Source organism: Zosterops lateralis (assembly GCF_965231275.1).
Source record: "Zosterops lateralis genome assembly, chromosome: 7".
NCBI classification, from domain to species: domain Eukaryota; kingdom Metazoa; phylum Chordata; class Aves; order Passeriformes; family Zosteropidae; genus Zosterops; species Zosterops lateralis.
The window spans coordinates 22,799,764-22,932,142 of record NC_139767.1 but is presented as its reverse complement, the minus strand read 5'-3'; the positions used below and the strand labels follow the sequence as shown (position 1 = coordinate 22,932,142).

The 132,379-nt window shown below is 56.1% G+C and overlaps 13 protein-coding genes across 19 annotated transcripts in view; 4 read left to right on the top strand and 9 right to left on the bottom strand.

Moving 5' to 3' along the window:
• The window catches only part of IHH (Indian hedgehog signaling molecule), a gene marked incomplete at its 5' end in the record, with an annotated part of 9,918 nt that extends 4,684 nt beyond the window's left edge, over window positions 1-5,234 (bottom strand). The window contains one exon of the mRNA XM_083865836.1: window positions 4,932-5,234. Coding sequence (XP_083721962.1) covers window positions 4,932-5,234 — 303 coding nt within the window. The remainder of the gene's footprint in view (window positions 1-4,931) is intronic.
• Window positions 5,235-9,996: 4,762 nt separating this feature from the next.
• Window positions 9,997-52,656, bottom strand: NHEJ1 (non-homologous end joining factor 1). 4 transcript variants are annotated; one of them, XM_083865810.1, is made up of 8 exons: window positions 52,564-52,656; window positions 51,800-51,985; window positions 50,740-50,949; window positions 48,211-48,349; window positions 46,773-46,831; window positions 11,272-11,389; window positions 10,923-11,026; window positions 10,436-10,638 (listed from the first exon to the last, which is right to left on the bottom strand). In XM_083865810.1, the coding sequence occupies exons 2-8, from the start codon at window positions 51,983-51,985 to the stop codon at window positions 10,558-10,560; spliced, it is 897 nt and encodes a 298-aa protein (XP_083721936.1). In that variant the 5' UTR covers window positions 52,564-52,656; the 3' UTR covers window positions 10,436-10,557. The 4 variants fall into 4 exon arrangements, with proteins under 4 accessions (XP_083721935.1, XP_083721934.1, XP_083721936.1 ...); XM_083865809.1 differs by lacking the exons at window positions 10,923-11,026; window positions 52,564-52,656 and adding an exon at window positions 52,092-52,455 and having other exon boundaries at window positions 9,997-10,638; XM_083865808.1 differs by lacking the exon at window positions 10,923-11,026 and having other exon boundaries at window positions 10,005-10,638.
• Window positions 52,657-54,241: 1,585 nt separating this feature from the next.
• On the bottom strand, window positions 54,242-58,972 carry SLC23A3 (solute carrier family 23 member 3). Its single transcript, XM_083864935.1, has 12 exons — window positions 58,734-58,972; window positions 58,304-58,464; window positions 57,699-57,793; window positions 57,304-57,377; window positions 56,821-57,002; window positions 56,544-56,667; window positions 56,081-56,228; window positions 55,747-56,000; window positions 55,462-55,567; window positions 55,220-55,387; window positions 54,922-55,017; window positions 54,242-54,740 (listed from the first exon to the last, which is right to left on the bottom strand). The coding sequence occupies exons 1-12, from the start codon at window positions 58,839-58,841 to the stop codon at window positions 54,424-54,426; spliced, it is 1,833 nt and encodes a 610-aa protein (XP_083721061.1). The 5' UTR covers window positions 58,842-58,972; the 3' UTR covers window positions 54,242-54,423.
• Window positions 58,973-59,761: 789 nt separating this feature from the next.
• CNPPD1 (cyclin Pas1/PHO80 domain containing 1) lies at window positions 59,762-66,185 on the bottom strand. Its single transcript, XM_083864936.1, has 8 exons — window positions 65,978-66,185; window positions 65,689-65,791; window positions 63,182-63,263; window positions 62,527-62,647; window positions 62,308-62,436; window positions 62,069-62,130; window positions 61,708-61,825; window positions 59,762-61,230 (listed from the first exon to the last, which is right to left on the bottom strand). The coding sequence occupies exons 1-8, from the start codon at window positions 66,044-66,046 to the stop codon at window positions 60,583-60,585; spliced, it is 1,332 nt and encodes a 443-aa protein (XP_083721062.1). The 5' UTR covers window positions 66,047-66,185; the 3' UTR covers window positions 59,762-60,582.
• A 121-nt stretch (window positions 66,186-66,306) lies between these two features.
• On the top strand, window positions 66,307-80,506 carry RETREG2 (reticulophagy regulator family member 2). Its single transcript, XM_083864937.1, has 9 exons — window positions 66,307-66,613; window positions 68,840-68,946; window positions 73,676-73,706; window positions 74,447-74,582; window positions 75,917-76,001; window positions 76,765-76,902; window positions 77,227-77,321; window positions 78,218-78,353; window positions 79,062-80,506. Exons 1-9 carry the CDS (start codon window positions 66,399-66,401, stop codon window positions 79,784-79,786), a joined length of 1,668 nt encoding a protein of 555 aa, XP_083721063.1. The 5' UTR covers window positions 66,307-66,398; the 3' UTR covers window positions 79,787-80,506.
• A 433-nt stretch (window positions 80,507-80,939) lies between these two features.
• On the top strand, window positions 80,940-85,854 carry ZFAND2B (zinc finger AN1-type containing 2B). Its single transcript, XM_083864938.1, has 9 exons — window positions 80,940-81,075; window positions 81,812-81,906; window positions 82,322-82,453; window positions 83,106-83,257; window positions 83,707-83,814; window positions 83,984-84,053; window positions 84,590-84,666; window positions 85,288-85,366; window positions 85,630-85,854. The coding sequence occupies exons 1-9, from the start codon at window positions 81,021-81,023 to the stop codon at window positions 85,666-85,668; spliced, it is 807 nt and encodes a 268-aa protein (XP_083721064.1). The 5' UTR covers window positions 80,940-81,020; the 3' UTR covers window positions 85,669-85,854.
• A 143-nt stretch (window positions 85,855-85,997) lies between these two features.
• Window positions 85,998-94,037, bottom strand: ABCB6 (ATP binding cassette subfamily B member 6 (LAN blood group)). 2 transcript variants are annotated; one of them, XM_083864934.1, is made up of 20 exons: window positions 93,985-94,037; window positions 92,614-93,145; window positions 91,952-92,089; window positions 91,482-91,671; window positions 91,181-91,273; window positions 90,737-90,929; window positions 90,530-90,651; window positions 90,338-90,447; window positions 90,201-90,266; window positions 89,942-90,067; window positions 89,740-89,816; window positions 89,572-89,635; window positions 89,390-89,475; window positions 89,230-89,287; window positions 88,948-89,052; window positions 88,385-88,559; window positions 87,986-88,098; window positions 87,782-87,876; window positions 87,540-87,608; window positions 85,998-87,450 (listed from the first exon to the last, which is right to left on the bottom strand). In XM_083864934.1, exons 2-20 carry the CDS (start codon window positions 93,127-93,129, stop codon window positions 87,330-87,332), a joined length of 2,517 nt encoding a protein of 838 aa, XP_083721060.1. In that variant the 5' UTR covers window positions 93,130-93,145; window positions 93,985-94,037; the 3' UTR covers window positions 85,998-87,329. The 2 variants fall into 2 exon arrangements, with proteins under 2 accessions (XP_083721060.1, XP_083721059.1); XM_083864933.1 differs by lacking the exon at window positions 93,985-94,037 and adding an exon at window positions 93,771-93,922.
• Window positions 94,038-96,352: 2,315 nt separating this feature from the next.
• ATG9A (autophagy related 9A) lies at window positions 96,353-104,490 on the bottom strand. The gene is made up of 14 exons (XM_083864836.1): window positions 104,351-104,490; window positions 104,076-104,118; window positions 102,681-102,746; window positions 102,222-102,383; window positions 101,977-102,118; window positions 100,344-101,092; window positions 99,864-100,017; window positions 99,464-99,643; window positions 98,434-98,679; window positions 97,924-98,144; window positions 97,398-97,515; window positions 97,003-97,225; window positions 96,718-96,860; window positions 96,353-96,618 (listed from the first exon to the last, which is right to left on the bottom strand). The coding sequence occupies exons 1-14, from the start codon at window positions 104,451-104,453 to the stop codon at window positions 96,613-96,615; spliced, it is 2,556 nt and encodes an 851-aa protein (XP_083720962.1). The 5' UTR covers window positions 104,454-104,490; the 3' UTR covers window positions 96,353-96,612.
• Window positions 104,491-104,638: 148 nt separating this feature from the next.
• Window positions 104,639-110,932, top strand: ANKZF1 (ankyrin repeat and zinc finger peptidyl tRNA hydrolase 1). Of its 2 annotated transcripts, none has more exons than XM_083864838.1 (16): window positions 104,639-104,661; window positions 105,036-105,161; window positions 105,455-105,564; window positions 105,927-106,029; window positions 106,423-106,607; window positions 106,884-106,999; window positions 107,115-107,268; window positions 107,495-107,717; window positions 107,894-107,995; window positions 108,154-108,333; window positions 108,429-108,536; window positions 108,940-109,204; window positions 109,648-109,759; window positions 109,876-110,043; window positions 110,146-110,216; window positions 110,776-110,932. In XM_083864838.1, exons 2-16 carry the CDS (start codon window positions 105,041-105,043, stop codon window positions 110,894-110,896), a joined length of 2,139 nt encoding a protein of 712 aa, XP_083720964.1. In that variant the 5' UTR covers window positions 104,639-104,661; window positions 105,036-105,040; the 3' UTR covers window positions 110,897-110,932. The 2 variants fall into 2 exon arrangements, with proteins under 2 accessions (XP_083720964.1, XP_083720963.1); XM_083864837.1 differs by lacking the exon at window positions 104,639-104,661 and adding an exon at window positions 104,690-104,735.
• A 622-nt stretch (window positions 110,933-111,554) lies between these two features.
• GLB1L (galactosidase beta 1 like) lies at window positions 111,555-116,873 on the bottom strand. Of its 2 annotated transcripts, none has more exons than XM_083865519.1 (16): window positions 116,740-116,873; window positions 116,173-116,315; window positions 115,697-115,847; window positions 115,385-115,448; window positions 115,027-115,121; window positions 114,470-114,650; window positions 114,326-114,384; window positions 114,077-114,198; window positions 113,860-113,900; window positions 113,439-113,557; window positions 113,249-113,323; window positions 113,079-113,168; window positions 112,833-112,946; window positions 112,418-112,549; window positions 111,867-112,082; window positions 111,555-111,789 (listed from the first exon to the last, which is right to left on the bottom strand). In XM_083865519.1, exons 1-16 carry the CDS (start codon window positions 116,845-116,847, stop codon window positions 111,571-111,573), a joined length of 1,929 nt encoding a protein of 642 aa, XP_083721645.1. In that variant the 5' UTR covers window positions 116,848-116,873; the 3' UTR covers window positions 111,555-111,570. The 2 variants fall into 2 exon arrangements, with proteins under 2 accessions (XP_083721645.1, XP_083721646.1); XM_083865520.1 differs by having other exon boundaries at window positions 116,143-116,315; window positions 116,740-116,866.
• Window positions 116,874-117,435: 562 nt separating this feature from the next.
• Window positions 117,436-120,000, top strand: STK16 (serine/threonine kinase 16). Its single transcript, XM_083865487.1, has 7 exons — window positions 117,436-117,546; window positions 118,327-118,546; window positions 118,619-118,752; window positions 118,827-118,947; window positions 119,022-119,117; window positions 119,188-119,309; window positions 119,398-120,000. Exons 1-7 carry the CDS (start codon window positions 117,461-117,463, stop codon window positions 119,534-119,536), a joined length of 918 nt encoding a protein of 305 aa, XP_083721613.1. The 5' UTR covers window positions 117,436-117,460; the 3' UTR covers window positions 119,537-120,000.
• Window positions 120,001-120,575: 575 nt separating this feature from the next.
• Window positions 120,576-124,964, bottom strand: LOC310911288 (tubulin alpha-5 chain). The gene is made up of 4 exons (XM_083864654.1): window positions 124,906-124,964; window positions 123,067-123,289; window positions 122,375-122,523; window positions 120,576-122,163 (listed from the first exon to the last, which is right to left on the bottom strand). Exons 1-4 carry the CDS (start codon window positions 124,906-124,908, stop codon window positions 121,192-121,194), a joined length of 1,347 nt encoding a protein of 448 aa, XP_083720780.1. The 5' UTR covers window positions 124,909-124,964; the 3' UTR covers window positions 120,576-121,191.
• A 1,804-nt stretch (window positions 124,965-126,768) lies between these two features.
• LOC310911289 (tubulin alpha-4A chain-like) lies at window positions 126,769-130,585 on the bottom strand. The gene is made up of 4 exons (XM_083864655.1): window positions 130,567-130,585; window positions 128,285-128,507; window positions 128,001-128,149; window positions 126,769-127,818 (listed from the first exon to the last, which is right to left on the bottom strand). Exons 1-4 carry the CDS (start codon window positions 130,567-130,569, stop codon window positions 126,847-126,849), a joined length of 1,347 nt encoding a protein of 448 aa, XP_083720781.1. The 5' UTR covers window positions 130,570-130,585; the 3' UTR covers window positions 126,769-126,846.
• Between the last annotated feature and the right edge of the window lie 1,794 nt (window positions 130,586-132,379).

The window sequence follows — 132,379 nt, the reverse complement described above, 5'->3', positions numbered from 1 at the left end:
GAGCTGGAACAGAAAGAATGTGGAGTGAAGCCTTCCCCTCTGTGCAGCACAAGGGCTGAAAATCCTGGGTTGAGGAACAGCAGCAGATCTTAAAAGCCCCAGATCTCGTGGCCACGGAGCTCACACATGCAAGTAGGCACCTGTGGCAGTCCTCTCCAGCACGCAGAGGGATGTCAGCCCCAAATGCCTGTTTTACACTGTCCTCCCAGCCTTATCTTGCCTGCCCCACATCCCCCAGCTACAGCTGAAGGTCAAGGAAAGACCAAAACTCTGCGTGCTTGACCTGCAAAAGTACAGCCCCAGCTTCTGGTCCCTTGCCCTGCTGCTAAAGGGATGGAGGAGAGATAGAAAAGGTGTAGGAAAAGGAATGTGGGAGCTCCTACACAAACCAGGTGAATGGACTAGAGCTATGCAGCCCAGAAAGGAGATTCTGTGAGATCCTGAAGAACCATAGAATTGAGTGAGTTGCAAGGGACCCATAGGATCAAACTCTTGGCCCTGCACAGCACACCCTAAGAATCACACCAAATGAAACTGTGTATAAATCTTAAGGCAACTTTAAAAAGACAAACAGAGACTGGAATGTTTTTACATTGGCTCCGAAGGCTGAGGTTCACAGCTACAGGTACAGATGGTTCTGAGGCATCCAGCTGGATCAGGAGTCCCATTGTCACCACCCAGTGCTTGCTGGGTGGGAGAGCTCTGCCTCCACAGAAGTAAGAGACTCCAGTGGTCTTCTCACTGCCATTCCCCAGGAAACAAGGAGCCCCATAAAATCAAGGCAGAGGACAGAGCATTCATGGTCATGTGCAAAGCCAGTCCTGGGAAGCATTAAATGAAATGACTGGACAGCAACTTAAAAACCAGCCACTGCTGGGGACATTTTTGCATGATGCCCAGCTCAGTACTGGAGCTCCCCACCATAGTATGCCATGGGTCTTGAGACAGTTACAGCAAGCCACGGCTTTAAAACCTGATGATGGCTACATCCCCAGCCTCAGAAATGCAACACTGCCTCCACAGGAACCAAAAATGTAGCTCCTCACCCTATCCCCAAGCACCTGCTCCTATCCTAGGAAGGTGGATGCTGCTGCTCTCACTTGGCAGGGTCCAGGCCCTGGGAAGGGCAGTGCCAGGCAGGCCTTTGCCCCACATGAGGTCTGCCGTCATCCCACAGCTCTCTGGGCGTGGGGAGATAAGCCAAGAAGGTGCTGGACAAACAGCCTGCTAGGTGAGGGGAGGAGGAATAGGGAGGAGAGTGACTTTTGTCCCCGTCCAGCACCACCGTGGTGCCACTTGGCACATGTGACAAGCTGTTCCCAAGGTCCCCAGCCCCACCGGGGACCCTACAGTAAGGGAGTTCAGCACTGGAAGCAATGAGGGAATCCCCTGCATTCCCCAGCCATCACTTCAGGCATTCCCTTGCCATTACCATGCCAGCACCCTGCTCTGGGCACCCCTCCGACCCTCAATGCCAGCTTTTCTGTCCTCCAGGGGCATCCTGCACGCACAAAAACAACGAGACTGTGCAAGCCTCTTCCCCCAAGCAGGCACAGCGTCAGGCAGAGGCCTGGAGCACCGTCCCCGGCTCTGCCGGTGCCATCGGTGGCCAGCAGGTGTCAGAGCGCGGGAGGGGACCGGCAGGGACCGGCAGGGAGCAGGTACCGATGGACAAGGACCAGGCAGGCACAGGCAGGTCGGGGAGGAAGCAGGTACTAACGGGTGGGGAACTGGTGAGCAGGGCAGCAGCGGACAAGGAACAACCATGGATCGGCAGGGAAGAAGAGTAGGAAACGGACAGGAATGAGCAAAAATAAATAAGGAGCACGCAATGATAAGCAAGGCTGAGCAGGTGGGAATGCGCAGGGAGCAGGCACAGGAGGCAGAGAAAAGACAACAAAAGACAGGGATGGACAAGGATGGGTAAGGAGCAGGCAGGAATGGTCAGAAACCACATATGAGCTGCAGGAAATAGGCAGGGATGGGCATTGCCTGCCCAGGGGCTCTGCTGCCTGCACGAACAGGTAGGCAGGGACCAGAAAACTCATAAACATGGACTGTCCATGGGCTCTGTGTTCAACGATGATTGCAGGGAGCGCACAGCTTGTCCCTGTGGTGATGCAGGTGACCAGACACCCCCAGCTCACATGCAGAATGGGGCCCTATATGACCACACTAAGCTGGTGGCTCTGCTGTCCCATGCACCCCATGGTGAAGATCATGGGGATGTTGGGCTGGGCTGAGCAAAGAAGTTCTATCCACCTTCCGCCCAACTTTTGCATCTCCCTTTTTATGTCCATACCAGGACAGAACTGTGTCTTGTGGGGCAAGCCAAATCACTTTAGGGAAGGCAGCAGGGTGAAGTTCTAAGATGGGGTGCAGTCGGCAGGGACCCCAGAGTCATCTTAGGGGAAGTAAGAAAGACACTCAGGTATGACCACAGTCTCAGCAGAGGGGTTGTGAATGGACTGTGCTTGGCCACAACTACTCCCATGTCCAGAGCTTGGCCAGGAGAAGAGGGGTCTTTACTAGCATCTCCTCCTGAAGTGAGGCTTCCCCCAAAGGCAGCCAAAAGTCCTACCCCGAGGTCTTCATGAGAGATTCCTCACCACTGCCTGGATGGTTTCGGTGTCAGTTGGACAAGCAGTGGCTGCAAGGGATGATGGTTGGGGTAGGGAGAGGCTGGGTTTGGGACTCCATGGGGGCAGGGGACCCATGGCATTCCTGGGCCAGGCTGCTGGGGAGAGGTGAGGCGGGTTCTGCCTCCAGCCTTATCTCAGCACCTCCGAGTGGGACCAGTGAGAGCAAACACACTGGAATTCTTGAGGAAGATGAAACGATAAAGGAAAGGCGGGCAGAGAGCAGCACTACCCACTCCTCTAAGCAGGCGACATCTTCCGGCTGCCTGGGACACCCAGACCCTTGGACTTGGGGAAAGAAAACAGGTTTGAAGTGAGTCAACAGCAGTAAAAGCCAGTGCTCTGGGGGAAGGGACAAGGAGTTGGGTCAATGGCCTTTCCCAACCCATAGCAACACAGACATGGTGCCAGCACTAGAGTTCCCATATCTGGGGGGATCTCCCACAGCCAGGGGCCACAGGACAATCCCAGAGGGCTGTGGAATAGCAGCAAGAAATCATGCCACCTCCATAGCAAGAGGAACAATTCCTTGCAGAGCTGCCCAAGGTGCAGTGGTACCCATTTGTGCATGGATGTGTGGTGGTCAGGGACCCTGCTGGGGTAAGAGCCCTCATTTGTGCAGTCCAAGAAGACCAGGATGTTTCTAGGTACTCTGTCCACAAGGCAGTGGTACAGCATGAAATGTTAGGCTGGCATGCGGGACATGGAGATCTCCCTCCCCCAGGTGTGCTGAGGGGCACTGGTTGGGTTGCAGAAGGTGGTGGGAGCACTCTCAGGAGAAAACACAGCAAGAAGCACTCTCCTGCCTCCAATGATGTCATCCACTTCCCCGATGCATGGACCAGAGGAGCTCACTGCTTCCTCAAATATCCCTGAAGCTGTTCCCCAGGGGAGGCAGGTTACAGCCCAGCCCCAGGGCTTCAGTCACCAGCAACCACAACTTCTTTAACTCCCCAAGCTTGCTGCCTTGCAGGGGATCCTGGTCCCTCTGCTACAGTCCCCAGCCTGAAAACCAACCTGGACTAGGGTTCCTGCCCTAAGGGACCTGCTCTGCAGGCACACAGGGTTGCAGAGCTGTCAAGCCAGCACCCAAGAAACTTCTCCTCCCGATGTTATGAGCACCTTGGTCAGAAATTCTGGCCAGGGCCTTACTCAGTGTCTACCATCAGAGACACTCATGTTTACCCACCTGCCCACCCCTGACCGGGGGGTGCAGTGGTCAGAAGGGCAGTCCCAGCTCCCCTCTGCTTCCCCCAGGAGCTCGTTCAGGCTGTAACCCTGCTGAGGCTGGTGGCCAGGTTTCTTAGCAAGGCCGTGCGGCTCCTTATCTGCATTCCTGAAACCCTCAGGCATTCTCCTGGCAATATTAAAACACAGAGTAACCTTCGTCCAGCATCACCCCCCCTCCTCTGCTGTCGTCTGTGTCGTCCACCCCCCCATCCCTCCTGCCAGCCCAGGACACTTGTAAGCTGACTGCAACACGGCATTTGCAGTAACAGGTTGTCCCCAGCCCTGAGCACAGCAAGCAGTTCCCACTGAGCACCCTTCACCATCCCACACGAGACATGCGGGAAGAGGGGGGACAAGGTCAGCAAGAGCACTCCTGGAGCCTGCTCTCCTCCCCGCCAGCACACTGGGCTCTGGTCTGTCCCTCGGATCCAACAGGCAGGCTGCCTGCTCTGCCAGTGGGGAGGCAGAGTAGGGGGGCAAGGGCAGGATGGCTGCGTGGGGCAGGGTGCTGCCTGGCCAGGGAACAGCGCAGCACAGCTCTGCTGGATCGAGGCAATGTGGGAGGATGCTGCTGGATCGGGGGTAGTGTGGCATAGCTCAGGGGCACCAGGGCCGGCTGCTGCCAGCTGGGAGTGCAGGGTTATGCCAGCCTGGGAGCCAGCGGGATGAGAGTTGAGGGCAGCAACGCAGGGCGTTCCTCTGGGTGCAGCCTGACACGGATGCCACAGGCTCCGAGGAGCAGCGGGGCAGGGTGCTGCTATCTCGGGGACAAGGTGCTGCCGGTTCCGGGAGCAGGGTGCTGCCGTCCCGAGGCGCGGCGTGCCGTCCGACGCGCACAGCGCAGCCCAAGGGGCAGAGCTTTGCAGCGCCCGGCGAAGGGAGATGCACTCGCTGCGCGCCGGCAGCCCGGAGCCGGCACCGGGATGCCCGGGGCAGGACGGGGAAGCCGCAGCGCGGGGCCCACACGGTCCCCGGAGAGCGGGCAGCGGGGCGCTCCGGGGCAGCCCCGGTGCCCGCAGATGCCCGGCGCGGGGGTAGAACCGGGCGGCAGCGGTGCCGTACCTGGGTCATGAGCCGGTCGGCGCCAGTGTTCTCCTCGTCCTTGAAGATGATGTCGGGGTTGTAGTTGGGCGTCAGCTCCTTGAAGCGCTCCGAGTTACGCGCGATCTTGCCCTCGTAGCGGCCGCTAGCCCCCAGCGTCTTCTCGGGGACGTTGGGGCTGAACTGCTTGTAGGCGAGCGGGATGAGCTTGCGGGGCGGGCGGCGGCGGCTGCCCACCACCCTGCCCGGCCCGCAGCCGCGCACGGCCGGCGCCAGCAGCAGCGCGCACCCGCTCAGCAGCAGCAGCAGCCGCGCCGGCTTCATGGCGCGCCCGGCGGCCCCGGGGCGGCCCGGGGCACCGGTGGCTCCGGGGTCCCCGCTAGGCTCGGCCGCCGCTCCCGCCGCCCGGCCCGGGGCTCCCCATGCGGCGCGCAGCCGGCGGGCAGGTGCCGGTGCCGGCGGCGGCGGCGGGGCGCGGCGGCTGCCCGGCGCGGGTGCGCTCCGGCTGCCCGGTGCGGCGAGCTGGCGTCGGCCCGCTCTGAGCTGCCGTGGCCCGGCGGCGGCAATAAATAGCGAAGGGCCGTTTGTTTTGGCAGGCGAGCGGCCGCTTGCGGGGCGCGGGGCGCGGGGTTCGGCGCTGCCGGAGCCCTCCGCGGTTTGCGACTCGGCGGTCAGCGCGGCGAGGCTGGAGCCGGAGCCGGAGCCGCCGCTGCCTCCGCTCCCCGGGCAGGAGTGAGAGGGGAAATTGAAGAGATCCGGGACCGGGAACCGCCAGGACCGCACCCTGCCCGTGTCCCAGCCTCCCAGCGCCCTCCCTCTCTCGCCTCCTCCCCGTGGAACCTGCCCCGGGCCGCCCGCAGCCTCCTCCCCCCTACCGAGCCCCGCAGACCACCCCTCCGGGGGTGCCCGCCGCCACCTGCCCCCCGGGGCAGCCCCGCCGCCGCCCCGAGGCGCGCCCGGCCCGCCCGCACCCTTCGCCCCCCTTGGCGGGGCGTCCCGCGGGGCTCCCTCGGGAGGAGCGGGCGCGGGGTGGCACCCCCGGGGCTCCGGCCCCCGCCGCGCCGCCTGCTCGCCAGGGGCCCGGGCCTGCGGGCGGGGATCAAACAGAGCAGGGAGGCAGCTGGTTGAAATTTAACCACAATATTCTCGCTCCCCATTGTTTCCAGGGAGGCCCGATATTTCCACAACAGGATTATGGCATCTGATTAACTCGCTGAGACAACAATGAGGGGCTGGGATGGGCTTCCCCTTCTAGCTGCCAAAAGGGGAAAGTAAATATAACACCCTGATTTCAGGAGCGAGGGTTTGAAGGGCCCCCCCCCGGTTCTCCCCCAGCTGTGTGCCGGGGAGGGGTCCCACACAGGTCCACTTGCACACCCTCTGGTTCTCTAGGATCTTCCCAGGTGAGGCAGTGCCTTGGGATGCCCACACACACACAAACTCTCTCAGGAATGATGTTCCCTCACCAACTCTTCCGTGAGTGTGGGGCACAGGTCACTCATAGGGGATACACAGTAGTCAGGTTGGAATAGCACAGCCAGACATCCAGTTCTGGCTGTAGGGCTGCTCTCAGCAGGACTCTGCTGCTCTCAGCAGGACCAAGCAACCTGGGCAAGAGAGATGCAGGCTGGGGAGCCAGCATCACCCACAGACTTGGGATGCTGCTATCTAATGCCCCCAGCAGACCATTTCCTTTGCAGAAGCTGCAAGCAAAGTGCAGCTGGTCAGAGGTGTCTTCATCAGGTTTTCATACTCAGTAGCCATAGTTCATCAGTTTTTTGTACTGGTTTTTACACTGCATACCCAAAACCAGTGCCCAGAGCCTCTGTGAAGACCTGCCACTGAGCAGGATGGTAAGATGCAGCTGTCCCATTGCTCCTGCACGTGATGGAGCTAAGGTGCCTGGCCAGCAGCCCCAGGCCACCCCACTTCTACACTTCTTTGGCTGATCCTTCCAATAGAACATCCTGATCAGCATCAGCAGAGAAAGCAGAGAGGAGGTACCACAGCACCATTCTCCACCCCTGCCCTTCGCTTCTCAGGGATGCAGAAGGGACACAACTCTCTGTGCATCACTAGCACAGGAAAATTAGACCCTCTGTACCCTGGACTAGATTCACAGGATTCTCCAGGGTGGTTTGTACTCCCAACAAAAGGAGCCTAGCTTCCCACTTTGCACATTACAAGACTGTGAAGCAGGACGATCTGGGATAGCACTGCATCTGGAGGCTGCAGCACTTCCCCAGGGAGAGGTTCCCTAAGAATGAGATTGTCACAGACTCAGACCTCCAAATAACTTCTAAAGCCTGCCAGCATGCAGTGTGCATGTCACAAGCTGCTGTCCCCCTCCCAGGAGCTCCAGGCTCACAGCCCTTGCCCTGCCCTTGCTAGTAACAATATTCATGTCCCATGGAGACCTAGGTTGGAAGGCAGGGCATTGGGTTTGGTGGTGACAGCAACTCCTGCCCATGCAGGAGCCGTGGCATTGTGCAGTGACAGTGGCCTGTTGCTGGGTGCAGAGTCCATCACCTCTCCGTGCACCATTCCCAACGTCAGCCAGTTCTCCTGCCAGGCAAAGCCTGCAGGCACATAGTGCCGAGTGGGACAGGGACACCAGGCACAATAGGGTAGCCAAACTGGGTGTATGGGGAGGCAGCTGGAGACAGGGTTGGCATAACCAGTGTTTGAGGGGGAAAAATCCCCCCGGGGAGGGGGATTCCTGCTTGGCCAACTGTTGGGAAGGGACCCTTGCTGTTACAGTGGAGGTGGGAGAGACGCAACGTCTGTGCCTGTATCACATGGCATTTCCCTCAACACTCGGTCACTCTCGGGCACCTCTGGGACTTCTAGCCTGGACGCCAGGACGCACTGTTCCTGCCTGCATTCCGATAGGGCACCAGTGCCTCTTTCCTCTGCCCTTCGGCTCTCCCCACCAGCGCATCCCACTGTCCCTGCCCCGAGCGGCAATGCAGAATGCCGCACACCCCTCGCTGGGCTCCCAGGGCTGCCCGGAGCTGGGCGCTGCGCAGGGTGAACGGGCAGTCTAGGTGGTGCTATTTCTCTATTTTTGCACTGGACGGCTTTGGGATTTTCCTTTCCCTATTCGCTGCCTTGGTCGTCTTCTTCTCTCTCTCTCTCTCTCTCTTTTTTTTTCTTTTCCTTTTCTAAAAATACTTGACAGCGATTGAAAGGTCCCTTTAATCGAGGCCACAGAGCCCTTATTAAGGGCACGGGTCGGGGTGCTGGGCCGTGCCCAGCATAACGGCTTCATTAAACCCTGCGAAAACTAATATTTATGGAATCAAATTTATGGAGGCCGAGGCCGAACTTGTGGCCTTTAATGTGTGTCGGGAGCTCAAATCCAGCTGGCTCCAGGGAGGAGGGGGTGGGGACAGTGAAGGAGACCCCAGCAGGACAGGATGAGACAATATGTAGTGACATTCCCCGGACCTGGCGACAGCCTGGGCCAGGGAGGAACCGGTGGCCCCATGCTGGAGTCCTGAGGGCCAGGGTCCCTGCGGTTCCTTGGGGGACATTGGCAAAGCTCTTTTTCCTACAGTCTTCACTCTCCTGCTTTTATTTACCCCTGAGCCATGCTTCTGCATCCCCACCTCCCATTGCCTTGGGAGAGGGGTGAATGGAACAGGATCTGTCCCTGCAGCAGGTCTTTAGGGCTGCTGGACACTCCACAGAGACTTAGCAGCAGAACGGGGCTGATGAACAGCATCCCTGGGACTGGCTCCCCTGGACTGAGTACCCCAGGGAGAAGCAGAGACACAGTAATTCACAGGAATGACCCAGGGATGCAGGTGCTGGTTTGCACCACCCACTCCTCCTCTATAGAGTCCACCAGCCACTGGCACAGCCAGGTTGGGATTGTTTCAGCCCGGCCTCTCCCAGTGATGTCTCCTCAGACCCAAAGGGGATAGACAAGCTGGATGCTCTCATTGGGGTGATAAGCACTCCTCCTGAACATGCTGGCAGGCACAGGGCAACAGCACAAACCCCAAGCCAGCATAGAGCTGAGACCAGGATTGCAATAGAGCAGCTCCTATGCCTGAGATAGAGTCCATATGGATGGAGCAGAGGTTGCACCAGGGACAACCTGGTAACAGAAGATACAGGAAACTGTTAAGCTGCTAAGCTCTTGCTGGCCCAGTCCTACCCCTCAGCTAGTAGCAGGACTCTCCCTGGAGGCAAGTGCCTAGCAGGCAGACTCAAAGCTGCCAAGATAAGATGTTTGCAGACGGGAAAATGCAGTAAGCTACAGCAGTCAGCACAAGCTCCTTATCCCATAGGTTTCCCTTCTCACCACCCACCCTGCCCTGCATGCTGCTCCCTCAGAAAGGAAATATAAAAAGCAACTGGTTGCACTCGCCCTGGGACTGGTCGGCTGTGGCCCAGCAAAGGGCCTTTCATTCCCCTTCCTCAGACACAGGGACTGCTCCGGATGTTTTTGTTTCCCCCTTGCTGCCCAGGAGAACAGGCAGCATGACTGCAGCTGGCCCAGCCCCAGGGACCAGGGCAGCTGGGGGCATGGGTCCCTGTCCCAGGAGAGCAGCACTACTGGCTGCAGCCTGCCTGCTTCCTGGCTCTCTGCCTGCTGTTTTAGGACCTGGCTAGAGCACAGGAATGGGGTCCCAGCCCTGATGGAAGCATGTGGACCCAGGGGCTGGAAAAGGAGAGCAGGAGTGGATGGATGGATGGATGGATGGATGGATGGATGGATGGATGGATGGATGGAGTGAGTGTGAAGGGATGGAAGTGGTGTTTTGTGTCCAGGGAGCATCTGTAACCTACTCCCAGGCCTGGCAGCATTCAGTGTTGGTTGTCTCCTGCTCCTTGGAGGCCAAAGCATGGATCAACCCTGTATCACCTGCCCAATAACTATGGTGGAGGTGCCTGCAAAAGTAGGGTGGCCCACAGCCCATCCAGGGCCTTTGCCAGCCTGCTTCTGCAGGCACCAGCACATGGTGTGTACGCTGATATGGGACAAGAACATGGGCTGCAGCCCCCTCAGCATGCTGTGCCCCCACGATCTGGGCATCCTCTTGTGCCATCCTTGGGCATACCCCAAAACACATACTCCACTCAAGGTGAGGCACAGCATGGCTGGGAGCTGTGTGCTGTGCCACAGCAATGAGCTGCTGTGACCTCACTGTCCAGGTCACTGCAAGCCCCTGGGACATCAGGATTGGCCTGAGGACAACCCAGCAACAACAGAGGTTAGCAATGTCCCTTCCTAGACACTACAGGCCTGGTGGAACAGAGCATGAGAGGGAATCTCACCCAGATACAGCCCTTTATTGAATACCCACTCAAGAGCAGCCAAACCCCACAGCTCTGCCAGAGCCACAGCTGTCCCACACCCACTGGCAGGATCTCTCCCACGTCTCTCTGGTCCAGCACTGGCTCTGCCATGAGAGGAAGCCTGGACAAACTCTGGAACAGGGAAGAGTTAGAAAAGCTGTTTCCTGAAACACTGTTGAAGAAAGGAGCTCCATCTCCCCAACTAAAGACATCTTGGGAGGGGAGGTCAGGGCCCACCAGGAGATGCAGAGAAGAGGCAGACGATCCATGGGTGCTCTGCACTCTCTCTCTTGGATGCTGGGGGAAGCAGAGACCTCAGCAGGTTGGCAGCAATCTCTCAGCTGAAGAGCCCTTTTGCCTTCTTTGGCTTGGCCTTGGCTGCAGGCAGCCGGGGCTTCTGAGATGGGGAGGAGGCTGGCTGGAAACAAAGAGGAGGCAGTGTCAGTTCCACCTTGAGGAGTCATGTAGGATGTGTGCAAGTGTGCAAGCAGTGACATTCCTGTCATCTGTGTTGTGGGAGTGCAAAATATATACACATGTGCAATCACACACTCGGCAGTCAGGAGGCATGGTGTAGAATGGGCTAGGAACCAAGCTGAGACTCCTAGCCCATCCTGGATGGGCACAGTGCTTAGATGAGAGGAGGGAAAGGAGATGTGGGCCCCATCCTGGCAAAGAGAGGTTTTCTAGAGCTTCACTCACTGAGGTTCTCTCACTGGAAGATGTTGTTTCATCCTCCTGGGATGGAGCAGGTGGATGGGGATGCTCTGTGGTTTCTGTAGTGGATGCTGTCTTCACGTCATCCTCTGATATCACAAAAAGATGCAATTTGGGATTGAAATAAGGGACTATGGAACATTGCCCAAACCCACTCTAGGAATTATGCTTGGATTGGGAGCCCAGCCCATGGGGGGAAAGTGAAGGGGGTGGCTGTTGCATGGGGTGAGCTGCACCCGGGGCCACACTTCCCTTAACCCAGGAAATGGGGCTGAGCAGTCGAGAGGAGAGCTGCATCACATGCTCCCCATGCCAGAGACAAGGAGCTCCTCACCAGAGCAACGCCGTTTCCGAGCCTGCTTGGCCTCCTGCTGTGTCACTGCAGTGTAGAGCTGCTGCAGAGCAGAGGCAAACGCCTGCCCTTCTCCTGCACTGCAGATCCGGGGCAAGGTCTATGGGAAAAAGTAGAGGCACCATCACCCTGCCAGGAAATCACTTGCCAGGTCACCCTGCCACGGGGCTGCTGTGGGGCAGAGAAGGGGCTGTGCCCCCCTCTGCCTGTCAGGATACATCTGTTTTAGAGCAGGACTGCAGCAGAGTTTGTGGGAACAGGCAGCTCTGGCACTGGGTGGGATGTGGCTGCTCCCAGCTGTGCACACACACACACTCACTCACACACACAGACACACACACACATGTGCACACTCCTGTACACCTGCTCTGGACAGTGGGTTGCCTTCCCATTGAGAGGCAGACTGCAGAGGCTTTGGGGTCATTCATGAAATCCCAGAGATAAGATCGCTCTGGAAGGGCTGTGGCTTCCATGCCTGGAGCAGCATGGGCTTGCCAATATGGACAGTGAGCTTTGGGCAGGGACATGACCTAATAAGAAGTGGGAACAGGTAGCCCCTGCCTGCCGCCACAGCCTCCAGCACAAGACATCTCTGGTGGCCCCACAGAAAGTGAAAATGATGTGACAGTGAGATGAGGGATGCCCAGGTTTGCTCCCAGTCTGCCAAAAGAGCTCCTGCCTCACTGCACACCCTTTTATCCCTCCAGACTTGACACAGGAAGCCCCCCTCCTCCTGCCTGCACCCCTTGCCAGTGGGATGCCACCTTTCCTGCTGGGCCATGCTGATGCCCATGAGAGATCTTGGCAGGCTGTGGAAGTGCCACACTCCACTGGGAAAATAACACAGCTCACAGTGCTCAAACAAACATGCACAAGGATTGGGAAGTACGTACGTGCCCTGGAAGGGGTGCTGGCAGGGGGGTGTGGGGCACAGAGTGGACCTGCAAGTGCAGGTGAGTGTAAGCATGATGACGTGCATAGGGGCTGTGTGTGCAGCAATGTGCAAATGAACATGGCTGTGGGTGCATGCATGGCTGATTATGTGGCTCTGTGTGTTTGTGTGTGTGTGTGTGTGTGTGTGTGTGTGTGTGTGTCAAAGGTCTGAACACACTAATCTCTGCCCTGCTCCACACCCAGACAGCAGGAGAACAAAGTGTAACAGATAAGGTAGGATCCTCTCTGGGCCAGGAAAGTGGGGAGGGGATGGGGACACTCAGACCCACTCAAGGCCAGAGTCCAAAGCCTGACCCCAGCTTCCCAGTGGCAGAATAGGTAGGCTGAGCCCTTCTCACTGCACTGATACCAGGATGGGTTGGCTGGTGCCCAGACAAACACTTTCCATGCAGGTCTCATCTATTCTGCTGGAGTCACAGGCATGAAAGGTCCTTTGGGTGTAGGAAATGCATGGCACTGACATCTGCTTTTTGACCAGCTGCTATACAGGTCATCCCCTCTGTCCCTGCCCACTGCCACTGGACGGGATGATGCTCTGCTGCCATCATCCCACCAGCATCCCACCAGCATGCCTGGGATTGCTTGGTACTGGGCAAGCACACCTCCCAGTGCCTCATTGTCCAGCCTCAGAGCTGTTAGCTGTTCTGGCTCATCACAAGGTCCTTGAGAGGAGGAGGGATGCTGAACACCTCAGGCACCCCAAGGATGCTCTGTGTGTCTCACCCCACAGAGCCAGGGTTGCACCCAAGGTTGCAAAAGCAGCATCCAATCTGGGAAGGTGACTGCACTTCAAAGGTAAAAGAGGGCCTGGTCACGGGTGGCTGACACAGCCCAGATCAAAGGCACAAGCTGGAGTCATAATTCAGAGAAAAGCAAACAGCAGTTCCCAGGAAAGTCAGGAATGGCAATGAAGTGAGCAAAGTGTACTAGATAGCACTGCGTGGGTCAGTGCCCCAGGAGGGTAGTGGAGTCTCCTGCAGAGCCAGCCAGCTCTGGGTGCCACTACTATGGTGCACACCCCCTCTCCCTGCCACCAACAGATCTCTGGGGAATGCCAGGGCAGTGGGGCAGGCTGTGCATCCGGGTGTAGGTGCTGCCCAATCCCCTCCACTCCAACCCACCTAGGATTGTGCCTGGGATGTGCCTCGAGCCCCAGGGCTGCTCAGGCTGCTCCAATTCACAACATTCAAGAAGGATCTGGGCAGGGCAGCTGCTCACTTAGTGCTCAGCCCCAGCTGCCCAGAGCCAGCACAGTGTCCCCATGGTGTCCCTGGCAGGCACCCAGTGTCCCCAAGAGTAGCGCACACACCCCCACTGAGGTGGCACCTTGGGGAGGCACTGGGAGAAGAGTGCCCAGTGCCACCGGGGGGGGATTGGGCATCCGGGGTGGCACAGGGGTCTGCAGGTGCAGGGCACCTGCTGCCTACGCCTGCGGAAAGGCTCAGCTCCAGCAAGCCCAGGATGGAATTCAGGAGTCAGCGGCCACTTCCTGCCGCTGCCCCTCCCGGCGGCTGGAGCCCGCGGGCTCAGGGCCACGGGGTGGCCGGAGCTGGCCCGCGGCGGGATTGGGAGGCTGCGCTTCACAGCCCCGGAGGGAAATGGGTTATAACCAGAGCTGGAAGCATTTCCCTGCAGAGCTATGACTCAGCAGGGAGCAGAGCGTGCTGTGCCAGTCACTCGCCACCTGATGGCCCCGAAGGCTGAGAGGGACAACGAAGTGTCCCCTAAAGAGCTGGACGGGGGACAAGCCCTAGCAACAGTTGATTTTCCCCTTCCTCCTTGCCCCACTGCTCCATTCCAAGCTGAACCCTGCTGCAGACAACTTGTCCCCACTGCAAGATCAGCCCTGGCCTCTGGTGATTTGTTTTTCCCTGATTACCCATCTCCAGGATAAACATGATGTCTGAGGTCCAGGGAGTTACTCAAGCAGAGATCTGGCAGCTGGGGGAGTGCTGGCTGGGTTGCCCCACACAACTCGCCGGGCACCAGGGAGTTGATGCCTCAGGAGCTGGCATGGCTTGTCTGGCCTGTTATGACTACCTGGCCACAAGGCCAAGTGGGATGCCCCAGTATCAGGAGGGACTCAAGGCTGCGGTAGCGGCACGGGAGACTCCACAGCACACCCTGAACTGTGACTGGGGCAGGGGGAGATGCCCAGCAAAGGGGGGCAGGTGCCCAACCTCACACTGAGAGTAAGTGCTCACTGACATCCCCACGGTGTGGAGGGGCAGCTCAGAGGGAGCTGGGCTGCAGCCTCACTCAGTGACCCCCAACCCAGAGGGCTCTGCTACAGGGCTGGACCCCAGTGCAGAGATGCAGAAGGGTCAGTGGTGGGCATGGTACAGAATCTATCTCCAAGGCACTCTGCATTTACACACCCCCTGCCCAGACTCCCTTCTCAAGGGGGCAAAAGGGACAGCAATTTGGATGTCCTCTTGACAGTATGAGCAGAAGGGGCACATCACCCAGCACAGCACCATGCCACCAGCACAGAAGCATCACCTTTCCCTGGCCCAGGACGGGTTTGTAGGTAGGCTGGATCCTGCTGGGGCCCCGCACCACTGCCAAGCACCAGAGTCTAAATCGGTCATGCTCAAAGCTGGGGACTGACCCTTTCATTATCACACCAGACGTTCGAAGCGGTTACCAACATTCTTCACTACAAATCCCACATTCCTATTTTTTAATATATTTTTAACTGGAAAACAGAGCGAATGGGGCCTGTTTGGAAATTACAGCCTGGCTGCTGTGGCTTGTATGTCAGATCTGCCCACATTCCCGTGGCCAGCCTCAGCACATGCTCCACAGGGGCACACTTAATAATTCCTGCCGGGGATGGAGCCAAGGGGTGTGTGCCAAGGGGGAGGATGGCTTCCCCAGGCTGCCCCTGCCAGCAGGCTCCGTGGAAGCGGCGTGGTGGAGTGACAGACCAGGAATGGCAGAGTGGTTCTCTGGCTCTGGGCACAGCCACTGCCACACTAGCATGGATGAAGTCTGGTGCTGCTGTGGCAGTTGATGGTAGGCAGAGGAAGGGCTCCATGGCTGGTGCATTCCTGTGCCTCATGGCCAGGCTGCCCTTGGCACTCTACCCTGCCACAAGCTTTATGCATGCTCCTGGGATTGAGGCTGGAATGGCTTGCTGGATCTTTGCTGGGCGTCTCTACCCATCAATGCCAATGTCAGTCAGGCTAGGGAGAGACCCACTATGGGATCCAGATGGATGCTCACCCATCCTCTGCCAGCAGCAGAGGATCTGTCTGCAAGAGAATAGATGGACAGGGTTGAACTGTCCCCTTCCAGCTGGTATCAAGGGCAGGGAAAGGGGGTGCTTATTCCCTGGGATGAAGCAGGCCACATCAGCCCAGTCTCCTGCCCCAGCTCCCTTGTGGGACAATGACCCTCTCCCTGGGGACAGAGCCACCTCCAGGCACCACAAGGTGCCCTACAGTGACCACTGATGCCCTTTCCCAGCTCCTCCAGCCCTTAGATCTACTTGCACCACCCCCCCACCCCTGCCCAGGCCTGCAGCAGTCCCTGGGACACTGCACACCCCAGAAGCAGGTGGCTAAAGGACCAGCTCTGAGCTCACATTGTCGTTGTCTCCATCCCCCCTGTCATGCACTCCCAGGGGACACGCAGCAGCAGCAGCAGCAGCAGCAGCTAGGAGAGCTGGCAGTGCTGCCAGCCCGCCCTTGGAGCAGGCACGGGCAGGATGGCCAGGGCTTCACAGGCAGGCAGCCAGGCTGAGCACACCTGGCAGGAAGTGGCGGTGCCGGCAGGGGAAGGCAGCCGGAGAGCTGCTGAGAGGTGAAAGGGTCACCCCGGGGAAGAGCGGGTGGTGAGGCTGGGACAGGAGCATCCCAGCCCGGCCCAGCCCAGCCCAGCCCGGCATGGCACAGCACTCCTCCCAGCACCGTTCTGGCCCTGCTGCCGGCAATGTTTTCCTTTCCCCCTGACTTCAGGGGCCTTTCCAGCGAGCAAATGTCAGGCACATAAAGAGCGGCACTGTGAGCGGAAGATGGAGCGAGAATGCCTGCCCGCGTCCCTCCGTAAGTGCTGTCTCACACTTCATCAAGGCAGCCTTTGCAAGCGAGGCACTCGCTTAACAACCAGCAGTCTATGCTGGCCGGCGACCGCAGCAGCCCCGCCGCTCAATACCCTTTTCTTTTCTCCTTGTGCTGTTTTTGTGGCTTGGGTTACAGCCTTTCTCGTAGACACTGAGCGGAGGGGCGTGGTGGCAGCGGGGGCTCTGCATTGTGCCGCCGCCACGCCGGGGTGGATGCTGGCTTCCCCCATGCAGGGATGCTGGGGGGGTTCTATATCTGCCCTGCCCACTCACTACTGCATCCAACGCGCAGGGATAAATCCCAGGGAAAAGAGAGTCAGCGGCAGAGCAGAGGTAGGGCAGGAGTTTGCAGCATCTCCTCCCCAGTCATGTGAGGACCAACCCACCAGGAGCAGCCTGGGGCTTGACAGAGACCCTGTGGAAGGTGAGTGGTTCCAGCCCCAGTGGGCAGTCCCTACCCCATCCCATTTGGAAAGAGGCTCTCCTGCCAGGCTGCCAAGCAAACCCATGGCCATCCAAGCCCTCCCCCTGCCCAAGTGCCAACAAACTCCCTGAAAAAGAGCATTGCCTAGCATTGCCTCCCCACTTGGGCAATGCTGGGAGATATTGGACCTTGCTGCTCAGGGTGTGGTGGCAGCTGCTGGTGGCACTTCCAGCTCCAGCTTGACTATGGGCATTTGTCCCCCTGTCCTGCAGCCCATGAGGTAACAGCAGGAGAGTCTCTGAGGAAGCTGGCACTGGGTGCCAGTTTGGCAAGGAAGATGGACAAGGAGAAATGCCCTGAAGTGTAGCAGGCCCCAGCATGCCAGGACTAGTGAGGACTTGCTTCCAGGAAAGCAGAGTCACAGACTGATATCTATGGCCTTCACCTCCACCACCTGACCCATCATTGACACAGGCTGCCTTCTCCAGGGTCAAGAACAGAAGACATGGAGACCTGGTGGACAGTATGCCTCCTCTTCCAAAGTGATGGCTCAGGGACCCTGCTTATCTGAGAGGAAGCTGGGTGGCTCACACTGCTTTGTTATTTTAGGCTAACTTGGTGAATATGGATACATCACCCAGGCTTATTATTGTAGGGTTCCTCTGCAAAGTGTGCCAGCTCATGCGGGTTTATTATTGTCTGCTCAGGAAAGCTGGACACATTGCACTGGTCTGTTATTGTAGGGTTGCTCAGGAAGGCCAGCCAGCTCATCCCAGCTTGTTATTATTGCACAGAGCTCATGGGGGGCTGGCCAGGAAACTTCCTGCAAAGTGGGGTGATGGAAAGGGAGCCACACCTGGTGAATCACAAGGATGCTGTGTGGCGATAAGGAACAGCAAAGGGTGGGATCCAGCACCTCGGCTCCACCCAGCAAGGACAGGCCACTCATTCATGGGCACAAGCACTCATGGGTCCCCTGGGACCTTTGGGGCACTGAGGCTGGCAGAGGCAGCAGGAGTGTGGGTCAGGGCTGAGAACTGGCAAAGCAGCCTTCATACTCCTTGAGAAACAAAATCTGGGGATGACAGGAGGACAACCATGGAACTATTACATCCAGTACATATCTAAACCTGGCACACAAGGGCTTAGCTGAGCTAACAGAGCCCAGAGAGGAAGCTGGTGCCGAGCCAGGTGGGATTAGGGGCTTTTGGGGGGAATCTGGGTGTGTTTAGGACCAAGGTTGAGCAGCTCCACCCTTGTGGCTTTGTAGTTCCTCCCAAGCACGGGTGCAGCTGTAGGGGCAGCCCCTGGGGATGCTGCCCCATTGTCACCCGAAACTGCAGCAGGAAGCATTTCTTTGTGGGGCAGGGGGGCAGGAGGGCTTACTGCTGAGCTGCCTCAGGCAGGTCCCCAGGCACATGGCCCCAGTAGGGTTGGGTCCAACATGCCCCAGCAGCCCTGGCACTGATGCTGGCACAGCCACTGAGTCACCATCACCTCCCCCTGCTCTGTGACAGACCGTGTTTCCCAAGCATGGCAGCCGGCTGGTGTCACCCCAGTCTGTACCCAGTTGGTACCAGGTGCCCAGGTGTCCCACGGGCAGTGCCCAGCTGTGCCAGGTGCCCAGGTGTCCACCCAGGCAGTGCCCAGCTGTTCCAGGTACCCAGGTGTCCCACGGGCAGTGCCCAGCTGTGCTCAGTGCAGATGTTGGTCCCCAGCCAGGCACCAGGATTGAGTGTCAAGAGAGCTCTCCATGCACAGCAGCAGCGGCAGGAGGCCAGCCTGCCCTGTGAGCACACAGCCCTTTCATTCATGGCAAAAAATAGCCCCCCGGGGTGTGGTCCAGGCTGGAAAAGCCCCCTCCATCCCTGGCCAGCCCATGTTTATTCAATAAGGGGGGGACACACTGCCCTCTCCCTGCCCCCCAGCCCTGTGCAACATCTCCCTGCCAGAGTGGCTGTCTTGGACGTGATTCGCCGGGTCCCCCCTGGCCAAAACACACAGGCTGAGGCCGGGGGGGAGAGAGGGGGGAAGGCAAAACCCTAAAAAGCACTGGGTTTGTCTCCAGGAGGAGCAGCCCGTGGTGATGTCATGAGAGTTTGCAAGCGGCCACATGAAAGGGACTTGCTGCCCAGGAAATCCACAGGTCAATGATCCTTCAGACAAGCCAGCAATTCTTTAGTGGGCCAGGAAGGAAACCTCGAGGAGCCCAAGCCAAGCCTGCCCTTGCCCTGGGGACATAGTTTGCCCCCAGCCTCATGGCCCCCCAGGATCCCCAACCCTGCTCCACAATCCCTCCATATCCCCTTTCCTGCAGCTGTAATTCACAGCAGCCCAACCCCTCTGCCAAATGGTACCAACTTCTGCCCTGCACTCCCTGGGCACCAAGCCTCTCCCCATAGACTACCAACATCCTAACCCCTGCTCTGCAGTCTTCAGAGTCTGGACCTCTGCCCCACAGACCCCAGATCCTTTCCCTCTGCTGGTCTGGGGGGCAGCACCCCTATTTCCATGGTAATCCATCAGGCTAGGAGTGGCAGGTGATTTAGGGTCAGGCAGTGCTGTGACCTGACAATGAGGATGCAGCAGGGCAGAGGGTTCTCTTTCATGAAGGATTACACTGGGGACAGCTGGGAACACACAGATCAGCCCCCTCAGCCCCCTCTCTAAGAGTCAGCCAGGTTCTCAGTCTGCTCTGGCAGACATTGTAGACATGGGCCCTGAAACTAAATCCACTGCGCAGGGCTCCCCTCCCCATTTTCCATAGGTGTGGGATGCAGTGGCTGGACTGATGAGGAAGATTTTCCTTCCTCCTCCTCATGCAGGGGACATCTCTGGGCTCACAACCAAGCCCAGGCTCTCTGAGGCCAGCTGAGTAGTGACTGGAACCCACTGCTCTCAGCAGAGAGAGAGTCTTTGCGAAAGAGCCAGTTTCGAGAAGACCACAGCGTGGGAGTTCTAGGATGGGGGGCATTTCATCCTGCTGGTACCCAAACTGGTCCATGACTACACTGGACTCCGGGAGGGGACAGGAGCAGTGGAGAGGAGATGGGAGCCCCCACATTCAATGCAAAGCCCTCAGGGCTGTTCCCTCTTCCATCTGGGCCCAGGTTGGGATGTTTGCTCTTGCTGTCCCTGTGTCAGCAAAGAGAGGGGACTCAGTCTCTATGACTGTCAATCAGGCACTTTTCACCAGAGCTAAAAATGCACTCGCAGAAGGAAAACAAAATAAAAACACAAAGCAAAACAGAGAGGTGAAAAATTCCTTGATATTTCTCTCCTGCAAATCCCCAGAGCCAGCAGAGAGGCGAGAGCCCCCGGAGTTTGTCAAGCAAACACTTTCACACCCTTGGCCACGGTCGGCACGCTGCCGCTGGAATGCCAAATATATATTTAAGCCCCGCTCATCAAAGGAGTCTGTTCGGAGTCGGTTTCGGGCAACGTGCATGTGGGTTTGGCCTAGAGAGAAAGCCAGGGATGCGGAGAACTTTTCTTGGGGATGGGAGACAGCTCGCGTGCGCGCACACGCGTGAGATAAATGACAACCTTCAAGGTCGTGTGGCTGTAAGTTCGTGGGCTGGGCACGAGATACCTGCCCGCTGGGGCACTCACCCTTATCAGCGCCTGTCGCACTGTGGGGTGGAGATGTTTAGGCTGGAGGGAGGCCAGCAGCCATTCTGCATTCCAGCACTATAAACTTTGTCAAAGCTAAGCGAGCTCAGCCAACAAAGCCAGGGTCCAGCAAGACAAGCAGGAAGCAGCACTTTGGGAGAGGGCAAGATTGCAGGGACATGGAGGTCTGCTCAGGGCTGTGCACCTCACTATGAGGTGATAAGAAGCCTCGGCTTGGGCTCAGCACTATGCAACAGTGAGCTCCTCTAAGTCCAAGGCTGGAGTTTGCCAGAGTGCCACAGATCCTGCTCTGCCTCCCCTAGCACTACCTGCACTAGGCTGCCAGCCATCCCACAGAGCATCACTGCTTATCTGCTGCCAAACCACCCCCAGCCCTGTTCTTGGAGGCATCAAGGGCGGGGGGCTGCTGCTCCACAGCTCCTCCTCTCAGACATGGCTTTGCTGGAACAAGCTGGACACAGCAAGGAGCACTTTGGGAACACACAGCAAATGGGACACTCTTTTTGCATGGACCACTCCTGTTCCTCTCTCCTTTAAAAGTATTCCCTTGGTTTGCTCCAGACACCTGTGCGTGGGTTCCAGGTACCTACACACATCTCATGGTCATCCTCAGCACCAGAGAGATGGGGAAATCTCTGCCTTTCACCTCCTCTTTTGTGTGGGGCTTGCAAAACCCCACTGCTGGCTGTAGGGGCTGAAGGCAGTTCTGGGGAATGCCACACATGGATTGGTGGCAGGGCAGGAGCTCCATCTCCAGAGATGAGAGGCTGACCTTTCCCCTCTCTGTCATTGCTCCAGCCAAGAGCAAAGATGTTTTAGCCCAAATCTTGTACCTAATCCCAGCTGACAGAGCTGCAGGTTGGGGTCTGGCCAAGGGCTGGAGTTGGACAGGGCAGGAGAGATCATTGCCTCAAGCAAACAGAACATGCCAGTGCTGTGAAATCAGGCATTACGCGCCTGTCTTCCGCGGCAGGACTAGCCCATCAGCCTGCCAGGGAGATGCTCTGGTTATGGCAGGGCCAATCCCAACACTGGCAGGGCCTGACCCTGCACAGCCACGTCTCTCAAGCTGAGTTCATCTCCAGGTGAGGGGAGGGATTACTGCACCACCATGGTTGGATTTCAGGCACCTGCTGCAAATAAAACACTCTGTCAGGGCACCGTCGCCCTTTCATCCCTTGGAGAGAGGGACAGGGTCCCTGTGGTGCTACCTGGGGGGGCACAGAGGGCTGGGGGAGCTGGGAGCTGGGGCCCCAACCCTGCCCCATGCTGTGCCACTCCACCTGGGCAAGCAGATTTTCCCTTGTTGCTGCTGCCTCTTCCATTTCTGTCCTGCCAGGTTAAGCCACTGCAGCCCAAGTTGCTCCTCACTTTCAAGGGTGGGGATCCCAGCCCGTTCTGGTTCTGGGAGAGATGCTCGGAACTTCACCACTCCCCCTTGGGCAACGAGGAGCAAAGACCTCCTTAGCTCTGGCAACTGCTTCTTTTTCCAGCCCCCAGCCCACTCATCACATCACTCTCTCCATTCCTGCTTGCCTTGCTCAGAAGGGTTCACCCATCCCTTGCCATCTCCAGACAGCAAAACCGTGCCCTTTGGCTAAATACAGTGTTTTTTAAAAGCCTCACCATTTTCATCCCTACTTTTCTAGGTGTTTTCTTCCATGCATCACTGTCTGTCAGCAGCAGCACTGGAAAACAAGATACCAAGGATGTCTGATTCCAGCTGCCCTGTGCTTATGTAAAATCTCATCTGTTTGCAGTCCCTCTCTCCTCGAACACCATCAACCTCCAGTCTAAAAACTGGTCTATCTTCAATTTTATTCATAATAACATGCTCAAATATATTGTCTCCTATATGGTGCCAGGCTACAAAATCCTCTTCAACTTAAACCCCTGCCATCACCATGGCCAGGTCTTTCTGCAGGCTCAGGAAAATAACAAGGGACCCTGCACTGCCATCAGTTGCCATCATCTCAAATGGTCAAGGAGCTTTCTTTGCCCCTCAACAACCCCAGCTCCTCTAGCAGCCCCACAGTGGGAGAACAGGGTTCCCTCAAATGCCCTGCCTCCAGGAACTGAGGCTGGGAGTTTGAAGAGAACCTCTTCCAACACCTGGAAGCTCAAAAGGCAGCTCTTCAAGTCAACATCAGAGCCAAGGTGAGCACTGGGCTGCTCCTCACTCTGCCCATGCTGGCTCTTGCAGCTGGTGCCCACAGCCCACTGCCTCCTACCAGGCTACACATCTGCAGCCTCCACCCATGCAGGAGAGCAGGAATCAATTACAGGGCTGGCACGTGGCACCAGCTCCAGCGGCCGCAGAGCACGTGGCACAGCACTGGAGGCAGCCGGCTGGGTGCAGATACGCCACTGGCTCATGGGGAAGAGGCAGGGGAACCACTTGAAAGCCATGCTATGAAAGAGCTGGTAAACCAGGGCCACTCCTCTGCTCCTCTGGCTTCATGTGCTATTTATAGTGCTCTGGGTGCCCACCCTGGGGAAGCTCAACCCCTGGGGTGCATACTTTTGCCAAGTCAGGCATCTTGTTTGCCATTCAGCTCCCCAGACCCCCAGCAAAGTTCTGGACCCTCCTGGTAGCTAAGATGCTTCAGGGTAGGCTCTGATCCAGCCCATCACAGCATAGACACATCAGCACAACCAGCCTGTACAGCACGAACATATGGACAAGCCCTGCCCCACCAGTCTGGCGACAAGGAGAGGCCCAGCCAAGCCATGGTCACTCCTTGGAACCCCATAGTTAGTAACCCCAGGTGGCTGCAGCTGTGGGGGTAAGATGTCCCTGCCCTCCCCAGGGCTGGCTGGAAAGACTGTGGGGAGGCTCCCATCAAGCTTACAGGTTGGTTTCCTTGTTGAATGCAAAGGGTTAGGTCTCACCCTGTGTCTCAGCACCCAACAACTCCTGAGCATTACAAGGGTTTCTTGAGTCTCTGCATGCAGAGGAGAGCTGAGTTTGCAGCAGGGAAATGTGATTCTGCTAACCCACACTTCACAGGGGCTGCCGAAGGGCTTCAGGGAAGGTGGCATGTGAGGAGGAGGAGAAAGAGCAGGAGCCCTCAGCATCTTCCATAGTGCTGGCCCTGCATCCTCTCCTCCTGTCATGCAGTACAGGCAGGCATTACTCCGTGCACAATCCCATCTGTACCTAATCCTGACTCTTTCTAACCCAGGCTCTGTGTCTGACCCCAGCTCTACTGGCACCTGTGGGGGCAAACGTGGCTGTAGCCCAATGCTTGCCCCTGGGAGCTGAGGTTTGTGGGTGCCCGGTGTGTCCCAAGGGCTGCAGGATGAGAATGCTGCCCACACAGCCCAGAGCAGCGGTGACCCCTGGGGCCGAGGGGTAGGACTGCGCTGATCAGGAGCAGGTGGCAGCTGACGGTGCTCCCCCAGCCAGTGGAGGAGGAGGAGCTAAATTTATTCCACGAATATGTGGGCAGCAGGAGGGGACCAGGGGGCTCCTCCAGCCTGTCTGCCCCATGCGTGGCCAACCCTGTCCCGACACCAGTGACGACAGCACGGTCCTTTTGGACTGTCTCTTTGGCACCCACATGTCCTGATGACTGGCCCTGAGCGGACCCAAGTCCTTCCTCCTCTGACCACAGAGGGGAAAGTTTCCAAATTAAAAACCTAAATCTGGCAACAAGGTGCCCATGGCAGGAACCTTTTAAACTGGCCATTAAAGTTTATAAGTTAGACGGGCACCAGGAGCAAGCGGCGGAGCTGCAGAAAAACAGCCGCCCCTCCTTGAGCAGCCTAACCACGGCTGTCCCCAAAGCCACAGGGCTGACGTCACGGCATGACTTCAACTCCATCACCCACTGCCTGCCGGCCCCAGTCCCGTGTTTACCCCTGCCCATCCCTGCTGCTGTCCCTCGGAGCCTGCTTTTCCCTTTGAGGTCAGTCAGCAGCGCCGGGGCCTGGCGAGGAAGAGGAAAAGAGTAGAGAGAAGGAAACCAAACCTCAGCGCCCACAAGGCGGGCTGCAAAACACGGAGCCTCAGCAGCCGCACTGCGGGGATGGTGGGCTCTGTCCTCTGTCTCTCCCCCAGCTGCACCCCCCCTTCCTGCCTCTAGGCTGCTGAAAAAACTCCTGCGAGCCAGAGCTGTTCCCACTGTTATTCTCCCATTTTCCCACAGACAACACATTCTGTACTGTGGGCAAGATGGGCTGGGGGGAGGTATTGGACCCAACTTGTTGACCTATCCTGCCCCAGGATGCCAGGATGTACTGCAGGCACCTGACAGATCCCGGCCTCTATTCCAAGGGAGGAGATGCTATGGAGTGAATAAGTGGCACAGCCTGTCCCCAAGCCCAGATAGGGTACCTGTCCCTGGGTAAAGCACAGCCTGGGATTTCAGCTAGAGGAGCTTTGGAAGTAGCAGAAACAGAAGCCTTGGGTGCTGGGGCACAGACCAGGCCAGAACCTCTCCCCTCTTCCCTGCCAGCACAGGGGCACTGCAGCTCTAGACCTCTCGAAGAGGACCACCAGCCTCAGTGAGGTGTTGCAGGTGCATGTGGGATGTGGGTTTGCCTTACCTGGTGGGGTGGGAGGGTGGACAGGGGGTATAAAACCCCATGGGCAGTGATACCAGAAGAGCCCTGGAATCAGCCTGAACAATGTGCTCAGCTGGGAGATCCATGTTGCCAGAACATGGATGAGAGCCACAAAAGCCACACGGGTTCAGACGGGGCAAGGCTGGGGGCTGTGCAGCTGCAGGGCTGCCTGTAGCAAGCCCAGGGCACCGGTCAGAACAGGCTGGGAAAGCCACTGTCCCCGCTGGCTGCTGTTTGGAGCCTCACGGGGCACATGTTGCCCGCTGTCACCTCCCGGAGAGGTTTGTGGGTTGCATTTATAGACTCGGCCACAGACCCTGGGCCTTATCTTCTGGACCACATCGTGCTGCCCCTGTATCCAGAGCATCTCCGGGAGAGGGAAGTGTCACGGACCCCCTCTGCGCCCCAGTGAGTCAGTGCACACACCCGAGCCACTCACACTCCTCCCCACAGGCATCGATCAGTGGGGGAGCACACATACATACACACACACACACACACAAACAGGGCAGCTTCTGCAAACAACTGCTTGTTAAGTTAAAATTAAACTCTGCACAAATATTGACCTTTGGAGGGGACACAAACTCTGCCAATATATTTACCAGCTTTATAAATGGGCCTGACCACAGTGCCCTGTACACTGAGGTGGAGGAGGTGAGGGCTGCAGAAGTGCCCAAACAAGGCGCATCTCCCCCTTCCCTAAATGGGGCTCTCCCCAAACAATGCCACTGTGCTCCCAGCTGCCCCCCACTGTCCCCAGTCCCCACTCCAGCCTTTAGGAGGATGGATGGTGGGCATGAGGATCCACTTTTTCCCTCCAACTTGTGGTTGCTTGGGGGAGCAGCCAGCAGCTCACAGAGGACACAGGGGGAGTTTTGTCACCTCTGGCCTTGTGAAATTGGTCAGCAGAACAGTCCTGATGCTGTGCCTTATCTTCCAACCCTTCCAGACTTCTGCACTGACCAAAGCTTTACTGTGTAGCAGGGGCACCCACTGCCAGGCCCAACTGCCCAGCACTTGGGCAGGTGGCTCTGCCCACAAGTCTGTGCCCCTTCTGTGGAGTGCTCAGCACCCTGGGGGTTCCCATCTCTCAAGGGAGATACAGAGCTCAGGGCTTGGTTCTTCATCTGGAAATGCTTCAGGAGCAGAAACACCAGTAGCCTGCATCTGGAGAGAAGGCACAGCATTGCTCTGCAGTGGGATATCACCTCTCTCAAACTCACCAGTGCTCTCCAAAGGAACCAGCATGCACAGCTGAACATCTAGGGTTTGCAGTGGGAATGGGAAATACTTAGGACAAGACGTTTCCACAAGGAGGATAGCTAAACCAGCTTGGCTGTCATGGGAGAAGATGCAAGCTCTTCTCACAGCCTACACCTAAGGCAAAACACAGGAGGCAAGCTGATATAAATGGTGGCTTTTGCAGGCAGAGGGTACAAATGAGATGGCATGGGAGGCAAGAGCATTGTCAAGGACATTAGTGCAATTAGTTGCTCTTGAATAGTTGGGCAATGAAGGAGGACTTGGGGAACAGCCCCAGCTACTATGTTAATGCAAGGGGAACACACTGGCCTGGAACTCAGCAAGGAGAAGACAACCTTGCACATCCTAAGGAGACCAGGATGGGACCATTGTGCCTGAGGCTGTTAGTTACTCTGAATCCTTGGGCAAAGAGGATGACATAGACGTAAGCACATGGTCTGGCTAGCGTGCACCAGCAGGCAATGGACTTCAGCATGTAAGGATGGTGGAGGGTGGATTCAGGAGATGACCCAAGGAGCTGAGCATCTATACATAGCCAGGAGAAGGGTGCCAAGAGAGTGTGCATGCAGCAGGCACAACTCCTGCACCCAGAGCAGTGCACGCACTGGCTGTGCAGCGGGAGGGAGGCTTGTGCCCATGCTGGCTGCCTGGTCCCCGGCCCCAGGGATGCAAGGAGGAGAGCACGACACATACAGCAGGGGATGCCCAAGTTCCAGCTCTTGGAAATACTGAATAGAGTCTTATTCAGGCTGATGTAAAACACTGTTAAAACACACAAAAATCCTTTGAGTAATGGGCGAGCGGGAAAGAGGCATCTATAATTAACAGTAACTGTTCGAGACGGTCGCTGCCCAGAGACGTGTACTGTGCAAAACCACTTGAAAAGGCCTCGTCTGAAAGGCGAAGCCTGGGGTTTTTCAAGAAGCCCGTCATGTAACGATCCTGGCCCTTCCAAAATAATTCTGCCATATTAAAAAAACCCAAAACCTCAGCTTAATCACCCTGCAGCACTGGGACTGGAGAGCTCTGAGAGGAGGGGAAGGGAAGCACAACCGGCTTCCAATTAGAGCCTCATTAGAAAGGAAAGCTGGGGAGTTATTAGAGAGCTGGCCAGGAGTGAGCGGAGCCAGATGCCTGGAGACCCATTGCAGGAGGGGTGTCCTCATCACCCCTGCCCCTTCCCCTCTTCCTCCTCAGTGGGTGCTCTGAGACTCCAAGAGTGACATGGTCCCAACTGTGGGCACTTGACCTGAGCAGAAGAAGAGGTTGCTGTAGTTGCATACCTAAAAGCTGCCAAGGAAGCCCTGGTCCTACACACAGTAGAGTTTGGGGATGTTCATGGAGCTGAGCAGGGAACACTAGGGATGGAAGAGAGGGGAAGTGGGGATAGAAGGATACTATGGCTGGAGAGGTAAAGTGAAACAGGGTCTATGGGCTTCACTGTCTCCTCCCACCCTCAGAGGCACAGAGCCAGGCCAGAGACTGCCCCAGCCTGGATGTCCCTATGATACCAGATGAGGCTTCCATTTCTGCCAAAACTGGGGAGGAAGGTGACTGTCCTGCTGTGAGCACATACCTTCTCCTGCCCTGCAAGCACACCCTGCCACCTTCCCTTCCACTTTGGGTCCCTGTCCCCTCCCGTGTAGACCAGTCCTAGTGCCCAGTGTGCTGCAGCCCCACGATGATGAGTGCAGTGGCTACAGACACACATCGAAGTGCTGAAGTTCACAGGTCAGAGTGAATGCCAGAGCATCATCACCCACAGCACAGGTTCATCCACAGCATCCACCCCAACTTGTTCGCTTCATCACCTTGGCTTTAATTGTACCAACCAACTCCCTGCCTGGGCCAGAGCAGTGGGCATCTCCTTGCCTGCATGCAGCCTGGCTCAAGGGCTGTGCAGGCAGGAGGCACAGAGCCCAGAGCAGCCTTCCCTTCCCATCCCACAGCCTGGGACCCATCCAACACAAAGTTAATTTCTAACCATGGGTAACCACCAGTGTCCCAGCTGGGATGATTTATCCCCTATCTGCCTGGGTTGGATTTATGAGCCACACATCCCCTAGGCTGTGATAAAGGCCATGTCTGTGCTCCTCCATCCCTGCCTTCCCGTAGCCACTCAGTGCAGACTCGCTGCCCACCCCTCCCATTTACAAGCCTTTCCTCAGCGTGGAAACCTGACAGCCCACAGAAGAACAGTAAACAGCACAGAAAATAGAACATGCTGGAGGCCAAGGAAAGACACGCTGGCCGGGGAAGCCACAAATGGTTCCTGCTTTCAGGATCTGTTCAAGAAAAGAGAATGGGATGTACCCTGAACTCCCACCAGCCCTCAAAAGGGGAGAGGGGAGCTGCTATTAATAGCTGATCCAGGGCACTGCTCACATGCAGGGCTGGATTGGATGATTCCACGGGTGTGTTTGGGATGGCTGAGCATCAAGGAGCAGTCCTTGAGGCAGTGCTGGGTGGGAGTGGGCATTTGCCCTGCAAATGGGAATTCACACACAGGGTGGAAAATTCCTCATCCCATGAGTCCAGCATGAAGCCAAGAGAACAGGAGACATGAAGCAAGGCCAGATGCTGCTATGTTTGCCCCTGTTAAGTAGCAATAGGTTGTGAAGGTGCTACGAGTTGCTAAGTGCATGCAACTCTGCATGCACTTGTCCAAATCCATCTTCCCCTGCAGACAGTGCTCAACAGCCCAGCACCTAGAGACAAGGCCATGGTGCTGGCTGCACCATGGGTTTGCACTTCAGGCTGCTCTAGGGTTTGGCCATGGTGAAGATGAAGACACATGTTACCCAACTTCTTTTTAAACAAGATCTGAGGCTTCTTCCCTTGTCCTGTGAACATAATCAGCCCCTGTGCAGTGCTGGGCATTACTGCAGTGCTGGCAGCCTCTGTAGCAGGCCAAAATATGCACAGAGAGCTGCATGCACCTGGATCTGTTTTCTGCCCCTCCACCAGCCAGAGGCCACTGTGTCAGAGGTTGGATATTCTGCATGCAGTGCAGCAGCTGCAGTTCAGAGCCTTGTGCATCAGTGTCCCTGCCCTGACAGCTGGGATGGCATCACTCTCTGCACCACAACCAGGGCATTCTAGTCCCCATAGCCAGCCAGAGGTGCAGCCCAACAGGCAGGCAAACAGGCTGGATGCTGGCAACCCAGCCATACAGCTTGTGGTCCTGAATTCAAAGCAGTCCCTTGCCAGCAACATTGATCTGGAAAGGGAGCAAAGGGCAGAAATGACAGCCCTGGGGTTTGCAGCACGAGGCTGCAAGAAGCAGGATGGATGAGGCTGCAGGCAGCATCCTGGCTCTCAAGGCTGGCACAACCAGCCCCAAGCCGTCCCCCAGCCCTCTGCAGCGCTGATAGCGGCAGCCCCAGCAAGGGAGAGAAGAGAGCCTTGTTCTGGGGCCAAGACTAAGGCGATTCAGTGCTCTGCTCCCCTGAGGTTTCTCGGGTGAAACCTGGCTCTGTAATGGCTGTGTCTGTAAAACGTATGGAAATGCCCATAAAACCTGTATCAAATGCCATATGGATATATGGATATATGGAGAGAACTATGAAATTAGGAGCATGCAGGGAATTGGGGCAGGACGGCTCCCTCTGAGCCGTAAAAACATGTAAGTAAAAGGCAGGGGAGGCAGCAGCACTGGGAGCTGCACAGACAGGCTGGCACGGTAAGGAGCCAGGGGAAGGGCACCCCGGCTCACACTGTGCAGCTTTCCTGAGACCTGAGCCCACAGGAAATCTCCACAAGGGAGGGACCTCTCTGTGGAGTTGCATGGGACAGACCACTGTGCAGGTCTTGGGAAACCTTGCCAGAGCTTCCCAGAAGCCCAAACCCTCACTATGGGCAGAGGCAGGAGACCTGGCTGTGGGGACACCCTGGCAGTACCCCTGAACTTAGGGGCAGCTTGAAGATGAGCTATCAAAGTGACAAGTGAAAGGCTGGAGAGGGGAAATGGACAAAGGTCTCTGCTGTGGATGACAACAGCCCACAGTGGTATTGATGTCTAAGAGAATAACTGCTGATCCCAGCTGGAATGAAAGAGCCAGCACTGGTTAAGCACTGGCTGAGCATGAGTGATGGAGCAGTACCATCACTTTAAGAGCTGAGGTTTATAGTAAAATTTCTGATCTCTCTATCAACAGATTTTGCAGCAAAATCATAAACAAATAGGAAGAGGCCCTTTCTGAGGAATAAGCAATAAATAACAAGAGGAAGTGTGCTGTGGTCACTGATGCTGTTTGTTTCCCACACTGTGCCTGGCAGCACCCAGTTGGCTCCAGTCCTTCTTGCCTTGCCCCAGCAAGGGCTGAGGAGCTCTGACCCCATCTCTCTGCTGCTCCCACCAAAACCTTTCACTTCTTGTAGCCTTCCTAAAGGAAAAAGCAGGCCAAGAAGCCCCGAATTTGGAGCCCAACCCCACTCATCTGTCCTGATTAATTTGACATGAGAAAAGTAAACATGGAGGGACCCCTGCAGAAAGGAGACCAGGGCAAGAACAGCTGCAGGCACACCCCTGCTCCTAACCCACATGGAGGTGATGCTGTAGTGATGAGGGAAAGCTCCTTGGCTGCATGACAGCCTGTTCAGCTCCTGCTGCACCACTGACCAGGGAGACAGCACAATGTGGGTACCAGCCCTGCTGCCTTGAAGCATCCCTGTCACAGAGGCTGCAGCCAGGTCGATGCAGCGATGCAATGCCAGGGCTGCAGAGATGCAGTGCTGTGCATACAGGATGCAGTGCCTGGGACACAGAGATGCCATACGTGGGATGCAGGATGCAGTGCCGGATCCGCAGCCCCGCCGCCGCCGCAGCCCATCAGGCGGTGACCGGAACCAGGGCGCCATCTGCCGCGTCCCTGTCACTCACCGCCGCCACATCTCCGCGGCTCCGACATCCAGGGCATCCAGTTTGCAGCAGTGTGGAAGTGATGAGGATGCAAATGCCTCCGGGCTGTTCCTCTTTTGGGCTCCAAGCCCCTAGTGCTGGGGGCGCAGATTGGGTTGTCCCATAAAATAAATCTGGGAAGTGGGGCAGGTGGGGCGCATGCAGGGGAACTTCAGCAGCAAAGCAGACAGAGGGGGGTGAGAGATGGAGGGGATGGGAGACACTTGAAATTCTCCTGGCACCCTATACCACCAGATGCAGACCCTGTCCAAGGGCTTCCAGAGGCACTGGGCAGCTTTTGCAGGACAAGTTTAGAGGCTACCCCACCAAGGCAGGGGTACCAAGGCAGGAACACCGCTGCAGCAGCTGGAGAAATTACAGGTTGAGGGGGAGAGCAGGAACACTGGAGGTCCCTGTTCCAAGCTACCTGTGGGTCTGCTTATCTTCAAGCTCAACTAGGCAGTCACAAAATAGGGCAGCACCCAGGGAGAGCTGGTCTTCAAATTTCCACAGCTCATCCTGCACCAGCAACCATGGTCCTTGCTCAGCTCTGGCTCTGCACATTGCCACTTTCTGGGGCACTACGCTGCCATGCAAGTGAAAAACATGCAGGGACCGCACTGTCGAGGAATGCTACATGACTATGGATGAGGCCGAGTGGGCTCATGAATATTAATGTCCATTGTGTCTTTCAAGAACATCAACACAGTACAAAGACCTAATATTGCTCCTGGCCATGAAAAGGCAGAGATATCTTCATGTCTGCCAGGTTACAGAGTGAGGATGGGATGCCCAACCTCTGCCCATGTCCTCAGTCTCTGTGCTCCAGCTCATCAGCTGGCCAGAGGAGTGGGAGGGGAGCCCTGCTTTCTTTGCAATCCGGAGTTCTCAAAACACAGGAAGCAAGAGCCAGGCAGACAGGGAGCTGACTGCTCTGTGACTGTGGCTTCTGCACCACGACAGGCACTTGTAGTCACAGTGTCCCAGGAGCCAGCCAAGGGATGCTGCCTGGGTAGTTGGGCAGTGTATGGGGCTGGCACAACCCGTGGCTGAGGAAAATTGTTCTATGTGTCTGCTTTGGAAAGCATTATTGAAGAAGGTTACAGGGCCAGAGGATGGATTCCCCAGGGACCTGGGGAAGGTCTGAGTACCCTTCCAGCCTTGCCATCACTAGGCTCCAGGGGAGGAGAGGACAGGCATGGCCTCAGAGAAGCAGAGGGGACAGCAGGCGGATGTGACCACACTTGGGACACACACTTAGCCCCTGTCCTCGGGCATGATGGGACTTGCAGAGTTACACTGCGGCTTCCCAAGGATCCCAGGTTAGAGAGCTACCAAGCTGGAACTTGAGGAGCATACTGATGGCCAGGGGAATGTAGGGATGCTCCCCCATGCCTGTCCTTCCTCCCTCTTCCCCAATATCCATCAGTATCTCCCTCCAGCAGCCACAGCTCCCAGGACCACAGAATATGTATCAGCCAAGCATGCTGCCAGCTGGGACACCACCGGGGTTTTAGGGATGTAAGCCTTTTATCTTGGCAGAGCTTGGGATGGAGGATTCTGTAGGCCACCTGCATCCCCTTGGTTTGCCTGGCAGGTCCCTGGGCACAGCAATCACTGGGCACAGCTCCTGTGCTCGGCCAGTGCAGCACAAGGTCACATCCAGGCCTGTGAACCCAGGCAGGCACAGGGGGGACCTTCTAGCCACACAATTACTATATTATGTAGCACTAATAAAAAAAAAAAAAAAAAAAAAAAAAAGACGGGGGGAGAAAGGGCTTGAAGTTTTCTTAATGCCACATAGTAAAGTATTTATAGAAAGCCAGGCGTGAATGGGCTGCTTACAGGCCACACTCCTCCTCGGCGTCAGGATCTCCAGGAATTATTCTGTGCAGTCACATTGTTGTATTCACCCAGAGATTGAGTTTAATTACAGACACACGGGTGAACAGGCTGTCAGTGTTCCAGCCTCGCTGGGGAAAGGGCAACTGAGCTCCCTTTAATGAATGTATTTTAAAAAGACCCAAGGTTGAAATAGAGAGGGAAGGAGGGGTTCTTATGGAGGCAGCACTGGGGGCAACAGGGATGGAGGAGAAGGGGCCATGGGGAGATGTGGGGTACTAGAGGAGCCACTGGTGCTCTCTGCATTGGGGGAATGGGGAGAGTTTGGGAACAGTTGGACATTGGGGTGTATGGGGCACATGGAGCTGGAGGCACATGGCCCAGATGTGGCCAGAGTAGCTCACAGGATGCAGGGCCCCAAGCAACCACTGCACACAGGATGGCAGATCCCGTCAGAGACGCAGAGGAACTTCCCAAAGAAAATGGGGGGAATGGGGAAGACTCCCAACTTATTACAGAGCAGTGTATAAAGAGAACAAATAAATATAGAGCTACTTTATTACAAGGCTGGCCAACTCTGGTGGCTGACTGATTATAGGGCAGGCTGCTCCAGAGCTACGCAAACCCAGACCTCAATAAAGGCCAGATTGGAGCTGCGTTTCGCTCATTGACAACTCCGGCGTGCTTCTGCCATACTGCTCAGCCCCAGCACGCTGGCAAAGGGCTGCCCCCACACCCCAGCACGAGGCAAAGGGCTAAATAAAAGCTTAAACAAGTAGTGAGTAAGTGATGAGCTGGGCAGGCGACATCAGCAGCCTTGCAGACAGGCACTAAAAATACCATTTATTTTCCTAAGGAGGCAGCAACTTCCAAAACTGTAGATTTGAACAAAAACATAAAAGCAAAGAATAAAATGCCATAAGAATTATAGATCCATGGCGGGGGTGGGGGAAAGACCCAAGAACAAGGAAAGAAAAACACAGTGATGAGTAAGATACACACATGACGTATGTAAACATACCAAGACGGAAATGCATAAGCCTCCTTCACACAGAGGCACACGCAGGCACATGCAGAGGCACACGTGTGGGGATAGCTCCCAGCTCCTGATGGGGACTGAGCCAGCCCACCCTCTCCTCTCCTCTCCTCTCCTCTCCTCTCCTCTCCTCTCCTCTCCTCTCCTCTCCTCTCCTCTCCTCTCCTCTCCTCTCCTCTCCTCTCCTCTCCTCTCCTCTCCTCTCCTCTCCTCTCCTCTCCTCTCCTCTCCTCTCCTCTCCTCTCCTCTCCTCTCCTCTCCTCTCCTCTCCTCTCCTCTCCTCTCCTCTCCTCTCCTCTCCTCTCCTCTCCTCTCCTCTCCTTCCCCAGGGCCAAAGGCATTAACCTCTGCACACATACACAGACATCTTTCCAGAGCTTAGGCTGAAAGGGCACTTTGTCTCTTGCTCCATGGTGCTCTCTGGGCTCCCAAGCCACCACCAGTGAGGTGGTGGCTGCTGTCCCTGGGGACTCCTGCGACCACCTCGGTGCTGAATCCCTGGCGCCTGGCGCAAGCCACGGACCCCGCAGTGGGGTGGAGGGTCAGGGCACAGACCCAGCCAGGCCAGGAGCTTCCTGGCCAGCAGCCGAGGCAGCCCCGTGCCCGGGCAGCTGGCCAGCGCACCAGACCCCAGTGTGCCCGCAGGAGATGAGGGAGGGATGGAGACCGGCACGTCTGTGGGGCTGCAGGTCAGGAGCCTTTAAAGGAGTTGATTTAGTATTGTCCTACCTGCCCTGAAACGGGTACTTGAGCAAGGGATGGAGGTTGCTTCAGGTCATCGTTGTGCTGAACAGAGCCATTATAGCACAGGGCAGGAGAAAGGGGCTGCTTTGGGATGAGCCAGCTCCCCTGGGCACAGTTGGGTGAGACTGCTGTGGTTCTGCACGTGCCCCATACACAGCCCTGCCAAGGAGAGGCTCCCACAAACATGTCCCCATAGTGACAGATGAACACCACTGTGACCACCAGTCCCATCAAAGTCCCTAGGCCACACTGGCATCACTGCATCCTCCTCAAGGCAAGAGCCTGGGAGAAGGGGCAAAGCTGAAAGGGAAAGCAGACAGTCCTGGTGATGGACAGCCTTCCTTGGCAGTTTGCAAGAGTCCTTTCCCTGAAGGCATCACTGTATGCCCCAAGGGACCCCTGCCACCCCCAGCCCTGCACACTGCCCATCCTGCTCCACAGCAAAGCCTGGCCATGGAGCTCACAGGGTATTAGCATGGGACAAAGAAAAATACAGCAGAGTCCCAAATATCCTTCCACGCAGCACCTGGGCTATGCCAAGGCATTTACCGTCTCTGCATTTCCTCTGCCCTCACCATCCATCATCACCTGCAGGGGCAGATCTCCTCCCAGGCATATGGCACACGGTGAGGCTGGGGCCAGCCAGGGCCATCATGGCAGCCCCCACCACTGTCCCCCCCAGCCCGGGGAGCGGAAAACGGATCTCTGCAAAGGGCAGCTCATGCGGAAGCTGTTCGCATCCCGTAGTGCAGGCTCAACGGGTGAGGAGCAGGGCAGCTCCCAGGTCGTCAGGTTATCGGATGATAACAAGCTAGCACAGCCCGAGCACGCGACTTCCAGCAATGCAAGGCTGTTTCCTTTGTTTTGGGAAAACAAGAGGGGAACAAGACCTTTTCTGGCACGTTCTTGCCCGGCCTGAACTGTCCCCCAGTTGCACCGGCTCGGCTTGGAGCCGTACCCTCTGCCCGCTCCTGGCAGGAGGTGACTGGGGCCACTCCTCGCCCTTTTTGCCTTTCCCACTCTGCGAGGAGCAGAGCTGGAGCCAGTGCCCTGCCAAGCAGGGCCCGATGGCTTCTCTTTACATCTCTCCCAGCCTGGTGGGGATCCTGGCTGTCTGGCTATGACATGGGCCCATAGTCCCACCAGAGATACCCTGGTCCTGCCTGCACAAGTCAATCTCCAAAGCAGCCTGAGAGGGTGAGGCTAAGTATCAGGGGAGTCAAGACACCCGTCCTTTAGGCTGCAGGAGCCCTACCACACTGGGGTAAGCTCAACACCTCCCCCATCCCCAAATGCAGGGCTGAGCCCTATATTGGGGCAGGAGAGCAGCACAGGGTTTGAGCAGTCATCCCCACCTTCCCCTATGTCCCATGGTACCCCCTTCTCTCCAGAGAGCTGCGGGTTTGACAGGGGTGTGGGAGACCCCCCCGCCCCTTCCCCAGCAGAGGAGGAGGAGGAAACATAATAAGAAAAATAAAATTTATAAGCGAGGTAGTAATTACAGTGTGGCTACAAAAGGCTGCCTCCTCAGGGCCATCATTATGTGGCTAAATTTAACGCCCTGTGCGGCTGCTCCGGGGCGGGGTGGGGAGGGGGGGAAGCCGCGTCCTGGGGCTCTGAGCATCCACACAGACGCCGGCTCCTGCTACCTTCCCTCCGTGCCGGCCAGGGCAGCACAGCTGAACGGCAGCCAAGAAAGCCATAAAGCGGGTCAGAATTTTTTTAATAGTCTATTTACCAAGATGCTGTTTTTACTGCCGAGGTTTCTCTCGTTTTATCTCTGGCTTTCCCCCGCCTCCCCACTCTCTCTTCCCCTGACTCCTGAACAGACTGGGCTGTATTTTCTGTTTTAGGTTCCTCTCTCTCACTTGGTCTAAATACTATTTTCAGAACTCTAATTTTATATGGTATGTCCCTTTTTTTTTTTTTCTTTCTCTTTTTTTTTCCTTTTTTTTTTCTTTTCTTTTTTTTTTTTTTTTTTTTTTTTTGTAAATATTTGCCATGACTAAGCCAGGACACATCCCGTTTAAAAGGTTCCCATCCCACAAAACATCAGCCCTTTAATGACATGAATCTCATTAGCTCTCCCCATGAAAAGAGGTATAGAAAAGGAGCATCACTCAGCCCCTCTGAGTTCCTGTATCTGCACGGACATATATTTAGCTGTGTGTACTGTACAGTCACAGGAGGGGACAGGCTGGGCACACGCACACCACCTCATTCAGCCAGAGGGACCCAAAGTGGGAGCCCCTGGGACCAGTGGGTTTTGGGATATCCGTCTGTCTGAGATAGGGTTGGGAAGGGCTCTAGGCCCAGTGGAGCCAGAGCTGGACTGCAAGAGCGGACAGCCGGGCACAGAGGCGCCTCTGAGTCCCTCCAAGTTGGAATTTAGGATCCTCTGAAGGACCTTTTCCAGTGCTGGGGAGCATGTTGTGTAAGTAATTCCCACCCTTGCAAAGAGAAGTCCTGCCAGAGGGGCCCAGCCACTGCCCTCTCCAGGCCCTGAGTCCCACTGGTTGAGTTTGGCACGGGACAGCAGTGGCTACATACTTGGAGATTGATTCAGAAGAACCAGCACAAGGTCCCAGGAAAGGCACTGGGTCCAAATGCCCAGAGAGTTTCCTTACTGACGTGAGAGTCTGTCTGACCTAGTGGTCTCTGCATCAAGCACAGTATCCCCGAGGAGCAAGCAGTCCCCAAGGGCTCAGGCTATTTCAGCCTTCCTCTGAGCTGTGAAGGAGGCTCTGTCTCTCTCTGTCCATAATAGCATCTTCTGCTGGGGAACCGGTCCATCCAGAGTCCCCAGGTGGTCATTTCTACTTCAGTATGGTCTTCACTTTCCCATTATAGCTATCCCTTTCTGTAGTCTTTCCTTCCTCAGCATGGTCATCCCTTCTTTGGCATTGTCATCCTTTCCTCTGCACAGTCATCTGTCCCTCAGGATGGCCAAACTTTCCCCTTGGTTCACCAGGTGTCTCATACCAGAGGGAATCCCAGGAGATGCCCCAGGTTTGCCCAGATCTCACCCTGTGAGATCTCATTCACAAAGCCTGAAGGACACAGCAGGAGAAATCTACAGAAAAGAATTTACTCTCTCTTTCCCAGATTGTCTTGGCATTTTCCTTCTTATTTCCAGTCCATGCAGGATACAGTGCTATTTCTCAGCCTCACCACACCCTACCATTTTGGCATCAGGTGAGCATATTAGCATGACCTCCTCATTGTCCTCTAGACCTCTTCCCAGCAAACCAGCTGTGAAAAATCTGCAAAGGTACTGCTAAGTCCACTGCATGGGGTATGGCTGTGCTTGTAGCTGTACTCCTCCACATTTTGGGGAGAAAGAGAAACAACCCCAAGAAGGGCTGCAGATAGGCAGTACTCTGCAGAGACCAGAGCTGCTGCAGGCATTGCACTGACTGAGCAACACAGGCTTCCAACCCATAAATAAACCTGGGGAGATTTCACTTCACTTTAAATTGCTTTAAAGGTTTGATTTCAGCCGATGAATAGACCCAGCCTTAAATGGCATCACCAGCTCAGGCAGCAGATGCCCGTAGTGCAAAGGTAACACACCCACCCATGCTGTTTCCATACTCCCGGGTGTAGGACCCTCTCCCTCCTGGCAATGTGGCCACATTTCCAAGTGTTTCCACAACCCTGAGAGTAAGACATGACTAGGAGAGACTCACACGTCCCCAAGTGCATGGCTCCCAGAGGTAGGGCTTTCTGCAGCTGTGCCAGAGCCCATGTGCGGGCAGGGCTCCATGTGCTCAGGCTGCACTGAGCCAGGTTCCCTGCTGGCCCCCAGCAGCCAACATTAATTCATTAACAGTCCCATTAACACCCAGCTGTGGTTTCCCCCCAAACTCAGGCAGGGACCCGCTCCCCTGTGAAAGCTGCTGACAGACGAAGTTTCCACCTTCAGCCCTTCTGGAGTTCTGTATAAAAATAAGCAGGGCTTTTTTTTTCAAAAGGAAAATTATATTTCCCCTATCCGCACACCCGCGCACACGTGCAGGACTCACAGCAGGAATTTGCTCCAATTTCCCCCACCCACAAACATATCGCCTTTGGCCAGAGACCAAATGTGGGCATTTTCAGCTGAAGATATCAAGTTTTTCAGCATCCAGAAGACAAGAAGCCACCATGACCCTGAGGTGGACTAAAAAAAGGGTGCCTGTTTCCTGACCAAAAGGTGCTGGGAGACCCAGTGGTGCTCTCACCAGAGCCTCATCCAGGATCCACAGCAAGGCAGCTGCCAGCACCTCCTGAAGAACTGCCCTCTTGGCATGGCCAAGCATCCTGTTTGGGATCTGGTACCAAATTTCTATTTTCCCCTTTTCATTGTCATTCCCAGACAGCCTTGAACACCAGATGCTGCAGCATCCCAAGGAGATGCCCAGCCCAGCACCTGCTTGGGACCTGTTATCCAGCATTTATTTCTTCCTTTCCCATATGATCTCTCCTCAAGAGCTGTGAGCACTAGTTGATGTTCAGGAGACAGCCCCTGATGCTCCAGAAGCCCTGGGCCACCCTGTGCCACAGAGGGGTTGATATCCTTGCCTTACATCCTCCAGCTCCACATCAGGCTCTGCAGCCTATGTTAGCAGCACAGGAGCTGGTTCTCTGGGGCTCTCACTGAGAAGCTGGAGGCCAGGACGCAAAGATCTCAATCGAATGTAGGCGCCACGGCATCAGAGCACTGTTTGGGGCTTGAAAGGTGTGCTACTTTGGGCATCTCACCAACAGGGTGCCTTCAGGTCCCTGGAGAGGACAAAGTGAGTGCCAGCTATCTTCTAAGATGCCTGGTCACTAGCAGAGCACCCTGCATCCCTTTGATCTAGAGGTGTTTGCCTCGCTGAGAACTCTCTAACTACTCCTTCCTTTAAATAGCAAAGCTCACAAATGCTCTGTATGGCTCCATGTCTATACGTTGTCTATGTATTTGTGTACACACATGCACACAACACACAGAGATTTATTCGTGTTTTCAGAGTGGTTCAGGATACATTCCAGGACAAAATTCCAGCCGGTGCTGGAGCCAAGAACATCAGTGGCCCCGGCATCGGCTGCCCTCTCTGCCTGCGCACACACTAAATACGGAAAGGGAGAGGTATAAATAGAGAGAGAAATACATGAATGGCCCTGTTTCCTTACACAGATACATAGAGTGCAAAGGTCCAAGCAGAGTGGGAGCCGGCAGACTCAGGAATCCAATGGCTGTATCCCCTAGGTGGATATGGGGAACCCATTCCCAGGTGCTGCTGTCTGCCCAGATGTCTCAGCTGTTCGGTATCACCTCTGCATGGGCTGGCAAAACTGGAAGAGGCTACAGAGGCTTTGGCCCATGGGATAGAGAGGGATCGGCTTTCAGAAACACCAATAAAAGCTGCCAGTGGATGCCACTGGAGAAGGGATGCAGCTGTGGGTATGGAGAAAGCTAGTGAAGGGCTCAGGACAAGCAGGGACGTGGTGAAAAAAACTGACAGTCCATTTCAAGCACAGAAGGGGTGCTGGGAGCTGTGGAGGGCAGCACCAGGGGTGCAGGCAGCACTGCTCCACTGCCCTTGGAGACAGTGGGGATGGCAACACCCTAGTCCAAAACCCCATCAGCTGGGGACAGAGATGTAGCCACATCCCTTGCTGGCACAGCAGTGCCTTTAGTGCTTCATCAAAGTCTACCCTGATTTCCTCCCCTAAAGGTCCTTTGCTTCTAGGAGGTGCTGCCACATCCTGAGCTGCGACAGGTGGCTGCAAGGCACAGTGTTGAGGGGCGGACCATGCTCCACACCTTCTCTCCTGCCAACCATCCTTGCATGCCTCCTTTTCCCTCCTCTAACCCAAACACAGACACAGAGCCCAGCCTGGTGGGGCTGGGACCCCAGCACTCCCAGACCTCTGCACCCCCTGCTGCCCTTGGCGCGTTCCCCAGGGCTGGGCACTGCCTGAAGCCACAGGGCCGATAATGGCCAAGATGTGACAGCAGAGATGGGGGTGGTGGCAGGGGGATTGCTGCTCTGGTTTCAGGAGGGGGAAGGGGCTCTCCCCTTTCAATGCTCCCATTTGAGCTGAGGCCTGGCACTGGCTCAAACCACTGCCTGCTGACACAAGATCAATCATCCCCCAAGCTGAGCTGTTCCTCAGCAGCAATGCACAGCCAGTGCCCATGCACAAACTGGGGCCTCTCCCGCAGGAACAGGGTCTGGCCCTTCTGCCACAAGGTCTGTGATGCCTCTCTTCCTGCCTGCAGTGCATGGCATGGTACAGCATGGCACAACCTGGCACATCACAGCAGAGCTCAGCACAGCCTTGCATGGTATGGCACAGCATGGCATGGCATGCAGAGGATGAGGAACACACCAACTGCAAAGGAGGGTTCCCTGCATATGCCAGACCACATATGCCAGACAAGGGCTGTGCAGCACCCCAGGGAGGGTGGCTGTGATGGTGCTCTGTGATGGTGCTCGTCCATTCCTCCATCCCCAAACAAACCACTGTGTGATGCTGGGCTGAAGTGGGCTGGCACCAAGCAAACAGCTGCCTGTACCTGGTCCAGGTGCCACCCACTCTCTACAATGGCACAGTCACAAGGGGTTGGGCTGTGAAATCCCCAGAAGGAGCATCCCCTCGGGGCTCCTGGGACAGCATCCACATCCCTGGCAGAAGCAAGGGCTTGAGCAATCACAGCCAGCCCCTGGTCCAGCAGCCAGGGACTCACTGCTTGCCCGTGGTCTGGGCACTTTTGGGCAGACTGCTGCTCTGGGCTGCCCATGCCAAGTCTGGTTTTAGCAGCATGTAGCTCCACTGACTCACTGCTTGTGCAAGTGGGCTGTGGCTGCCAGTGGCAGCCCCGAAAGTGCATGCTGGCTGGGTGCCCCTCACCTGATGGGGCCGCAGCAAATAAATAAATAACACCACAGCACCGACCACCATGTGCCTCTATGGGAAATACTGCAGGGAGCTGGTGCCCAAGCAGTGGCCAGCACCCACACTGTGATGACCACCAGTGCATTTCCCCAAGTGCACCACTGTGGGTACTAAGTGCTAGCCTGTGTCCCATGTCCTCTTCAGCCAGCAGATGTGGCACTCTGCCCCTTGTTCCCATCAGTGCTGGCATGCACGCTCCTAGCCTTGTTCTCACACTCCTGCTCTGGTACACATGCTCACATTGAGTACAAGCAGCCCTCACTCCATTCCTGCTTGCAGCAAAATGCAGCTCCTGGAGTTCATGTGTGTGCAGGGCAGTGTGTGTCTCACTCTGCTCGGCATAGCTGTGGCCCACTGCATTTCCAGTGTGGGACTTAGACCCCAGGGCAGTGATGGGATGATGTGACCAAAGCTTGCTCAGGATTGAAGCAAGGACCGCCCCAATCCAGAACAAGACACCACCACCCATGGGGCTCACAGCAAAATTCTTGGCAGCACACAAGACCTTGCTCTGGTCATCCAAGCTGCCCCACAAGCCAGTCCCATGGTGCCACCTCTGCCCTGAGCCAACCTGCTCGCAGCTGTGCCAATTTTGCACTGCTCAGTCCTGTTGGCAACTGTGATCCCCAGCTCATTTCCTAGCCCCACACCAAAGGGCCCCAGCCCAGCTGAGCACCCACAGTATAATCTCCACAAGCTGTGCACCCTGTGTGCAAGCAGTCCATGTTGCACACACGCCAGCCCTGCTCTGGTCCAGTTGCAGCTGCAAAGCCGCAGCTACCTTGTGCTAATTAAAAATATCCCTCGTTTGAAGGAGCTAAAGGGCTGCTTCCTCTCCACTGCACTAAGCTGGCGTGGGTTTGAGGGATGCCGTCCCCACCCTGCAAAATATGCAGGCCGCCGCTGCCTTCGCCCTCGGTCAGACTGTGGCCACTCCGCTACCCAGGGCTTATTTTTAGTTCCTGTTAAAAAGGAGAGGCAGGGTCCTGGAGGCAGGCAGTGAGCAGCCAGGTACCCGGCTGGACCCCGTGGTGGCAATGGCCTGTGGCTCCAGAGCGCGCCCTGGCCATCCTCCACCTGCCCCGCTGGCCTGTGTCCCCACACGGGAGGGGGACGGGTGCCTGGCCCTGGTCCCAGCCCCGGTGGGAAACAATAAGAGGGATGCTGACCCCCGGGCGCCCTGACGTCAGCCAGCACCGCTGCCGGCACCACCGCCAGCCCTGGCCCCGGGGCTCCCACTCGCCCTCGGCCGGGGCCGCACTGGAAACTGCCTATTTGTTTATCTTCCTCTCCAGCGTTGCTTGTTTTGATGGTACATCCTCCTCCTCCTCGCCGGGCCCCGGGGTCGAGCCGTGAACCCGCCGCGTCCTGTTTGCCGAGGTCCCGCGCTCCGCTTGCGGAGGTGCGGAGCAGCCACCCCCGCCAGCCACAGCAGATAAAAATACACAGGGCAGAGCATCCTGAGGCGTGGGGGCTATATTTGCACTGATGGTATCCGTGAGCTTGTCCTCGATGTACCTGTCCCTGCCCTCCTCAGAGCAGGGGGCACGGCGCTGCAGGCTCCTGCTCACCCTTCTCCCTCCACGTCGGACGGCACGCTGCATGAGCTGTGTCATGAAAGGCTGACCAGAGCCAAGCTGGGGCAGGCTCTCAAAACCCATGCGCGGGCACCCCACCCTGCCCTGTGGGGTCATTTCTGTAACCCAGAGGGACACCTGGGGGGCAAAATATCCTCAACCTGCTGGGTCATACACCGCTGGGAATTGTGCTGGGGAAGCCTCGAAGCACGGAGCCCTCTCCAGCTGCCTGCTCCTTCCCTCATGGTGTGAACCCCTGGGCTTGCCAATAAAAGCCACCAGCTTTGCCTCGGCTTGTGCACAGCTACTTCTCTCCTTCCAGCTCTGCACAAGCCCAGGCAGCTGCTCAGCAGTGAACCCTTGCCAAAAACTGTGTGTGAAAGCATCATTTCCTAAACGTATAAATATTACCAGGGCTTTGCTGGAAAACTCCCCATGGTTAGTTAAAATGCCCTGGACAGCGAAGTGCACACAAGCCCAGCTAAAGGGCATGTTAAGCTGAGAGGCTCTCCAGCTTTGCCCTGGGGGACTGACAGGTCCTTTCCTCTCCATGTGGGATACAGCAAATATCTGGGAAGTGAGCAAAGCTGTGGAGCACTTGCCCACATCTAGCCCTGTACCACATCATCACAATCCCTTTCCAGCCAAGAGGTGCTTACTACAACCAAACATCTACAACCTGTAGTCCCATTTCAGAGATGAAGATACTGGAAGGACCAATAGATCTCTCTTCTTGACCTCCTGTCCACTGCTGTTCAACCATGCACATCCCAAGATCAAACTCAGCACCTTGGTTTTCTTCCAGGCAGGCTCCTAGCCCACTTTTGGAGACATTAAGAGATGGAGGACCAACCACTGTCCTTGGGAGCGTGCCCCAGTCACTGGTAGGAGCAAACCCAAGTGCTTCCTTTCTAACTTGAAATTCCCTGGCTCTGTTTCCCAGTGCCTGGCTTGTGCTCCACTGCACTCTGCAAGATTAAAGAGAGCCCTTCACTAACCAGCATTTTCTCCTTGTAAAGACCCACACAGACTGTAATCAAGGCGCCTCTCAATTTTCTCCCTGATAAGCTAGACAGAGCTCTTCCCTTCCAAGTCCCTCAATGCTGGGCTCTCTCCTCAGCCCTCAATTCATTCCTGTGACTCTGCTGATTGTCCAGCATCTTTTTGAAAATCTAGACATGGGAGTTGCTTGCAGCATTCCCAGCTCCCCGCAGCTTGTCCTGAGGGACCCCAGCTCCTTGTGCTGCTCCTTTAGGGAGCTGACAGAGTATTAAATTGCCTGGAGGCTGTGAAATAACTGCACAGAGACAATGAGGTCATCCAGACCACCTTTCTGCCACAAGATGAGTGGAGAGACTGGGATGAAGAGCCAGTTTTGGTGGTGAAGAGCTGAAAAGCCATGTTTGATGTTTCTCACTACAAGAAACACAAGACCTAGGAGACATCAGGAGGAACAACAGGGTACCACATTCAAACCAAAGGCAGCAGCTGTTCGCATCTCACAGCTCATTGCTGCAGGATGGCATCATCAGTGGGTTTATAAAGAATGGCATGAATGCAGAGAGGACACATACCCTCCCAGGAGACCAAATATACAACTACACCTTCCACCAGCCTTTCCTCTGGAGCCAGTGTTCAGACCTGGCTACCACAGGATGCAGAGGGGCAGCATCTCCCAGAGCCTTCCATTCCCTATCTGGCTCCAAAGACACTGCTCCTGGATCTCCTGGATTGCTCTTGGGACAAACAGCACCAACCGCCATCCCATATTTTCAACCTCGGCCAGATGTACTCCACACCAGCTGCTTTTGCCAGGCTCTGTGCAAGGCTGCCTCACTCCTCTCCTGCCCACTCTGCACCACTCTTCTCTCATGCCCCACATCCTACCAGCTCTTGGAGGACTCTGAATTTCAAGCCTGATGTTCATCTTTAGCAGATGTTGTTCAGATGATTCTTCTACAAAGACACTTCATCATCCCCCTATCCTGGCACATCTGCCTGCACCCCTCCAGCAACAGCACCGAAACATTTACCGACAGCTTCTGCCATGTCTGGTCCAGTATAAATCATTTTACCACCTCTGTCTACTAATAAGCTTATCCTGCTGCTGAGAGCTTGGGGTTTTCTCCTACTACACTAAATAAAAGCCTTTCCTTCTGTTCATCGCCATGATTTTTCCCTGATGTCTTTAGCTTCTGTTACCCATTTTCTACACTTCATAATTTCTAATTTATATTGATTGCTATCTACTCCCGCTCTCCCATTTGTTATAAACTGCGCTTTTATTTCTAATTGCTGCCTTCACTTTGCCGCTGAACCAGAACGGGCTCTGGGCCAGCGCTGCCCTCTTTCTTGATTGTGGAATTGTGGCTTTTTGTGGCTTCTGAAATTCTTCTAAAAGAGCTCACCATTTTCATTCACATTTTTCTATCTAAATGTTTCCTCTGAGCTGATTTCACTCATAATTTTCCCCCTGCTTTGGGAAATTAGCTCTTTCAAGGCATGAAGGATATAAATTACTGCTTAGGAATGTCCTTTCTGTGCCCAGGGTGAATGTAATCTGGTCATGATCATTGGTCCCTAGGCAACCTTCAGGTTGCAGTCCAGCAGTGAATTCATCCCTATCCTTCATAATCCAGGGGAAACGAAAGTTGCCTGCACTGGATGAAATGCCGCACATATAAAAGAGGGATCATCTCTAATTTTTAGAAACTCTGCAGATCATCTGTTGTTGGCTGCACAAGATCATCAGCTCATCTCATAAAGCAACATCCTCCCAAAGCCCGTGTGACACCACTGGCACCCTGGCTGACTCCCTGGTCCCCAGCAGGTACCACTTCCCCCCACCCCTGTGCCTTCACAGTGAACACAGGGACACCCAGAAGTGCCCTGAGTCCTTTTGCGTCAATGGCCATCAGGCATTTCTGACCCTGACACATCAGTTTGAACCATTTTTAGTGCTTCTGTGATGACTTCCAGTAATGCAAAAGGATCAATGACTTTCTCCTTCCAGTCCCAGTTTGTCCAAAGCACATGTTTGATTATAGAGCTGAGTCTGCCAAGGGGACAGTGATAGGCAGAGCAAGGACAACATGCTGAAAAGCTCTTGTCCCCACAGTGCGTCACTGCAAAGTCACCTCTAAAAGCAACAGGTGAACTAAAAGGAGATGGCTTCTCCTCATTAATCTGATCTCTGCCTGCCATCAGCAGCAATGTTTAGGTCCAGAGCAATTGTTGAAGGTGGCTGAATATGCCCCAGTGATGGCACACTCCTGTGGTGCAGCCAGCCTGGCTCACACTTCTGGCAGGTCCAGGTAGTTCCCATCTGGTCATGTCTGGCACATTCCCAGCTCTGCTAGCCCTAGAGATGAAGTGCAAGGACACAAAAAGGACCATGGGAGAGCTAGAGGACATGACCCCTGTTCAGGCAAGTCTAGCTATCCCCGTCAGTGCTCCCATCCAGCCAGGCAGACCTCACACTGCAGCTGCTGATTACAGCTCCCAACCACCCCTTTGGCAAAGGAGAAAGGACTTGCACCACTACTTACCTCAGCCATGAAGTTCTCCTGAAATGTCTCCTCCCGGAAGGGCTTTGTCCGCAGGCGGTCTGCAAGGTAGAGAGGGATCAGCCTGGGCAGGTTTGGCCAGACTTCCTACCCCAGCTTCCCCCTTCCCTGACCATGGGGTGAGGATGCTGCAGAGTAAAAGCTCCAGCATGCTCTTCCCAGAATCAGCAGGGAACACCAGCAGGCCTCTTGGGCTAGGGACACACCACCTGGCTAGCAGAAGGTGCAAGGACCACAGGGAAGCTGGAAAAACACGGTTGAGCCTGCTGATGCACATAGCAGCCAGGCAGAGCCAACAGTCCATCCACACTTGCCCCAGCACTTCCACATTGAGGAGCAGGGAATGGTGGCAGGACATGCTCAATACCGTTTGCAGATCTTACAGCTGGAACAAGCTGTCTGAGTCTGTGGGACACGGCACTGCTTGCTCAGCTGCTCATCTGAAGGTGTGAGCCAGCCTGTGTCCTCCTCTTGCAGGACAGGGACAAACTCCAGTTTTATTCTGCTCTGCACCTTGTCCAAAACACTAGTTTTTCCACGTTGTTGCTAAGATGGTCTGGAGAAGCGGCTGGCTGGATTTGCTCAGCCACTAGGGTGCAATGCTTCCTCCCAGCTTTCTGCCCTGCAACAAGTGAGGGACAAGAGAGGCCAGCTGCTCCCCAGCATGAGTCCCTGGACTCTAGTGCACTTAGAGGGCAGATCCAGGCTCCTGTGGTGGGGGACCAGTCATGGGACATGGTCTGAGCCACAGCATCTTCCTGGATGTGATACACAAGCCCAGGCTGACCCCCACAAGTCCCTGCATGCTAAGGGCACAAGATTCCTGCAGAAGTGCAGGTATCACCTGTGGCAGCAGGACAAAGCATGGCAGTAGCAAGAGATGACCCAAAAAACAGTGCCCAGCCAACCTCCATAGGTGGGGAACAAACGACCCTCCAAAGTGGCTCCTCTAGCAGGTCCTGACACATGTCCTACCCAAGGGGGCTACTGTGTGCCCATCACCCCCATGGGAAAGTGGGTTGGGTGCTGGAGCACAGCTGCACTTCCCACATTTGGAGAGCTGGGAGCCCCTGGTTGCTCTCCAAGCATTCAGTGAGCTACTGCACTTGGAAAGAGAGCCTGACAACACTGCAGGGCCAGCCCTTGCTGGCATCCCTGCTGGCTCCTGGGGAAGAGCCAGGTGCTCTCAGAGTAGTGGAGAGCCCCTTGGCGACTCCTCAACTTCTACAGCCATCAGTCAAGGGCTGTTCCTCCCCCAGCTCTCCCCAGAGGCTGCTCCCAGCCTACTGGCTACTGTTGTACTGCTGGCTCAGCTAAACATGAAACACAAGCCTGGCTGGGTAATAGCCAGAGGGAGCAAAGCACGCCAGCGCAGTGCTAAGGAGGAAACTCACTCCCTGCCCCAGGCATCCCTGCTCACCTCTGCTGAGAGTGGCCCCGCTCTCCCTGTAATCTTCAATCTCAGCATCCTTCTGGAGCAGCAGGGAAATCAGCTCCTGCACCTGGCACTGCAGCGCCAGGTTCATCTGAATCAGGGGCCGCACAAGGTGACGGAACACCTACAATGGAGGAGGGACACTCTAGGAAAGGTCTGGGTCTAGGGAGACATACAGAGCTGTCAAAGCAGAATGGTCAAAACAGGGCAGCCAGCAAGAGCTGCAGCCCACGTTACACAGGGCTCCACATCTCACCCACAACCAGTGGTCAAAAGAAGTGAGCTGGGAGAAGGCAGGCCAGACGCTGCGGGACACATCCCTCCATCCCAGCCCCATCCTTTCACAGCTGGGAGCTGTAGTAGGGGAGAGCTTAGGTGGGAGAGACTGAAGGAAACAGAGTTGCAGGGATAGGCAATGCTCCACACACCACCTGGGGTGCAACAGGAAACAGAGAGCCCCCCATGTGCCACCCCGACCCTGCCCATGGCTGTGCACACCTCCTGGCATGTTCCTATGCAGGAAACACGCACAGCTGGGTGAAAAACCAGAAAGACCCAAGGTGTCAAACTGTGGCCTAATGAACAGGAGAGACACTCCCAGGGAGGTAAAGATCAAAAGCAAAAGAGATTGAAGATGCAGGACTTGTGCATGCTCTCCATTGCAGCCCACCAGTATACCCTCTAAGTTTACATCCACACAAACCCCACACAGAGTCCTGGGCACATCCACTGTCTCAGAGCCCAGTTGGCCCACCCTGGCCCAGCAAGCACATGAAGCAGCCTCTCTCCTATCACATCCTTCAGTCTCTCCCCCAGCCTATCATGCCCCTTGTTTCTGGGGCCAGGCTGAGCACATGGATGAGAGGACAGCAAATCCAGCATTATTCCTAAAGCATCCTCACTCCTATGGCAAGTCCACAGTGGGCTCTGTGCTTTGCTCACCCCCAGATATGAGCCCAGAGGCGATGGCCATCACCACTGGAGCACTTGAAGTGCACCACCTGCAGCAGAGGTGGGATGGGCCAAGCCAGGTGGGCTCTATGCCTTCCTCAAGCCCCTGGCTGGGGCAGAGTTGGTCCCCACTGCTGTATCCACACCAGCCACACTCAGGACCCCAGCTGCTTCCCACCTCCGTGGTGTCTTGCTGACATCCAGTGTGTGTCCAAGATAAAGTAAAGGAACAGCCAGGAACGGGGCATTCATCGCACCTCTCCAGCTCAGCCTCTGTGCGTCTTGTCCGAGGAGGGACACCAAGTTCCAGGACCTCGATTACTTGCTCCCCACTTCAACCTTTACGGTGAGCACAGCCCCCGCAGCGGCTGGGGAGCCCGGCTCTCCCCCGCCATGCCCGAGCACAGCCGTTCTGGGCAGAGGAAAGGCGCCCCGCAGCGGGAGCGGGGCTCGGGGGCTCCGGGGCCGCCTCCCGCCGGCAGCGGGGCCGCAGGGCCAGCCCCGGGCCGGGCTCCGCCGGGCGGTTCGCGGGCGCCGGGCGCCCCCTGGTGCGCAGAGGGGCGCAGGGCCCCGGGGGAAGCCCCGCCGCAGCGCTGCCCCACCCGCGGCCCAGGGGCTGCCGCTGGAAAGGCAACGTGCCGGGCAGCCCCGGGAAAGAGCAAACCCCTAAAAGCCGGGAGACTCTGCTGTAATTCCGCCCGTCATGACAGACCACCTGCGGGTCATCTGGGGATACCCGCCACCCTGTGCCTCGCGTCACGGCTTGCTCCTAAAGAGAATAGCATCACTCTGCTCTACAGGGTGCTGGCAGGGCATCACCCCACACTGACATAGAATTATAGAAAGATCTGGTTTGGAAGGGACTTTCAATATAACTCACTAGATCAGGTTGCTCAAAGCCTCATCCAACCTGGTCTTGAACACTTTCAGGAATGGAACACCCACAACTTCTCTGGGGAACCTGTTCCAGTGCCTCATCACCCTCATAATGAAGATTTTTTTCTAGCAGCTAATCTAAAGGTCTCCTCTTTTAGTTAAAAAACATTTCTCCTTGTGTTATCACTATCTGCCAATGTAAAAAGCTGTTATCTCTCTTTTTAATAAGCCCTCTTTGAGTACCTGAAGGCTGCAATGAGGTCTCTTCAGGAGCCTTCTCTTCTCCATGCCAAACAATCCCATCTCTCACAACCTGCATTTGTAGGAGATAAGCTCCAACCCTCTTATCATCTTTGTGGCTCTCCTCTGGACCCCCTCGAACACATCAATGTTTATCTTGCCAAGCACCCTATGTTTGGATGCAGAACTCCAGATGGGTTCTCACGAGGACATTTCACTCATGCCCCAGCAGCAGCATGTGTTGGGCCATCCCTGTGTCACTGCATAGCACAAACCAAAGCCTCAGTGGGAAGAAATGGGGACAGTAAGCCTTGGGAGAGGCAGAGGGCAGAGTCAGGCAATCTACAGTCACCAGCGTGGCTCAAGACTCAAAAGCCTCTAAGCATAAAGAGATAATCCTTAATTTTGGCCACTCCTCTCCCTGAACTCTATGCATCGATCGCTCACCATCTCCAAGGGAGCAGGACAGCAGTGGAAGTCCCAGTAGAAGGGCAGTCCTGATAGCTCGCTTTTCACGTGCAGCCTGAGGCCACTGGGAGACTGGTGGCAGGAGAAGGCGGTGGTGGCACCTGGCTGCCCTGCCAGCAAGGGGCACATCAGGTTGCACAAGTGGTTCAGGAAGGAGGACACGTGAACCGTCAGCCGCTTGTTCAGCTCCTGGAAAAAGGCAAGGTTAGGGGGCACAGCACAGCACTGGGGAAAAAACAGCAGAAATCCCAGCACCAAAGGAGTCAAACTACTGCATGTTCTACAGCCCACCCTGGGCCTTGGCTTCCAGCTCTTTGACATGATATTCCTCACTGACTGTCCCAAACCAGCCACGCTGGGAAGACTCCCCTATTCTGCCAGTTCAGGATGGATGGGCAGGGTGCAACGGTCTGCACTAGCACATCTGTTCTGCATACCACCACAAGTACCATAGCCTGGCTGAGAGCCAACAGCAGGACAACCTGCCAGAGCTGGGGGATAGCTGCAGCCATATGCCTATTCCTCCCGCTACCAGCCACTCAGCATTATGTGACACATGGACGTGCCACTCCAATAGCATATGAGGGCCTGGGCACATGGCCTGAGGAGATGAGGCACAGTTCCATGTATTTTTGGGGGCCAAGCTGACATAAGAGACTGTACTAGCTATGAATGTGAACAGAATCTCTCTGTCATGAGTAGAAGGCAGCCTTGTTTCAAGCTCCTCTTCAGTACATTGACCCTGGGGAAACCAGCTGCCCATCCAGCCCACAAGTGAAGAGACTGTGCCAGCCTCTGTATGCAGACCCACCTGGCTGCCCCAGGCATACTAAATTGTGTGGCCCACTCTCCCAGGAGAAGGGTGTTTGGCCAGGTGGGGTGACAGGGCTTGGGCAGAGCCCCACAGGGACTTCCCAGGCTGAGCATTTGCACCCCAGCCCAGGCAGACCCAACAGCCATTGTGTCAACAAGCAATTTATGCTGGTATGTCAGCTGCTGGGAGGAGAAAAGGAGGCCTCTGACCTTTCCAGACACTCACCTTGGACCTTTGTCCCACAGCCTCGGCGTCCACACTCTCGTACCAGACACTGCTGAGGTCAGAGATCAGCAGAATGTAGCCAGTGTCCCTGAAGCACACTTTGGCAAGGAAAGTGGACTCGCCAAAACGAATAGAAGCCCAGGGCTGAGTCAGGAGGCTGCTTTCCAGCTCCTCAGAGCCCTCCATCTGCAAGAGAGCAACCAGGTCTGTGCCTCAATCCCCATCACCCAGGAAGACCTGGCCTGGGGTGGCCTCACACGTCAGTGCTGACCCGTTTATGATGCAGCCCCACCTGACAGCATGGAAGTGAGGACACTCAGCCAGCTCCGGTCACACCTGCAGGCAGCAGAGCTGGAGCGTGTTTTGGGAGCTTTCCGCAGGGCAGGTCCTGCCGCAGCTCGCACTGAGCACCCCGGATGCACCAGCAGGCTCACGGCAGGGGAACTGCCGCCTCCCCGCCTCCCCGCTGCTTGCCGGCGCTAACACGGCAAGCCCTCTACGCCCAAATTAACATTTAGGCTGCCCCGCCGGCACAGGGCGGGTGGCAGGGTGCTGCCCCTTCCTCCTCCTGCTGGGACATCCCATCCCCGCTCCCCAGGCGAGCCCGCCTGCAGTGTCCCTGCCCGCAGTGACACCGGCCGTGCCGGCAGCTGCCGCCGCTTCCCGCTCCTCCCCAGCACGGGCTCCACGCCTCCCAAAACACTCGGGGACCAGCGACCAGGGGGTGCCCGCGGGCCTGGCGCTCTGCGGAGCCGCAGCGTTACCGGAGGGCAGGAGGAGCAGACGGCCGGAGGATTGGGAGGCACGGGCTTGGAGCGGCGAGCCGCGCCGGGCCGGAGCGAGGGCGGACTACAGCTCCCGGCATGCCGCTCTCTTCCGCGGAGGGCGGGGCCGGGGCACGCCGGGATGTGGGGTCCCTGTGCGCTCCGGGAGCTGCCGGCCCTGCCGCAGAGCCCCTGGCAACCCGCTGCTGTTCTTTTGCCGGCTCATGAGGACAGCGAACCGAGGTGGCGTGTATCTCTAGAGCGTCCGCGGTTTCCGCAAGGGGTGCCACGGCGAAGGCGCTGATGGGGACCGAAATGCCTTAGGATTCTATTGCACTTGTACGAAATGTCCTGGCACAAGTGCCCAGCGGGGTACAGGGCCCAGTACAGGCAGAGAGGCGGAGGCAGTGGGGAGCTCCTCCTGTTCCTTGGCCCAGGTTTATTCCTCAGCGCCAGGGTGCGGCAGGCACGGCCAGGGCACGCTGCTCTCCCAGGCTGTGCGGAGACTCGGCTGCTGCACCACAGTGAGGCCTGCAGAGCTGGGGCTGCGGGGCCCTCTGTCCCTGTGCCTGGGCACTGGGCTCGCGAGGTGGCACAGAGCAGCATTGTGCTGGCTGGGCACACCACACCCCCCCAGTTCCCTACACACCGAGGTCCACCCTTACCCTGGGCACTGATTACCAAACCTCATCATTCATTCTCTGACTGTGATCCCCCACCAGCACGCCCTGCATCGGGGCCATCCAGGCTCAGCCCACAAACCGCTCCCAATGCACTGCCCCCGACTCTGCCATTTACACTCTTTGCACACACCCCTCCACTCACCCCTCTCCTCAGCAGGCAGGCTGCAGCCATCCCCCAGGGCAGTGCCAGGAGAGCGTGGTCATTGCACAGGGCTCACATCCTGACAGGGAGCAGGGGAGTAGGCAAGGACTTTACAGTGCTGGACAGACTGGACATGCAATATCAGGTTTGGGGTACAGGACCCAGTTGGACTTTGGGCACAGCTGAAATTTAGGATCAGGTGGAGGTGCTGGTTGGATGAGGATGAGCCGTGCATTACACTGCTGTGTGCAGCTGTCGGGGTCACAAAGAGCTGTGGAAAGAGCTCACGCCTAGGGACCTGCACATACAGTGCCACCTCCTCCCTCCCACCCTGTATCCATCTTTGGGTGTTTCACCTTGGGACCAGGTGGAGGGAGATGTTCTTCTCCACAGAAATCTACTATTGGCTAGTGTAGTCACAAGAGCAATGCTTAGGGGGTATTTATAGGGTGAGCAGTACTGGGACTATCTGACTGTAGGTGAAAGGGTGTTCATTGTTTGGGAAACTGAGCTGAGTTGCACCTGGAGTGCCAGACCATTGGGATATACCTGGTGCCATGGGCGTCAAGGGGCCATAGGCACAACTGGGACACAGCAGGAAGGAGATGGATAGCTAGTTGTTCCTGAGCACAGTGCCAGCAGGGGAGTATAGCCAAAGTGACAGTCCTTTTGGGCTGGCCAAAGCAGTGAACCCTCCCCTAGTCTCCACAGGGTGATGATGGATTTTAGAAGTACCGACATCCTCAGCTGCAGTGGCACCAGGTGCCCCTGCCCTCCCATCACAGTCCTCAGGGCAACTGGGGATCCCCTAGGTAAATCCCATCTGGAAAGAAAACACCTGGAAAAGGCAAAGTTGGTTGAAGGTTTTTATATCTCAGTCTCGAGCAGGGAAATTAGTTTTGTGTAAGAGGGTGGAAGCTCAGGTTCAGTCCTCGAGGACTTCAGAAATGAGGAGCAAAGTGGCTCATGAGCTGCCTTGAGGGCAGAGCCTGTTTTCACATGAGCCCCCAGATGACAGGATCAGGCCACAGTGTGCTATGCAGGCATGTCTGTCTGGTTTGGCCTTATTGCTGGCTGCAGCTCCCCAGAGCTGAGTTTGGGGAGCAGATGTGTCCCTTCCCCCAGGGCAGCAGTCCCCTCCTCAGTGGCACAGCTGCCCTCCTCCTCTTCCTCACTCCTCGGGCAGAGGAAGCAGCACAGAAAGGCTTTGCAGGAAGATGGCAGCAGCCTCCTTAGCCCAGTGGGAGGCCTATATGCTTGGCTGGCTTCCCCACTCTCTCCATGGAAGTGATAGTCAGCAGCTCTGGCTTTCCATGGCTGCTCAGAAAGCAGTCCTCGTTCCTCCAGTGTTCCTGCAAGCAGAGAGGTATACAGTCAAATGGGAGCCCCTTCCTCCTAGGTGCATCTTCCTAGCCCACACCAGCCCCAGCACCCTCAGTAGGACTGCCTAGAGGCAGAGTTGGTGGTTTTCCCCATGGACATATCCAGTCCTCAGAGCAGGGTATATGCAGAGCACCTAGAGCAGACTCTCACCTGAGACCGTGTGGTCCAGAAAAAATGACAAGAAGCCAGTTAAGAAGACAGGGGCCATAAGCACGGAGAGGAAGAGGAGGTCCAGTGGCACCCAGCCTGCAGGGACAGTGCCAGAATCAGCCAGGGGGTCCCAGCCCAGCCAGGGGAAAGGGGTACGAGCAGCTATGGCAGAATCAGTGATTGAAGAGGTAGCTGCCTGCTACCATGAGCTGACCCAGCCTTGCAGAACACTGGAGATGTGCAGTCACCATGCCATGGGACTCAAGGCTTTGCCTTGGCTGGGGAATGTCCCTCATACCTGTGGCCAGGGGAGCCAGAGCCGTGCTGAACCACCGCGGTACCAACAGTGCCATGAACATGGCAAAGCCAACAATGAAGATGTTCCTCCCTGAGTCAATGTCTGTGTACTGGAAGTAGGAGATCCCCGTGCCCACGGCCACGGCGTAGGTTACACAAAGCACCCCTCCTGCGAGGGGCAGGAGTCAGGCAGTGCCAGGCAGGCTGCAGGTGCCACAGCAAGGGGCAGGGCAGAGTACCCACCGTGAACAGCCAGCGGGATGTGGGTGAGCAGCCCTGCCAGCCTCGGGGACATGCCCAGCACCATGCACAGCAGGGCGCTTACTTGCACTGAGAGGCGAGAGCCAGCCTGGCAGGAAGAAGAGTGCGAAAGTGAGGAGGGGTAGCATCACTCACTGCTCTGTCTCCTGCCCCGTTCTGATACGCACACCTGCCTTTCCCAGTGCTGGTTACAGCCTGGCAATTTCAAGACCCTGCTCGACTGCCTCCCCATCCCTTGCCAATCCATTTCCCCCTACTTTGGCATACCTGTGTGAGGCCAGTAGCACAGGTGTTTGCAATGCTGGAGGCTGTGCCCCCTGGGGTGCCCAGCAGTCCCGCCAGGAGGCTGCCCAACCCTTCTGTGCAAAGCCCCCGGTTACAGGCATGAGGGGGTAGCTGGGGGACTCGCAGCAGCCTCCTACACAGCACATAGCAGCCCACAGAGTTCATGCTGCAGCTGATGGCCATGGCGATGCCCACTGCCAGCGCTCGGGGGGTGAGCAGCGGCCACCTCCACTCTCCTGCAGTGGAGGGAAAAGGGACAGGTGATAGAAGTCCTGTCCAAACGTGGATGGCTGCACTCAGCCCTGCTGCCCTCTACCTGCATAAGGGATGTGGATCCAAGGGGCATTGAAGGTGCTGTTGGCCCAGGACAACTGTGCCATGGTCACATCTAGCAATTCCCATGGAATGTGGAAGTAGCTGAGGATGGCACAGACAATGCAGACACCAGCAAATGGGAGCAGTACCTGCAAGGCAAAAGGGGACCCTCAGCAGGGGACCCTCCTCCGTTGCCTGCCCTGGCCAGCACCGCATCTTTGTCCTGTCACCTCTCCCAAGGAGTCATGCCACATCTCCCTTTACCCCTGCAGGAAGCATCCCAAGCTGTTCTGCTCCAACACACCGGGTCTCCAGTGCTTCCCCAGAGGCATCCATATTCTGGGAGCTGCACCAGAGCTTTTTGTCCCTGCGTGTGCTCCAGGTCTTATCCAACCCCACACCAAAGAGCCAGGCTTGGAGGGAGAAGCCTGGTGACAGTGAAGACAGCAGACAAACCACAGTACCGAGAATGTGCGCAGGGTGGGAGCTGAATAATCTGTGGAGCCCTCCCAGGCGTGGGGCCAGGCACAGAAGGGCAGGCGGCAGGACTGCAGGTGTTGGGAGAAGGTGACAGCAAGGAGCACGAGCCTAGGAGAGTGAGCACAGGTCACCACACAGCATCACAGTCAGTGATGGGGCCCCAAATGTGCACCATGCACTGCGGGGGTGCCCTATCCCTGTCCTGCTGGTGAAAGAAAGCCCCAGGAGCCACCCACCAGTACAGTCCCTGGGCTCACATACAGCAGCGCTACACCCCAGTTAGTGGAGCAGAAGAAAGCAGCTTCCTTGTATGCAGACAGCCCGATGATGGAGAGGCTGGGAGCCAGGACCATGGGCCCGCAGTGCCGCACTGCCCACCCGCACACGCCAGACACTCCCAGCACCAACTGAATCAGCCCAGAGATCAGCACTGCTCCAGAGACCTGAAAGAGGAAAGGATAGGATGGGCCTGTGGGGCTGGATACATGGAAAGCAGTCCAGCACCTTCCCTTGGCCACATTCCCATTGCCCCAGCAGCTGGGAACAAGCTCTTGTTTCACGTGCTCTGCTCACCATAAGCACAGAGAAACATATACATGGACATGCAACATGATCCCCATTGCCTTTGTGTCTCTCTTCATGGCAAATCCCAGGAAAAGAGACTGTGGGTACAGGGATATGGGTGACAAGAGGAAAGCTGATGGAGCAGGATAGAGACTCCCATTCCAGCACAGGAGCACTCACCTCTTGCAGTGAGTCAGCCCAGCTCCCTGTATCTCTGCAATGAGGTACAAGGCATGTACTGGCCATGGCTGTGCCTGGAAGGGAATTTTGGAAGGGTCTGATATATGTAGATCCTGGGCTCCTGGAGCTGTGTCCAAGAGGATGCAGTAGGGAGGCTGCTGACTGCAGAACAAGTGTGCCAGCATCCCCATTCCCATAAGCCCCGGCCCTGAGGAAATGATCAAATATATTGCAAGTGCACTTAGAAGTGAGTGCTGTGCACCATCACCAGAAGGGCCAGCAGGCAGGACCCCTTGCTACTCCTCACCCCTACTCCACTCACTAGGCACCTCATCATTCCCATTCCCCTGGCACCAGCATGGCCCAAGGGACACAGGTTCCAGGGCTGTGCTTACCATTCCTGTCTGTGCTGGCACTGGGGGACAGGTGGGAGCTCAGCACCATGGCAGGGACCAAGTACTCAAAGGATGGGATTTGAACCAGTGGCAACCTGAGGAAGGGGACAACGGCACATTAGGGAGAAAGGACAGTGAAGAGAAAAGGGCTGCTCCAAAAGCCCAGGCTGCCAGAGGAACAGGGGTGGGAAGAGAAACAGTTAAAAATGGGGCAGGAGGTTGCCCCATATTGTACATGTGTCCTAGTAAGTCCCTAGTGACAGCACATGGAATGAATGCAGAGGTCAGAGGCTTTGCTGAGTCCCATACCTAGCCTGTGTGGGCAGCACAGGCATCAGATGGTCTGAAGGAGCTGTGTATGATGTTGGAGCAATGCAGTGAGGAGCTAGAGGGAAAGCACAGCAGTTTTCGTAGACGTGTGTGTGAGAGGGAGGGGCCATCTGTAACAACTATGCAGAGATGCAGTGCAAAAAGGTTTTCCTTGTGCCCCTTCCCACTTAGAGCAAAGCTCATCTTCCTACATCCTAGGAGGAGATGAACATGCCCTGCCATAGCATCACCCTCCTCCTGGTGACAGCTGCTCCCCCTTCACGCCCCTTGCTCACCGGCTCCCCAGGGTGGTCTGCAGCGCTGTGGAGATGCCGCAGGCAAAGAGGCTTTGTGCCAGCAGCTTGCTGGTGGTCTGGGCATGAGGCGGCTCCTGGGGCAGGGTGGGCAGCAGGAGGAGGTGGAAGATGCAGAGCAAGGAGCTCTGCACAGCCAGGTGCTGTGCAGGGAAGAGATGGAGCAGTCACAACTCCTTGCAACATCCAGAGCTGCAGTTCTCCATGCCCAGTCCCCCTGAGAGGGTGGATGATGACTGACAGCACCTGGGCAGTACTCCACTACTGCCCACTTCCCTCCCAGCACACAATGACCAGAGCCCTACACACCCTTTGCCTGGCAGGATGCAGCCCCTGCCCTGCAATCTGAGATGATCCCAGCCCTCTCTTCATCATCCCATCTCTCTGGCTGCTCACCATGGTCCCCCCTTACCTGAAGAGCTAAGCACCAGCTCACTATCCAGGAGCATATCTTCTGGGAGGAGCAGGATGTGAGCATGGGGCTCCCAGCTCCAGGTGCTCTGCCACGGCCCCCATTCATGCTGCTGCCTTCCCCACACTGCTCCCGGTTTTCAGTGCAGAGGGTGAGCAGGCTCTCACCCCCAAGAGCTCCTTACAAATCCTCACATGGCTGAACTTCCACCTTCTGCAGGAGCTGCCCCAGGGTTAGCCATTAACTTGAGTTGGTGAGTAACCTGCCCCTGTGGTCAGGAATGCAAGTGTCACCCTGGTTTGTCACCACAAGGGCCAGGTGACAGGCAGCCAGCCACAAGCAGGCCATCAGACACCATTACTGTGCCAACTACCCACAGTCTGGGTCCCATCACTGCCTCTGTGGGCATGCACTGGGTAAACCACAGCCCTGACACCTCTTCTCCCATGTGCTCAAGACTATACCCACCAACAGCATCCTCCAACTTCAGTATGCCCTGCTCATGCTGGTTCCTCCCCAGCATAGCATCTGCTGCCCTCCTGGTCCAGCCTGGTCTCTAATGGAGTCTATCATATCCCTCATTCTCCTAAGAGAGTACTGAATCCTGCCACTGGACAAGGATGCCAGGGACAAAACCTGCCTACTTGGCTGGAAAGGATCCCAAAGGCACACAAAGGATGCTTGTGTTTTTGTCACGGGGCAGAGGTGGTTGTGACCTGATTGAGCCCTTGCTGCTCAACGCTCACTCATTAATAGGTAAGACTTTGGAGAGCAAAGAGCAGTGGAGAACATGCATTCCCCACATTCCCAAAGATGGGGATCCTCCTCTCTTCTGCTGTCCTTGCCTGCACCAGACCTGATATCCCTCCTGTCAGGAGAGACTGCAGGACCTTGCAGGTCTCCTGTGCTCACTGGCAGCACCTAGGATGTGTCTTGGACAGCAGCTCTAGGAGCAGGAACACCTGCATGGATGCAGCTCTGCTCTGGGGCAGGCTGCCAGTATGGAGCAGCTCAGCAGGACAAAGCAGGCACACAGCAAGAACTACTTTTATTGGAAGAGATTTGCATCTACAAAAGAGTGAAAAACAGGTGTAAAATCCACAGTAAAAAGAAGGGGCATGATGAGCTGGGCTGGTCAGCAAGACAAAGTGCCTTCTTCCCACTCTGAGGAGCAGTCAGGCACTGTTTTCTCACAGACACAGACAGCTGGGGTTTGGGATGGGGTCACAGAGCACCTCAGATTCAAAACACCCAACACAATCAGGATAAGGAAGTTCAGCCCTAACCACACCTCATCCCCACCAAGCCCAGTGGAGCACAGCCACATCAGGGGACCTGCTTGGTGTCACTCTTGCAAGTTGCAAGAAGTGGCCTAACAGCCCCCAAATGTAAGTACTGCTATGACCACCTAGCTCACTCCTATCTCCTTCAACCTGTCCCCTACCCCAGGCACCCCACCTTCTCATTGGGGTCATTGCCTTAGCCCCTCGACCCTGCACACACAGTCCCAGCCTCCAACATCCCATATACCAGCTCTGCCCAACACCACTCACTACAGGAAGAGGTACAATACCCCCTTTGCACAAGCACCCCAGCCCAAAGGCAACCCATATTTACCCTCCAGGTATTAAGTTCCCACCCCAGCAAGCCAGCTCTATCCCAACCTGTCCCAGCAGCCCCTAAGTTAAGAACATCCCCGCCCTAGGTGGGGGGACACAAGTGCTGGTTTGAAAGTAATGCAGGGGCCTTCAGCCCCATGCAGTTCCAGGGATCAGGGGTCCCAGAAGTGCAAGGAAGTGAGTTGTGCCACACTAAAAGGGAAAGGGATAGGGGCTGCTGTCCTATACTCCTAGCTGGGAAAAATGAAGCTCTTGATTCTACTGAGATCCATAGCAGTATGCAAGAAGCACTGCTTCAGCCCCAGGGGGTCCAGCCAGTCCTCACGATTGGGGTCTGCATCCCATGTGGGGCCCGCAGTGGCTGAGCAGGCGTGGCAGTGGAGCACTGAAGGAGCCGGGAGCACGGCAAGTCCGAAGGGGCCAGGCTGGCTGGGGGCTGCACTGGGGGCGGTACGGTTGGATCTCTCACAGGCAGTGGGCACTTTCCGGAAAGGACCTTGTGGGAGGCTCCTGTGTTGGGCTAGATCAGGTGCCTTTGGGTAGGACAGAGCTGTCATCACACTGCCCCACAGGTAGAGTGCAGTCGCTGTGACACCTCCACGACGCGGCTCCTTGGTCCGTGGCTCCTTGGTTGTCTCATTCTCCTCCAGGCAACAGGTGCAGCTGGCTGAGGAGACACTGGGCAGCTCGGGCTGGGGTTGGCCAGGGGCTGGGGCTGGCTGGACATCCAGCTGGCATCTCCCCTCTTCAGGGAACAGCGCAGGCCGGGGGGCTGTAGCGCTGACACTCCTCATGCACACAGACCGGTGCACTACAGTGATGGAGGCGAAGATGGCTGCGAAGCCCGTCAGGTACACCACGCCCAGGAGGCAGGCCAGCTAAGGAGAAGCCAAATGTTAGCCCAGACACCCCCAGCAGCAGCACCTCCCACCAGCCATGATGCAGCATGGCCACGATCAGCCCAGCAGCTGCGACAGGAAAACGCATCACCAGCTCCAGGGCTGGATGCTGAGAACAGGCAGCCACACTGCTAATGGGGGGCAGCACAGAGCCTGCCCAAAGCTGGGCTAAATATCACAAACCAAAATGTCCCAGCTAAAAGCCAACAGTTTTTCTTCAAAACCCTAGCTGGTACCCAGCTGCCACCATGTCCCTGCACCATGACTTGTGGGGCTGTGGTCCAGCACAGGACACACTACCCAGCACCAGGCTGCAGTGCCTCAGGCAGTGCAGCTGCAAATCAGCATCTTCTGACAGCTTCCTTTTTCAACAGGGAATAAACCAAGGTCCTGCTCTAAATCTATGGCCTGCTGGGTCCCATGTTCTCACAATTAACTGTTCTCCTATGCCCTTACCTTCACCACTTGCTGGTAGAACTGGCCCAGCACATGCTGCCACATGGACTGCTCCATGAGGACACACAGATCTGTGTAGGTGAACCAACCACGCCACATGCCCTGTTTTTCAGCCACACTGCAAGAAAAAAAAAAAAAAGAGAATGGGGGACATGATACAGACCTTCCCCATAAAAGGAGCTTCAGCCCAGGCAGGATTGGAGAAGACCCTGCTTAAGCTCTGTAGAAGGGAGCTGCAGGGCCTAGCTAAGGCTCACAGGTGTCCTAACCTCTTACTTCACTGCAGAAGGGCTATCTCCAAGCAGAGGCATAGCCAGGCTGCAACACAGACAAAGGGATCACCCCCACCCTAGACACCTACCGTCCTTCCAGCCAACTCAGCACTTCAAACAGCTCCCGAGGATCTGTGTAGAGACTCCAGTCCTGCCGAGACAGCAGTTAAAAGTCAGTGCAGTCAGGACAGGTCACCTAGCACCCAGCCACATCTTTCTCTGTCCCTTCATGGGAGCATGTGGGGGAAAACCAGAAATCCAGACTCCCCTCAATGTGTCTTTTCCCCTGCTCTGTGAAACAGTTGGCAGCAGTGACAGTTTGACTTACAATGGCCCTCAGGAAGTTCATTTCCAGTGTGTTCATAGTCTGGACGTCCACCTTTCCTGCTGCTCCCCACTCGTCGTTGAACACCTCCTCCTCCTCACCCTCATCATACAGGTACTTACTTGCAACCATCTAAAAATAGCACAAAGGACAGGATCTCAGCCTCCACTGCACTCCTAAAGACTTCCCTCCAGCCCAGCTACCCCTCTGCCAACCACTCACCATGGAGATCAGGAAGAGGTCTGAGGATGAGATCTGCTGGAGGTATTCAGGGTTCCGGTGCCGGAGTCTCTCAATGTAAACCAGTGCCAACATCATGGAGCAGGGCGAGATGCAAGCTTCCCTGCAGGACAGGACAAGAACCAATGCTACAAATGCCCCAGGCACAACTTAGCTGCTCCCTCCCCATACAGACAGTAGGAAGGTTTAGCAAATTACTAGATAGGTCACAGCCTTGCCAGCTCCGTGCCAGTTGTCCTGAGCTGCAACAACAGAAAGTGCAGGGTGGAGAGCAGAAAGTCCTGGTTTCTGTTCCCAGGCATAGTCAACTCCAAACTGGGCAAGGCATGCTGCCAGGACTCAGCTGCCAAGAGGAGACTCCAAGTTCAAACCTGGTTACCCAGGGAGCCGCAGATCCAGCCAGTACAGACTCCCAGTAACAAGAGCACATATGCACCCCAAAGAGCAGGATAAACTTAAAAGTCAGCTGCATCAGGAAGTCACTATGCCTGCTGTCTGTGCCTCCAGCTTCTCCTTAACACTAATCAGGCTTAGGCACAAAGCCAGTGGCTGGCCCAGGGGACAGAAGTGAGTCACAGGTAAGACCAGAGCTCCAAGTTCTGACACAGGACATGAAGGGACAGGTTTTACTTCTTACCGAGATACGTGAGACACATATTTCTTCTGGAGTCTGCGGATAGGACTGGGAGCCACTTTCTGCAGCAACTCCACAGCAATATCTAGGACAGAAAAGCACCAAAAGAGTTAGTTCCAAGTGGCCCAGTCCATGCCCACCCTTCCCCTTCTCCCTACAAGCCCATGAGGTCTTGGTGTTTGCTCAGCCCTTCAAGTTTAATTTAAACTATGAGGCCTTATCAGAGGTCAAGGACAAGAGAGGAACAAACAAAAATGCAGGGCAGGCAGATCACAGCAGGAAGAGGATGTGAGTGACCAAGGCCCTGCGGCAGTGCCAGATCAGCAAGTCTGTGTCACGGGGAACCACCAGCAGCCAGCTGCAGAGAAACACCCTGGCCTCACTCTGCAGGACCTCAGACAGCCCTTCTGGAGGCCGCCTTGCTTCTTGGACCTGATGTCACACCAGATTTTCATGGTCCTTTGCTCCCCTCCAGCCAGCAGCATCTTCCCCCTCCAGATCTCATCAGCACAGATCCAGCTTCCCCTACACCACAGCCCCAGCACTCCTGAGATGTAGTACAAGATACCCATGTGAGCAGGAGCCTGAAGGCACCAACAGGTATCAAAACAATGATACAGTGTAACTGCAGCTCAGCCAGATTTCCTTGCACTCAAGGACATGCCTCAGCATTCAACCACTGAAAAGGCCAGACACTGACATACACTGGATATGGCTCCAGCAGCTCTGATCTCACTTCCCTACACAATAGGACCAGCTGGGAGCATCCCAAGCACACTACAGTATGATGCTAGGCACAAAGTGCTTTAGTCAGGAAACTTCAACTCCCTTTTGTTTCTGAGCCCTTGGCTGACAGAGTTGAGAGCAGAGTTCATCCCAGCAGCCTTGCATTGCCAGCTACCAGGAGAAGCATCATCGAATCCCTCCTTTCTGCATCTCTCCAGCAACTAGGAGAATGGCTGCACTAACACAAGTGATTTGCCTAAAGAGCAGCCACCAAGATCAGAAAACATTGCTCTGAGGAACTTCCCTACACCATTAAGGCCACACCACTACTATGATGTACAGCCAGGCAGACACAGCTCCAGCCACCCAGTGGCTGCTCCCAGCCTCTCCCTCTGCTGCTGCTCTCTCTGCCCTTCCTGGCCACCACTGTACCACTACAGAGGCAGCACCAACATCCCAAGTGATCCCTATAGGTTCTGTCCTGATATGAAACCAAATTCTTCAGCCCACAAATCCAATTCACAACAGTGCTCTGCCATAGAAGGAATGGAGAGCAGCTGATCAGTTTCCTCATCTCACAGCAAGCACACTTAGTGTGGTTATTGTACTTCTGTTTCCAAAGGAACAAATGCACATTTCAACTTCTCTCTTCAGGCAGCCCCATCTGCCTTCTGCAACCAACTCCCAACACCACAGACCTTTTCCTGCCATGCTGCTCTCCCAACAAGCCTCTATCTTGCTTGAGAACAGTGCCATAAACAAGCCAGGTAGCAATAACACAGCTGTACCAAGACAGATGTCATAGTCCTGGCCCCCATTTTTTGAAAGCAGCTGGTGAAGGAAGGCTGTAAAAGCAGATCAGCCCATGGACACATTCTCCATGCACCACTCTTGCCCCCAGCGGCTGAAGCCATGGCATTTCCTGAGTGCAAGGCAATCCTTAGTGTTAACAGCCCCCAAGAGTTTTCCTGCATGACTGTAGCCTTTGAACTTTCATCCACAGAACAGTCCAGTTTTCCACCCCGGTGTAATGTCAGCCTCGAACCTCCCTCACACCACTTGTGTTGGAACTCGTGACTCCCAGCAGCGCCCAGGCAGCTGGCTGCTCTCCCTGGCACCTGTCTGCCCTGGCACCACACGCTCAGCATCCTCCTCCTCACCAAGGCACATCACACACAGCCTCCTGGCAACTTCTGTCCGTTTCCCTAGCAAGCACCTAATGGAAATGCTGAGACAACCACACAGTGAAGGCTCTCTAGCAAACCACTGCTTGCCCTTTTCCACTCCTCTCCACTATCATCTGAACCAGCTCCTCAGCCTTAACCCAGCTATGTCCTTCTGCTCCCCAAAACACTGCTGAATCGACAGGAAGAAAATGCAGTCCAGATAAACACAGCAAGATCTTGTCACCTTGGTGCTCACAACTTGAAGTTGAACAAAGCCTTGAATGTTTTGTAGAGCGCAAGCAATTACCTAAGACAGCTCTCATCAGGAAAAGTTCACAACCTGCTCTGCCAAGGAACCCACAAGCAATCTAAAGGACTTTATACAGCAGTGAGATGTCAAAACTGCAGCAACGGGCCAGACGGGGCAACAAAACAGGGAACAGAAACCATGAGGCCCTGGCATTCTGCCCTGGTGTATTGCACTGAGCAGGAAAGGCTGGGCAGGGGTGGGATTTGGCGCTGGGAAGGAAGCAGGTGACCTATCTCGGTCTCAGCCCCTTGGGCTACTTCCAAGCCCCTTGACTCAGCGTTCCCATCTGGGGACAATCAGCAACCTACCTGCCACGGGGCTGGAGAGATTATCCAGGCTGCAGTCTTTGTCCCAGCCATAATAGAGTCGCTTCCGCACTCTCTCGCTCAGCTGCTGGTGCCTGGGCAGGAACTGAAGGCAGACAGGAGAACGTGAGGAAGGCCCAGAGCACTCCTCATACCGTGCTTTGCACCCCAGCCCAGCCCAGGGCTACAGCGGGCCGGGGCGTGCGGCCACACGGGGCTCCCCAGGAGCGGGGATAGGGCCTGCTGTCACCCTGAGGGCCTACTAAGGGCGGGCTGGGCCGCGGATACTCACCGTGAACTCCTGGAACCCACTGAGGGAGAAGGTGCCCTCCTCGTCCAGCAGCAGCTCGTCCAGCTCCATCCTGCCCGCTCGTAGGGCGGGGGCTGACAGCTCCCCTTCGGCAATACTGGGCCGGTCCGCTCCGAGGCCGAGGCCCGGCGCAGTGTCGGGAGCGGAGCCCTCACAGCCGCTCCCAGCCCGGCCGCCGCCGCCCGCTCTTCCGCCCTTCCTGTTCCGGCGCGGGGGCGCGGCCGGTGCCCGCCCCTCCCGCCGCCGGGCGCACGCGCGGCCGGTGTCACCCGGTCCTGTCCCCCCCCGCCTCATCCGTCCCCGGGCGCACGCGCGCGGCGGCAGCGGCCGCCGGTCCCTCAGGCGGTGCCGCCCGCCCGGGCCGGTGACAGCGGCGCCTCCGCCCTCTCCCCCGCCCGCAGCCATGGCGAGCGGCCGCGCCGAGGAGGCGGCGGCGGCGGCGGCGGCCGAGGAGGAGGAGGAGGAGGCGGCGGCGGCGGCAGCGGCGCGTCTGGCGGCGGCGCTGCGGCAGCGGCTGCGGGGCTGGGAGGCGGCGCTGGCGACGGCGCAGCGGCTGCTGGTGTGGGAGAGGCCGCTGTACAGCCTGGTCACCGCGGCCGCGCTCGGCGGGGCCCTCTGGTGAGCTGGGGCGGGAAGGGGGGCCGGGGCCCGTCGGTGCTGCCCGTCCGGCCCGTGCCCGTGCCCGCAGCCTGCGGCGGCTTTGGGGCCCGGCGGTGTTCCCGGCGGGGTGTGCTCCCGCACCGCCGGGGGATATGCACGGCCCGGAGTAGCCGCGCTGTTTTCCTCTGACAGGCATAAACAGGCCCCTCCCTGAGGGGAGAAAGTGCCAGGGGGATTTGCCTTGTCCCGCGATAATAAAATGCAGATGGGCCCAACTGGAGCCTCGCCCAGGCACGTTTCTGCTTAATTTTTGCATCCGTGTTTTTATCAGTTCGCTTCACTCGGTAACTGCGGTCAGAGAGCTCCACGGCCTCCTGCATCGGTAGCTGCCCTGGGGCATTTTATTTAAACCCTTCTGCTCCGTAATCTTTCCCGGGAGGTGCTGATTTTTCACTCGGTTTTGGTGCGAGAGCATTCCCCCTTTCCTGTTTTCCCTTTTCTGCCTCTTCGGCAGGGCAGCAGCATGAGGAGATGGGAGTGTGAATGGCAGAGCCCAGCTGTGGATGGGAATGAAAAACATTCTGTTTGTTTGTATAAACAGTGAGTCAGTTTTACTGGTGAAAAGGCTCTCAGCCAGTGCCCTTCCCAGCAGAGAAGGTCAGAAGTGGCCAGGGAAAGAGTTAAATGTTGGCTGCAGGTGAAATAGGAAGGGGCAGATTCTGGAGTTAGCAGAGGGAGAAGTAAGTTACCAGACGGCCTTTGAAGTCTCTCTGATGAGGCAGCTTACGTTCTGTTCCCTCAGACGTACAATTATCAGAAGTGTACGTGATAGCCAGATACATAAACTTTTGAACTACTCTACCAGCTGAAAAGTGTCAGAGCCGAGCTATGAAGTGAGAAGGAAGGGGAGAGGTGCAGGTGGTAGGGGAGATGGCAGGGGTAGTAGACAATGACAGCCCAGGGACTGTGCATGAAAAGGTCTAGAAGAACAAAGAGTGCCTAGAATATGGGACAGCAGAGAGAGATTTAAATACTGCAGAGGAGGAAAAATCGTTTAGGGTCCCATGGAGGATTCAGCCAGCATCTTTTAACTGCAATACATAAATGAGATGGAATAGGAGATTGTTCCAGAGATGGTGTGTTAAGCTACAGCATTGCTGTTCAATGAGAAGGAGTACAAACACTGTTGTTTAGATCGTTAAAGGTCCTGTAAGCCCATGGAAAGTGCAGCTTTTGTTTTCTGCTGCCCAATGAGGCACATTACATTTCCAGTTCTCCACCTGTGACTTGGTGGGAACCCTCCTTGCTCTGCACTATGAGATTCTCTCTGACTCCAGTCGTGGTTCGGTGCATTTGTCATTAGTTACTGGCAAACACTCACTGAAGAGGAGCAGGGTAAAAAAGCAAAACCACTCCTCCTTTCTGGAAAGGAATGTTCATTGAAGAGGTGAAGGTGAATGCATTTTCCTGGTACTTCTTTCGAGTGACTTAAAAGCAGCTCCTCTGAACTAGAGAAAAGGATGAATACAGACAGTCACTGCTGGCACAGGTGGCACCTTGGCACCTTTGCTGTTGAATCTCTGTGGAGTGGGGAGATAAACTCTTGGAGTGGCATTGCACAGCTGTGTGTGAGTAGTGTTGTGTGAGCTGGCAAGTGGCTTGAGCCAGTGTGTGGATGTGGGACGTGAAAGGTTTTATGATAAAGTCAAGTGAGCAACTAAACCGTTTAAGTGCTAGCTATGCTCGGGTAAAACAGGGAGAGGTTTATGATAAGAGAATGGGCTTCTAGAATGGCAAGATGCATTACCTGCATGTAATGCTGGACCTTGCCATGACAAATGGGATGTAGGTTTTCAGCAAACGGGCTGAGTTGCAAACAGTTTTCCGCTACAGCAGTTTGTCTTTATGTTATCTAGAGCCTCCACCCTGAGGCTTTGGAGGGACTTGTACAAGTGAACATTAGCTTTGTTTTGCCACCTAGGGAGGAGCTCAGAAGCAGAAGAGGAGAGAGCTGGAAGATGGCTGGGAGTCAGCTGTCTGGTGGTGGGCAAAGGCACCATTTGAGAAAGTGCTGTGGTGTGGGTGGGTGTCTGCAGAGTACAATGCTCACTAAACCAGCTGGTTTATGGCACAGCAGTGGCCCATAGCAGTTGGGTATTTCTGCTTTCACCTATATCTATTTGCTTATCAGGAGCAGTAATTTGTTACCTTTTCCCTGCCTAACAATTTCTGTTTCATTTCTAGGTTGTTTTCCTCCACCTCCCTGCGACCCCTCTTTCTCCTCAGCATGTCCCTTCTTGGCATCCTCTTGTTGGAGAAGTGGAAACCCAGGTTCCTGTTTGATTTCTCAGGTATGTGAGGGTTAGCACTATAGATAGTGACATGGTTCTAGCGTTCCCAGCTGCTGGGCTATGGCTTTGGCCCTTCCTGGCCTCTCAGCAGTCGTGGAAGCCCCACTCCTACTTTAACTGCAGGCCCAGGTACTGGTGCTGCCTCTTGCCTGTGTGTGTCAGAGGATTAGGATGCATCCTAATACTTTGGGCATGGGGGAGAATTGCTCCCAGCGCTGAGAAATTCTGGGAGTGGCTAATTGTAAGAGCAACTAAGGAGCCCAGCTAGCTTGCCAGGGAAGCTAGTGACAGGGATGGTGTGTTCCTGCTGGGTCCTTTCTCTTCTGAAAATGTGGCAAAAAGATCATTTCAAATCTGAGCACTTAGAGGCAGCTGAGCTGAGGGAAGGAAAGGAGGGGATGGAAGTGTATTGGGTTTAGTTAAGATCAGTGTGGGCTTACACCCTGTAAGCAGCAGAGCAAATGAGAGCCACTTCTTGTGGCAGGTAGCAGAGTGGATGATGAGGTCTGACAGCAGCAACAGTTACTGTATTGTACCTGTACTGGACAGCATCTGATCTTCAGCTAATCAGTGAATCTGATCACCTGTCTTATCTTTCCCATTTATTGAAGGGTCTATGCCAACATTAGTCACAAAAGCAGCAAGAGGAGGAATAGCCTCATAAAGATGATAGACATGAATTGGCTGCTGTCTGCTTTGAGTGCCTCCTTCTTTGGAGTTTATTAAATGACAGAACCCAGACCTGCCTAGTGCATCTACTGCTACTGTTCAAAGGTGGCTCAGGGCCCTCCATCCCTGCCTCTCTACTCTAGTGAGAGTTTCTGAATGAAAGCCTCTCTATATGTGTGTTTGTAAGGTGCCCTTTATTTGACCTAAGAAGGTACTGACTTAAAGGGTCCTTTCACAGAAATCCTGATAAGATTAGGTATATTACAGCTGTAGTCTTGAAACTGTTTGCTTTGTGTGGTTCAGGTAACCAGGCAGTTAAACTGGACTGGCCAATTTAATTTCCTGCTTATTCACATTGGTTTTTTAAGGGAATAGTTTAAAGCCAACCCAAACCACCTCGCTTGAAACGTGTCCAGAAATGCAAAAGCCTGGTGTCCAGTACAGAATGGTGTCATTGAGGCAGGTGGGAGTGGAATCATTCCAGCAAGTACTTGGCCTGCAAAAGTTGTGTTGTCACATAACACAATTCATACTGAAATCATTCTCCAAAATTTATATGAGGCAGAGCCATGAAGAATAAAAAAGAAAAGCAAACGAAACAGCAACACCAGGGATTAGGCTCATCCTAAGCCATCAGATCTGCTAGAAGTCAGTGCACCTCCCACTGCACCTCTCCTCAGTGTTCTTCACATATTTCATGGCTTCCTGCTTTTCTGCTGCAGAGAACAGGGACATCTTTCTGGTGTGCCTGTTTAGGTCACAGCCCTGATTTTGACATGATCCACTGGACCGTGTTTCCTTTGCTTCTGCCAGGAAGGAGTGGCACTCTGCATTCCTGAGGGGCCTCCCGTTGAATTGGTACTCCTGAACACTTAGGGGTTCTTGTTTGGCTTCCACTTCCTGCTGAAGCAGAGCTGCACCTTTGTGGTTTACCTCCCTAGTGCTTCCTGTTAGCCTTTTCTGGAGTTCTAGGAGACGGGTCACTTACTACACCTTCAAGAGTCAGCATGTACATACACAAAACTCAGCTTATGACAGTTGTGTATGTGTCAGATGACTGCTTATAAGATGACTTCTGAAGGAATGCTAAAACCTCAGCATGTATTTTGCAGTTACTCACACACTGTGATCAGGGTCATGCTAACACCATCAAGATGTGCAACTTTTTAGGCCCTTTCAGAAGGGACTGCATATTTTCAGCTCATATGCAGGGTACTTTCTCAATATCTACATGGAGTTCTACATAAATATTATTTAAGGACTTAGGAGCATCTCCAGTTTCACCTGAAATGGGTATCAAGTAGGGCTGTTTTGGTAGCACCACTGTTTGGCAGCTGTGTTTTGGTCAGTGCAGGAGAGTGCAGTGTGGGAGATCTCTAGGAAAAGTGTTGCAATTGAATGCTGGTACTCCTTAAAAACGGCCCCTCTTTTCCAGCTAAAGTTTACACATAGATGTAGAATGTCTCTTGGAGAAACGTTGAAAACCTGTAAGAGCCAAGGAATCCATCAGCAATAATTTGTCAGTACCAACATAACCTAAACTACTGCATAGCTGTCTGATCTCTCAGAAGAGTCTGGTGTATGTCAAGTGATTTGTATTAATCCACAGTCCAGTGTGAAATGCTGACAGAAAGATTTCAGCCAGTTATTGATAATCTGAGGCCAGCTCTGGGTGTCCTGCTTGCCAACTTATTTATACTGGTGCTTGACAATATTTCAGCACAGGTTGGAGATAAAACTTAACTAAGGGACCATTTCCTGTTGGAAATGCTCTAGGTTTTCTGGGATTGAGCTGTTCTTACAACTGGTCTAAGACTCCAGTGCTTTGAGATGGCCAGCAGGCAGACTGCTCTTACTGCAGGAAGCAACATACTGTTGATCTTAAAGACAGCTTGTGTTTTGCCAGATAGCTGAAATCACGTGAAGGCCCTGCAGCCTGCTGAAATGTTCTGCTCCCCAGAGTGTCTCTGAAACCTTCAGGATCAACTGAGGAGAATTGTTTCACTCCCTCTGCTGGTGTATTTTGGATGGCTTGGATGAGTGCAGCTGGTCAGAGAGGAGTGGGGTTCCTGTGCCATCCCACTTACTGCCTTATTTGTCTGGCAGAGGTGGTGAACATCCCAGCTCCTCATGTGATACACTGTACGGCTGGTGTAGCCAGCCCTCACAGACTGGCCAGTGCCAGATGTAATGTGTTTGGTGATTTAGTGCAGGTAATAGATGAGGCTTAGAGATAGAGCTGGATTTCTGTGTGCTTTGATTAAGCAGCTTTAGATTCCTGAGCACAATAACAAAACACAGCAATGGCGGTTGCGGGAGGGAAGCAGCTGCCCTGTGGGGGTGGAGCTGCGTCCATAATATTCACACTGCAGCCCAAGCTCCCTCTGTGAGCTGCCCCAGCCGCCATGCCAAATGCTCATGGGCAGAGGAGCGAATGGGCAGCTCAGCCTGAGAGCAGTTGACTCTCTTGTCAGGCCTGATTACTGGAAATCTGGGTCACGCTCTCAAAGAATCACCTCCTCCCTGGGTGGTTGGCCTCCTGCTCCACTGCACGAGCCGGCTGGTGCAGTGCCTGCAGCGGGAGGAGGAGTCTGGCAGACTTGGCCCAACATCCTGTGTCTTGGGAGAAGAGTGGCAGGGCTGCTACAAGCACTTGGTCTCTTCTGTGGCTTGAGCTGGGTGGAGTCTGAAGTCTTCACTGGGTGATTGCAGTGATGGTTGTTCACATCTTTGGTGCATTTCCCTGAGGGAGTCACTGCCACTCTTGGGCTTTGTGCCTGGCTGGTGACTCCAGGAAGGATTCAAACCCCTTTTTGCACACGTTGCGTTTCTTTAGCCCATTTCTATAAGCCTAGTCTCTGAAGTTAAACTCTCCTCCTTTATTTTAGTTCTGTTGACATGATGACATACAGTGTGGGGGACAGGGTTAGGGTTATAACCTCAGGCACCAAGTTTGCTGCTGGTGAGACAGCATCAAAGATGTATCAGTCCCTGCCAGTTCTAGGACAGTGGGCAGACTAGTACGGGAGGGTAGACCTCAATGAGCTATCACAGCATGAACAGGGCATTGTTAAACACCGGAGACTTACAAAGACTGTGTTGATAGAAGAGCTTTGGTTGAGCCCTGTACATCCTGAGACACCAATCAGCTTGCCAGGATATCCAAATCTGAGCAACCAGGCTCATAAATTTCAGTTGTCTTAGAAATCATTTTTCGCAGTGTATCTAAAAGCAGAGCATAATTATACATGACCTCTGCCATTGAAGCAAGACTCCTCTCTTCAGTACTGCACAAACTAAATCCCTGTTTGATCATCACTGGGTTCAGTGCAGAGAGGAATGGGAGAGCCTTTCCCTTTCAGAGTGATGGACCTTAGGAGTATAGTTATATCTGTGCCTGGCACAAAAGGCTGTCAGGGGACATAAAAGAGGCCTAAAATTAGAAAATTATGCACGAGACTGCTATTTGTTACTTAATTCCATGGGAGAGGATGGAGACAGCAGGGACATCTCTGGTATTTGTACATAGCATCCTGCCAAGGACTGGGCTGGTTAGTGGGAATCAGTGGGAAATGCATCTCAGACCTCCTGGTGCCATGTTTAGCTCAGAGATGGAAGCTGAAGCTTTGCCCAGCTCCAAAACTGTGCTGGCAGCCCCCTTTGAATGACAAGTGCTGGCACCCACTATGGGAATGGCACTGTCCAGACATGTGGGACACCAGCAAAAGCTGCATGATCCTTGGAGTGGAAAGCCCCATGTTAGCACCAGGATACACCTCAGATATGAGTGCCCTGCTGTGTTTGTGTTGGGTTGCAAGGTGTGCTGGGGTGCCCAGAGACCAGTGCTCTGCTGCTCCAAGTCTCCCGGCATGCTTCACTAAAGCCTTTGCAGCTCAGGCTCCAAGCCAGTGATTTCTGCTTGTGTGAGAGCACAAAGAAGGTCCCCAGGGTGCATCCTTAGCTAAGGATGATGCATCTCCAGCTCTGCTCTGTTCAACTGGTAAAAATGTCAGGTTGTATTTTTTACTTGGCTGATTAATCTGCTGTGTTCTCTCTACAGCACAGGCATCAGAGGAGCCAGGAGGAGAGAGGTAAGCTAACAGATGTGTTCTTAGGGAGTGGGGAGAGTGGGGAAGCCTTAATTTAGTATGGTGATCTCACCCATCCTTTTTTTCTGTTGTCAATGAACTGCATGGCTCCTGCTGTGAAACATTGCTAGTGACTTCTGCAGTGCTAGCTGCTTATCAGCTCAGGAGCCACAGTTTGAGACTCTGGGGAAAGCTAGTGTTCTTTCAGTAGTAATAAAGCTCAAGTACCTCTGATGTTAGGAGCTCTCAGGTTTCTTCCCTGGATCTGTCCTGAACTATTTTAAGAATCCCCCAGAGAGAAGGATATCACTGAGACTTGACTTCCACAGGCTGAACGTGCTCTCTCTGGTGGTGTGGCTTGCATCCTTGGCCATGGTTGTAGGTCTGAGCACCACATTCTGTCTACCTTGAACTTGGTGCCAGAGGAGGCCACATAACTAGTTGCACCTCCAGTGCTTCTGTCTGCGTGGCTTTGAGTAAACTGCTTTGCATCTTGGGCTTGTGGCATGGGGATTCTGTGGCATGGTATCTGCTGCTGCTTTGCTCAGATGTCTCTTGACTTTCTTCCTGATTGAAGGGAAAAAACTGTCTCCAAATCAAACATCTTCTGTAGTTCAGTTGAAAATGAAGTCAGTATTGTCAAGCCTTCGGTAGGCAGCTCTGCTTCCTGGTGCAGCTGTTCCTCTCCCCCAGGAAAACAGACCATGTTCAAAGATTGTCTTCTTGCTCTTGTCTGTCTCTAGTGAGGGGGTGACTTCAGGGGCACAACCTCACCTGCTCAGTGTCCCTGAGCTGTGCCACTGTCTGGCAGAGAGCTGGGTCACCTTCAGGCTGTACCTGCAGGAACTGCTACAGTACAAGAGGCAAAATCCTGCCAAGGTAAGCTGGAGATACCTGCTCTTCTGTGCAGGAGCTTTTATTTCCATTACGAGTGCCTTAAGAGATGGAAGAATGTAAATTCAATATTTTTACAATTGCTATCCCTGTCCAGTATTTGCTGTTCATTACTTGCAGATTCTATGCCATGGGAAGTTTAAATAATGAGTAATTGACTTCCAGTGTTTGTAAACTGGAGCTGAACTTGCACCCCTCCTGTGAATGACTTGCTGTACTTGATTTTATTTCTTAGTGTGCAGAGGAAGCTCTTAGATGGGACTGGGGAGAAAAAAAGGGAAGTCTGCAGTCTCTGGCCCTTTCATGAGTTCCATTCTTAAGCTGGTCCTATTTCACTAGCCAGGATTGTTGCTAGCAAAGTCCAAAGGCAGTGCTGTTTCTGAGTGCATGGAAGCTTGTCATTAAACATGCTCTAATGGGTGTGATGTATGTTGTTTGGAAAGGATTTGTAGACAGGAACTGCCTTTGCATCATGAAAAGTAGGACAGACCAACCTCTAGGATTGTGTCAGTGTGCCGAAAGGAGTGGGTTTCTAGCACTGCTTATTACTCCTTTTCTGTCCCAGCCGTAGGGAGGCTGGGATAGAAGACCAGGTCTGAAGATGCCCATAAAGAATGAATTCATTGGGAGCTAAGCCCATAGAGGAACCTTAGCTTTTGCAGACCCTCTGCATTTTGAATTAAACTCTTAATTGCAGGATATAGTCCATATCTGAACTCATGCCCTGGTTTACAGATTGTCTATTCTCACTTCCCCCCACCCCTCCCTGCCCCCAGGAGAATATAAGACAAGCCATCAGGGCTGCACCATTATACTTCACTTTTTCCAAAGGGGAAAGATCCTAGTCTGATGGGTGCATGGGCTCTGCTAATGCTTCTGCCAGCTGGTTTATGGCACAGCAGTGGCACAGCATCTGGTGACTCTGTAACAGGTTCCTGTCTCTGTCAGGCCAGTACAGTTTCCTCCTGAGGTGCTGAGCTCTACAGAGAGACATACTAGTGGCAATTTGCAATATCCCATCATGTCCTCAAGGAATGTAATTTACTTCATAAAGAACTGTCTGATAAAGTTTTGATTTGTTTTATTGGGCCATTGGGTTACCTTGGTCATCCTGTGCTTGAACCTCTAATGCTTACAGCTTAACCCAACTGAGCTGTCCGAGTTGTGACTGTCAGCACCTGAATGTCCTTGGTGCAGAGCTGGCTGACTGACTTGGTTAGGACCATCCGTCGTGTTGCACTAAATGGGTTTCTGGCATGGGTTGCACAGATGTATCTCTGCCTCTTGTCACTTCTGTTTGTTCCTCTCTCTTCCTTCAGTTCTGCATGAGTGTCTGTTCAGGCTGCCTGATTCTGGCTGTAGTTGGACACTATGTTCCAGGCATAATGATCTCCTACATCATTTGTGAGTATAAGCAGCGCTTGTCTGACTTAAGCTGAGACATGACCTAACTGTGCTGTTGATAGGCTGGAAAAAGCAGATTTGTAGTTTTCTCAAGGGGATCTGTACTAGGTGATGAATCAATTTACAGCACGTGCATGCAGTACAACTGCAAAGGCAGGAGAGGGAGCCGTGACTAAAACATTGGTGCCCGCTGTTCCCCACTGCTGAGGCTGTGCTGGCCGAGGCTCCAGGGAAGCAGGTAGTTACAGTCTCTCAGTTCCTAATGTGGGTAAATCCATGTCGAGAGTGTTGTTAACAAAGCTGCATGTTGGGTAAATAGACCTTTCTCACTGCATCATGAGTCCCTAATAACTCTTTTCTGGTACTCTGCTGCGAGCACATCTACGTGAGCTCTATGCAGCTACCTGTATAAAAGTTTTGGTAATACTTAGTTTTAATTCTCATTTAAGCTCACTTCAGGGCTTCTGTTGCATGTTGGGTGTGGGGTGTAGTGGCTGAAGAGAAGGGCTTATGCTTCATCTTAACATAAATCTATATTTTATCTAAGATCTGGCCAGAAAACCTGATTGATCAAGCAGCTTTGCAATGAGTAAGAAGAGTCATGGATGAGGATTTTTAGGCAGTCAGATGGGAAAGCACATGCCATTGACATGTATTTCCCTTGAAATGTGTTCCCATTGACATGTGTTTCTCAGTGGCACCTCAGGAAGAGTAGAGTTTTGCTTGATCTGTCCCTCACAGTCTCTGCATTCCATGTCCACAGTGCTCAGCATTCTGCTCTGGCCTCTGGTGGTCTACCATGAGCTGATCCAGAGGATGTACACACGTTTGGAGCCTGTCCTGATGAAACTGGACTACAGTATGAAGGCAGAAACGCTGCACCACAAGCATGAGAAGAAGAGTAAGGAACCACCTTCTCTCTAGCTTTTTTTGGTGCTGTATTCCTAGGGTGGAGCCGTAGCAAAAGGACAATAGGAGACAATGTCTGCCAGCACTGTGTGGTGACAGGCTGCAGAGGAATAGGGGAAGAGAGGTGGAAGCTTAAGGGTTATGTGGAGAGCAACTGTGTGCTCCCAGGTGGTCCTGAGAACAGCACATAAGAGCAATAGATTTTGCTTGTCTCCAGGAACCCTGTGCGCTTTCATAGGGGAAGTAGGGGAAAGTGATATATAAAGGCAGAAAATTCCTTCAGTGTCATGTAAAGCCTTTCTTCTCTTTCTCACAGAGCGACAAGGGAAGAGCGAGCCTGCAGCAGGTGATGAGCCAACAGCAGAGACAGAGAGTGAGAGCGAAGCAGAGCTGTCAGGCTTCTCCCCAGTGGTAAGAGCACAAAGAGCCTATAGCAGGAGCCAGTCCCTCCTCTCTGGTCTATAGCAGCTTGAGAGCCAAGGGGTGGTCTGAGTACAGCAACAGTGATAACACCTAGCAGAGCAATAAATCACTTCTTTGCAAAATTCTAAGGGGAGAAGGGCATGTGTTTGATGAAGGCCATTGTGGTCAATCTGGGTTTTGAGAATTTGGTGCTACAGAGCTGGTGACGCTGTAAGAGGACAGAGCCAGCCATGCCCCAGCCTCCTGCTGACCTCAGAATTACTTTGATGGTTATGCTTCATGCTCATAGAATGTGAGTGTCTCATGAAGAAATTAACTCCCCTGCTGTAATGTGCAAGGACTCCTCAAAACCGGAAGAGGGAGTTAAGCAGCTCTTGTGTGTCTTACCCAGTTCTCTGTTTTCAGACAGATTGTGTGTGACCTTTCTATATTCACACTCCAGAAATAAACCAAGCAGTAGCTCTGGACATGTAGCTGAGCTGAGGTGGGAAACTTGTTTCCGAAGGAATGTGGATATTTCTTGAACCACTGCTACTTGTAGAAGGCTTCCTTGCACTCTGTGTGAATGCAAAAGGGAAGGAGTGTTCTCCTTAGTGATTCCAGGAGAGGAAGAAGGATCAAAACCTTCTGAGACTCCTACAGTCTCATCCCATCTTGTTCTGTCTCTTTTGTGTTCTTCGCTGAGAGCATGCAAACCTTTGGGTGGTGATTTATTGCAGGAAAGCCAGTAAGTTGAGACTGCCTTTCCCTCCAGTGCAGGGAGCACTTTGCCATTATGCTGTCCCTCCTGCAAGGACTTCTGCCTGGAAGGTCTGGAGATGCCCATAGGCCGCATGGGTACTTAGACACACAGGAATTTGTCTCTCTGCCTTCATCCCATGCAGGTGGATGTGAAGAAAACTGCCCTGGCACTGTCAATCACAGATTCTGAGCTCTCTGATGAGGAGGCTTCTATCCTGGAGAGTGGGGGCTTTTCTGTTTCAAGGGCTACCACCCCACAGCTGACGGATGTTTCTGAAGGTACATGATGGGACACCTTTGGGACACCTTGCTGGCCCTTTATCCTCAGTGTTTTGGCCCAGAACAATGGGTCTTACAAATGGGAGGACAGGGAGAGAACCCAGCTATTTGCATGGGAAGAGCATTGAAAGGAGGAAGGAAAAGTAATGCAGCATGCCCTGACTTCATGGCTGATCATAAGCTGGTCTGAAGTGGACGTCAGCCTCTAATTACTGCCCCACAAAGCAATGGCATCTTGTGACTCTAGCAAGTGAGCAAGGCCACCCACAAAGTTCCACAGAAATAACTGAATAGGATAGTCAAACACCCATATATGATGCTGGGTGAAACAGGTCAGACTTACTAGCTCAGGGAAGGAAGTTAGTGGTGAGGAACATGGAAGTAACCACTCAGTGGCCACTTGGGTGTCTGGGAAGGAGCAGGCATGTGATGTAAGCACAATGGGAGTTTTAACAGGGGGCTCTAAATGCAGAGAGCATGAGCTGGAGCAGGAAGTCCTGTCTGAGCACAGAGCATATAGAACAGGATCACAAAAGAAACATTCCATGTGAATGATGCCACTGGCAGAAGGGAATAACTGCAGACCTCTTCCTGTGTGCTCCAGGGATGAGGGAGGTACCTGCAAGTCAGCCGTGGTGTGTCAGCTGGGGGAGGGTGGGTGAGAGGTCAAGGTGAGGGAATCTGTATCTTAATGCTGGTGCCTTTCAGACCTGGATCAGCAGAGCCTGCACAGTGAGCCGGAGGAGTCATTTTCCAAGGACCTGGCAGAGTTTCCATCCGTGGAAGAATATCATTCCAGAGACCTGGGACCACAGAGTGATGAAGATGCGTTTGATGTGCCTCTGAGTCCTGAGCTTGCCCACGCTGCCTGTGAGCTGCACTCAGCAGACAAAGAGGCCACGGACTCTGACCTCTCCATCCTTCGCCTCGCGTCTCCTCTCCATTTTGTAAATACGCACTTCAATGGGAGCGGGCAAGCGGCAGGAGGCAACGCAGAGCCAAAGACTGTCCCTGCCCCAGGCCTGGGCATCTGCATTAACACGCTGAGCGAGGAGATCGTCACCACTGCTATCACCACAGCAGTGCAGAACACCCTCTCTGCCCTCCTGCGATCCTCAGAGGCCAGTGAGGGACCCCCTCTCTCCGAGTTCCTCCCCACAGAGCCTGAAGAGAAACTGAGCTTCCAAGCACACCTGTCAGAGAGTGAAGTGGTGGAGACAGAGACAGAAGCTCCACCGGAGGATGAGGAGGAAGCAGATGACTTTGAGCTACTGGATCAGGGGGAGCTGGAGCAAATGGATGTAGAGCTGGGGTTTGGAGAGGAGCAGGAGGCACAAGAGGCTGCTCCATCTCCCTCCTCTCCCATGCTTGCTGAGCTGCCAAAGCAAGGAGATGAGGAGGAGGCAGTGATAACAGCAGCATCTATGTCTTAGGTCTGACCTGTGCTCCCCCTTTTCCTCCATCATCACTGGAAAGAAGGAAAAACTCACACAGTGAACGTGCAGTGGGTTTTTAGATGTTTGTGTTGACTGAGATGGAAAAGCATCAGTGTTAATGTGCTGTGTATGAATCCTTTCCATCCTTCTAGAGCCTGGCCTTCACTGGCTGCGCAGGAGGCCCTGTAGCTGGGGAGGAGCCGGTTTCTAGAAGTCTTATGCCACAATTGAAACACCAACCCCAGCAAATGCTTCCTAGTAATGGTGCAGTATTTTGGTCTGTCTTCTGTTTGTCTTTTGTTTTGCACGCTGAGTACTGAGCTAGCTGTAGCTGCTGCTAATACCCACATCCCCAGTAGGACATATGCAATCTTATTTTATTGGGTTTTTAAATGGCTAAAAGTGTAAATAATTTTAATTTTCATTGGTTTTGTCTGGGGGGAGGGATGGGGTGCACAATCAAATGTGGCTCTCAGGGGCAAGCAAAGGGAAAGGGGTCTTTGGCGCAGAGGGTAGCAGTAAGGGGACAAGGGCAGGTGGGTGTCGTGCAAAGAGACCTCTTCTGCAGACTGTTACTGTCTTTTGTGTCACTGCTGGAACAGGGTGTTGGGCAATACCTGCTTTTTTTTTCCCTGTCTCATTTGAGTTCTGTTACTGGGTGGCTGTGGAGTTGATTTTTTTGCAATCAATGAAATTCACTCCTGGCCGTGTTCAGTACTCCAGTTTCTTGCTGCCATGGCATCTCTTGCCTTCCACACCACTGCCCTTCTAGCACCGCATCTGTGCTCTGCTGGGCATCATAGCATGACACCTGGAGACTCCGAGGTGACTGGAATAGAGCCAGGAGCTCTGTTACACGGGAGGATCCGTGGTTTGTGTCCCTTGGGGCAGGAGAGGAAGGACGGAGGGAAAAGTTCAAGCTGTCCCATGGGGGCAGAGACATTTCTTGCTGGCCTGGCAGGAGATGATGGTTCTGACGCCGGTCCTCGTGGACTCCGCCTTGCCTTGAGCCTTCCCCCAGCGCCGGGGCAGATCCTCGAGCTGGTCTTCCCACGAGTCCCAGCGGTGCTCCCGAAGGAAGGACGTGCGGAGCGGGGCGGGGGCCGCCCGGAGCCGCGGGGCGGGCCGAGCCGAGATCCGCCGGGGCGGGGCCGTGCCTGGTCCCGCCCTGTGACGCCCCGCCGGAAGCGGGCGCGGCGGGGCCGCCGGTGCCGGTGGCGGCGGTGCCGCCATGGAGTTCCCGGACCTGGGCGCGCACTGCTCCTGGTCCGCCTGCCAGCGCCTGGGTGAGCGCCGGGGGAACCTGGGGGGGTGGGCACGGCTTGTACGCCGGCGATACGGCAGCGGGCTTGGGCTTGGACAGCGCGGACCGGGCAGCCCGGCCTGCGGGGAGGCGGCGGGGCGGCGCCGGGCGCCCGCTCGGTAGTGGGGCTTGAAGGGCGGGCCGTGTCGCCCGTGCTACCCTTGGCGGAGGAGTCCTTGGTCCTTCCCGCAGCCCGTGGACACCCCGCTAGGGCGGGGCTGGCTGTCGGTGTCGGTAGACCGGGTCTCCGCCGGTGGCTCTAGCCGGGTGGGCAGCGGCTCTTGCCCGGGGATAGCGGGGCAGGGCTCGGGCAGGCACCCCCGCTGCCGGGCCTCGGGGCTGCAGGCTGGGGAGGCCGCTCGTGGCGGGCGCTGGGGCCCCTCCATACCCCGGTTATCCCGGTGGGCAAAGCCCGTGGCGGCTGTGGCAGCATCGCTTCCCATCGGTTTGACCCCGGCAGCTCACGGGGAGCTCGGTGTGGTTCAGGATGCTTCTCCTGATCTCGAACACGGCACGTTCTGAGAAGGAGCCCTGGGTATTTCTGAAGACGTGGCTATGGACCTGTAGCCCTTTTGTTTTCGTGCTGGGGATGAGAGGTGCGGCCCTGGCTTTGCCGCGGGTCACTGTCGTGCCTTCGGGAGGAGTCGGGGAGGCCCTCGGGCTGCGGGTGGGCAATACTGATCTCCATGCTCTTTGCCCATGCCATATCCTGCTCCTAGACTTCCTTCCCCTGAAGTGTGATGCCTGCGAGCAGATCTTCTGCACCGACCACATTGCTTATGCCCAGCACAGCTGCACCTCTGCCTACAAGAAGGTAAGTGCGGACAGCAGATCTCATCCACCCTCCTGTATGGAGCTGCTGAGTTTTTCTAGCCACTGGTCATAATATTCTGTGGTGACTTTGGTCACTTGAGCAGTCCCCCTTGGCATGCATACTGAGTCTGAAGATGTGTGCAGATCCTGAAAGCCGGGATCTGCATCTCAGTGCCACAAACATCCAGCCCTCCCTCTCGCACTGGGTAAAGTGGTTTGGACATCTCCCAGCCATACCATCTTCCCTTCCCAGGTGCCTCTGCACCTGCTGTGCAAGCTGGTTGGAGGGTCATGAGCAGGATCTCAAACTGCAGTTGAAGCCATGGTAGGCAGGCCCTGAAAGGAAGAGAGATGAGTGTGCAGCACTCAAGGTTGCCCAGCTACCTGCTCCCAGCTCCCTTTTGTTGTCTCTGCAGGATGTGCAGGTCCCAGTATGTCCCCTCTGCAACACCCCAGTCCCTGTGAGGCGAGAGGAGATGCCTGATATTGTGGTGGGTGAGCACATTGACCGTGACTGCAAGTCTGACCCTGCACAACGCAAGCGCAAGGTACGTACAGTGTGACTCTGCCAGGTCTCTGCCAGACACTGAGAATGGGATGAAAACAACGCAGATTCAGCCCTGCCCGGTGCTATCTCTGGCACAGCCTGATGGCAGGGAGGGTTGGTGAGCGGGAAGAGTGCACATCTCCAGGGCTTTGTCAAGGCAGTCTGGGAACACGGTGGTAATGGAATGGGGCTGGGCAGCCACCTGGGATATAAGAGTGGGAAACTGCATGCTGCTATTAGGAAAATGCAATCAGCAATTAGCTACCCCATCTTACCAGGAGATTGAATTGCTGCAGGGAGTTGGCCCTGCAGGAATCCAGCCCAGCAGCAGCTGGAATGCCCTGGGCTATCCCCACTGCACTGGCATGGAGGGCAGGAGTCCCTGAGCAAGGCACTCTTTCTCCTGCTGTGTATTCTGTGGTTATGGAGACTGTTGTCTATGGAGACTGAAGCACCGGGGAATTACTAATGAACTACCTAAAGAAATTATTCAGAGACACTTAAAGAAAGTATTCAGAGACAAACTTCAGAGCCTTGCAAAAGATACACTGGTGAGGAAGGCTGGTCTGTGCCCAAGGCCTGGCTCAGAGAGAAGGGACAGCCCCAGCCCCTCAGGATGTGCTCCTTTTCACCACTGCCATGTCATCTTTCAGATCTTCACCAACAAGTGTTTGAAGCCTGGCTGCAAGCAGAAGGAGATGATGAAGGTGATCTGTGACCAGTGCCACAAGAACTACTGCCTCAAGCACCGGCACCCTCTGGACCATGACTGCAGTGGGGCAGGGCACCCCCTTTCCAAAGCAGGGTGAGGACTTGAGAACAGACAGGCTGGGAGGGATGGGGCTGTGTTTGCCAGATGGGTGACAGGGAAGAAGCCCAGCTCCTCCTGACCTATTGTTTGGGACTGCTGCATTCTCACACCCTGTGTGCTGGGGTGTCCTCCTGCAGCACCAAGCACACCAGGATGCATAGTCTCTCCTGCAGCAAAAGCTGTCAGTACTGCCTGCTGAATGGTTTGCTCTTGCTTCTTTCCCCAACCCCTTATTCTGTAGCCAATGTTTTCTGCCTGTCCTGGTACAGGGTTTCAGGGAAAGAAACAGCACTTGAAACTCTTGGGAGTAACAGCCACAACATGGGAGAAAGAGTAGCCAGGGAGGCGTCTTGCTTATCCAGCTTGATGTCACAAGGTGTTCAATGCCTTGAAATTGCTCATGGTGGTAAAACAGTTTCTCACGGGTCTCCTATGTGTCCTAGGCATGCTGCAGTTACCAGAGCCCAGGCATCCTCCTCCAAAATAGTCGCTGCATCAAGCAGTGGAGCTGCCCGCCCAGCAGACAGCTCCTCTTCTCCGGCCTGTGCCAGGTAAGGTGATGGCCTGACTTGTAATTCGGAGATGGGCATGACCAGGCTCATCTTGGCTCTCTGTGGAACGCCAGAGCAACAGCTCCCTTCTTCTTGTGCATCAGCAGGGCTGATGGTTGTACCAGGGCTCTCTGCCTTGATAATAACACAGCTTTTCTTCTGCTTGCAGGGGAGGCAGAGCAGCTGCGCCGCAGACTCGCAGCACCTCCCCTCCAGCTGTCATGCTGCAGAACGGGCTGGTGAGTGGCTTGGCCTGGGCATTTGGGGTGGTTTCTATGCCCTCTAGGAAGTGAGTCTGCAACAACTGCTTTCTAGCCCATGCTCTGTAGGTGATTGTGCTCCTAGCTGGGCCTTCCCCAGCAGACTGTGATCCCGAATGCTCTGTGGCAAATTAGAGCTTGCTCTGGTGCCTGCAGATGCCAGCTCTCAGCTGTGCTTGGTGCTTAGCTTCCCCAAAGGGACAAAGTGCACCAGTTGTTTTCCTTGGGTGTTGTCTTTCTGTAGTACAGGCAAAGTCTGGAGGAGACTGGAAGTTGCTTTCTACTGGTATTCTTGGTATACTCCTGCATTAGCAAGCAGGGATGTGTCCCCTTTGGCAGGGGGAGAGCACTGCCAGTCTGTCCAGAGCCCCAGTTTTTCACCTTGGCTGTGTCTGGCCTCCTGGAGAGATATTTGCCCACCCTTGGGCAGGCAAGACTGTACCTGCCACATGTGCTTCAGGGCTGCCTCCTGCCCCCCACCCTGGCCAAACTGGTGACAATGTGCTTTGTTTCAGACCGAGGAAGAGGCACTGCAGCGAGCTCTGGAGATGTCCTTGGCAGAGTCAGCACGCAGCTCAGCACAGCCACCCAGGTACAGCCCCAAAACACGTGGTGTGGTGTGGTGTGGTGTGGTGTGCACTCACCCCGTGTGTGAAAGATGCCTGGAGAAGCATCATGTGGCTCTGGGATAACATTCCTCTCAGCACGTGTTTCCATATGATGCCTCCCTGTGGCTGACTGGAGAAAAAAAAGAAGAGTCCAGAGCTAACAGGGAACTCTGTTCAGCAAGCAAGCCCTCAATCATAGGAGTGCTGGTAGGGGACAGTGACTGACACACAGAGTAGGGCAAACCATTGTCTGACCACTCGTCAGCTAATGTATTTGGCTGGAGCATGATAGGTGGAGTAGGGGTGTTCATGGAGGACACCCAGGAGCTCACATTCCCAGGCACAGTGCCCAGTGCTGCTAAAAGCACTCTCTTACAGACTGGACCTAACATGGCTTTCCTTGGCCCAGATTTCTGCTGCCAGCCCCAGCTGGATCCTCTGCTCCCTCCCCAACCCCATGCCTGTTGAAAGTTATCCTCAGTTGCTTCACTGCCCTAAGATACGCTGGGAGTTTGCATGAGGTGCTGAAACCCAGAAGGGCTCTGAGCACTCAGCCCATGAGCCTGAGGGAGGGTGAGGCACACAATGCACCACTGTCCCAGCAGCACCCAGGAGGAGGAGGATCTGGCACTGGCCCAGGCACTGTCAGCGAGTGAAGCTGAGTACCAGCAGTTGCAGCGGCAGGTGAGTGAGGCTGGGTATGGGCTCTGCTCTGTCATGGGGTTGATCCTGGTTTAGCTGTGGGAAGGAGGGGGCTTCCCTGAGTTCTGCTTACTCTGGGCTCTGTCTAGCCTGGGTTTTCTCACCAGGAGGGCAGCCCAGCCTGGGGCAGCAGCAGCATCACTGCTGAGCACACAGCTCTGGGAACTTGAGCACTGGATGTGCCCTCTTGGAGAGAGGAAAAAGCCTGCTTGCCCTTGCTCACTGTGTGCCTCTTTCTGTTCCAGGCGCACAGTTCAAAGCCATCAAACTGCAGCATGTCGTAGGCAGGTGAGGCAGGGTGTGCCAGTGGACGTAGGATCCTGCTTGCAACCCGAGGAGCGGCTCTAGCCTCCCACGTGGATGCCATGGGGTTCTGGCCTGGACACTTGGTACCAAGAGCCCCTTGCCAAGGACAGCTCATCTCCCTGGGAGCTGTAAGCCACCAAATATACACTGACACTTCAGCCCTAGTACCTATATAAAATTAATGCAGCAAATTGCTGATGCTCCTGGGGAGGTGAAGACTGTACAGGACAGGGCTGGGTACACACTGACCAAAGGAAGCAGCAGCCCAGGGTCTGCACTTAACCACAGTTGCCACAGCCATGTCCCATCACTGCTGGGACTGTGGGGGAAGGGCAGAACTGTGTGGGGACATCTCTGCATGCTCAGACATACATCGGGGATGTGGCTGCCTTCTGTAGTGGGGGGCTAGATTCCATGCTCTGGGGAGGGCTGTGCCAGCCCCTCAGCAAAGAGCAAATGTGGCTGGGATGTCTCTTGCTTGGGCATGGCATGGCTGAATGTGCAGCCTCCCAGCAGTGTGAAGGCAGCCCCGTCTCTGCTCCCCACACCCTCGGTGCCTCCCTACCATTTGCATGCACAAGAGTATGTTGGGCCTTACCCTGCTCGGCTGGGGCACAAGACTTCTCTGAGACTGAATGGAGCTGCATTTCCTTTTTGGTTTAATATAATAAGTAACTTTGGTAATGACTTGAATGCCAGCATCACACACATGGGATAGTTACAGCTGCCTTCCTGCTGCTGGCTGCTCTCTGCTGCCCTAAACTTAAACAGGGCCCTGTTTAAATGCTGCTGGGGTAGGAATGCCTTCCTTCTTCCAGTTGTGTTGCTGGGAATCCCCTTCTGGATAGCAATAGCACACAGCCTCTACTTACAAACAAAGCCCTGAGCCTAGAGCCTGGTTGGGTGGAGGGGGTTTGTCCTGCAGGGGGTCTGCAGCCATGCAGAGCTGTGCTGCTTTCCCACCTGCTGCTGTAACCATTCCTGGTTGAAGGGCTGTGCCTGGTTCTGCACAGGACCAGGCTGTCTTGCTCTGAGCAGCTGAGGGAGGGAGGGTTCAGGTTGGGTCCGGGTAATATTAAGACTTTTTAAAGTGCTGCTTGGGAGAAAATAAAAAGCATAGCACAAGGTACAGAGGTACCTGAGGGAGCAGTCACTTGGTGTCCAGCCCAGAGTGGCACATCTCTGGATGGTGGTTGAAGTGGGGGGCACATAGGGGTGATGGGACACCAGTTGCCCTGCTCTTCCATTGCTGTTGGGTTGCAGCCCCCTGCCAAGCTCAGCCCTTTGTGTGGGGATGGGACAGGTGCTGACAGCCTGCTCACCCCCTTGCCCACTTAATCCCAAGGAGCTCAGCCTCATGGCAGAGCTGCCAGTTGACCAAAGGGCACAGGCGCTAACCCTGCCTGCCCCCACCAAGAGGCGCATACCCTGCCCAGAGCACACAGGCATGGACCTGGGAAGGACCTGGTTTAAGAAATTACACAACAGCAAAACAAACATGTACAAATGTAGTGGAGTGTCCAACCAAACCCCTGCACTTGTAGGGCATGCAGAGCCCCTGCCTGCAGCCAGCAAAAGACTCCCAGGCAATATGGGGCCTGGACTCAAGTCAGTGTCACAGCAGAATTCCTGGTCATGTTTATGACGCTTTCTTGCTACCCTGGGGTTTCTCAGTGCGATGCTCCTTGCTCTCATCCCCAGTCTGCTGCTGCAGCCACATGCCAGCGTATATGCCACCCTTCTGCAGCAGCTCCTCGTGCCTGTGAGGAGAGCAAAGGAATGAAGGGTCCTGAGCTGGCCCCAGAGCCAGGGAGGGGATCCCCTTCCCCAGCCCCCGCCTTGTGCTCACCTCCCTCGCTCCACGATGTGCCCATCCTTTAGCACCAGGATCTGGTCTGCACTTACCACAGTGGAGAGCCTGCAGAGAAGAGCAGGTGTTACCCTTTGGGGGGATAGGGTTCCTGAGGGTTTGCAGTGCCAGGAGATGCAATCGCAGGGGCTCTCACCTCCTGAGCAAGAGGCAGGTCTGTGTGCCCCTCTTGAGGGGTCTGGCCAGCACCTCCCAGATCAGCCCTTTCTCCTTGTCCCTACCTGTGTGCAACAACAATGGTGGTGCGGTGGGCGCAGACCTTGGCCAGAGAAGCCTGGATATTCCTCTCAGTCTCTGTGTCAAGTGCAGATGTGGCCTGCAAGGGGAGACATAACATGGGGAAGGGAAACAGGTAGTGTGGGCAGCTATTAGGCACGGGGCTGCTGCAGAGCTAGGGAAGGCTGGGCTGGGGCCACTGCTGTTACCTCATCCAGCAGGATGATGTGGGGACCCTTCAGGATGGTGCGTGCAATGGCAACGCGCTGCTTCTCACCCCCGCTCAGCTTCAGCCCCCGCTCTCCCACCTGGGTGTTGTATCCTGCAGGCACAAGAGCAGAAACATGATGTGCTGGTGCCCTCTGAAATGGAGATGGGGACCTGCTGCCCTGGGACGTCCTGCTGTGACCACACAGCCACGTGGTGGAGCCTTAGCTCATCCCTGTCCAGGGGCTCATCTAGCCCTAGAGAGAAGGCAGGGAAAAGCAAAGCAAGACAAAGAGTCATGCAGGTATCCCTGTGGGAGATGTCACCCAAGGGTAACACCTGTGAAGGCAGCTAGAAGGTCTTAGGGGACCATGGGATGGCAGGAACTGCAGGGGTCTCACCATCAGGAAAAGAAAGGATGCGGTCATGGATGTCAGCAGCCCGAGCTGCCTCCTGTACCTCCTGGTCAGTGGCCAGGATCCGTCCATAGCGGATATTGTTGGCGATGGTGTCGTTGAAGAGCACTGTGTCCTGGGGCACCACCCCAATGTGAGCACGCAGCGAAGCCTGCTTCACCTGGGAGGGAGGGGAGAGGGCTCAGGCAGACCCACACCCAATGCAAAGATCCCTCCTAAACCCAATCCTACCCTCAGCCATGAGCCCCATTCCTTGCAAGCTATGTGCTGTAGAGTCACCCTGCACCACAGGCTCTCCGCAGTGGAGGGCCCTGACAGTGCCCTAGTCCTTCCCAGGGAGCCCTGGTCAGTACCCACCATTTCAGCCTGGGGTCCTGGAGTCATGCCATTCTGCCACTTCTGGCACAGCCATCAGCCTGCAAAGGGGCTGTGGGGGCTGTATGCTCACCCCTGCCCTGGGGAGGTGCTGGTGCCTGCACTGAGCAGTGCTGCAAGGCCCAGATGAGCTGGTGTGTTCTCCCTGGTCCTTGGAGGCCCTCCCCGCTCACCTGGGAGATGTCCTGCCCATCAATACGGATGCAGCCACCCTGTACATCGTAGAAACGGAACAGCAGACGGATGATGGTGCTCTTTCCAGCGCCTGAAGGTCCCACCTGCACAAAGGAAAAGAGACTTGGAGATGGCAAATTCCCAGCTACTGGAGGCCAGGGGCTGGACAGGAAAGGGATGGTCCTGCTGGGGGGCTGTCCTTCCCACCTTTATATTTTCCAGCCTCTCTATCTGCATCCTTCCCTCCCACACTGAACTCACACTCAAAGCCCCGCTCTCACCAGAGCCAGAGTCTGCCCAGGCATCACAGAGAAAGAGACGTCCTGCAGGATTTCCTTCCTGGAAGAGGGACATGAAGAGGAAATCAGGGCTACTCCATACCCCTCACACCCCAGTGCCAGGTCTCATAGCAGGTCCCACCCTGTGCTCAGTACCCCATACCCATCCAGGTAGCTGAAGTGCACATTCTCAAACTCAATCTGCCCAGCCTCCAAGCGTAGGTCACTGGCATTCACCACATCCTTCACCTGTTGAAGTAGAGGCGCAGGCTCAGAGCCAGCCTATCCCTAGGGCAGGACCACAGGCCAAGCAAGGGAGCAAGGTCCAAGAAAGGTGGCACCCACCTCCTGCTCCTCATCAAAGAGCTCAAACATGTTTTCCATGTCCACAAAGGATTTCTGGATCATCCTGAAGAGGGCAAAGGCCAGAAAAAAGGGTTTGGGGGAGCACATACCAACCCAATCACCCATGGAGAAGGGGACACCAGGCACCTCCACACCTCCCAGCATTACCTATAGTAAGTCCCGAACCAGTTGAGTGGTGTGTAGAGCTGGATTATGTAGGTGCCAAAGAGGACAAAATCCCCCACCTGAAAGGGACAGGGTACAGGGATCTGTAGCACCACATGGCTACAATGGGAGGACTCCACAGGGGTCTGTGACCACCAGCCCCAGGGCCCCACCTCAGCAGGGGTCTGGCTGGCACCAGCCTTACCTGCAGCTTGTTTTCAGTGACAAAGTAGGCACAGAGCAGGGACCCTGCCAGCAGCCCTAGGCCAATGACCACGTTTTGGGTCTGGTTGAGGAGGCCCAGCGAGGCACTGACCTTCCACTCTGAGTTCTGGAAGAGACAAAGTCCTGTGGGATGCTGCTACCTCCAAAACAGACCCATGGTGATCTCCATCATCCCCACAGGTGCCTGTGAAATTTGGCTTCTTCCCCCTTGGTGCCTCCAAAGGTGCTGAGTACCCTACCTGGTACTTGACAATGGCATCATTAAAGCGGTTCACCTCATAGCTCTCTGCATTGTAGTACTTCACCTACAGGAGCAGAGCTGGTATCAGCACCCAAGTAGTCCTCAGTGACCCACCCCCCCCAACTCCTACAGTACCGTCTCGAAATTGAGGAGCGAGTCCACGGCCCGGGACTTGGCCTCATTGTCCTGTGTGTTCATCTCCCGACGGAACTTGGTTCTCCACTCAGTGATGAAGATGGTCAGAGCTGTGGACAGGAGGAAGCTCCATTGGAAAGCTCCTGCCACCCCACAGCCTGGCAGCCCTGCACCCGGATCCCCTCCACTCACTCAGGTAGAGGCTCATACACACGAAGATGATGAGGCCGAACCAAGCGCTGAAGACCGAGGTGAAGTAAATTATGCTGATGACAATATCCGCAATGGTGGGGACAATGCTGAAGACGATGTAGCTGGGGGGTGGGAGGGGAGATGGGGCATCAGCCCAGCTCGGTAGGGCTGCCCAGCCAACCCCACCCACCACAAGCACACTCTGACCTGAGCAGGCTGTCGATGCTGCTGGTGCCCCGGTCCACGCTACGCAGGACCTCACCAGTGCGACGGCCCAGGTGCCAACGCAGGGACAGCCCGTGCAGGTGGGCAAAGAGCCGCACCTGCACCTGCCGGTTGGTGAACTGCTGCACCCACACCCACAGGAAGGTGCGCAGGTTGCTTATGAAGCCAGTGGAGCCTGCAGGGCAACATCGAAAGGTCAACTGGGATCAGCCCAGTCGGGCATGCAGGACTTCTAAAAATCCAGCTGGGAAAGGGGGATTTGGGATGAAGACCACTCACTCTCCCTAACCTGGGACCAAGCCTGGTTGCTGATTCCAAGAGAGCAGCAATGATGGGGCATATGGGCTTCCCTGGCCACCCCAGCACTGGTATGATGTGCCCAGTATCATCTCTCATCAGTGCCCCACCCTTCCCAATGGTTCTTACCAGCACCTCCACCTTGCAGGAACTTCAGTCCCACATAGCTGCAGACAGTCCAGGCCAGGGTGTGCCAGGGAGCACCCATTGTCAGCTCATTCACTGTGGGAAGAGTGCCAAGGGTCAGGATGGAGGGACGGGGAACATCCCAGGGTGCCTGTGGGAACCAGCCCCAGGAGCCAGTGCTGGACCCTGACACCCCTGGACTCTGCTCCTGCCAAACCCCTGCAACCCTCCAGGTCACTTCAACAGCCCCCAGAACTTGGTGAGGCTGTGGCAAACCTCACACACCAAGCTCTAGGTGCCTCACCAATGTTCTTGTAGTAGATGGGGACAAAGACATTGATGGCCCGCTCCAGCCCAATGAGTGTCATGCAGAACAGCACTAGCCCCTGCAGCAGGTGGTTGCCCCTTGGCCACATGTATGGCACCAGCAGCTGCATCTTCCTCCGGAAATCCTTCCACGTGGAGGTGGTCCTGCTGGCATCAGTCAGGAGTGGCTAGGGGAGAGCAGACCAAGGAGTCATTGCCCTGGCACCCCAACCCAGCTGACAATAGCCCTGGGCAACACCTCAAGAAAACCAGCCTCACTCCAGAGTGCCTACTCCATCCTCCAAACAGGGCTGCATCCTAGTAACAGCAAGCAGAGAGCTTGGGCAGCCCTAAACCTTGTTTCTCCCACATCTCCTGAAGATGCTGATCCCAGGGCAGCTGTATTTCTGTTTTTTCCCCAGCTCCTTCCTGGTCATATCCTAAAATTGCTTCAGTCCCAGGACTCACCTGGCTGTTTTCCACGTCCCGCTCCTCCTCATTGATTAGCAGCATGTAGGGTTTGCGGGGCAGCCCCGGGGCCTTCATTCCCAGGATGAAGAGCATGAACGTGCAGATGTAACGCAGCAGCCAGAAGCCAAACTGCACCTGAATGGAGAGTGAGAGTTCAGCATCTCAGCTGGCCCTCAGCACAACCCTGAGCATGGGATGGGTGTGACCTGAGACAATGAGCAGAGAATGGGAATGGGGTGCAGTGTGCCAGGGGACACCCCATGCAGCTCAGTGGGAGTCCCTGCTTGAGCACAACACCTCAGGCAGCACCCAGACCTCCTCCTTCCTCCCCGCATCATCTGGCTCTATGCCCTCTGGCTCAAGATGCACCTACCCTAAAGGGTGCAGAGGGGCAAAGTACTGTGAGAAGCAAGGAAACATCCCTACTTCTGCCCCTGGGTCTGGGATAGGTAGAAGCAGGACCTGAGTTGGGTGGGGGCATGGAGAGGTGTGTGATAGCTGGGCTTGGGACTAAATATTTAGCAGACGTGTAGGTGCAACCCAGGACTGTATACACTCTGGTCACGAATGCTACTTCAACCCTACACCATGATGCTGCAGTCCCTCCCACCCCCAAAAGTGCCTTGTCACCTTTCCCTGGCCACAGTCCCCCAGCCCACCTTCTGGTTGGTGTCCTCCAGTGCCCACCACCACAGAGGGCTCCTCCAGCACACCAGGGTCAGGTTCTCAGCAGCAAAGGCTAGTGCCCAAAAGAGGAGGAGGACAGTGCCATGGCCCCGTGTTCGGTCATGGGCCAGCACCCGGGTATGCTCCAGCTGCAGGAGGGCAACAGCACAGCCCCAGCTGAGGGCCCAGAGGCAGGCATGCAGCAACATATACCCATAGAGCTGTCTCAGCCCCACTCCTTGCCACAGCAGCCCACCAAAGGGCTGCAGGGCAAGGAACAGGGACAGCAGGACCTGCCCTCGGTAGAGGCGAGAGCGCGGAATGTACTTGGGCTCCATGGCACGGCTGAAGCGGGCGTAGCAGGCATACTGCAGGGCGCCCAGCAACAGGCAGACACTCAGCAGCACAGATGGCACCAACGTGAAGAAGAAGCAGGGCTGGAAGCCCTGCTGGACCCAGGCCTGGCTGATGGAGTTGTTGCCCTCACAGTAGCCCCCCAGCACAGCCATCCTGGCAGGTCACGAGCTGTGGAGAGAAGAGAGTCCAAGACAAGGTTTCAGGACGGGCTTGTGGTACCAGCTGCACAGAGGGACTCACAGTGAGATGGCATGGCCAAGCAGCAAGGGCCCTCACAGGGCAGGGGCAAGTACTGCTGGACATGGACACAGGACACGCTGCACCAGAGCGGGGTACGCAAGCAGGGCCAGCTTTGCATGAGGATGGTCATGAGCACACCTGCTATGTGCCCTGGACGGGGGCACAACATTAGACTGCGCCCCCCAGAGCCACCCGGGCCGCTGGGGACGCCCTCGGACACGAGAACAGCGGGAGCAGCAGGGATAGGAAGGCAGAGTGAAGCTGGGACCGCTCTCAAGTGGGAGGGAGTAACGGGGGTGATGCAGCAGCAAGAGCGCGGGTGGGGAAGCGGGCGGGGATGCGGAGGATGCTCGGGGAACCGCGGGGCCGTGCAGGGGAGAGGCAAGGGCAAAGACAGCGACACACCGGGAAACACTCGTGGAGAGCGAGGCAGAGGCCGCGCCGGGTGAATGCCCGGGCAATGCCGGCGCCGCTCCGGCCGGGGACAGGTGGCCGCGGCCCCGTCGCCGCCTTGCGGGTCCGGCCGCTGTGTCAGCCCGCCACTCCCACTCACCTGCCCCGGGCCACCGGCCTTGGCCCGCTCCGGGCCCCGCGCCGCCGCCCGCCGCCGCCAGCCGGGCCCCAGCGCCGTTCAGCCCCGCCCCGCTCCCCGCCCCGCGCCGGCACCGCCGGCTCCTTCCCGCCCGCCTCCTGCCCGGCACCGGCACTGCAGCCTCGGCGTGTGTCCCTTCCCCGGGCCCCGGTGCCCAGCCCCGGGCGGCACGGACCTCCCCCGCAGCGCCGGGGACAGGGAAGGGTCGGCGCCCTCGGGTGGGGCACACTCCCAGGCCGGTGGCCGCGGACGGTGCGCGCCTCCGACGGGAGACGCCCCGCTCTCGCTTATCGCGCCCCAGCCCGGCCCTGCGGTGCCGCGATAGCCCCTGGATGGCCCCCGCGGGGCCTCCCGCCACAGAGGTCAAGCAGGACGGGGCACTGCCCTCACGGGGATAAATATAGTCCCTGCCTCTTCCCGCGGCTGCGACTACGCTCCTGGCAGCTCCCAGTGCCGCCGGAACAGCCGGCAGGCTCCTCCCAGCCTTCTGCCACCGCAGGCCAGGCCCAGGTGACCTGCACGGTACCACAGAGCGAAGGGAGACTCGGACACAGGCAGGGATGATACACCCCATCTTTATTAGACGGCTATACAGCTGTACAGCGAGGGCACGGGGGTATGATACCGCACTCCCCAGGGACTGCCGTGCCCGCACATCTCGGGAGGAGATGAAGAAGAGTGGCTCGCCATGCACATGGGACACCGACACAAGCAAAACATGCGGCAAAGACTTGGGTCTGCTATGCCTGGCCTCTCCCTCCTGCCAGCCCAGATCCAGAGAGATCCAGAGATTCCCCCTGCCCCAGGGCACTGCCTCCAGCCAGCCGTTCAGCTGTACAGACCAGTAGCAACTCCATCAGGAAGCCCAGATGCAGTGTCCCATAGGCCCAGAGAGGGGAGGCAGCAGCCTGGAGACCAATAGAAGCCACTGGAAACTCTGGGTTCCCGGGAGATTTGCTTTCTGCTTTCTTTCACCAAGCCATGGCAGCTCCAAGCTGAAGCTCCTGGAGCGGTTGGAGCCACTTGTCCACAGGACTCCAGCAGCACCCAGGCCCACAGAGTCCTGACCCCAGCACTGATCCCCACCCTGAGCTCTGTTTTTAAATGCTCTGTTTGATCTCATACACACCCCAGAGCAGTCATAGCTCCAGCCCTGCCCCGCCCTCCCCGTGGCAACAAGGAGCCTGCTACCCCAAAGAGCCTGCCCCTGTGCAAGCCCCCCTGCTCATGTCCAGGCTACACGAGTGCAGAAGCAGTGGCAGCAGGTGGCTTAGAGCTGTTCCAGGCTCAAAGGGCAGAGGACAATAACCCTGGCAGGAGAAGAGGGATGGCCCTGGACTCCAGAGACAGCAGAGAAGGATGTGCAGTGCTCACAGAGGGCATGGCAAAAGCAAGCAACCCCTGCCAGAGGCAAGGGGAATGGAAAGTAAGTCGTGGGCAAGAGTTAGCTGGGATGCAATTCCCCAGAAGCTGCAAAGAGAAAAGAGGGAAAACAGGATCGTGGGAAGGTCTCGTCTGAGGCCACACTGCACAGCTCAGATCCTGATTCCCCACGACCATCCCAGGCCTGGGCTGAGGTGTGCCTCTCCCTTCTGGGTTCAGAATGCCCCTCTTTGCTCTGCCAGGCATGACACAGCTGCATGGTAAATGGTCTCCACAGCAGCTGAAACCGTGTTGTAAGCAAAAGGAAGGTTTCAGGAGGAAAGGAGGAGCTGGGAACCTCTGGAAAATATTTGAGATGACCCACAGCCTTTCCACAGGAACAGCTGCATCAGAAGGACAGAACCCAACACAACAGCACCTGGGCATGGGGAACCAGACCTTTTTTGTGCCCAGAGAAAATGAAACAACACACAGAGCACAAGACCTTCTTGGTTGGGCTCTGAGGGGACTGTGAGCACTCCTGGAAGATGTCGGGCTGCTCCACACTGGGATCTCTTTGGCACTGCAGGAGGGCCCACGAGTGGCCCACATCCCATGGGTGCCATACATGGGGAGGATGCTGCTGCCCCAGCACAGAGGCATCACTCCAATGACCTTTTCTTGCATGCAAGGAATGGGCCAGCTGTCACGAGTCAGAAAAGAGCTGTAGCATCCTTGGATTGAACCAGAGCTATTCCCACGTGCTCTATATCCCCCCTGTACTCATACCAGCAGCAGCAATCAGGGCCCATCCTGCTGCAGGGTGCTGGGACAGAATGTTGGTGACAGCCCCACTGTTGTCCTGCTCTGGGCTGAGAGGCACGACACTGGTCCTCTCTGGGGGGACTAACGTGGTCCTAGGCACCTTCTCAGGGCTGCAGGCAGGGCAGTGTGTTGCTACAGGCTGAGCGAGACCACCCTCAACAAATCCTGCCCTCATTTTGGTGGCAGGGCACAGATTCAGGCGCACACCTGGATGGAGCTGATGCCACCTCACATCCCTTTGAAGAGTAGCTGCTGCTGCCACCTCCAAACCAGTCCACCAGCAGCTCCTCACTGCTAGTCCTGTCACGTCAGCTTCCACAGGCTCTGCAGAGATCCTCCGACACGGACGACACAGATGTGAACACAGACACAGGTATGTACTCACACACGCATTCACCCCACAAGTCAGAGTGGCCTTGACTTGACACATGGCTGGACACAGCCACAGCAAAGTGCTGTGCCACAGCAAAGACGCTGGCCTGGCAGTTTTGTCTCTTCAGCAATTGATGGCAACAAAATGTCCACTCAGGACAGGAGAAGAATCAAGCCAATGCCACATCCTGCTGTCCAGGTGGCTCCCAATCTGCAAGCCCCATGAGATCCCCAGTCTACCAGGCTATACCTGCAAGACAGAGAGAGAATATGGCACCTACTAGGACCAGCTGCCAGCACCCCAACCTGGCATCAGAGTACACCTTGCCCCTCTCAACCACAGCCTTACCTTGTGGATCTGTGGCGGAAGCTCGTCCTCCGAGCTCTCCTCTGGCACGGGCTCTGGGTGCCTCGCTGACTGCCCGTCCTCAGCCCAGCCTCCCAGAGGAAGGCGGGAGAAATGTGATGGGGCTCTGTGCACTGTGCCTGGGTCTGCAAGAGAGGCAAGAAGTTAGATTAGCTTCTTGGGGGACTGCCAGCACCTAGCAGCAGGCAGGCTGCTCGTGCCAGTCCATAAAGGGCATAGGTTACAGAGCTCTGACCTGAACTCAGACCTCTGCCCTGGCTCCCATACCTGTGATACCACCATATCGCCGCTGGAAACCAGTCTGCAGTGTGGCTGTCTCCTCGGCAGGCTGCCGTGGTGAGGAGAAGGGGTAGCTGGCAGAGCGGGGAATGGGGACAGAGCCACCTCGCTGAGCGTCCAGCTCTTCGTGGGCACTCTCCCCACTCTCGTCACTCTCTCGTCGGTGCCAAGTGTGCCGCTCAGGCTCCAGCTGGGCCTGCTGCTTGTGCAACTGCAGGCCAAAACATGAGTGACTCAGCTGTGTGGGAGAAACCAGATGCCCAAACACACCCTCTCTGCAGCGCTGCATACACACTGGTTTTCTCATCACAACAGAGAGGGCAGCCCAGTCCTGCCTGCCTTGCTCTATGCCCCTCTGGCCATCCCAGCTCTGGGTTGCTCACCTCGTGCATGTAGAGTGCATGAAGACTCATCTCAGTCGAGGCATACTCCGACAGGATCATGCTCTGCAGTTGACCCTCCCAGGCGCTGCTCCCGGAGCTCACAGTCCTTGCATCAGCACTGCCATGGAACACACCAGTAATGTTTGCTGCCCGGGTGTCCCCACACTGCCCAGCCCCTCTCCCCTCTAATGTCAGGCACATAGAGATCTGCTCCTGAACTGGGTCCGAAGAGGCACTCTGCAGCATCTCCCAAAACACATAAGCCCTGCTACTTCCTCTTCCCTACATGGGTGTCTCTCACCACTGTGGTACCTAGATAACAGAAAGATCCTGACAGTAGCCTTTGGGGTCAGACTTAGCACCTGGCACTTAGCACCTAGACCTGACTCTGCTTGTGAATGTCTCTTGCTGCCCAGGCTGCAGAGATAAATGCCACCACACATCCAGGACAACAGGATGGCATTTGGTCAAAGGGTAAAGGAATGTCCAAGGTTGTCTGGCTGCCCTTCTCCAGCCAGCAGCTTACCCTGAGGCTGTCAAGGCACTGGCGCCACGAGGCTGGGCTCCCTCTCCATCCCTTCCCGATGCCTGGAAGCCACTGGAAGGCTGCTGGGCAGACTGGAGTGGGGAGAAGGAACGCAGAGCCGAGGCCACTTCTGAGAGATGGCGGGAAGCCTGTCCATCCCGGCTCATGTGGAAGCCCAGTGCTGAGGAGCCTGCTATCACATTGGCAATCAGGCTGTGAGGCTGCAGTAGTTGAAAGAGAAAGTCACGGTCCTGTGCAGAGCTGGAGGACTAATCCCACCAGACACACAGAGCTGGGCTATCTTGGCCCCTCTCCCACCTCACAGGGGTCTAGGACAGCCTGTTACCTTCTCTAGAAACCCATAATTGTCCCAGATAGTCCTGATCTACCACACTTTCATTCCCAGATGCATCCCAGGCAAGGGCAAAATTACCCAGAGGGCCTGACGATGAATGTGCCAGCATGTAGCAAGCACCCCAAGAACAACCCACATGCCCTGAGCCTGGGCACCTCTGACTCCGACTGCAGGGACTGGATGGAGCTGAAGAGGGCGTTTTCAGGGAGCACAGCCTGCTGAGCCAGTGCCACGCTGCTGTCCCGGTGCACCCGCTCCTTCAGGAAGCCGATGAAGGCTGTGCTCTCACGGGGTGGCTGCCACTTGGGGTTGGTGATGGCAAAGTGCATGAGGGAGAGCTCCGTCTTGCCATCCTCAGCCTGCTGGTAAATGGAGGCCTCCGTCTTTCCTGCTGACATCCACTGTGGACAACAGACAGGTCATGAGAGACAGGATCTGCTTTACAACCCTGCCAGCCCTGGGAATCCTGAAATCAGTCTGGCCAAAGCACGCAACACCCAGCCCATGCAAGGCCATGGCTCCCTATGTAGCAGGTGCTACACCTGAACTCCCCATGCTCATTCAGCCATCTCAGCCTGGAGAAGAAGCAACAAGCACAGTGTGTTCCATCCCAGAACATGAATTGCTGCAAAGAGCTGGGGAACTGTTACACAGACAGGAAAAATTACAGTCAGCAAATGACTCTTCTTAAAAGCTTCCTGCCACAATGAGTTCACTTCCTTCCTCATTCATGACTGTGTCTTTAGGAAGTCTTTCCCTGGACAAGTAACCTAAATTCCCAGGAACACAAAACAGATGGATCCTTTTTCCCTCCGTTGTAGATTTTGCATAATGGAAAATGCTTCCCATTTCCTCTAGACTGCTTCTCTCCTAAGCACAAGTAGATCAGCTTCTTAGTGGTCATGCTTTGTAAATCTCCCCAGTCCACTCTCCTGAGGACACAGAACCCTTGGCTGTGATATCAGGCAATGACATCAGAGAAATTACAGAGCCTGATTCCCGAAAGATGTGGTCAATAATCACAGCTGGGCCACAAGAGCCACCTGGAGCTGGTGACCTGTGTTGCCAAACCCAGACACCCTACCGAGAGGTGGGTGGCTGGGCTGAGGGCTGCCACAAGTGGTGAGTTCAGGCCTCTCATGGGTCTAAAGGACCAGACATGCTGGTGGGCATCCCAGGACCTACCGCAGGGTGGCCGTGCTGGCGCACGTCCATCTGGGCAAAGGAGCAGGTGTCACCCACACCCACCACCTCCACGGTGAAGTTACGGAAGAAGTCAACAATGTCCAAGGACTTGGGCCGCAGGCAGATGATGAGGATCAAGGGGGTAATGATGGGACTCAGCAGCTCTTCCAGGATGAAGACCTGAGCACAGAGATGATGGGTTCAGCACAAACTTGAGAGTCAAAAACCCCACAATCCTAAAACAGAACCTAGAGGTAGCCCTCCATCATCTGGGGCAGGGTATATCAGAGGATGCTGCCTTGTTCTTCTATGAGCCCAGAAGCTGCTGAGCTCTCCAGCACCTTCTCCCTCCTGCAGGAATGGGGGCAAGTCCCCAGCCCCACAGTTAAGCCAAGCTCACCGCTTTGTACTGGAAGAGCTGGGCAAACTCGTCCCTGGTCTCGTAGCGGTGGGCATTGCCCTGCCAGTGGTCAGGCATGTAGTGGATGTGTGCCAGGATGACTCGCAGCAGCTGCTCTGGGCAAAAGACCAGGTGCTGGTCAGGGATGAAAGACCTGCAGGACAGGACAGGGAAACATCACAGCATTACACCTCAGTTCTTGAGAGATGTCATCTTGGAAGGGCAGAGTAACTGGCCCATATCACAGCTCTACCTGTAACCTTATGATTAGATCAGCCCCTCATACCATACAACCACTGCAGCCAGGATCACTACTATCCCCTTTCTCCAGCCTGGTCCTGCTTCTTCCCAGCTATGCCCCTCATTCACGCAGGTTCACACCCATTTGCAATCAGACAGCATGTTTATGTGGATTGCTGCCAGCCCCACTGCTCCCTACAGCACTGCCACAAGCACGGAGGCAGCACAGACCCACCTCACCTGCACACCGTGATGCCCACCCCGAGAAGGGTGACCGTGGTCAGGACGTGCTCGACCGCAAGCACGTCCTCATCATAGATGGTGAGAGCGATGAGCACAGCCAGGATGGAGCCAGCAAAGAAGGCCACGTTCTTGGCCACAATGGTGAGAAGCGGGGAGATAAAGCAGTTCATGTACTTGGAAGCTGGCTTGTACCCCTTGCTGAGGCGTGAGTGCAGTTCGTGATCCAGCTCATTGAAGTGACGGAGGTAACAGCGGCCATAGAGAGACCAGCAGCGGGCACCCAGGCTGCCTGGCTCCCGCTTCAGGATCTCTGTGTAGCTGAAGAAAGCATAGAGGATCTGCCAGATGAGGATGAGGGGGCAGAGGAGGAAGTTAGCAATGCCAATCCAGAGGATGCGAGTGCTGAGCTTCTCAGCCAGCTCCAGGCGGTTCCCAGCCCGCTTGTATTCAGCCTTCAGGCTCCACTCGTTCTCAAAGAGGGAGCCGGGACCCCAGAAGAAGATGAGCTCAAAGTTGTACTTGAGCCCACGTGTGTAGAAGACAGTGTCTCCCAGCAGGGGCAGGCGGAAGCGGATGGGCAGCAGTGACTTGTTCACCATGGCCACCATGTAGTTCTTGAAGCGGAGGATGCGGTGATAGATGTCCAGTTCTGTCAGCTCCTTCTTGTGAATGCAGATCTGGTGCTCCTTCTGGATCTGCACAATGCGGGCTTGCACCTCCTGCCAGGTGTAGTAGGGCAGGGTGGACTGGAAAGTGGACAAGCAGCAAGATTAGGAGCAAGAAATATCGAGGGACAAAGGCCAGGTTGAGCCCATTGAAGTAGCAGGTCCCAGCACACCCCTTGGGTGTGACAAAGCACATGGAACACCAGGACATGCAGCACCTTCTGGCACCACTTCAGCCTGCAGCAGGCAAACCCCATACCTTGCCTTAGTGCCCTTTACCCCTAGATTAGAACAGATGACTGTTTCCCAGCCACTCATGCACTCATGCCTTGGAGGCATAAACACAGGTCCAGGCTTCCATGGGTCCTCCCAGAGCTGCCATTTGGAGTCAGCAGGGAGAAACAAACATGGAAGGGAGTTAAGCAGTGTCCCAGAGGGAGCCCATGGAAAAACTGGGGACAAACCAAGCCTTTCAGCTCAAGACACTTTCTTCCTCCAAAGGATGCGCACATGCCTTATCATGTTGTTCATCAGAGCAAATACTCTGGACTAGGATGTATATGCAAGCCTCAAACCCCATCTGTGATACACTGATCTCCTGTGTGACCTTCAAAACTAAGTAGCTCCAAGTCTCCCAAGTAAACAAGGAAGCCGAGGTTATCCACACCCCAGGGAGGTATGAGGATATCCTCACTTATGCCTTCTCTGTGGAAGGCATCACAGAAAAGGCCACCACTGAAGAATACACAGATTGGGTGGCATATGGCATAGGCACGCGCCAGCAGGCGGAGAGGCAGACTGGGCAGAGAGGGGTTAACACAGAATAAACTGGCTGCTGGAGAAGAGGCTGAAAGGAGATCATGTGGTTATGGAGCAGAGGGAAGAGCACTCAGTCTGACTGAGAAAAGGAGAGGCGTGAAGGCTCCTCGGCAGCCCCTCATGCAGCCCCCAGCTCAGCAACTTACCATGGGGATCTTCAGGGCATTGATGTAGAAAGAATGAATCTCCCAGTAGCAGCAAATGTTGTAGATAAATTTGACGAGTCGGTGGATCCAGAAAACCCCAGCTATCACCAGGATGCAGATGAGGAAGCTGTTTGCCTGGATTCTGCAAACAAGAAGAGGCAAGTAGTGGGATACAGGCCCAGACAGGAACCCTGAGTACTTAAGAAAACAAGAGCAGTGGCTAACATGCCCTCCACTGCCCCTACCTTGCACTGCAGACATTTGGAGGCAGGAAGGCATCTGGCAGAGTCACCTTAATGGGCTCGCTGGGATGCTGGCTGTGATTTAATGCTTTGTTGGCAAAGAGGATGTCATAATCAACACAGCTGATAAGAAAGGTAGTGAATGCCACCACAAAGATGAACTGCCTGTGAAAAAAGAGAAGTGTTGTGAAGGAATCACCCTTCTGCTCCACCACAAACCATGAAGCAGCCAGGGTCATTTCTCAGGGAGATGCAATCCCACAGCCATGGCAGCGGGAACGCTCACGGGCATTGGTTCCTCAAAGTGAAATGCAGGTCTGGGGCATGCAAAACCCTGATGAGGGGAGACAGGACAATTATGAGAGGAGCCCTTCCACCTACACAGCTGCAAGTGCTTGGCATGTGTCTGTGGCTGTTCCCCAGCAGCTGTCACAGCCACAGTAGAGGGGAATCTGCACTTACATGAGCTCAAAGATCTCTCCAATGAGCATGCAAGTGAAGCCATTCTTCTGATGCAGGTTATAGACGTGAAAGCTACAGTCAAGGAAAACAGCATGGAGACTCCTCTCTGATGAAGGATGAAGAGGCTTCTGGCCCACTGGTATTCCACAGCTCCTCAGCCAAGTCTCCCTTCACCACCAAGAGAAAATCTCTCCCACCCTTATTCATCAGCAAGTTGGTTCCCCACTGCAGGAAAACACACTCTGCCCAAGTAAAGCACAGCTGGGGTAGAAGGACTTGGCTTCATTCATGCTCTTTTCTTCCTGCACTCAACACCCATAGTGGGGGTCTGTTCACCACAGAGCAGAAACTCAGCCTGCACAACGGTGTATCCACAGTTGAATAGGGCAGGGCAGGACAAGGCAGAGACAGACAAAAATGCATTTAGTGGCACCTGGCACCTGCTCCTGACCCCAGCAATGTGGTCAACATAACTAACACCATTTTATAAGGCAAACAGCCCTTCTCTGTCACCGAGGGGGACACCTATTAGTGGGTCACCCTTTCCACAGTTATCAGGCGCTGAAGGTTCTGTGAACTAAGTAGATAAATAAAAAGGGTTTCTGCTTTCCCTCCCTATGGGCCTCAAGATTTCTTGGCACCAGACTGATTAGTCTCTTCTGTGCTGTCCTTGAAGGTCCCAGGCACATAGCCAACCCAACAGAGGTGATGACCCCGACACAGAAGAAGGAAGCATTAACAGCACCCAGAGCACTATCCACAAAATCAGGGAGTTACAAATCCTAACTGGGAATTTGTATCACAGCTGTTGGTGGACAGTGAGACCCAGGACCCCTCAGTAGCCAGAAATACCCCCATTGTCATCTGCTTCCTCTGAGGACTAAGTGAATCACTTAAGTTCTTTTACGTGATTTTTTGAGTTTACATTATGATTGTTATACTGATACAGCAAACCATATATTAAGATATTACCAGATCTGTAAATAATTCAGATTATTAGAAACCACAAACTAAGAGATACTGTACAATTCTGTTCTATGCTTTAAAAATTGTACTACACTGATTCTGCCTACAGAAATCCTGTGCTACTCTGGTTGTAAATGTCACACTAGCAATAAAATCCTGTTAAGAATATAACGCATTAACTGTAACTACAACAGTACCATCGTCAATTTCCCTAGAATTCCTAGAAGCACCTGTATGACCCCGTGTCAAGTGACAGCATCCCAAGGTTATGGGGGTTCTGCCAGCCCCTCTGGAGCTGTGTAGTGTCCTACAGGAATGAGCTGACACTGCCCAAGCTCCAAGTTACACAAAGCTTCATGTTTTCCCTGTACTTAGAGCCGGGAGGAGGGGGATACATCCCACCTGACCCTCGCCCAGCAAAAGGATATGCGAGAGAAGAAAAGGTCGAGGTTCTCGATGTGATGCCACGGAGCTGAAGGAAGAAGCAGCACAGGGTGAGGGGCCCTCAACACACCCACCCTTGGTGTTGTGACCAGCACGACCTCCCCCTTCCCTCGCTGCCCCTGGGGCCCGAGGCCCCACAACAGCCCCGCAGCCGCCCCGCCGGCTCCCCCCGGTGTCCGCCCTCCTCCCTGCGCCCCCGGCCTCTTCCGCACCCCGCCGCCAGCCAGGCCCCAACCCCCGGTGCCGGTGCCATCGCTCACACTTGGCGCCCTCGGGGACGTGGACGAGCAGGTCGCCGCCACCGGGGGGAGACTCGGTGGAGGAGCTCTCCAGGCGCTGGTACTGCGTCTCGAAGTGGGCCATGGCGGGGCCCCGAGCCGCCGCCGCCGCCGCCACCGGCCCGGCGCGGCCCGGCCCGGCCCGCTCGGCCCCGCCCGTGACTGGCGGGCACGGCGCCCAATGGCGAGTGGGGGGTGGGAAGGGAGCGACCAATGGGCGTGTGGGGGCGGGCCCCGCGGCGGCGCGCGGGATGTGACGAGCGGCGCTTCCGGGCCTGGCGGTGGCAGTGGCCGTCCGTGAGCGGCGGGGCGGGCGCGGGGCGGCTTCGGGGGTCACGGGGGTCCAGCAGCCGGGACGGTGATGGGGGTACAGCGGCTTGGGGAACGGGGACTGCGCACGGGCCCCGGGCGCGGTGCGGGATCCCCGGGGCGGCGGCGGGAGGGTTCCGGACGCAGTGGAAGCTCGGACGGGGGCAGAGCGGTGGGCCCGGGGGGCGGTGGGCCCGGGGGGCCGGTGTCGGGGCGGTCACTGGCGGGTGGTTCCCGGCGGGCCCGGGTGTCGGGCGGTCACTGGCGGGTGGTTCCCGGGGGGCGGGTGTCGGGCGGTCACTGGCGGGTGGTTCCCGACGGGCCCATTACTCACACACCGTCCCGTCCGCTGGAGCAGTAGCGATGCCGGAGAGCAGGTCCGTGTTTGAGGCCGCTGAGGACCCTGAGCTCCTGCACGGGCTGACCCTTGTCACCGGAGTCGCTGCGGATGCGGGCGCTGCCGGCCTGGCACCCGAGAGCCACGGTGCGTGGGGCTCCGCGGGAACGGGGAGGGAAGTTACTTGACTAAGCTCGTGCCCACCACAGATTCGGTGTTCTCTCCCCAGCTCAGCTTAGGTGATCACCCCGGACGGAGCTTGGCCATGGGAGCTACCTGGTGGGTGGGTAAATGGGCTTTTTTTGATGACACCCCAAGGTTCCCCAAGCTCCTTCAACCACAGGTTTTTTTGGGTTGGCTGAGGAAGGACCGAGGAGGCTCCACTCCCTGCAGTGCAGCCTGCAGGGCTGCCTGTGCACAGCCCCTCCTTGTTCTTCCAGAGAAACCTGCAGCACCCAGCTGTGAGGAGAAGGCCCACGGGGTCACTGAGGTGCCAGAGAAGATGTGTTGCTTGACCTGCGGACAGGTGTTTGGGAGCCGGGAGGAGCAGGTGAGCTGGGCTGAGCAGTGTGCAGTGGGAGTGGGGCTTGCATGAGTGGTAGGATGCTGTTGTGGAAATGCAGCCCAGTGTTGGCTGTTTGCCTACTGCTCATGACCTATTGGGTTCTGGCACTCAAACCTTGTGTGTTACCAGTTAAAAGTATCATTTACTGGAAAGGGTTAAGTGCATCACAGGCCTGTACTTGTTCAGGTTAACTGTTTCATGGGTAACTACTGTGATTTTCCAGTCAGGACTGCAGAAGGAGCTCAGCATCAGTTTAGCCCTTGGGGTCTGTCACCTCATGCCCGTTGGTGATGATAGCTTTCCTGGACTCCCCAGATACTGCTAGCTCATACTTTTTTGCTCTACAGACTGAGCACTACCGTCTTGACTGGCATCGCTTCAACCTGAAGCAGCGGCTCCTGGGGCGCCGGACGCTGCCTGCAGAAGTGTTTGAGGAGAAAACTCGCACGGGTGAGGAGTTGGACTGTCTGCACTGGAGCCCAGGGGCTGTTAGCAACCTCACTGGGTCTCTTCTGTACAGGGATGAAGCCCTCTGATAGCACTGGGTCTCTTCGTCCCTGTGGGGTCTTCTCAGGGTCCAGCACTGCCCCTGATCTGTTAGGATTTGTTATAGGGAGAAGGGGGTGTTTTAACTGAGCTCCTGCCTAACCATGTCTGGGGATCCAGAGCCCCAAACTCCTGTCTCCCCAGCTTACAACTTGTTTATGATGTGTAGGGTTATTTGACAGAACATTTCTGGGGTTGTGGGCACTCTGCAAGTGCCCTTGAAATCACCTACAGAGTTTTGGGGAGGCTGTTCATTAATCTCTGCTTGTTTCCCTGCATCTTTTATTTTCCTTGCAGGTGATGTTTCCAGCATCTCAGGATCTGACTCGGATAGCTCTGATGTGAGCAGTGAGTCAGAGTTGCTGCCCTCTGTCAGAGACACTCCCCAGAGCCCTCAGATTCCTCGCTCCCACAAGGTGCTGCTCCGCAATGCCAAGGGCCAGCTCATCTCTGCATACCGCTGCGTGCTGGTCACTGGGAAGGCAAGTCACAGCCCAGCTTTTTGGGAGAGAGATTCCAGAAAAGGTGGGTGGCACTGGGGTGTATATGTTTGTCTGACAGTCTCCTACCTCCTGTGATAGGAAGGGTGGGTTCTGGTGCCAGATTAGAGCCCCAGACGTGTGGTGGCCTGTTATTTGGCTCTGGGGTGCTCCCAGAAACCTTCTTCTGGTGCTAGCAGAAGGCTGGTCTCTGTCCTGGGGACAGCAAGAGGTAAGGAAGTAACACCACGGGTGCTAGCAAGGGTGTCTGTGTATCAGGGTGACATAGAAGAGCCAGTGGAGCTGACGGCGTCACTGCAGAGCCTCAATGCAAGCACATGCTGGGTTGTGCTGATGATGGGTGGCGGGCACTTCGCAGGAGCAGTGTTCCGGGGGTGAGTACAGGGGGACAGCGGGATTGTCCCTCTGGGCACAGTCAGCTGGAGCTACTTTTGCATGTTAATGCCATGCACACTAAGCTAAGTTGCTCATGCCTGCCCCTCTCTACAGCCTGCAGGTGCAGGAGCACAAGACTTTCCACCGCTACACAGTGAGAGCACGGCGGGGCACAGCCCAGGGCCTTCGGGATGCCCAGACCCCAGGGTCAGCACCCAGATCGGCTGGGGCTTCCCTGCGCCGCTACAACGAGGCTGCACTGCTCAAGGTGAGGGTGCACCACAGTGCTGGGCTCTTGGCAGGGACAGTGTCCTGGCTGCCTCTCTGACAGGTGGTACCACACTGCTGCTGGAGGGCATGGCAGGGGCAGTGGGCTCTGGAAAAGGGGCAGAGTCCAACTGAGGCTACTCAGTTCTGGATTTGTCCCTGCTCCAGAGCTACGTTTGCCCACATAGTGGGCTCAGGATCCCATAAAACTTCTCCTTTCTCCCCAGGATATTCAGGACCTCCTGGCATCCTGGGCACAGCACCTGGATGAAGCTCAGCGCATCTTCCTCCGGGCCCCTCGTCACAACCGTGCATTGCTCTTTGGTGGCAGGAACCCACCCCTGTCCCGAGGGGACCCTCGCATCTGCCACATCCCCCTCAGCACTCGCAGGGCCACACTGCGAGAGGTGCTGCGAGTCCACACCACACTGGCCAGCCTGCAGGTGTATGGTGAGTTGGACCAGCCCTTGTGCCTGTGGGTCAGGGCAGGTAGGGTGACATGATTCCCTGTGCATTAGGGGATGTTACGCTGTGGGGTGGAGGTGCTAGCTCTTCAGCCCTCAGTCCCTGGAGACATGGGGTGCTCCCTGTCCCCAGGCAATGATGGGAGCACCCTTGCTGCCCAGGGAAGGACACACCACTGGAGGACATCACTGGGTCCCTCCGGAAGGTCTGGCAGAAGAGGCAGCAGAAGGCAGAGGTGGATCCCCTGCAGGAAGACACAACTGGTGAGTTGAACCAAGGAGGGAGACATGACTGAGCAAACAGGAAGGATCTGATGTTATGGCATGGGCCAGATTTGCAGCAGAGTGTGGCTGGACAGGAGAACGACAGGGTATTCTTGGCTGACAGCCCCGAGTAATTAGTTCTGTGTGTGGGGCCTTAGCCCCAGTCTTATCACCCCCCTCAGCCCCAGAGGAGGAGCAGGAAGAGGAGGAAGAAAGCCCTGCAGGGGAACTGGAGACTGTGGAAGTGACATTGGAGACCTTGCACCTCCGGGAGTTTGAAGTGATGCCCAAGCGAAACCGCAAACGGAGGAAGAAGAAGGACAAGAAGGTGGAGAAAGGTGAGGGGGAAGAACTGACAGGGGCAGTGTAGGAAGCCATGGCTGGGATGCAGGCTGACCCCGGCCCTCTCCCTCACCATTTGTTGCCTGTGCAGGGCCTTGTACTGAAGAGACTGGATACCAGTGTGAGCAGCCTGGCTTGGAGCCAGCAACAGAGCTGCAGGAGGAAGCTAAGGCTGGGCTGCTTCCCTGGAGCAATGGAGGTAAGTGGGGTTGGGAGCTGCATTGGCTGGATGCTTGCTCCGTTTACTGGTGCCTTTTCAGTGGGGTGAAGAGCATGTTGTCATGCAGGTACCCAGAACAGCTGGGTTTTGTACAGTCATGTGCCTTTGAGTGAGCTGTGTGTTTGGAGCCAAGGGGGCCAGGCAGCACCTAGCTAAGGCAGGTATTTTGGGGGTATTGGAGCAGGTCTTACTTCAGGAGAGGACTTGACGGCTGTCAACAGTGCCTAGCAATACCATAGCCACAGACTCTGAAGATGCTGGAGATCCTGCAGTACCCAAATCCAACTAGCAAGCTGATGCATTGTTTGTGTTCCCTAGTCAGACCAGAGTGCTGCTCTTCCCAGTCTGCCCATCAGACTCCTCTCCTGTTCTTCCCTCACAGGAGACCCAAAGACCCAGCTCTGCGATTCTCTTTTCACTGCCTGCAAGACAGGGGACGTGCGGACACTGCGGCACCTCCTGGGTGTGCCAGAGAATGGGGACATGCCAGGGGACAGTGAGGATGGAGAATCTCTGGATATGGCCCGCTCCCTGCTGAACCAGCCCGTGGATGAGCGTGGCTGCACCCTGCTTCATGTGGCAGCACGGGCTGGCAAGGCTGAGGCTGTGTGTCTGCTGCTGGAGGCAGGGGCGGACCCTGCCCTCAGGTATGGCTGCAGGGTACCCAGTGGTTCACAACCCCAGCTGTGGGAGTCCAGTGACTCAGCTACAGGAAATGGGTGCCACTCTTGTCCTGGGACAGCCAGTACATCTGGGGTTTTTATGGGAGGCCTAGGAACTGAACCACCCTTCTCTCTGCCTGCCTGGTCTGGCATGGCAGCAGGTGGGCAGTGCCACAAAATGCACCCAGCTTTATTGGTCAGCAGTTCCAAGGGCCAGGATGAGACAAAACTCCCATGCAGGGGCTTTGAGAAGCAAGAAGGATTTGGAGGATTCTGGTTTAGGAATAAGGAACTTTCCCCTCCATGGCTGTGATACTGTGGCCAGTAGTACACACTGCTCATCTCTGGGGAGTCTCTGGGCTCACAGCCCAGTGGGATGCAGACAGTAAGATGGCAGTGTGAGTGATCTGGTCCCCCTTGTCTCACAGGGACACGCAGGAGAGGACCCCATACTGTGTCTCTGCTGACAGACTGACCCGCAATGCCTTCCGCAAGTTCATGGTGGACCATCCAGACAAGTACGACTACAGCCGTGCCAAGGTGGGTGCCTGCCCTCTGCCCTCACCGGCAGGGGGACCACAGAGCAAAGCTCCCCTTTCCCCCTTGAGCCATTGCCCCAGGCTCAGTGGTAGATGCTGCCTGTCCTCTGCCCTCAGGTGCCAGGGCCCCTGACACAAGAGATGGAGGCCAAGAAGCTGGAGAAGAAGCGGGCACAGAAAGCCCAGCGGAAGCAAAGGGAGCAAGCACAGCGAGAGGAGCAGCGGCGCTGGGAGCAGGAGCAGGAAAACAAGCAGCGGTTTGCAGCCCTGTCTGACAGGGAGAAGGTGAGGATTGGGAAGGGGATCTAGCCCAGAGAGGGCAGTGGTGATGTGGTGGGCACAGCAGCTCCCAGGGCCTGCAGGGACTGAGCTGTCTCTGTTCCCCAGAGGGCCCTGGCTGCTGAGCGGAGGTTGGCTGCACAGCTGCAGGACACCGGCACGACTCTTGCCAACATCAGGTAACCGTCTCAGCAGCATGGCTCTGAAGACAAATTCTCCCATGTCAGCACAGCTGTTCTCTGCCTTTCTTGCTCCAGTTCTCATTTCTCACTCCAAAGCTATTCCTGTCCACTCAATTCCCAATAGAGCTTGTGTAAAAGTTTCCTCCTCCTCTTGCCCAGCTCCCCTGAAATATTTTGCTAAGAATTACTTGGTCCACTTACAGCCAGATCTACAGCAAACCAGTGCCCCACTCCTGTGTCCCTGTTTACTTTCCTTTGCCACCCCACCAGGTTTGGTGGCAGCTCCCCATGCTTATCTGGGCAGGGGCCTTAAAACCTTACTAGGGCCAAGTTCCTCCATGTCCATTCTGTCTCAAAGTACCTCACATCATGCTCTAACAGGGCATCTCCCCCAGGGAGCAGGTTCTGGCCAGGCTGTTGGGTGAGCACACCAGCCCTGTGAGACCAGAGGAGCCCCAGCTCCCTCATGCTGCTGGTGTCTTGTGTCACAGTCCAGGCAAGGAATCCTTTCCTCTTCTAACCCTTTGCTCAGGGCCAGCTCTGCTCTTTCCTGCAGCTGCTGCTGGCAGTGTGGAGAGTCTCTGCTGGGACGGATTCCTTTCCATTACCTCGACTTCTCCTTCTGTTCCACGGCCTGCCTGCAAACCCACCGCCGGGCCCAGGCTGGCCGCACCTAACACTGGAGGCTGCTGCCACCTGCCAAGCACCAGCAGCAAGGGAGAGCCTGTGGAGTAGGGATGGTCAGAGGGACTGAGCTGGGCATGTCACTCTTCAGGGCATCTCTGGCAAGGCTCCAGGCATGAATATCACTCTGGGTGGTGACTCTGGCAAAGTTAAATAACAGAGAGGTCTCCATGTGCTAGTGTGAGAGGCTGGGACTGTTTGGTGGCCTGGCTCCAGCCAGGGGTCCTGCCACCAGCTTTTCTCATGGCTACCTCATAGGTTGCTGTCTGTAGGTGTAAGGACAGATCCTGACACATACAGACCCTGCAGCCCTGAACTACCTGCAGCCATGCCTGTGGACACCCTCAAGGCTTTTACCTCTTCTCTCCTGGCTGCCATCAGCATCTCAACCTTCATGTTAGCAACTACATCTTCCACCTACATTGTCAATAAAGAGGTGCCTTGACCCCCTGGCTATGGGGGGAGTCAGCATGGTCACTGGAACTACTTGGGATGAGTGTGGCATTGACATGCAAGTCAAGTTCAATCCTGGGTCCATTACTCATTAGCACAGGCCCTGCCTGTCCCTGGAGGTCTGTGCCAGGACCTGTGCTAGTTTCTTGTGCTTCATCAGCCCCCTGCGGTCTCCCCAGCCCCAGTGAGAGGCAAGGCCAGTGCCCAGCAGTGTTTACTTTGTGGCCACAGTGCTGTAGCCAAACGTCCTGTTGTAAAGGGGTCGGTCAAGGAACAGCAAGACAGGAGTGGGAGGTGCCCCTTCCAGCTCCAGCACTGTAATGTTGTTGGGGTGGCCAACGTGCAGCACTGAGCCAGGCACAAAGAGGGTCTGCTGGGGCCCACGACAGGTCCAATACCGGCCCAAGTTGAAGCCATTTATCCACAGCAGTCCCTGGAAGATGATGGAAATGGGACTGAGCTGTGTCCTGGTCCACTCTTAACCCATTTCCCAGTTATGCACTGCCTTACCTTACTCCAACCTGGGAACTTCACAAAGGTGTCCCAAGCAATGCCAGGTGTCTCAAAGGTCCCAGTGTAGAAGGCTGGCCCCACTCTGCCCCCACTGCTTGATTTTGGCAGGGCAGTGTGGGGCCAACCCTGTTGGACTGCAGTGTCTATGGCCAGGGGATAGATCAGCCAGTTGCTGAGGGGCCTGGAGTTCAATGAGAGGTTTCCCAGCAAGCCCTGAGATGGAACAGGAGGGGAAATGAAGCAACAGTATCTGTCACAGTCAGGACACTTGGCAACCCCAGGGAATGCTCCTCTTGCAGCAGCGAAGGTGGGATGGGATGGGATTCCTTCTAAGGAGCAAAGGGCCCTGGCAGCTGTGGCAGCATGAGTGGGAGAGGGGTGCCAGTCTCTGAATCCTATCCTGACAGGTTTGAGATGAGTCAGGGAGCAGGACTGGAATTGGCCCCACCAAGGCTGGACTCTGTCTCAGCTGGCAGTAGAGGGGGTGTTTGGTCACATGGGTTGCCAGGCCATCCCTTCTAGAGCCTCAGGGCCCTCTCTCCCCTTACCTTGAAGTCACTGGCGTTGGCCCCGAAGCTGATCCTGCCCATGTTCTCCAGGAGTATGTCCAGAGTGTCCCTTGCCCTGCCTGTTACCTGCAGTGTTGTCTGCCCGTCCCGCTCCAGTGTTCCCTGGTACTCCTAAAGCCACAAGGTCAGTGCTGCTGGCCTATGTTTGGATCCCACTACCCCCAAAACTGCCAGCAGGCACATAGCATCTTGCTGCCAGCCCCATCAGAGCCAGGACTGCTCTCTGCCCCCAAAAAAGGGGAAATTTGGGCCCAAGAGCCACCCCACAAAGGCTCCGTATGGCTTTTGGCACCCTGGCTGTCCCCAAGACTGGCATGGCACAGCCGCACTGCCAGCAGGTCGCACAGCCCTCTAGAGCACTGTCCCAGGGACTGGTGTGCTCCCATAGCCTCACCTTCTGCAGCATCACGTAGCCACGGTCACAGATGCTGTGGGGAGGAGCGCCCAGCGTGGCAGGTTCTGGGACATCCCAGGGCAGCTGTGTGTGGTACACTACAAAGCCATGGACCTGCAGGACACAGTGCAGTGGCACAGGAAGGGAAATGGAGCTGGAAGTGAGCTCTACTCCTCTGCCCCAGAGCCTGGGCCAGGCAGACAGGAGCATCTCCTCTAGTGTCCACCACTACACCCAGCCTCTCACCTGCTTTAGGGCCTCAAAGGTGAGAGGGAACTGGCTCTGGACAGGCTGGGAGGGGCACAGCACATCCAAGACATCCAAGAGGTCAGCATACTGCAAAGAGAGGGATGGGTGTGTTGGGCAGTTGAGCAGTGCCATGCTGGGGTAGTACAGCCTTTGGAATAGGCACTCACCTTTCGCAGGGCCACCTCGCCATAGGCATACTTGGGGGTGGCAGGTGGCATTGGACCCACTGGCAGGGGCTGGAACTGAACAGCAGACTGTCAGCTGCCCCCCATGGCAAGCAGGGAAATGTCCCTTGCCCTGCCAGTACACAAGCAGCCAAGCCCAGTACTGTCCCCTTATTCCTGCCAGGTTTGTTACCTTGCTGATGACCGTGCGAATGGCAAACAGCTTCTCAGTGGGGTCTCCTGCCTCCGAGAGGGGGGCATCATAGTCATAGCTGGTGGTCACTGGTTTGTACTGATCCTTGTAGTCAGCACCTGGCCAAGGAAGTGATGTGAGCTGGAGGAAGGAGCTTTGGCACAGCCGAGGGCATGGAACCCAGCCCCGGACTGGCTGCAGTGCAGTGTGGGGGGGCATGACCCAGAAATGTGAGCCCCTGCATAGGCATGAAAGGAGTCCCTAGGAGAAGACAAGCTTGGGTCCAAGGGCCCTTAGCTATGTGTCAACTTGCCCCATGGGACAGAACAAGAGCCTGAAGCAGGCTTCTCAGGGATGGCCAGGGAAAGCCCCCCCAGCCCTGCAGTGTGCCCCTCCCTCCCTAGGGCAAGGCTCTACTCACCGCTCCAGTAGGCAAAATTCGTCCCTCCATGGAACATGTACCTATGATAGACCCCAGAGAGCCTGGTCAGCAACCCAGAGACCCAGCAGGGGCTCACCAGGCACTGTCCCTTCCCTCTGGCACCCACAGTCCCTGCTGGCCTGATCCCTGTGGGATGAAGGCAAAAGGTGATGCCCACTCCCCTGGTGGCTGTGCTCTCTGCCAGTTGACTACTTGCATGTTGATGTTGGCTCCCAGCTGCAGCATGTCCTCCAACCCCCGGGCCACCCATGTGGCGCTGGTGCTGGCATGTGCCTCACCCCAATAGTCCAGCCAACCTGTGTAGTACTCAGAGTTTACCTGGAGGAGAAAGGGACTGTCACCTGCAGCCTGGGCCCAGCGCCCCTCTGTGCCTCACTGCCTGGTGCCTCTGCCTCCCCAAAGCTGACACAAGTCAGTCCCCCCACAGCACCCATGCCAAGCTCACCAGGGGCCCCTTTGGTTCTACACGGCGCTGGGCACCAAATGCCTCTGTCACATTAGATCCTGTGGAGGTGGAGAGAGGGAGGTTTGAGCAGGACAGAGAAGGGACCCACATCCTCTCTGTCCTCCTCCTTCCCAGTAGGGATACCTGGCCCAAAGTCAACGGTGGCATAGAGCCCCTGCAGCGTGCCACAGCGCAGCTCCTCTGCCTGCGCGCTGTCGGTGGTGAAGAGCAGCACCTCACTCCCCAGCAGCGCCCGAAAGGAGCCCAGCAGGTGCCGTAGGTATCCATAGTCACAGGCATAGTAGCTCCCATATTCATTCTCCACCTGCAAGCACCAGGGACTGGTACACAGTATGCACATGGCAGGGCTGCAGACAGGTCCCACTGCGCACAGGGATAAGCACCAACCTCCCTGCTTTCTTCTGGACATCATCAGATGTCCTGACAACCCCCAGGTATGTCCTCAGCATAACCCTCCAGTCCCAACATGAGCTCCAGCTCTGTCAGTGTCCCTCAAACCATAGCTGTGGTGATGGCAGGTACCTCAGATTTCTAGCCCTTGTATTTGTCCAGAAGTTGGGATGGATTTATCTGAGCTTTGCTGGGTAAGGTCATTGTGGAGGGGATACTGCTGGCTTTTTGAGGCACATCCAAAGATGACACAGAGTGGGGCACCGGGGCTGGGCCTCACAGCACCTTACCTGCACACTGATGATGTTCCCTCCCTGCTGGTAGAGGCGTGGCTTGATCTTGGGCAGCAGGATATGGAGCCAGGAGTCCACAGCTGCCAGGTAGGCTGGACAGACAGAGGCAGGGGCTGGCTGCAGCATCCACCCCAGCCCACCTAGAGCCTGCCTGCCAGGAGGAAGGCACAGCAGATGGGACAGGGTCAGGCGAGATGGGGAAGTGGAGATGGAGTACAAACGATGGGCTCCTCAAAGGATGGAGAAGATGATGGGAAAGACCACATAGGCAGAGCTGGCAGGTGTGTAAAGACAATGCCAGGACTGTCACCAGGCTGTAAGGACATGATGGCCAGAGCCCTGTGCTGAGCCTCACCCGGGTTGGAAGTGCGCAGGTTGATGTCTGGTTGTTTCCACAGTAGCCAGGCAGGCAAGCCACCCTGGAGAAACACACATGGCAGAGAGGGAGGCAGAGAAACTGCTCAGCAGCCTGGGCCTGCACAGAGCTGATATCAGCCAGTGCAATGCTAGTGCTTGGCACCAGCACAGCACGTGGCCTGTGGGGCAGCAGCCTGGGCACAGCAGGCATGGCACTGGAGTCAGTGAGACAGCCAGAAGGGCCAACCCTGCTGTGCCCTTCCCAGACCACCCATCACCCCTGCGTGCCAGGCTGTCAGCTGAGGCTCACCATCTCCCACTCTGCACAGATGTAGGGCCCTGGACGCAGGATCACCAGAAGTCCCAGCTCAGCTGTCAGGTCCAGGAAGGCTTCTACATCCCGGTTCCCAGTGAAGTCATAAACTCCTGGCAGTGTCTCATGGTAGTTCCAGGGGATGTAGCTGGGGTGAGAGGGGAAATCAGCACACAGGGGCCAAGGACACACCAGCACAACAGGGAACCATCCCACCTCTGTTTCTGGAAGTTGGCCTGCAGCCTGAGTACAGCAACTCAGGCTGGACTGGAACTAGCTCACACTCATGCTTGTGTCTGGCTGGGGTGACCTGGAGGGTCACAGACAAGTGCAAGTTTTGGTCCTTGCTCTCTGTGGTCAGACAAACACACTCATCTCTGTTCCTACTGATCCCAGAACCCCGGGGTGGCCGTGCACCCGTCAGGGCTATTGCCATGGCTTACACCTGCACAGTGTTGAGCCCACTCATGTACATCTTGAGCAGCCGGTCCCTCCAGGCAGGGCGCGGGACGCGGGCGTAGTGGATGCTGCCCGAGATGTAGCGGAAAGGGGCACCGTCCTTGCGGAAACAGTTATGTTCGTAGTCCAGCTGGAAGGAGCGTGCCGAAGGGGAGGCCTGCAGGAAAGGGGCAGAGCTGGAGGGCTGCAGAATCTCCCCGAGCCCGGCCGCCCCTCCCATGCTTCCTGGGACAGGCACTGGTGGGGCTGGTTCTCGGAGGAGCCCTCCACCGAAGTGGGTACCAAACTGTCCTTCGGGAGAGCAGGAGCTGAGCCTCCCCGCTAATCAAACACCCCGCGGCTGAGCTGGTGGCATTTGCGGGGCCAGGTGCTGCTGGGGTGGGTGCTGCGAGGGCAGGGAAGGAGCTAGGAATGCAAGCGGGGACATTGTGGCGGGACACGGGCTGCTGCAGGAGGGAGCTATAGCATGACGAGCAGGGAGGCGGATCGGGAAGTAAGACAGATTCCAGAGCCGTCCCACCGGCTCCTTCACAGCTCAGTCCTACGCGCTTCTCCCCGACTTTCCACCCTTGTTTGCTAACCTGCGTGTGCAGGAGCCGCGCTGCCAGCAGCAGGGCGAGGCCCGGCAGCCCCATCCGCGCCGGGTGCCCGGCGGACCCGGGACAGGGGACAAAGTTGGACGTGGCCATCACCACCACGTGACCCGAGAGGGCTCTTGGCCAGAGCCCGGCGCTCCCTCCTCCCGATCCCAAGTGCAGGCAGCTGGAACAGCCGGGGCGGGACCACGGGAAAGGGGTGGGCGGCTCCGACCCTCCACGTCCGGCCAGCCGCGCACCGGCCCTGCAAAGCCCAGCCCGGCAGGGGATGCACAACCCCGCCCGAGCCAGCTCCGGCCGGGGGGACACCCCTGGCCCAGTGGGGTAGTGAGTGACAACCAAAGGGAGGGGAGAAGGAGCCTCATCAAAGCGTCACCACCAGGCAGAACCTTCCATTGAGCTCAGCCCGCTTGTTCTGCCAGAGAGGTTGTGATGGAAAGCTCAGCTGTAGCTCTGATCGGAGGGCTGCTGCTGCTGCTGGATGAGGGAAAGGGAAACCCGCCGGGCTGCGGGCTAGAGGCGGTGACAGAGCTGGTGACAGGGGTGTCAGGAGGTGCTGCAGGACAGGACGAGCCCGCTGCAGAGAGGAGGGACGGCACATCCCGGCGGCCGCGCACCGGGCAGCGGGAGGCGGAGGCGGGGGCGCCCCGCCCGGCGGGTGACGCGGCGGGTGACGCGCGGCGGAGGGCGATGACGCGGACGGGCGATGGGGCAGACGCTGTGCGTCTGTTCCCGCGGCACCGTCAGCCTGGGGGGAGCGCGGTACCTCCTGCTCCACCGGCTGGCAGAGGGGTGCGCGCCGGGCCGGGGCGCGGGGGGCTTGGGCGGGGGGTGCCCGAGCTCCGGGAGGGATGCTTGGGCCAGGGGGGGTGGTCCTCGGACCGAGGGCGTGCTCGGGCATGGGGGAGGGGGGGATGCTTGGGCACGGGCGTGTTTGTGTATGGAGGATGCTCGGGCATGGGAGATGCGCGGTCGTGGGGGTGCTTGTACAGGGGGAGTGTGCTTGGGTGTGGGGGGCGTGCCTGGGCACAAGGGTGATTGTGCATGGGAGGTGATTTGGCATTGGGGTGTGTAGGAGCATCATCTTCCCCAACAGGAGTGATGCTCTGGCATGGGGAGATGCTTATGCGTGGGGGGTGATTGTGCACGAGGACATGCTTGGGCATGGCACGAAACTCAGCCACGGGATGCTCGGGCAGGGTGGGGAGATGCTTGAGCTCAGGTCACCTTGGGACTTGGGGGAGTACTTGGGCCTGGTGAGGGACTGTGCTTCAGCATGGGGGTGCTTGTGCATGACAGAGGATTCTCATGCTGAGTGACAGGGAGGGGTTGGTCATTCCCAAAAGTGGGTGCTTGGAGCCATGGGAGTGGGGAGGGTTGGGCCAGTGGGGCTTTTCATACAGAGAGGGGATGCTTTGGGTTCCTGGCAGGATCCTGCAAGGTGGGGGGATGTGCATACCTGGGGAATTCATGCTGCTCTCTGTCCCCCCTCCTGTGGGTGCTCATAGATGAGACAAGGCCCCAACATGGATGTCACAGCCCCCAACCCATGCTGTTCTTGACTCCCTGCAGGGGCTTCAGCTATGTAGACCTGGTGGAGGGGCTGCGGGATGGGCGCTTCTACGCCCTGAAGCGCATCCTGTGCCACGACAAGGAAGACCGCCAGGCTGCCCTGCACGAGGTGGAGATGCACGGCCTCTTCGACCACCCCAACATCCTTCGCCTGGTGGCCCACTGCATGGTGGAGAAGGGCGCCAAGCACGAAGCCTGGCTTCTCCTGCCTTATGTGAAGGTGAGGGGGGGTTTCCTGGCTGCCTCACTACCCCAGGAGCAGCAGTGGTGACCAGCTGCTTGTGTTTGCCAGGGGGGAACCCTCTGGAGAGAGGTGGAAGCACTGCGAGAGAAAGGGACCTTCATGCCAGAGCAGCGGATCCTCCTCATCCTCCATGGGATCTGCCGTGGGCTGCAAGCCATCCACAGCAAGGGCTATGCACACAGGTGAGGGGTGGCAGCACTGGCTGGGGGCATTGGTAGGGGCTGCAGTGGGCATTCAGTGATATCTGTCTCCACAGGGACCTCAAGCCCACCAATGTGCTGCTGGATGAGGATGACCAGCCTGTGCTGATGGACCTGGGCTCCATGAACCAAGCTCGCATTGAAGTCAACAGCTCTCGGGAGGCCATGGCTGTGCAGGTGGGTGGCCTGGGATGTCACCCCATGAGCCTGTCTCTGCTCCAGTCCCTTCATCCCTATCTTCCTCTCGGCAGGACTGGGCTGCCCAGCGCTGCACCATCTCCTACCGGGCCCCTGAGCTCTTCACAGTGCCAAGCCAGTGCATCATAGATGAGCGTACAGATATCTGGGTAAGGATCCAGCCCTCTGGCCCCCCTTGCCCCACTGCTGCAGGGCTGCACTAACACCACCACGCTCCAGTCCTTAGGCTGTGTGCTGTACTGCATGATGTTTGGAGAGGGCCCCTATGATGCCATCTTCCAGAAAGGCGACAGTGTGGCTCTGGCAGTTCAGAACCCCCTCACATTGCCCTCCACAACCAGGTGAGGGGCTGGGGAGGGTGACCCTATTCCTGGATGGTCCCCTGTCCTGTGCATCACATAGGTCCTCCCCTCACTGTCTTCCTTCCAGATACTCAGCTGCCTTGCAACGTCTGCTCTTCTCCATGATGACAGTGAACCCCCAGGAGAGACCCAGCATAAATGAAATCCTCCACCAACTGGAGGGGCTGCAGCCAGCACCAGCAGGACAGGACACCACACAGATCTGAGCCCATCCCCTTTCCAGTGGTGATGCATCCTGAGGCTGAGCCAGGGGAAAAGCAGCTGCCCTAATCCCTGCTGCCCTGCAGACCTGTTGCAGAGGGGACTGATACCCTGAGGGAGAGCTGCTGCTCGGTGCTGGAGATGTGTTGGATTTGGAGTGTTCTGTGCCCTGGATGCTGCTGCCTGGGCCTTGGTGTGTGCCCTTGAGCTGTGGATATGTGATCTGCTGCTAAACATGGGTCCCTTGCCAGCTGCTACCTTCCTTAAAGGTGGCAGAAGAGGATGTTGTGGGACCCCTCCTGGGGATGGGAGCCGCTGTCCTGCAGCTCTGTGCCCCAGGAAGGTTGCTCCTGCCCCAGGCAGAGCTGTGGGCCGGATCCCAGTGCTGTGCTGGAGGAAGGCAGAGGGAGTGCCCACTCTGCCACTGCTCTTGGCACCGATGTTGCCTTGTGTTTGAAGTAAAGTATGTTCTTGCAGAGATGTGGCTGTGTCCCTGTCTGCAGGGAGGGGCCCTACTGGGGCATGGGGACAGCAGGCACACTGTCTTGGTTAAGCAGCCAAGCCTTGCTGGAGGGGAAGGGCAGCGGAGGCCAGCTGGGGCAGCACAGCCAGAGCATTAGCAGTAAGCAGGGAAAGTTAATCCCTGGCCAGAGAATGCTCCTGTTGGGAGCTAACACAACTCTGCAGCTGGAGCCAGACACTGCTGTTCAGAGCCTCCGGACTGGGCACTGCAGGACAGGGATCAGCACAGGCAGGCAGGCAGTGGCAGGCGTAAAGGCAGAATTTCTCTGCTGCCCATGAAGAGGGAGGTGGATGCCCAGACTGGAAAGCTGCCAGACCTTGGGAGGCAGGAGTAGCAGCTCTGCTCTGATGGGGGTATGCAGAGCATGGGGACAGGACTACCTCCTCAGCACTGAGGACACCCCCAGCACAGTAGACAACCTTGGCTGGAGGGACTCACTGGGGCTCCAGCAGCTGGACTACCCACAGAGGTGGAGAGGGGGGTAAAAAAAGAGATGCAGACAAGCAGTTTCACAGGGAGCATTCTCCTCCTTTAATCCTCTCACCACACAGTCCTCTCACCACACACAGCAGTACAGCAGCCGCGAGGGTTCATGCCATGCTGGGTGCCATTGAAGGATACACCCACTGCACCAGAGCGCCAGGCATACCCCTTGCCCTGTATGGTAACCACAGGGGCAGGGGTGCCAGATTGCTCCCACTGCTTCAACCACTTCCAGGTGAACCCACCTACCCTTGGGCTGCACATGAGGAGAAAACCCAACAGCTGCCATTCTTTTCTTGCTCAGATTAAATCTGCTCCCCTGAGCTCCAGGATAAAACATGGGCCATATATCACACGAGGAAGCAGTACCCACCCCGGGCTGGAGCAACGAGTGGAGTGGGATGTGTGCCATGGCACCAGGGACTAGACCTCAGGGCTCTTACCTGCACAGGTAGCAAGCTGGAGCAGAGCACTGGGAGGAAGCATAGCAGCACCAGTAGCAGGGCTGAAGCACTCACCACACACCTGACCTGGCAAAAAACCGATACAGCTGGGGGAGATACTGGGAGACACAGAGGATCTGAAACGGTTTATTGCAAAGGGTTTGCAGGTAACACGGGGAAGGAGCATGGTCCTTTTTTGGCTGAGGCTTCTCTACTCCTCACCCTCTTCTTCATCCTCATAGGAGTCCAGGCCCACTTCCTCGTAATCCTTCTCCAGAGCGGCCATGTCTTCCCGTGCCTCGGAGAACTCCCCTTCCTCCATGCCCTCACCCACGTACCAGTGCACGAAGGCGCGCTTGGCGTACATCAGGTCAAACTTGTGGTCCAGGCGAGCCCAGGCCTCGGCGATGGCCGTGGTGTTGCTCAGCATGCAGACAGCGCGCTGCACCTTGGCCAGGTCCCCCCCCGGCACCACCGTGGGCGGCTGGTAGTTGATGCCCACCTTGAAGCCCGTGGGGCACCAGTCCACAAACTGGATGCTGCGTTTGGTCTTGATGGTGGCGATGGCGGCGTTGACGTCCTTGGGCACCACGTCCCCACGGTACAGCAGGCAGCAGGCCATGTACTTGCCATGGCGAGGGTCACACTTCACCATCTGGTTAGCCGGCTCAAAGCAGGAGTTGGTGATTTCAGCTACCGACAGCTGCTCATGATAAGCCTTCTCTGCGGATATGACAGGGGCATAGGTGGCCAGTGGAAAATGAATGCGAGGGTAGGGTACCAGGTTGGTCTGAAACTCGGTCAGATCCACATTCAGGGCTCCATCAAACCTCAGTGAAGCTGTGATCGATGAGACAATCTGACTGATCAGTCTGTTCAAGTTGGTGTAGGTTGGGCGCTCGATGTCCAGGTTCCGGCGGCAAATGTCATAGATGGCCTCATTGTCCACCATGAAAGCACAGTCTGAGTGCTCCAGTGTTGTGTGGGTGGTGAGAATGGAGTTGTAGGGCTCTACCACAGCAGTGGAGACTTGTGGTGCTGGGTAGATGGAGAATTCCAGCTTGGACTTCTTGCCATAATCAACAGAGAGTCGCTCCATCAAGAGGGAGGTGAATCCAGAGCCAGTGCCACCTCCAAAACTGTGAAATACCAGGAATCCCTGGAGGCCTGTGCACTGGTCAGCCTGTGGAGAGAGATGAGGAGAGATTATTCTGAGATGCATTTCTTTGTGACAGTCTGCCTGTCCACAAGTCCCTTCAGGACCTGGTCTATCCATGCCCTGGTCCACTGCATATCCCTCCCAGGGCACAGCACTGCTTGCAGTGTGTTCTGAGTCCCAACAGGATACTGGACCCCAGTCCAGGGAGACACATCCCCTCTCTGCAGTCACTTACCAGCTTACGAATCCTGTCCAGCACTTGATCAATGATCTCTTTGCCAATGGTGTAGTGTCCACGGGCGTAGTTGTTGGCAGCATCCTCCTTGCCAGTAATCAGCTGCTCAGGGTGAAAGAGCTGCCGGTAGACTCCTCCCCGAACCTCATCTAGGAGAGAACAGGGGCAGGTTGAGCTCAGTGGAGGCTGTTGGTTTGAGCCGGCCGCCAAGCAGACACGTGGGTGTTAGCAGCCAGCCCTCTCCTTGGCTCCGCCTGCGATGGCATGGCCAAGGACCCACACGTCAGCAAAGCCAGCACCAGCATCAGGTTTCTCTGGCATCAGGAGGTGGCTGCCACCTCTCTGCATAGCTCAGCTTCTCCCACCCTTTGGGAGCTGCCTGCCCACAGTGCAGCGAGAGCTGCCATGCCGGTTGGGCTGGTTTCTCTCTGTGCACATGTGGTGCAAGCACCGCTGACTCTAGGACACTTCAAGAACAAAAGCAGGTGCTCATGTCTGTGGCTTCTCCTGGGGGAAAAAAAGGGCCCTCGGGTTGAACTCAGTGCAGGATATTGTTAGAGAACCACGAGCACCAGCTGCCTGCTACCCACCCGTGGGGACACCTCAGACTGTGTGAACTCCAGGGAGCATCCTGCAATGGGTTGTTCCCTGAAATAATGACCACTATCACCGCCAAACCAGGGTGCACTCACCAATCACGGTGGGTTCCAGGTCCACAAAGATGGCCCGTGGGACGTGCTTCCCAGCCCCAGTCTCACAGAAGAAGGTGGTGAAGGAGTCATCCCCTCCGCCAATGGTTTTGTCGCTGGGCATCTGCCCATCGGGCTGGATGCCGTGCTCCAGGCAGTACAGCTCCCAGCAGGTGTTGCCCATCTGGACGCCGGCCTGGCCGACGTGGACGGAGATGCACTCGCGCTGGGGAGGGGGAGGCAGGGTCAGATCCTGGCACAGCTCTGTCCTGCCTCCTCCAGGTGCCTACCTGGTGCCAGTGCCACACAGTCACCCTCACTGGACCCACTCTGGTCAGTGATCCCAGAGAGCACATTTTCATTTGGGTGACCTCCTGCATCACCCTGAAGGGCTCCCCATAGCCGGTGTTGCCCTCAGCCGTGCACAAGCACCATGCCAGATCAAGAGGTAGCTTTGGCATCCCTCATGCCCCTGCCCTCACTGGGGACCACCAGCTCAATGCACTCTGGCTGGGCCTGTCCTCCAGCAGTAATGGGAGCAGAGCCTGGCCCAGCTACTCTGACAGGGTCCCTGGCAGCCTCAGCCCCTTCCCCATGCAACAGCAGTCCAGTGAGGAGCTGAGCTGATAGGGGCACGCATTTAAGCCACGAGGGGCAATCAGCATGAGGAAACCCTGCCTGCTGCTCCAGAGCCAGATAAGCAGTATTGTGGGGTGAGTAGCCTGGGATGAGTAGCAAGGATGGTAAGTGGCAGCCAGGTAAGGGCTGGTAATAAAGATCAGCAGTTTCTGAGGCAACATAGGTTCCCTGGGCTACACAGTCCCAACTCTGTGCTGCAAAATCCGTGTTGGCAGAAGTGCTGAGGAGCAGGCTGTGAGCGGGAGATGTGCTTCATGCACTCCCATTCAGGAAGTGCAGGCCTGTTCCGCTACTCCAGCATCCCTTCTGTGCTGTCCCTAGCATCCCTGCTTCACTGCTCCCGGCATCCCTGCCTCCCCGAGCAGGACACCTCCAGCCTCGAGGTCCTGGAGCAATTAGCTCCTGCATTCTCCGACTGCACAGTGCCCTTGGCCGCGATGGGCTCGGTGCCCCGGTTCAGTGCCCGGGTAGGACAAGGGCTTCTGCTTCCTGCGGGAGGGCCAAGAGCAGCCCGAGCCGCAGAGAGGAAGGGAGGGCAGCTGGGGGCAGGTTCCCCGGCAGGGCCCGGTCAGCGCTGCGGCGGGCAGAGCGCTGCGCTGCGCCTTCTGGCACGGCCCCGGCCCACTCCTGAGCCGCTAAATATAGACAGCTCCGGCCCCGGGCGAGGGCAGCGGGTGCTGCCCGCTTGGGACAGCGTCCCCAGCCCCTCCGCCGCTGCCAGACGCCCGCGGGACGAGACTGAAGGGACGGGAGCCCCGCACCCGATCCCCGCCGCAGCCCCGACGGGGCGCGCTGCCGCGGGGGGAGCCCCGCCGAACGCCCGGCTCCGGCCCCGGTGCCCGGCTGGCGCTTCCACTGTCGGCAGCTGTCCCCGTCCATCCGCGGCCACCGCTCCCCGCCGGAGAGGTCACCCCTCTCCATCCCAGCGCCCCCCCGCGCCGCGCCGGCGGTGCTGTGGCTGTGGCGGTGGCTGTGGCGGGGGGGGGCAGGGGCCCCAGTGCCGGTGGCGGCGGGGGAAGGGGGGGCACAGGGCGATGGGGGCGCGGCTGCCCCGGGCAGGGTCCGGCAAGGCTGCCCAAGGTCACGGCGGGGAAGGAGGGGGCGCGTCGCGACGGCTCCGCCGGGCAGGTGCTGCGGGGGCACTGCGGGGGCACTGCCGGGCGCCCTCCCCGCCGCCGTGCCCGCCCCCCGGCCCGCACTCACCATGTTGCGGCGGGGGCTGCGGGCTGTCCCGGCGGCTCGGTGCGGCGGGGCTCGGCGCGGAGCTGCGGCTGCTGCAATCCCCGCCGCAGCGCTCTCTTATCGCTGGGAGGGGCCCGGTGCCGCCACGCCCCCTTATTTGGGTACACTTGCATGCGGGGAGGGAGAACCCCCGTTCGGGGGCCGCGGGAGCCTGGCGGGGTCCTCCCGGCGGCGGAGGAACCCCGGGGTGTGGGGGCCGAAGCTGCTCCCCCTTCTCTGCCGGAGGGAGGTGGGGGCAGCGGTCCAGGCTGCCGGCAGGAGGCCTGGGGACCAGCCCTCGGGGGTGACGGGCAGTGCTCAGCTACCAGCACCGGAGGCAGAGCAAGTAGAACAGCCCCTAACCTGCTCTGCCACTAGCTCCCCCAGAGATGTGGGGAGACCCCGAGTCCACCTGGGCCTCTAGAACAGGAGAAAGGAGGAGAAACTCGATAGAGACACGTATCAAACACAAGAGCCCCCCAAACCTCCCTTTGTCATCGATGCTCTGGGAGACTCCAGCCAAGGTTTGCCCTTCTTTCCCGGAGGGGACAGGCAGGCAGTGCTGCACAACCCTGTGAGGCTGCAGATCTGCATGACAAATCTGGGCTGCCAAAAAAAGGTCATTGCAGCCTGCTTGCTGTTAATAACTTGTGACTACATTCAGAGCAGCAGCTCTGTTTGAGCCCTGGCCAGTGCAGCCACCCCTGCCAAGGCCAGGGCTGATCCTGCTACAGAGGATGCCTGGACCATCAGCCTTGAATGCTGCCTGAACAGGGGGAGAGGGCTCTGTCTTTACTGCCAGGACCTTGGGTCACACAGCTACCACTCCCTGGCCATGGGGATGGATGGGTCTCTGCTGCTCAGTAGTGTGCCAGGAGACACTACTGGGTCCCTTGTCCACGACAGAGGTGCAGGGTAACTTTTAGAAAAAGCTATAGGACACAATTCCAACTGCTACATCCTTCTGGTGGCAGTCACATCTATGAAGACACAAGGAGATATCAGCAATGGAATTACTCTGAAGGAGCAGATTCCCTCCTTTCCCCATAATCAGACAAGACAGAAGGAGTGGATCAGAGCAGCACCTGGTGTGAGGGGCAGCGACTCCTGCCCTGGCATAGCAGCAGCAGGCACCAATCAGTCTGAGCCTGGCACTCCAGTCACAGGCAGGCAAAGCAGTGCCAGCAGCCCTGCGCAGTGGGATGAGTGCCTGGCTGCGCTCCAGCAGCCAGGGCTGGCCCCCACTCTCCCCTCCAGCTGACACGGGTGCATGCCGGGAGGAGGGCAGGGGAGGACAGCCCCTGTGGGTCAATATAGCTGGAGCATTAGTGGTAAGCGGGGAAAATTAATCTCTGGAACCAGCACACTGGATAATGTGTAACAGAAATCTCCAGTTTGCAGCTGGAGCCAGGAGCTGATGCTGGGACTACTTACCAGCAGGCAGGGCAGTGAGAGGACTCAAAATGGGGACAATGCAGAAGATGATCTGGGCCAGGTAGAGTAGGGCCACATGCCCCAGTGGGAAGGCAGAGCACTGGCAGAGCAGGGCAAACTGGGGGCAGAGGTTATCCCAGATGGAGGACCCCATACCTAAGATTGGTACTTCTCCTATCACATCAGCAGCACTCCTCTGGATCCCTTTGGTGGATATACTCCAGCACCTTCCCACAGCCTGCCATGTGTCCTGGACAAGTCCCTTTGGTATGGGGTTCTTACCTATGTAGGGAGCTGGAGCAGAGCACTGGGGGGAAGCATAGCAGCACCAGTAGCAGGGCTGAAGCACTCACCACACACCTGACCTGGCAAAAAACCGATACAGCTGGGGGAGATACTGAGAGACACAGAGGATCTGAAACGGTTTATTGCAAAGGGTTTGCAGGTAACACGGGGAAGGAACGTGGTCCTTTTTTGGCTGAGGCCTCTCTACTCCTCACCCTCTTCTTCATCCTCATAGGAGTCCAGGCCCACTTCCTCGTAATCCTTCTCCAGAGCGGCCATGTCTTCCCGTGCCTCGGAGAACTCCCCTTCCTCCATGCCCTCACCCACGTACCAGTGCACGAAGGCGCGCTTGGCGTACATCAGGTCAAACTTGTGGTCCAGGCGAGCCCAGGCCTCGGCGATGGCCGTGGTGTTGCTCAGCATGCAGACGGCGCGCTGCACCTTGGCCAGGTCCCCCCCCGGCACCACCGTGGGCGGCTGGTAGTTGATGCCCACCTTGAAGCCCGTGGGGCACCAGTCCACAAACTGGATGCTGCGTTTGGTCTTGATGGTGGCGATGGCGGCGTTGACATCCTTGGGCACCACGTCCCCACGGTACAGCAGGCAGCAGGCCATGTACTTGCCATGGCGAGGGTCACACTTCACCATCTGGTTAGCCGGCTCAAAGCAGGAGTTGGTGATTTCGGCTACCGACAGCTGCTCATGATAAGCTCTCTCAGCAGAAACCACAGGGGCATAGGTGGCCAGGGGAAAATGAATGCGAGGGTAGGGTACCAGGTTGGTCTGGAATTCGGTCAGATCCACATTCAGGGCTCCATCAAACCTCAGTGAAGCTGTGATGGATGAAACAACCTGGCTGATCAGTCTGTTCAAGTTGGTGTAGGTTGGGCGCTCGATGTCCAGGTTCCGGCGGCAAATGTCATAGATGGCCTCATTGTCCACCATGAAAGCACAGTCCGAGTGCTCCAGTGTTGTGTGAGTGGTGAGAATGCAATTGTAGGGCTCTACCACAGCAGTGGAGACTTGTGGTGCTGGGTAGATGGAGAATTCCAGCTTGGACTTCTTGCCGTAATCAACAGAGAGTCGCTCCATCAAGAGGGAGGTGAATCCAGAGCCAGTGCCACCTCCAAAACTACGAAACACGAGGAATCCCTGGAGGCCTGTGCACTGGTCAGCCTGTGGAGAGAGGCAAGTAAGGTTCCCTCAAACAGTGATTTGGCTGGAGGGAAGTTTTAGATTTTGTCTGGGTAGCTGCAGATTTCCCCCGAGGTGCAGCAGAGCTCACACCATGCTCCCACCCCTTGAATGGTGCTGGACTCCAGTCCAGGGAGACACATCCCCTCTCTGCAGTCACTTACCAGCTTTCGAATCCTGTCCAGCACTTGATCAATGATCTCTTTGCCAATGGTATAATGCCCTCGGGCGTAGTTATTGGCAGCATCCTCCTTGCCAGTAATCATCTGTTCAGGGTGGAAGAGCTGCCGGTAGACTCCTCCCCGAATCTCATCTAGGAGAGAGTGGCATAACAGAGTTGCTAACTGGATCTGGAGAAAGGCAGCAGGAGCAAGTCTCAGGAGTATCCTGCAATAGATTGTTCCCTGAAATAATGACCACTATCACCGCCAAACCAGGGTGCACTCACCAATCACAGTGGGTTCCAGGTCCACAAAGATGGCCCGTGGGACGTGCTTCCCAGCCCCAGTCTCACAGAAGAAGGTGGTGAAGGAGTCATCCCCTCCGCCAATGGTTTTGTCGCTGGGCATCTGCCCGTTGGGCTGGATGCCGTGCTCCAGGCAGTACAGCTCCCAGCAGGTGTTGCCCATCTGGACGCCGGCCTGGCCGACGTGGACGGAGATGCACTCGCGCTGGGGAGGGGGAGGCAGGGTCAGATCTCAGCAGAGACCAGAAACGCAATCACTGCAGGAAGTGCATAGCCCTGGAAGGGCAGCTCTGGCCCTCGCCAGCTTGGGCAAGCCACTCTGCCCTTGTGCCTTGGTGCCCTGTGTGCATTCCAGTTTGCTGCTTTCTCTCCCAGATCTAGTGCTCTGCCTCTCACCACTGTACTGACCACCTCAGAGGCCCAAGGATATCAAGACCCATCTGCAGGAGCCCAGGATACCAGGCCACCCCTCCCCTGGACTGGCCCCACCTACAGTCCTGATAGCATCCAGTGAGCATCTTCTCCATTGCCCAAACATCCACATGGCTTAAGGGCTGGAGGCCCAGCAGCTTCTGGCACAGCCCCTATTGCAATTCCAACAACATAGCTGGAGGCTGAGATGGCAGAGCACCACCACTGGAAGCTGAGGGCACTGAGGATGGGTGCCCAGTAAGAGGGGGGATTTACAAATATGAACAGTTGCCATGCTCTGAGGCTCAGCTTCTCTAAATTAGCTCTGGAGGAGGAGGAAGCATTAGCTGCACTTTTTAAGTCAATGGAAAGGCTGAGGTGAGAGGGTCTCTTAGCTCACAGCTTCAAGGGTAGTCTCAGGTCCCTTAGGAAAAGCCAGGTGAAGGTGGGCTCTGCAACATGACTCCCTTCAGATGAGGCACCCCAGAGTCTGCAGCTCTTTTGATAAGAATGAAAGTATTCAGTGCCTTAGACCTGTTGTTGCCAAAGACTTTGATGTGTCATCAGGCACAACTGAGTCAGAGGAGCATCCAAATCACACTGGATTTCCAGAGCCATGGTGCCTCACTATGAGTCAGCTGGCAGGAAGCTGGTGGAACCAGCCATTTTGCACTCAGAAGCAGGGCAATGACTGCTGTCCCATGAAGTTGCACAGGATGCAGCATGTCCTGGCTCTCTGCATCTAAAGTGCTTTCAGTGCTACATTTCAGAAGCAGCAGTGACAGTGAGGGATGGCAAAAAATATAAGCCCTTCATACCCATGGTGACAGGCAGAAGCCCATCTCCTCACCAAAGCTGAGGTGCAAGAAGAGCAAAGCAATACCTATCCCACCTATCCCTCCCAGCAGGTCCATAAACGTTGTGTAACACAAGGAGCCAAGGGTAAGACCTGGGGACTTAAGACATGAGCTAAATCTTCCAGGATCCTCTACAGAAGGGCACAGAAAACTCTTGGCACAGATGCAAGCACGTCAAGGAAAAGGACATGAGAGAGGACTCCTCCCTGGCAAAGGATCTTGTGAATCAGCGTGGGGGGTGGCAGAGGGTTACGCTGCTCACTGCACTTCATCCCAACAACAAGCAGCAGCCAGGACTGGCTCTATGGGATGCAGCGCTGACAATAAGCTGGGCAGAGCCCAGCAGCACCAGGACGCAGCAATGCTGGTCACCAGCCAGCAGATTCTGCCTTCTTCACAGCAAAGTCTGGCACAGGAAGGGTTGGGAGCACGGCTCCGTGGGACAGCAGGAGAGCTCCAGGGCAGCTGGAGAGCTCATGAGCCAGAGATCGCTGCGGGACCATGGCGCCAGGGTGGCCTGGAAGCCCACCCCCAGTGATGTCCACCCTTGGAGCAGGGCAGTGGGTGAAGGAAGCCACAGCTTACTGCCGGAGCTCAGCTGTGGGTCGGCAGCGTGGGGGGCTGGCAGACGGGGCAAACTCCCGGCAGCCGGACGTGGCACCGCGGGGCACGGGCAGGAACCGACACTGTTAAAGTGGGAGGGGGATGAGAGGTGACATGTCCGTCCGAGCGCCGGTCCCCGCAGCCGGCGGGGCTCGCTGGTGGTCTCCTTGCCACGGGTACAAGGGGATGCTCAAAGACGGGAGGCTGCTGAGAGCCGGGGAGGGAACAGCTCGGAAAGAGGCTGGAGCCAGGCAAAGGCAGGGCAAGCACAGCGTCGTCAGCTGCCCGCACTCCGGGCTCCCGGCTGAGCCCTCCTGGGAGCCCGGGGAGCCCAGCTTACTCCGGGAAGCACTCGCGGGACCGAGGGAGAGAGCAGCCGGGGCCGGCACTCACCATGATGCCGCCGCTGCCACACGACCTGCCTGTCCCCGGGCTGCTGCAGCTCCGCGCTCCGGGACGGGCGCGCCGCCGCCGCCTTATACCGGAGGCGGTACCGGCGCTCCGGGGCGGGCTGCCCCGCCCGGACAGCCCCGAGCCCTCGCATAGATTTGCGTGCATTGCGCCTATTTGCACAGATTGGTGGGCTGTGCTGCCTGGCGGGGTGCACTGGTGGGGCAGTCGGGGAGCATCCCCCGACAGTGGCACGGGAGACCCGGGGCTCCCCTCGAGGAAAGGGGCAGCGGGGCATAAGGGTAGTTCCTGCTACGCTTGCTGGTCTTGGCGGAGGGGTTCTGCTGAAGAACAGAGACGGCACCTTCCAGCTTGGTGTTCTGCTTGTAAAAGGCACCATCCAGCCACTAACCAGGAGAGACTTCAGGGGCTGAAGCAGGAAAGTCAGCAAAGAACTTGGCCCAGGTCTTCCCTGCTGGTGGTCTTAGGTGCAGATGTGATCCTTGAGCCAGCAGTGAGCCAGGTTTCTGGCAGCCACCCAGGGCTTCTTGAAAAACACGTGGGAGAATTTCTGGAGGAAACATTGGTAGAGGAAACACGCCAGAGATGAGCCCAAACTTTCCTAACGTCTTTGGCAATTACTGAAAAAAACCCAGGAAAACTCATTCCTGTCCTTTGTGTCAAACCCCTCAAGAACAGTTGTGTCCCAGGGCTGTGTTGAAAGCCCTGCCTGCCAAAGGGCTGCTTCTCCATCCCGGCACTGCATTACCTTCACTGGTTTGATCTGATTTCACAAAGCTTTATGAAACGAATAGTGAGGGTGTAGGGACAGCTTGGAGCACCTTGGAGGGGTTTTATTGGAGTCTACAGTGACTTCACTGATGTCTGGCCTTACTACAATGAATAATGTGTCCTGCCCCCTCCAAAATACTCAAAGCATCCACTGTGGTGCAGAACGAGTTCTGCATCTGCCTCAGCATTCTGATTTAATGAGTTTTCACTGAAAAGTGCTGTCATCCCGCAGCTTGATCTGAAACTTGAAAGCTGGACCTAAATTATCCACCCACAATAGCCTTTCTTTGTGCCTGAGTCACCTGGAAAGTGTCACCTTCAATGATGAGCACGTGTGAAGTGACTGAAAGCAAGAGTACTGCTGCAAATCCTGCGCTGGTGTCTAAGCAACGCATCTTGAGACCTGCAGAGATGGCTGAGCCAGAGGATCAGGGTGGGTTTAATCAAGGTGATGGGAAAATATTGAGTTGTTGGTTTTTGTTTGGTTGGTTTTTTTTTTTTTTTTTTTTTTTTTTTTTTTTTCCACAAAGATGCCCCAGGTAGTGCGTGCTGCTGAACCTGCACAGGATTCCGTGGTAACTGGATAACTCTGGAAATGCCTCCCTGTGGTATAAATGTCCTTTGAGTGACCTCAGAGATCACTAGATAACACAGACCATGCTGATGCAGACAGTCCATGAGAGTGAGAGAGTAATTGGTAGCACTGAGGCATCAAAATTTGAGCCCCAGAAATTAATTGGAGTGAAAAGGAGTGATGGTATCATCTTCCTCGTGAAAATCTTCATCAAGCCGTTCATTGTAATGCATAGTGGATGCCAGGGAGTCACTTCTCACTGGGTGTGTCCTAGAACCCTCCTTAATTCGAGGTGCCAGTTAATTCCCGGGCATTTGTAGCATGAATGGCTTGCAGTGTGGTTAGAAGCAGAGCTAGGCAGCGAGCAGCACTTCAGGCTGTACAGTTCACCCAAATTCTGAAGATTCACATAATAGTCTGATGGTACCTAGGGGTGCAAATTCATGTTGA

What these genes read in the sequence shown, in the direction of transcription:
- GLB1L (XM_083865520.1), bottom strand. Translation starts at nt 116,847, where the DNA reads ATGGCCACGTCCAACTTTGTCCCCTGTCCCGGGTCCGCCGGGCACCCG. An exon ending in CGCGGCTCCTGCACACGCAG is followed by an intron (nt 116,316 to 116,739) that starts GTTAGCAAACAA and finishes CCTTTCCTGCAG; the next exon opens with GCCTCCCCTTCGGCACGCTC. An exon ending in GCGAGGTGGCCCTGCGAAAG is followed by an intron (nt 113,169 to 113,248) that starts GTGAGTGCCTAT and finishes CTCTCTTTGCAG; the next exon opens with TATGCTGACCTCTTGGATGT.
- RETREG2 (XM_083864937.1), top strand. Translation starts at nt 66,399, where the DNA reads ATGGCGAGCGGCCGCGCCGAGGAGGCGGCGGCGGCGGCGGCGGCCGAG. An exon ending in GAGGAGCCAGGAGGAGAGAG is followed by an intron (nt 73,707 to 74,446) that starts GTAAGCTAACAG and finishes GTCTGTCTCTAG; the next exon opens with TGAGGGGGTGACTTCAGGGG. An exon ending in GCTGACGGATGTTTCTGAAG is followed by an intron (nt 78,354 to 79,061) that starts GTACATGATGGG and finishes GGTGCCTTTCAG; the next exon opens with ACCTGGATCAGCAGAGCCTG.
- ZFAND2B (XM_083864938.1), top strand. Translation starts at nt 81,021, where the DNA reads ATGGAGTTCCCGGACCTGGGCGCGCACTGCTCCTGGTCCGCCTGCCAG. An exon ending in CTGCACAACGCAAGCGCAAG is followed by an intron (nt 82,454 to 83,105) that starts GTACGTACAGTG and finishes GTCATCTTTCAG; the next exon opens with ATCTTCACCAACAAGTGTTT. An exon ending in CACCCCCTTTCCAAAGCAGG is followed by an intron (nt 83,258 to 83,706) that starts GTGAGGACTTGA and finishes TATGTGTCCTAG; the next exon opens with GCATGCTGCAGTTACCAGAG.
- NHEJ1 (XM_083865808.1), bottom strand. Translation starts at nt 51,985, where the DNA reads ATGGAGGGCTCTGAGGAGCTGGAAAGCAGCCTCCTGACTCAGCCCTGG. An exon ending in GTCCTGCTCCCTTGGAGATG is followed by an intron (nt 48,350 to 50,739) that starts GTGAGCGATCGA and finishes CCTCCATTGTAG; the next exon opens with GTGTTCCGTCACCTTGTGCG. An exon ending in TCGGAAACGGCGTTGCTCTG is followed by an intron (nt 10,639 to 11,271) that starts GTGAGGAGCTCC and finishes CTTTGTTTCCAG; the next exon opens with CCAGCCTCCTCCCCATCTCA.
- ANKZF1 (XM_083864838.1), top strand. Translation starts at nt 105,041, where the DNA reads ATGCCGGAGAGCAGGTCCGTGTTTGAGGCCGCTGAGGACCCTGAGCTC. An exon ending in GGACAAGAAGGTGGAGAAAG is followed by an intron (nt 108,334 to 108,428) that starts GTGAGGGGGAAG and finishes TTGCCTGTGCAG; the next exon opens with GGCCTTGTACTGAAGAGACT. An exon ending in CCCTGTCTGACAGGGAGAAG is followed by an intron (nt 110,044 to 110,145) that starts GTGAGGATTGGG and finishes TCTGTTCCCCAG; the next exon opens with AGGGCCCTGGCTGCTGAGCG.
- STK16 (XM_083865487.1), top strand. Translation starts at nt 117,461, where the DNA reads ATGGGGCAGACGCTGTGCGTCTGTTCCCGCGGCACCGTCAGCCTGGGG. An exon ending in AGCAAGGGCTATGCACACAG is followed by an intron (nt 118,753 to 118,826) that starts GTGAGGGGTGGC and finishes CTGTCTCCACAG; the next exon opens with GGACCTCAAGCCCACCAATG. An exon ending in GGGAGGCCATGGCTGTGCAG is followed by an intron (nt 118,948 to 119,021) that starts GTGGGTGGCCTG and finishes TCCTCTCGGCAG; the next exon opens with GACTGGGCTGCCCAGCGCTG.
- ABCB6 (XM_083864934.1), bottom strand. Translation starts at nt 93,129, where the DNA reads ATGGCTGTGCTGGGGGGCTACTGTGAGGGCAACAACTCCATCAGCCAG. An exon ending in GGGACGTGGAAAACAGCCAG is followed by an intron (nt 91,672 to 91,951) that starts GTGAGTCCTGGG and finishes GCTCTCCCCTAG; the next exon opens with CCACTCCTGACTGATGCCAG. An exon ending in TCTTTGATGAGGAGCAGGAG is followed by an intron (nt 89,476 to 89,571) that starts GTGGGTGCCACC and finishes CTACTTCAACAG; the next exon opens with GTGAAGGATGTGGTGAATGC.
- SLC23A3 (XM_083864935.1), bottom strand. Translation starts at nt 58,841, where the DNA reads ATGAATGGGGGCCGTGGCAGAGCACCTGGAGCTGGGAGCCCCATGCTC. An exon ending in GCTGGTGCTTAGCTCTTCAG is followed by an intron (nt 58,465 to 58,733) that starts GTAAGGGGGGAC and finishes TTCCCTGCACAG; the next exon opens with CACCTGGCTGTGCAGAGCTC. An exon ending in GATCCACATCCCTTATGCAG is followed by an intron (nt 56,001 to 56,080) that starts GTAGAGGGCAGC and finishes CCTCCACTGCAG; the next exon opens with GAGAGTGGAGGTGGCCGCTG.
- CNPPD1 (XM_083864936.1), bottom strand. Translation starts at nt 66,046, where the DNA reads ATGGAGCTGGACGAGCTGCTGCTGGACGAGGAGGGCACCTTCTCCCTC. An exon ending in TCTCTCCAGCCCCGTGGCAG is followed by an intron (nt 63,264 to 65,688) that starts GTAGGTTGCTGA and finishes TTTCTGTCCTAG; the next exon opens with ATATTGCTGTGGAGTTGCTG. An exon ending in ACCTCTTCCTGATCTCCATG is followed by an intron (nt 62,437 to 62,526) that starts GTGAGTGGTTGG and finishes TGCTATTTTTAG; the next exon opens with ATGGTTGCAAGTAAGTACCT.
- LOC310911288 (XM_083864654.1), bottom strand. An exon ending in CCTGGAACCCACCGTGATTG is followed by an intron (nt 122,524 to 123,066) that starts GTGAGTGCACCC and finishes GTTCTCTCCTAG; the next exon opens with ATGAGGTTCGGGGAGGAGTC. An exon ending in TGGACAGGATTCGTAAGCTG is followed by an intron (nt 122,164 to 122,374) that starts GTAAGTGACTGC and finishes CTCTCTCCACAG; the next exon opens with GCTGACCAGTGCACAGGCCT.
- ATG9A (XM_083864836.1), bottom strand. Translation starts at nt 104,453, where the DNA reads ATGGCCCACTTCGAGACGCAGTACCAGCGCCTGGAGAGCTCCTCCACC. An exon ending in GGAGAGATCTTTGAGCTCAT is followed by an intron (nt 102,384 to 102,680) that starts GTAAGTGCAGAT and finishes CTTTTTTCACAG; the next exon opens with GCAGTTCATCTTTGTGGTGG. An exon ending in AGTGCCTTGACAGCCTCAGG is followed by an intron (nt 97,516 to 97,923) that starts GTAAGCTGCTGG and finishes GTTCCATGGCAG; the next exon opens with TGCTGATGCAAGGACTGTGA.
- LOC310911289 (XM_083864655.1), bottom strand. An exon ending in CCTGGAACCCACTGTGATTG is followed by an intron (nt 128,150 to 128,284) that starts GTGAGTGCACCC and finishes ACTCTCTCCTAG; the next exon opens with ATGAGATTCGGGGAGGAGTC. An exon ending in TGGACAGGATTCGAAAGCTG is followed by an intron (nt 127,819 to 128,000) that starts GTAAGTGACTGC and finishes CTCTCTCCACAG; the next exon opens with GCTGACCAGTGCACAGGCCT.